A 144,179-nucleotide genomic window follows, 5' to 3' on the forward strand; every position below is an offset into this window, starting at 1 on the left:
CCCGGTTAATGGTGGGGTAGTTGAAATCGCCCATTATTAGGGTGTTGGGTTGTACCCTAATACTTTACAGTGTATCAAGAAATGAGGAGTGTGAATCCTGGGGCATGGTGGGGGGTCTGTAGCAAGCTACAATTTGGATTGCGGTCTTGCCCAGAGTTAGTTGCACTTGGATAATCTCGGATGCATTATGTTGTGTAACTAGCCTGGAGGTGTGGATATCCTTAATGAATATGGACACGCCTCCGCCTTTAGTGCTTCTTTCTGGGTTAGGTGGCCGAAAGTTGTGGTATGAATTGAAGCCTGGTAATGCAGGGGTGCTCTCTGGAGCTTTGAACCAGGTCTCTGTCACTGCACAGATGTCAATGTTCTCCATTTTAAGGAGTGCCTCGAGAGAGTGCATTTTGAGGTTTAGACTTCTAGCATTGAGTAGCATTACCCTTAGATTTTGCTTGCTTGTACCTGTTACGGTGGTGAATTTGTCATTTGAACCTTGCCTAAAAAAGGCACTATAGGGGTGGCAAGAGTCTTAGCCAGTATCCGGAATCCTAAGGGCGATAGGTGTAGGCCATCTCTGGCAAAGCATCGTGGACTGTCGATCATGTCGTCCCAGGCAGACAAATACTGGATCCCCTTAGAATGACACCAGAAGCTTAGACAATTGTTGAAGTCAATCATTTTGTCCTTGTACTGTGGTATCATTCTGGGTGATGGCAGGATGCTACTCAGGGTTAGGGTCATATCTGCCTGGGATACAAGATCAGAGAGCTCCTCTATGTCTCTTCATGTAGTCCAGGGAGGTACGTCTCAGGTCATTTACACCAACATGGACAATGACAGTGTCATATTTGTACTTATTGTGGAGTGACCTGAGTGCATGCATTATGTGGCGGATCCTGGCACCTGACAGGCAGCTTGACAGTAACTTTCTCCTTGTTTAGTCTAGTGAGTGGAACATCAGTGTGCCTGACTATAGAGTTACCTATGACAAGAGTGTTGGGTACGTTGTTATGCCTTATGGGCTGTGGTTGAGTGGCACACTGAGTTTGTGGACTGTGTCATTTGGGTTGTGTTGGGGGGGTGGAGTTTGCTTGCGTTTATGCTTTGGATGTCCCTGATGCTTGGGCAGGTTTTTATTGAGAGCCTCCGTGAATGTAGGTGTGTGTTTTGTGTTTCTATGTGTGTGTTTTGGTGGTGTAGGTTTTGAGGGACTATGTGTTGAGTGTGGTGTGGTGCAAGTGTTTACCCTCTCCTCTTGACTGTCTAGTCCAGTCTTGGGTGAAGAGAGCTTTGCTTCCAGTTTGGCTATATAAGTGCATCTCTCACAGGTTGTAGTGTTGGGTGGTAGGAGGAGAGGGTTGTCTGTGTACATGAGGCAATTGCTGCATTGCCTCAAGATGCCCAGATTCATCAGGTAGACAGGAGAAATCACTGGGAGCTGACCCTTAGATGTGCCTGGATAAGTGCTTATTTATTAAGTACTAAAAACTGCTTTCCACTAGACAAGTGAGGAAAGTTGAGTGCTGTAGTAATTTGCAGCTTATGTAGTGCTTACAATGAGTTCTGAACAAGTGCTGAGTTCAAAGAAACAGATTTGAGTGCTGAAACTAGAAAACTGGCTAGATATAAGAAAAAAAAACTAAGCTAGAAGGCTTCCTTCCAACACAGAAGGGCTTGGGGGCTCAGAAGTCTACAGTCTATACCACTTAACAGGAAAGGCAGGAAACAAAACCTTCATCTAGGACTTTGGTGACTTTTTAGATGAGACTAAAAAGATCAAGAAGGTAATTGCTACCCTTGACAAAATTGCATAGGAGATTACTAGGCTAGCGGCCCTAGAGACCTTACAAGCCTAGCAATGTTGATCCCAAGTTGCCTCAATTGTCCTTGGTTAGATGGACATAATTCTCAGAGCAAGTCTATGATAAACACCAACTACCCCTGTCCACGAGGGACATGGTTACCACCTCCAGGGTGAATTTGTGGTCTTTTATCCATCTGTTCAGGCTGTGGGGAGTGCTGCTTCATGTGAATTGGAAGTTTATTCAAGAGCAGCAGCAATCTCTGGGAGATATATCTCTCTCTCCAGCATGTTCTGTTAATATTACAGGCTAGGTTAAGATCCCTAGAGCAAGTAAATCTTGTGCCATTTTACTTGTGGATGTGCAGCATATCCATCAGGGCAGGGTCAGAGACTGCCCTGTAGGCCAGGCACAAGTCAGCAGCTTATATGATACTAAGTACAGTGACTGGGCTTTTGGTCTATCCATGTAAGTCATGAAGTCATGGTTTGGAGGCCCTGTATTTTTTTGGTGAGAAACTTGTGGTCTCTCCAGCTGCTGCAGGTGTCTGATAAGGCACATGCAGATGGGAGCATTATACTCTATTAATAGTCTGATGAAGGTTGAGTACAGTGGAATTAGAATGTCCCTAGACCTGGATGTGATGCCTTTACTTATGAGATGCACAATGTAGAAGGCTTTCCTTACCACTGTGGAAACTTGGTGGTCAAAGTTCAGATTGCTGTCTACCTATGTTCCCTGATCTCACATCACTGAGTTTGAACTTAGGAGGGTGCTGTCAGTATTGTAATTAGCAGGGAATTCCGCTTTGCCAAAGAGGATAATAATGCACTTTTTGCATTTCGTTTTAGACTGTGGCTTTGGCACCAATCATTTGTCTGTGTTAGCCCTTCCTGTAATATATTAACATCATTGGGGGACTGAATGATTGCACCCAATTTGCAATCATCAGCGAAGTTGGTAAGCCAAAGGCTGTCTTTTTTAGCTTGGACTTCCAAGAAATAGATTCCAAACAGTAAAGGGCCCAGTGCAGATCCTTGTGTTATGCCATTGGTGACAGGTCTACTGGTAGAGGTGGAGTCACCAACTTTGACAGCATGTGTTCTCTGTATGTGTTGGACCACACAGATATAACCTGATGTCTAGAGATATTAAGCAGAGGACTGGTGTTTGGTATGCTTTGAGGTATGGCTGGTGTAGACAGGGGTTTGAAGATTGCACCAAATCTGTCAGCCGGCAGTCTGTCAACTTCCTCTGGTATAGTATGAGTGGTAACATCCATTACCAGTTTGGCACATAGCTGGGCATTCCCTTTTAGATGTCAGATGTAGCTAAAGAATGCATTATGATTATCCTTTGATAGGGATGTTATTTTTCCTTTGGAATTAGCTTTAGAGGACTTTACAAGATTTCTGATTTGCTTGTTCAAGCTGTGAAAAGAATTCTTCCTCTTCTGAGTCAGTTACCTCTTGTTCTTGGACATCAATTTCTTCCTTTTGTTATATAACCTGTTTATACTTTAGGTCCACCAGGGTGGCTTGTTTTTTTGGGGAGAACCTGGTTTTAATGTGGTCAGACACAGCTGAGTCTATACAGTTGCTTAATTGTTTACACAGGGCATTTGTGTACACCTCTGCAGCGTGGTCATTATTGCCTGTGATTGTGGGGGGTATAAAACTTTATATCATCACTTAATAGGTTGTAGTTTGGTTTGGAAATGTTTTTAGCTTTTTTGTTCCTTCTGTGATGGTGACAGGTTCAATACTTACTTTGAACGAGACTGATTTATGGTCTGACCTTACTGGGGGGGGGTGAAGTGACCCCCCCCCCCACAATGTTGGAGAGTACTATATCAGGACAGCTGAGCCCCTTGTGGGGGTGCAGACGATCTGTTCCAGAGCATTTATTTATTTTATTTATTTTACATTTGTTGACCGGGATGGTCCGACTGGATACATGTCCATTTTCAGCGGAGGCCCGGGGAGAAAAGCTCCACAGAGAAAAATACAATACAATAAAATATAGGTAAATTAAGCTTACAAATTACAGAGATGTGAAAGATACTAGTTACAGAATAATAAACATTCATAGTTAGGCTGCTATTAGCCTTAGTACAGAAAAATTGCAACTCTGAGTATACCAATGCATCTCAAGACATTAAAGTAACTATGTACAGAGTAAGAACATTACCTTACAGGAGTTCAGAGGGATGATAAAGAAGCTACTTGCTATTATAGAACAAGATAGGATTAATGTTGAGATAGTATAGGAATTTGAAGTAACCCACTTTTTCAATTAATGTAGGATGTGCTGTATTGACAGGAGCCTAGTCTGGGTTTACACATGGACATAGCCAATGTGTCTTAAGGAATTGGGTAAGATGTTTTTTAAATTGAGATAGTGAATTAGTAAGTCTTAGGTTATTATGTAGGGAGTTCCAAGTCTTGCCTATAGAATTGGCATAGAGAGCATCCCCTCCTTGTTGTTGGATTTGATGGTTTGGACCAGTAGTCTTTTTGAGAAGCGAAGAGTATTTAGGTTGGAGTAGGGGGTCAGTAGATTATTTAGTCAGGGGGTTCTGTCTGGTTCCTTAATGATTTTGTATGCTTCAGAGAGTTGGTTAAGTTTGAGAATATTAGGTAGTTCTAACCAGTCAAGTTTTTTTAGGTTACTACAGTGATGAGTTCTATAGGGGGCACCTGTTACAAATCTGGCAATGTGATTATAAGTCATGGAGAGTTTATTAATGTCACCTATATTGAGGAAAGAGAATACAGGAGAGGCATACAGAAGTGTGGAGAGAAGATGGGTAATGCAATAGTTAGTTTGGCCATGGGGGTGAGGAAGTTTTTAATTCTATACAAGGATCCAAGTTTCTTATTGACAGTCTTTATTGTTTGACTGATATGCAAGTTAAATTTAAGTTTGTTGTCAATAGTGACTCCTAGTAGTTTAGTGTTAGTGTCAGGCTCGATTATGGTACCATTATTAGACTGAATGAAGAAGGTGCTATTATTAGCTAGTGGGGAGTCTTGTGCTGGAGTTGGAGCTGAGGTGGGAAAGAATAATAGCTTAGTTTTTTTAGGATTAAGGATGAGATTCCTCTCTGATAGCCATTTTTCAATTGTAGCAAAGCATTGTTGTGTCATAACTTGTAAATCAGGGAGAGTGATATTCGAACAGATAAGGGTGGAGTCGTCAGTGTATTGGATACATGTGGCTTGAGGGATAGTTGAGTGGAGTTCATTTATAAACACGGAGAAGAGAAGGGGACCTAGTATGGAGCCTTGGGGAACTCCTATGGTATTAGGTAAAGGTTGAGTGAGTTTATTTTGCCATAGGACTGCCTGTTGCTTTCCAGAGAGGTAGGCATGGAACCAGTTGAGCTGAATTATTGAAGTGGAATGTTTTTAGCGTCTGTAGTAGTAGTTGGTGGTTGACCATATCAAAGGCTTTTGATAAGTCAAGAAATAGGGCGGAAGATATTTTTTTGTTATTACGATTTTTATTAATTGAGTCAGTAAAAGAAAGGAGGGCAGTGGTTGTACTATGATGGGGTCTGAAGCCATGTTGAGATTTAGTCAATAGATTGTTTAGGGAGAGGTGATTAAGAAATTGTTTATGGACACATCTTTCCATGATTTTGGCTATTGGAGATAGAATAGCTATGGGTCTGTAGTTAGATGGTTCGGTAGAACCACCTTTATGAAGCGGTATTACGTAGGATATTTTCCAAATGGTGGGGATAGTGGCCTCAGTAATGGTTCTGTTAATCAGGATGGAGATAGGGTAGGCTATAGCTTCAGCTGCTATTTGAAGGTATTCAGCTGGGAGTTGATCTGCCGAGAGGGTAGTCGGTTTAAGTTTCTTCAGTAGGTTTTTGATATAGGAGGTGGGTATATGCTGTAATTTAAAGGGGGGGATTGTGTCTTCAATTACATTAGTTTGGGGAGGGGAAGGAGGAGGCAGTTGGTTGGCTAGCGCTTGAATAGTTTCTGGGTTTTTGTCAATAAGTGACTCTGGGGTAGGAGTAGTTGATTTCCCACGGTGGAGGAGATTATTTAGGCCTGCCCAGAACTTCTTAGGGCTATTCTGGTGTTTTTCTTGAAGGTGACAGAAATAGTTCATTTTGTCCAGAGTACTGGCTTTTTTTGTATCATTTCTAAGTTGTTGAAATTTAATTCGGTCTAGGGGTGTTTTAGTGGCTCGCCATTTATCCCAGGCTTTGTCTCTAAGTTTAATTTTGTTCTTTCTTTCCTTGGTTAGTCAGGGAGCTATTTTACCTTAGTCCTAGTAATTCAGTTGGGAGCATGATTGTCAAGAATATTTAGGAATGTGTCATTAAAAATGTCACACTCTCCTCGAGGGTAAAGTTTTAGCTTAGAGAAGATACAGGATATGAGTCCTGCTAGAAAAAGCTGGGGAACAAATTTCTTCTTGTTTCTAACCAGTCTATGTATGGGAAGGTTAGTCCTGTAGACTTTGTGTTTTATTATGTAAGTGACAAGGTGGTCACTCAGATCGTTAGGAATGGTCGGTGGTATACTTATGGGAGTGGTTATTGGTAAGTATCCAATCTAGTATACTCTCTTTTTGGTGAGCATTACCTACTCTTGTTATAGATACTATATTTTGGGAGAATCCATGCAGGTTAATGGGTGTAGGATTAATCTATGTGGAACAAAGGGTCCAGTCTATGTTGACATCGCCAAGTACAATGGTTTCTTGTGGGTAGTTAGTGGCTAACCAGTTTAAAGTTAGCTCCATAGTTTCTAGGTTGTTCCCAGGTGGAATATATATTGCAAGGAGGTTAATACTTTTTTGGTTGTTTAGACATATTTTTAAGGCCAGTGTCTCTGCATTAGCTGTTATAGGTGGCTGGATAGGGTGCATTATGATATTGAGTGAACTTTTGAACAGTACAGCTGTACCGCCCCTTTTATTTTTGCGGTCAACCCTTAAAATATTATAACCAGGTGGGAGAATCTCATCATCTTTGATGACTGGTTTAAGCCATGTTTCTGACAGGCACATAATATCAGGGAGGTGTGTGGCTATCAAGGTATGTAGGTTATGAAGCTTATTGTTGATACTTCTAAGGTTAAGATGGAAGATAAGAAGGGAGCTAGCTGTTCTTTGGGATGAAATTGGGATGCCAGTATTGGGGTTGGAAGTTGGCCCTGGGTTTGGGTGTATATCCCCATCTAAAGTAATGCGTTTCTTCAGTTGTTCTAAGAGTTTTAGGAATTTATATAGAATCTTTTGTCCATGTTTTGTTGTTTTGTCCTTTGGGTATAGTTGGGTAAGGTAAATACTGTTTGTGTCTGGTGATTTAATGGGGAGATAGAGAGGAGTAGGTTTGTTAAGGAGCAGATTTATGGAACTGCAGGTTTGTCCCTTAGGGTAATGATATCCTATGTGTTTTAAGTTTTCATAACTAGATAGTATGTAGGGGATGATTACAAGTGATAATATAAGAGGGATAAGAAGGTTCCTAGTTTTAAACATGTTTAAGAGGAAAACGGTGGCTTACTAAAGTAGATGGGACCAGGAGTTAGGTTGACTAGTCTAATTGACTGCCAGGTATCTGGGAGGAGACGTAGTAAATTAACGGGCAGATGCAATTGGTTCTGGGATAGAGGGGGTGTGGTAGTTAGGCTAATAAATGTAGAGATAGTGGGGGCGGGTGGGATAAGGGGGCAGGGTGGGGCGTGGAGCGAGCCCGAGGCGAAGCGGAGCGAGGATACACCGTTTTACAGGAGCTTTCTATGTTACAGAGGTCTAATAATACAGGTGAGTGTCGGAGGCCTCTAACAATGGTAACTCGACCTGATTGTTGGTAGCAAACAGTTAATTTTCCACTTGGAACTTCAGTCGCTCGCTCTAGGTTCTTCTTGATTTTAAGTTTTTACTAGTAAACTTTTGGGTGTGGAATCCAGGTATCGTCTAACTGAAGTAGGCAACAACAGCCTGCGTTAGATACCACTTTGTTACCTGCCTTGCTATACTGTCCTGAGGTTAAAACATTACAAGCACCTATTTGGGAAGGTATATTTATTAACCTTTTTCACAGGGAAGTCATTGTAGTGAGATACGCTGCTTGTGCAGTCTTACTATGAAGAGTTCACTTGTTTCCCTTTTAAACTCTAGCTCTAACTCTTGGTGGCCACGTGGTGGAAACTTACGGGGCAGATACCTAGGGAGAGATAAGATATACATACAGTCTTTAGTATAACAGAATCCCCATGCATCAAATTAAAGTATTAGCAGTTCACAGCTAAATAAGCAATGGAATTCCTGTAATTCTAGCAGTAGCTTCTGGCTCAAACCCTCGGAGTTCAATTGTAGGTTAGTTAAACAGCAGGTAAAAGTGTTCAGTTTTTAATTACATTTGCATTTTCCAAACAAGCTTTCTGCTTTAGCGAGGCAGTACGCCGACCAAGATTAGTCGATCGGTGTGCTTACCATGTTCCCACTAACTATAATATGGCACAGAGTACGCCGACTGAGATTTGGCGTTCTTAATCAACGTTCATTTCAAACAGTTTACTAGGTGTGCAAGATGAGTATTGGCGCTCAAATTATAGTCAACGCACAGATATAAAAGCTGGTCTGGCCTATCACTATAGAAAAACAGTGTATTTCAGATAGTGTAACACAGACCGCTGATAACAAAACACACTCTAATATAGTCACACCTTTAGTGTAATAGTACTAACATAGGTTCATAGCAGTGTCGGTTAGGTTATTCATGTGGACTCTGCAGAGGATATTTTGAACACAGATCATCAAATCAGTTGACTAAAATTAAGTCACTTGCAGTAGTCAATAGATAAGCTAACAGTTAAGATAGTACATAGCCATATATAACATTGTTGCATACCTCAGGGCAGGAGCAGGTAGGTAGTTGGAAGATTACTCTCACACTAGTGTCCTTTGGATTTGTGGCGGAAACTAGCAGGGATTTTTAAAAACTTCCCTACGTCACAGGAGAGAGGGAGGGATTACTCACCTACACCGCTCATACAGATACACCGTTCTACAGGAGCTTTCTATGTTACAGAGGTCTAATAATACAGGTGAGTGTCGGAGGCCTCTAACAATGGTAACTCGACCTGATTGTTGGTAGCAAACAGTTAATTTTCCACTTGGAACTTCAGTCGCCATCTAGGTTCTTCTTGATTTTAAGTTTTTACTAGTAAACTTTTGGGGGTGGAATCCAGGTATCGTCTAACTGAAGTAGGCAACAACAGCCTGCGTTAGATACCACTTTGTTACCTGCCTTGCTATACTGTCCTGAGGTTAAAACATTACAAGCACCTATTTAGGAAGGTATATGTATTAACCTTTTTCACAGGGAAGTCGCTGTAGTGAGATACGCTGCTTGTGCAGTCTTACTATGAAGAGTTCACTTGTTTCCCTTTTAAACTCTAGCTCTAACTCTTGGTGGCCACGTGGTGGAAACTTATGGGGCAGATACCTTTTTCAGAGGGAAGTCATTGTAGTGAGATACGCTGCTTGTGCAGTCTTACTATGAAGAGTTCACTTGTTTCCCTTTTAAACTCTAGCTCTAACTCTTGGTGGCCACGCGGTGGAAACTTACGGGGCAGATACCTCATCCTTCGACTCACCATCAGCTGCAGCCTTTCTTTTGGGTCCCATGGCTGTGTATGAATATGGGAAATTAAAACGAGAAAAACAGACTAATTAAAAGTAAAATACCTAATGCAATACGTTAATAATGGAGAAACTGCTAAACCCTTTTACTGCAAACAATTAAACTACTACAACAAGCAACCTAACTGCATGAATGGAAAAAGAACAAGCACACCCTGCTCCTCGAATGACTAGCAATTGTACGAACCAGGGCAGACTCATTGATAAAGTCCAGGAAACTCTAACCAAGCATGTTCATGCTCATGTACATCGCCCAGTCGAAGGAAGGATAGTTGAAATCTCCCATGACTAAGGTTTTGGGCTGTGTGACAAGTGACTCCAGTAAGTCCAGGTAAGCAGTGTCCTTTTCTTGGTTTAAGGTGGGGGACCTATAGTTAGCAGTGATGTGGTAGGGTGTTTTGCCTACAGTTAATTGAGCATGGGGTAGTTTGAGAGAGTTGTACTGTTTGACCAGTCTCAAGATGTATTTGGCTTTAATGAAGATGGATACACTTCCACCTTTGGTTCTTTCATGATATCTGAACATGTGGAAGGCATTGTAGCCTTGCATGGCAGTTGTGCTCACCATGGCCTTGAAGCATGTCTCACTGACTGCACAGACATCAATATTTTCCAAAGTGAAGAGTGCTTCCAGAGAGTGCAGTTTCATGTTTAGACTCCTAGCAATTAAGCAGCAGAACCTTGAGTTTGTCTCGAGTGAATTTTATGTCATAAATTTTGTTGTTTTGACATTGCCTCAAAAAGGCACTATTGGGGAGGCCAGCTCATTTGCCAGTATCCGAAAGGCTAGAGGAGACAGGTGACAGGCCATCTTTGACAAAACAGTGTGGCCTGTTGGCCATGTCTTCCCAGTCTGACAGATAATGGATCTCCCTGGACTCGCACAACAAGCTAAACCAATTGTTGAAGTCTATCATTATTTTGTTTACATTGTGGTATCATCCTCAGTGAAGGTAGAATGCTGCTTAGGGCTCGGGTCATACCTGCCTGGGACACACAATCTGAGAGTTCAGTCATGCCTCTTTTCATATAGTTCAGGGAGGTATGTCTCGGGTCATTCACCCCAACATGGACTATGACAGAGTCATAACAGTACTTGTTGAGGAACTTGAGTGTATGTGTGATTTGATGGATCCTGGTACCTGACAGGCAGGTAACCGTGACCTTGCCCTTGTCCAGCCTAGTGAGGGTAACATCTGTGTGTCTCACTATGGAGTTGCCTATGACCAACACATTAAGTTTTGAGGTGTTTTGCCTTACAGGCTTATTTGCTGAGACACTGGTGTATGTGTTATATGTAGTGGTTTCTATTTACATAGCAATGCATGCAAGTGGATTACATTTGAGAGATCTCTGATCTTTTGGTAGGCTTCTAGTGAGAGTACCTCTGTGTTTGTGGGTTTTTGTCATGACCTAATTTTGTGTGAGATGTGAAGTATGTGCTGATGATCTGTTTGATGTCCGGTTTGTTGTTGCATGCATGAATTGATTCCAATTTCATGGTGTATATATCTCTCACATAGGGTATTTGTTTGCTTTAGGAGTAAGTGGTTGTCAGTATACATGAGGCAATTATTACATTGCCTTAGGATGCCCATGTCAATCAGGCATGCCGGTAAAATGATGGGAAACTGCCCATCCATTATAGCAGGTTTGTACTGTCTGTACTATTAGGGAAGGCAAATGCACTTTTTCATTATAAACACAAGGAAAGACAAATAATAATTTAGGATATCAACAGCAGTGTAGGAAGGGTGGAGCTTATTAAGCTCAATTTACAGTAGGGCTGGGCAATTTAAAATCACCAGGTTTAAAAAGCAGATCAACAAATGGGACGGTGGCTGGGCAAACAGAGCAGGGATTTACCAGCAGTGCTTTATTTTATGCAGGTTTCAAATCTTTTCAGATAAAGTCAGAGGCCTAAAATTTCACTGAGTATTTAAGTATCACTCAAGAGAGAGTTTAATCAATGAAAAAAAAACATGTGAAATGTGTAGCCTAGATAATTTGTGTCCACCTCTCACATAGAACAAAAACACCAGGCCAAGCAGACAAAACAGAAAACAAAATGGAGCAAGTATCAGAACACAGCTCTAAAAGGTCAGACAAAAATAAAGGTTTTCTCACCCAGCAGGACATCATCAGCAGTGCTTTACTTTATGCAGGCTTCAAATCCTTTCAGACTGTAGATCCATAAATAAGGGTAATCTAGCTATGTACTTTATTGCAGGCAGTTACAAGCTAAGCTCATGTTTATACAAGCTAAGCTCATGTTTATTCAATATTGCTGTTAATATTGACAAAAAGCTACTAACTGTTTTTGTCTTGTACAAGGCAGCATTCATACACAAGGTACGCAGTATACAGAAGCAGTGTGAAGGAAAATGCATAGTCTACATATGTAATTTATGGTCAGTAGATTATCAATACTAGATAGCAGATATGTTAATTCATATTCAGCCTGCTGCAGGTGCTTAATCATATGCAAATAAGCATTGCAGCATGAACAGTGCTGCAAAACTGTCCATCAAGGCTAGCATCTGATATGTTGCCGAAATGCAGTTTCAGAGGCTTATAAATATATCATATTCCCCTGGTATTTCCAAAATAGGAGGGATTTTGTACAACAGTCAGTGGTGTAAAGTGAGAATTTGAAGTGGATAAGGTAGACACATATGAAGTACCATCAGACAAAGACAGTAAGCAAGTATACATGTGTGTATATACACTCACACATATCGATATATATATATATATATATATATATATATATATATATATATATATATATATATATATATATGTGTGTGTGTGTGTGTGTGTGTGTGTGTGTATGCATACGTGGGGAGATGTGTGTATGTATAATATGCCTGTTACTTATTAACTATCCAGAATTTTACAAAATGGCTAGATTTTTCCTTTATAATCTTCTGTTCAATGTAAAATGAGTTCAAACGCCCCTGATGACCAGGATTTGATTAGGTGGTCAACTGATTGGAGGAGCAGCAGGAAAGAGAGGAGCATGCCTATCCCAGTTGAGAGGATGCACATTGGTACTCTCCCTAAGGAGGTGTGTTCCAAAGAAGGAAGTTCTCCTCAGATGTAAAACAAGCATGTTTGATGAGGAAAGGGAAGTGGGTAGGTCATTTAAAAAGTCCATTCCCCCTGGACAGAAGCACAGAGGAGCCAAACCCCCAGGACACCCTCAAGATCCATGACTGGCACAGCAAAAACTGAGCATGTCTGGGGGGGGGGAGTTGGAGGGCAGCTGGCAGTACTGGGGGTGAGCCAGTAACAATGAGGTCTGAGGGGACCCCAAAAAAGAGTTCAAAGGTCAAATGAGATGAAAATGTGGACTGGAATACAACATATGTAATTAAGTGTAAGCCAAGTGCTTTTTTGAAGAAGCAACTCACTTTAGAGTCTCATGCGTACTTATGCAGTCTGCAGTGGTGTGCACACTGCTTCCCTAGGTCTGCACATCTCTGCACTGGTAAGCATACATATATGTGTATGAGTGAGACAGATCAAGTAGGAACACTGCATGTTCCTTCTATACAGTTTTCACTACATGTTTTAGTGCATGCAGGCTTTACAAGTTGCTATGTTGTAAGCTTTAATGCTACTAATTCATGTATTTAGATCATCACAAGTGCAATCAGTATGCACAAAGTACAAGCTATTACACTGTGTGCATTTGAGTAGTCCTTATTTCTTGACAGAATACCAATGGAGGTGTACATTTATAGGGTGGATAGACTATTTCACTGTACCCTCCTGAATAATCTAGTCTCCTTGTCTGAAATTTAATATATAGAAGCATGACCAGGCTGCTATGGTAAATCCTTAACTATACTGCTCTGCCATACATGGTCACAAGCCACCCTATGCACCTACAGATCATTCAGCCTGCTCAACTCTGTACCTTTATTTTCATTAACCAAAGGATTTACATGTTTTACAGATAGAGAGAACAGAGTGTTATGATGAGCTGTCTTCAACAATGGACACCTCTTTTGGATGCAAGAAGCTCAGTGTGCTATTCTGTGCACCCTTATCTGTGCCTTATCTTACATAAGGCAGGTCTTTAGATGCAGAGGAAGCAGTCTACCACACTGTGCACCTTGCCTTTCAGATCCACCCACCACAGCCATGTCATTTTGCTATTGTTTATGCCATTGAAATGAACAGCAAATATATGTGACACCCTGGAAACATACTGGAAGATGCATGATTCTGTGAACCACATGCGCCCATACCACTGACTGCATGAGCTTCACTCTGTTAAGGTGTACTTTGTCTTTAAATCCTGCAGTCTATATATAGCCTGAGTGAGTGTAATAATCAGTAAATGGCAACATTAAAGATATTAGGAGTAAATGCATTAAGCTAAGTGTGTAGAACCAGCAAAATGGAATCATAGTATAGAATGTATAAGGCTAGTGTAACATTAACAGACATAATGTTATTAGAAAGACAAGAACAAATAATATCTAGACAAAAGAAAAACAGGAATGCATATTCTCAGGTAGTACTGTTGAAGTGCAGCAATTAGATGATGTAATAGGTAGGGCAAAAATGAAGGAAGCAATAAATGTTAATATATAACCACAGACTGTATAAAATAATAACCTGACCTGAGAATTTTGCACAGGATACAAGATAAAAGAGAGAGAGAACAATGAGCATGAAAGAATATACAAGTGTGTGTTGAACAAGGGAGTGAGAAGACATTATAAGGCTGACATCTGTAATAATGTTACACAGGGATGCCATCTATGAAGTAAGCAGTTTCGGGTAACAGAATTTAAAAAATGCATAGCCATTGTACCACAGAGGAATCAGCCACAATTGTGTTTTGTATGAATACTGTGTAAAGCAACTTGGTTATTATGTCTGATGCTTGTGTGGAATGCCATCTGTATAAAGTCTGCATGTTCAAATTGTGTTCATGTGGATTTTTACCAGAGTCACTGGTCCCCTCCCACATTGCAAAGACCCACTACTAGGTGACACAGAGAATTCCTATGAACACCTCTAGGTAACTGTGCAATTAGCAAGTGTTGTGTATGTCTGTGTTCAGTGATGGACTGGCATCTTGATCTGGACCACTTCTCTGCCTTGCACAGTACTTGTGGTACTTTCTGATTCCTTCATGACCCTAAACCGGGTAAAGCAGGAACTAGAAAATGATTGAAAATGGATATGCAGAAACAAGGTACAATCTAGACATAATGAAGCAGTGCAGCTAAAGATCACTTCTGTCTGTTATTTATACATGGCAGTCCCATAAGCCTATTGCATATTTCTTTTGGACGTACTGAGGTAGCTTCAGGCTACAGTTTTAAACATGCAGGTATCAACACACACAAACTTGTGTATGTACAAACTGGACATAACTATAGGAAACTACTCATACTCTGCATAGACTAATGTGTCTATAAAGTATAGAAATGTGTCTAATATGCACCCCTACTTGTATAAGAAGGCACCCTAGAGATTGATGATGCATAAATAAATTAAAACATAAGCCATGAAGAAAAACATTTCCAATATCAGAAAGTAATGGAGTGTATGTATGATAAAAATAAACATTTGTAAAGACACTAGACCACTTAAAACTAAACTCCCCCAATCCCCAGTCTATATTTGGTTTAACAGAAAAACAAAGTCAAAGCTTTGCATTTCCTATTCTCAAACAAGAAAAAAGCAAATCTATAAACTGTTTAGAGACCACACATAAATCCCCCTTTAATATTTAATATATAACCCTACTCATTAAACCGATCTTTATAACAATTGTATTTATTAAAATAAAGAAAGCTACAATAAAATAAAAACAAAAGAAGATGGGGATTATAAGCAGCCAACTAAAAATGTTATTACAGTAAAAAATAAATGCGGCTTTGAGTTTCAGAAATAAGTGAAATGCAACTAAACTATAAAATTAAGAAATTCTAATATAACACTCACTAATGTGCTAAACATAATGTGAATAATAAGTGAACTGCCACTACAAAAAATTTACCAGAGAAGTAGAGTACAAGGTCACCCATAAAGGAGCTCCATTCATAAAACCCTTTGTAAACAACCTAAAGCACCTTTTAGCAGAAACTTTGGCAATTAATGTAATCCAATCAAGTAAATGGGAAACACTAGTATGAAATAAAAAAAAACCACAGAAAAGTGGATAAGTAATATATATGAGATCGGGTTTGTGTGATGCATGGAACTGTAGTACTTGTATTGAAGATTTAGGAACCTCGGTTTATGACCCTTGGATTTTCTACGTATCATACTATTAATTCCCTAGACCTTCAGTAAAACAGATTTCACATATCAAATACCAGGTCCCATGTAGTATGTGGAAGCTGCTGAAAGTTGGGGAGGCCAAGGGTGAGAGGGCACTTGGTGATCTAAAAAGGGCAATTTTTTAAAACTATTTACTACCACAATATAGGTTCACTTGGAGGACATTTTAAGCTTAGTCAATTTCCCTTTTGGTTCTTGAATTAACATTTCCTGATTGGTCTGACCTATCCCATGGCTGATAACTGTATATTAGCCCTAGTGAGAATAACTGTGATCATACCATAGATAATTTGAGAGGACCCATGTAAGGGAACCAGCATTTAGGAACTGCCTCTATCCATTAGTGGCACGAGGGGCAATCCTGGAGTACATTTTCTATTACCTACCCTTAGATTCAAGTTGGATTTGAATATGGACAAGGATGAGCTTTGTTTTACTTGAATGGATAGTCTGTTCTGGAACAGTGGTAGCCTCTGTGATATATATCCATCTCTCCACAACATTGTTTACATACCTGGACTGAGTATTTCTGATGCTATTTGACCTGTTGATGTTCAGTAGGTCCATCAGTATTGGGTGGGAGAATGTCTTGTATGTCAGACACAGGTCACCTCTAAGCACTCTGTAGGATACTGAGTATAGTGATAAATCTTTAAGGTGGTCCACGCAAGACCTATTGTTTAAGATGTATCCTTTTAGTAAGGTATCTCTATAGGTATTCCAATTTTTGCATGAGTCTGGACAGATACATGCCAAAGTGGGCATTATACAAAATGATTGACCTAATGAGAGCTTTGTAAAGGGGTCAATAACATCTGTAGAGCTAGTTGCAATCAATTTCTATATAAGCTGTGCAGTATAGAAAGAATTTATGACTCTGGGCACATGTTGGTCAAAAGTTAGGTCACTGTACACACACACATTCCCAAATGACAAACAAATGGGTCAGTTCTCAGGAGGCATTGTCAATTTGGCAGTTTCCTGGAGTAGATGACTTCCCAAAGGATACGATAATGTATTTTTTGGAGTTTAATTTCAATTCATGATTCTGGCACCAGTTATTGCTTGGAACAAACCTTTCTGCATGATGGTTAACTTATTTGGGGATTCAATAACTGTTCCTAGCTTGCAGTCATCTCAGACTTAGTCGGCCATAGCCCTTTGGTATTTCATTTTACTTTTGAGATGTATATTCCAAACAGAAAAAGTCTCAGCACCAAATCCTGGAGGATTCCATTGGTGACTGGTCTCTTTGTAGTGGTAACTTGAGGTCCACAATCTACAGAACTGCACTGACATGTTAAACAATATGGCTGTTAAACCATAAACTGTCAGAAGCTGGAATGAAACAACAAAGTGTCAGTTGTAAAAAATAAGTACTTTCTTTTCTTTATTGTCAAACTCAGAATGAAAGAGCTTATTTTTTACAACTGACACTTATTTGTTTCATTCCAACTTCCAATCATTTTATAGTAAATAGTACAAAATACCAGAACTGGATAATGGTTAAATTGGGACCTAGGCAGGGTAATAGATTTGGGCCCCCTCCAAAAGCATCCCCTCCTGCAGCAACCTACCACCACTCAAGCCGCAGCCCCCATCCCATCCACTCTTGTGTTCCGTTACTTGATTATTTCTACTCAGTAACCATAGCATTCAAACCTGTCAGTGTGCATACTGTTTTCTTATTTATGTCTACAATAATTACAATTATTAAAGTAAAATATCACAAATATTGATAGCCATTTGCTAAACAAACAATACAGTCTCACAATGAAAACAGACTTAGTATGGGCAGTAAACCTCTCTGCCCTTGAAACTCACATTCATTGAAATGGCATGAAAACCCCATTCATTTTGCATCTGGCCAGTGGAGGACTAATCTTACCTCTGGTTTGTTTTCAAACCATAGGTTCCTTACACATTTTTATGGTCATGCATACATGTATGTGTTCTTTGATCCACCTTCCTGATTGTATTAAATTATATTTCTTGTATAATACAGCACACTTGTTAGAGTGTGTTTTAAATTTATTGTTTTGAACATTTTTCCAGTAAGCAATGAAACAAAATTTGTGAACCAATAATGACAAAACTGCCCAATTCAGAAAATTTTCATTGTAAAAGTCTACTAAAACGTTCATCATTACAATCCACCAATATCAGTAAATATTCAAAATCTCTGCAGAAGTAAAAGTCATCTAAATAATTCCACATTAAAAAGACCTGTTACTAATGACGAGGTCGCTGCTAGCAAACAACTTTATATTTCATTGTTTCATCTACAAATAAAATGCCTGTTGCCCTTGAACAATTGCCTATGTTACATTAAAAAAAATGATAAGCTACTAATATTGCAATAGGGAATGGATGGCAAACTGATAACAGGTTCAAATTTACTAAATAACTCCTCCAAAGGAGGACATTCACAGGACTGCAGCATCCATTCCTTTTAAAGTGCAACAGTACAGCAATCCATCTGCATACTATGGGAGTGGAACTCATAGCCTTCTGCACCAAAAACAAGTATACTACCTGTTGTGCTATTAACAATGCAAACAGAGTTGGTATAATCAGTACTAAACTTATCTTCCCCTGAAGCTCTCAGCTCCTTGTAAACACCAATTTACACTCAACTAAATCTCTCAATTTTGCAGCACAAGAAATCTGGAAAAAGCCAAAATATATCGGGGGAGGGGGCAAAGACCCAAAACCAGGGACACATTTTAAACATTGGTTGTATAGTCTTAGAAATTTGCTAGAATAAAGTGTTTTGTGTTACCTTGTGCTTCTTGAAAGATAGGAAGACTGAAACTTAAAGGGCTATCATTATTTAGTGAATTCACTTCTCACTGATTTGCCAGAAAAACACAAATTTTAAGAGGAACAGACCAAAAATATGAGCCAAATATTCTGTGAAAATCTGGACAGTTGAAAGCTATGAACTCAACTCCTTGAATCACAAGTGGTGGTATGAGTAGAGAATTCAGGCTCTTGTTCCTTGTATTTAAGGTACAGGTTTTGAGCCTGAGTAACACTAACCAGCAGGTATACCTAACTGGGGCATTTTACACACACACAGCAACAGCTAATGCAGCAAAAACACTTGGGCAGCATATGTGAGCAGAAAATTAATATGATCAACCAAACTCTGGTTAAAAGCTGTACCTGTACTGTATTTTAAAATAGCGCAGGCTGCAGCATGCATGCACCCATAGATGTACCGGACCATTCTAAAGAAAAACAAAGCATGGTTCCTCCTTAAAGAAGATGCTCCTACGATGGTCTTGCAGCTGTAAAAGTGGGGGGTACTCCTCCCCCCTCGCTCTATGGTTCCAGCACCCTTGTGTGTGTATATATGCATGTGTGCATACAGTATATGTCTATATATGAACTATACGTATACCTATTTATGCATACTATAGTGTGTGTTTGTGTTTGTGCTGGTGCATCTGCAATAAGAAATAAAGTATATAACAAACAACAACAAGCATACCTAGACAGGGGCAATGCTGTGTTTCTTTTGTTACAGGATTTAGCCGTGCTGCTTGGTGTATGACACTTCCAGTCCTGCTCATCGAATAACTCATCAGTGAGGAAGAATGGACAAAGTAGTCTGGATTATGCCAGCTGTATTTCTTTTTAAATCTAATCCGTGGCCCAGATTCATTAACAGATACACTAAGCACAGCTATCATGTTGGCAGCACACAATATGGCAGAATATGCTAATGACAGCATAAAGAGCTGAAATACAAGCTAATTAACCAACCAAACATGGCAGAGCTATAAAACGTTCAATGTAGCCATTTGCCCTGAACTCCAAAACTCTTTGTAATACAGGCATGATTGCACTTAGCAGCAGCAACCCCTGACATGTTTTTTTTTCTATCATTGCTGTAAGTGCAACAGGCTTTAAATCAAGGTGCTGTTGCCAGATATCAGGCAAGATGAAGAGTGTTTAGACCCCATTTGGCTTATGAACTGCATGACACAGAAATTACTGAGCAATACAGGGTGGACAGGGAAACACTCTAGGAACTATGCAACCTCTGCTGCCCCCACATCAGGCCCCAGGAAAATTCTGGAGAACCCATTGACGTAGAAACAAAAGTTATGTGTAGCATTATCTATACTAGCTGTTGGTAATTTCCAGAGACCCACAGGTGATATATTAGGGGTGTCACAGGCATCAGCCTCTAGAATATTACATCAATTTTTAAATGCATTGCTACAATATTACAAGGGATCACATCTGTTTATGATACACCGCATAGGAGACAGAAAGAACTATGCAGGCATTTTATGCAGTAGAACACTTCCTTGAAGTGTTGGATTGGCATAGATTGCACACACATAGAAATAAAATCCCAACCAGTGAACAGGGAAGGAGAAGCATCAACAGAAATGTTACCACTTTATAAATTGTCAGGTTGTCTGTAATGCCCATGGGATCATCTACAATATATGTGCAGGTAACCCAGGCAATTTTCATAGCTCAAACATATGGAACACATGTGAGCTGTGCAGAAGCTTTGCTAGAGGTGACATTCCTCAAGGGCTTTTAGTGGAGGATGCAGGTTATGCATTGGAGCCCTGGCTCATGATGCCCATGAGAAACCCACACAGCTCCACTGAACAAGGATACAACAAGGTCAAGCTCAAAATAGGACTATCATAGAATGTGTGTTTAGATTGCTCAAATCAAGGTTCTGGTGTCTAGACACATCAGGAGGTGCACTGCAGTACTACCCAGGCACCTATGCTAAAATACTAACAGTCTGTGCTAGGTTACACAGAATAATTCTCAGGAAACAGCTTCAACAAGGATAGCAAGTGGCAGGACTACATGGACCACAGGCAGGGGTAACATCATCAGCAGATGCAAAGGAGTCTGAAGGAGAGCCACCAGTTGCAGATGGTGCTGGCAGATGGAGGCATGCACAGTATGCCCTGGCTGTGGCTACGAGGCAAAGGATAGCACATGCACTCACTGCCTAGGTCAAAGCCTAAGCTTCCACTCACATATAAATGTTGCCTACCAAACTCCATAACCTTTATTAATCACGTAATGGTTGTGTTCTGATAGCATCAGACAGGAATAAACCCCAAGGACAGATTTTGTGCCAGCAGTATTGACAAGGTAAGTGTGGAACCTGTAAAGAAAAATGGTTACATAACAGAGTGCTTTCATATAGAAATATGTACATGCTCCTAAGCAGAGTATTCATCTGAGGTGTACAATTATATCAGTAATAGCTCATATATGTGATGTTTGCAATGCATAATTATGTATTCTACCCAATACTATACATCAAGCATTTCAATTGGCCACTCTATAAAACACAGAACAGGTCAATTATATCCTCATTTGCACAAGTATATCAAGAAGCAAGACTGAGGTACTTACTGATTTGACTACTTTACTTACAATACTAACTTAAGTATGAGGTTTAACAAATATATAAGCAATCATTGACAAATGAGTAGGAACAAGACATGAAACACTTGTTCTCTGAAATGCATATTCATAAATGCTAGCTTGTGAGTAAGCAAGCATTAGCTATCCAGCGTGCGCATCAGATATATATTCAACCCAAAGTCATGAAGACATGTACAAAGGACAGGCCACAGTCATCTCATTTGCATGGGGTAGTTGGCAGGGTGACAGGAGGGCAAGACTGACACCAAAAAAGTGAGTGTGTATGAGTAGGAAACATGTATCAATCAAGGTATACAGTGGTCCGGGCCGGTAACAACAGATGTATAGCAATCAACAGTACTTTTTAAATAACTTACTTGTGTATGAGGTGGTATGGGCAAATTATTTTTTTTTTACTATGTGTGTATGTCTGCATAAACAGAATCAAGTACTGTTCTAGCACTATGTCCTGGCATCCTGGTATCTTGGACAGGTGTGAGATATATATGATAGAGAGTCAGTTCAGTGTCATTGCCTCTGACCAGGAGACTTGCCTCTGCTGGTAGTTGCACTTCAACTTCCACAGCCCTGGCTAGAAGCTGGGGTGCTAACTGAATGACAGTAATGTCTGTTGGATGTGCTTTCCAGTGACTACATCTAGGACCATGACGATGTGGCCTACCATGCCAGGTGTGTACACCACGACCACTGATAGAGCACTGAAAGTAGTGCAAGTATGGGAGTGGGATCTGGCATAGCCACATCTGCTAAAACCAGAAGATATAATAGATTTCTGCCATGTAGATGCCCACCATGCCCTAGCAGAGGTCTCATCACAGACACTGCCCAGTCCAGTTTGTCATACATCCTGTCCAAGGAGTCTCCAATGTCAGAATGTAAAGTGCTTAGTACTTTCATTATCTCTTCTGAGGTCCTGGTGGAATGTACTTGTGCATCCATTATGGCCCTAATGACACATCAGCATTAGGAGGAAGGAAGACAGCAGGCTTCATCCAAACATCTCTGCCAACCCTTCTGAATGGCACTTCGTCTCATAATGGCTATGAGGAGAATCAACCAGCTCTGTAACCAAAGAAACCATACCACCTTGATCAACTGTTTCACGCTCTACCTGTCCTATGTCAGATGTCTCCATGTCATGGGTATGCATACATAAACACACTGTGTCCAGAATATTGGCAGAGGATGTGGTAGCCACAACCTCAGTGCCAGACTGAGCCTTTGCACCCCCAGACTGTGCATCTTCATCTACACCATCATCATCGTCAGAGGCTACCGATATTCTGACATCAACTGGTAGGAGACCCAGAGTGCCACTGCCAGGATCAATGATAAGCAATAAACACAACAAAGAAAAATAGGGAATGAAATTTATCAAAACTTAATAAAGGTATGTTAAACTATAATAGATCCTAAAGCAATATAAATATTACTTTCGGTTAGACCTGAATCTACTTTATATACAATAATAACAATAACAAATGTGTGCTTCCCATGTGCAGGTGGTCTTGCAGACTGCAATCCACATGTCTCTGTGTGTAAGGCAGGGAAAAGAAAAAAGGCAGATAAGTATCACAATGCAAATGAAACAAGAAACGGAGACAATCCCCTTTACATGTTTTATTAGATTAGGAATGTTCTCATACAAAAGTGTACTGACAAGTTGAATCCCCCCAAACACCCTCCTCTGTCTCTCTATTACTGTGTCATCTGGCTTACACTTATCACTAGCTGTAGACATATCAGACATAGAAGATATACACATATATAAAATGACAAAAATTATTAATTTTATTTTGCATACCTGGAAGTTCTGCCTGATACACTCTGGGTCTGTCGTCCACATCAACAAAAACATCAAGGATTCTGTGTAAACCCTCTACTGAGCTATCTGGATCTCTGTCAGTGGACAATAGCACCACTGTTTCAATTAGTCAAAGAAGTACTGAGTTCACCACGATTAAAATGTTCCAACTTTAATAAATTAAGTTAAAACTCACTAAAACTATTGCAAAGCTTAAAAACAGATGAAGCATCAAACAATAAGTGCTTTCAGCAAGTTTGCCTTCTTCAGAGAATGACTTCCTGTGCTTCATTCCATACCCTTAAACAAATATTCACCAATCAGGTGATTTCCTTGCAATATCAGTCCCTCCTACAACAAGCTGGGGTAGCAGAAAAGACAAAGGCATAAAAAATTAAAAATGGAAGCACATGGTAAGGATTCAAAGTAAAGAAGACAAAAAATGGACGGGTATGAAGTGTGGGAAAATTAAATAGCTCCTTTGGGTGTAAAAGCACATGATGTATGAGCATTTATTCTTATTAACAAAGAGACATTTTGTGACATTAAATTTTAGACTGATTTTTTTCACTGGAAATTTTTCTTGGAAAATATGGAAAGAAAGACTGTAATCCATGGAATCTTTATGTGGTGAAAGCATTTAACAGGGAAATAAAAAAGAAAATCTGTATACAATTTTGAACAGATGTGGAATGAGAGACCTTGAAAATGAATTTGAAAACTTTATGTATAGAAGTACTGGACATTGCAAAAGTTTATAATGAGAGGGGGTTATGGAGTGGTGGATGGGACTGTAATATTGTGTTAAAAATAGAAAGAAAAATTATACATACATATACCAAGAATGGTACATGTGGAGGGGAATAGAGGTGTCATAAAATACTAGGGACAACCCAAAACATTTTTTTTTTTTTTTTTTTTTGTTTGTTTTTTGTGGAAAAGAAGGAAATTTGATAAGTAACCAAGATAAAATAAAATGTTATATTTGTGGGGGAATGGGACATAATGCAAAGCATATGAACTGAAATCTTATAAATGCAACAAAATTGGACATTTATGGATGGATTGTAAAAAAATGAAAATAAGAATAAGGAAAAAGGAAAAGAAAGAGAAGAAATGAACAAGGAAGAAATTTAAGAAGTAGCAGAAATAGAAAAGTTAGATGAAAAAATTGGACATAGAAGAAGACTCTGAAATAAGTGAAGAAGGCAAAAAATTGGGAGATAGAAAAAGAAAAAAGAATACTATTGGTGAAAGGGTAAAGACAAAAAAAGGAATTTAATGGGACAAGTACAAAAGAAAAAAGAAAGGACATGGATTAAAAAGAATATATATAGCCAATGGCCGGGCACTGATATAATTGTTAAGGTGCTTGACTCACAGACACAAGGTACAGTGTTTGATTCTCACATTTGGAAAGGAAATTGGCTAGGCTAAGAATGGTCCATTAAGTCAGCTAGCTTAGTAAATAGCTATGAATTTGTGAAACCATGAATCTAAGAAAAAAGGAACATTACAATTTTAGAGTACTTTCTGTAAATGTGAATAGTATTAAGAATATAGTAAGAAGAATAGGGATGTTGTAGTGATATAATCCATGTGATATAAAAGTAATTATATTAGAAGACATACAATTTTAAACAAATGAAGAAAGATTACAAATAGAGAAACTATACAGAGGAAAGATAATCTGGAATTTGGGAAATGAGGAACGTTCTGGTATAGCAGTATTCTGTAGAAATACAGAAAAGATAATAGATGTAACTTTGGCAAAAATGTGAAGATTAACCATTGTAGATATTAAATAGAATTATAAAATTCTAGGCTTATAGTAATTGTAAAGAAAGGGAAAGTTTATTTCATCACAGTTTTGACTATAAATTTTTTATTTAATTTATAAATAAAAAAATGTAAAACTAGAAATAGAAAGAACTCAGGAAAAGATCATAAACAGTGTACTACAATATGTCCAAGAAATGTTTAAAAAATAAAGAAGGTAGTGAAAAAATCATGGGAAGAACAGAAAAATAAGAATAAGGAGTTAGAAAAAGACATTTCTTTATATGGATTAGATAAAGTATTAGGTCGAGTAAATATGGATTTGGTTGCAGGACTACATGGAATAGAGTATGAGATGTATACAAGTATAAGAGCTTGGAATATATATATATATATATATATATATATATATAGAGAGAGAGAGAGAGTAAAGATTTTGAATGATTAAATGAAGGTTTTATGTATAAAGAATTATGGACTGGAATACGTAAATTCATATGGAAGAAGGGAGATAGAAAACAATTAAAAAAGGTGGGCCAATAGTTTTGAATAATGATGATTATAAGGTCTTTATGAAAATAACAAAATAGAGTTGAAACTAAAGTAGAAAGTGTTATGGAAGATAATATAGTATAAAGGGGAAGGGTTGTCAAGAATTATTAATGATAGTTATTGAAGTTGCAGATAATATTATAAATAGAAAAGAAGAAGAAGTGAAAATCATGACAGGAGACCCTAATAAGGCATTTGATACAGCTGGACATGAATTCTTACAGGCAATAATGAAATAATATAAGTAAGAAATTTAGAAAATTATGTATGTCAGCATATAGCAAAAATAAAGTAAAAATGCTTGTAAATGGCTGGTAAGCCAATAGGTCATGTGAAGAGTGGCATAAGACAGAGATGCCCAATAAGGTATATACTCTTTGCATTAGTTATGAATGTGATAGCATGTGAAATAAATTACAAAATGAAGGAGGAAGGTCATATAACATCTAAAGGGCTAAGAATTCCAGTTCTGTTAACATATGCAGATGACATTATAATTGCAAAAACAATTTGGATAAAATAGGTAATCATTTGCACACATTACTGTCTAGAGGTGATACGGATGGCTTTAAGTAAAATTAATGATTTAGATGATGTAAAGATAGGGGGTACATATTTTACAATGAATTACATTTCTGTGTTAGTTATACATTTTGGGAATATAGATTTAAATAGAATTCAATTGGAAAACAGTAGAACAAATAAAACAAATCTGTCTTTTTTGGAGAACATATAAATTATCATTCAGAAAAAGGCTTATTGATAAATTCAGTACTGATGAGGAAAATAGCATATGTAGCAAGTACATTTGTTTTGCCAACAGTATTTGAAAAGGAATCGTTGCAGATTGTTTTTTTTTTTCGTTTATATGAAGTTCCAGATTAAACCCAGTAAAAAGATGAGTTCTGTATGAAAATAAAGAGGAAGGAGGTTTAGGGTTATTTAAACCAGTGGAATATGGTGCTTCATTACATTTGAACAAAGTATTAAAGTGGATAAATGAAAAAGATGAGAGATTAGTGATAGTTTTTTTAAATATAAGTATGATAAATTTTGGGTTATGGTAAAAAGAGTAAAAGAGAAAAAAAATGCATAAATGAAGAAATAAAATGTTACCAAGAAAAATATTTTTAATTTATAATTTGATATAGAAAAAAGATAAAAAAGTATAATATAATAATGTAATGATAAAGCATTAGTATGTAAATCCATGGAAAAATCCAACAGATGAAAAAATAAAGCTCTAAAAACAAGAAGCTAATGGTGTAATCAGAAACTGGAATGCCAAGATTTTTTGTGGAGACTGGTAATAGATAAATTACCAGTAAAATAAAATATGCTATATAAAATGAAAAATGGTAGAATATGCTTTCATTGTCAAGAAGAAGAAACTACTCAGCATGTTTTTGAAATGTAAAATGGTAAAAAAGTTATGGGGAAACTATGTAAAGAAGATTTTTTCAAAGATACAAAAGAAGTGGGTAAAATAACCATGGTTATGATTAAATATGGATATTATAAAAATGTAAGTAAAGAATATGTTAAAAGAATAGATAAAAAGCTATTTTGTCATATGGGTTATATGGTGTAAACAAATAAATGAAACTATACTTAATGGTAAATGGATTTTATCAACAATATTAAGTAAAATCAGATGACTGTTATGGAAAAAGGAGTGGGGGTCCAATAGGGATGAAAATTTAGTATGAATGTAAAAAAAAATATGAATATGTGTAAATATACTTGTATATCTATATATTTTTACATTTGTAAATATTTGTAAATATGAAAACATGTTGTAAATAGTTCTTTTTTACATATAAATAAAAGTCCCATACTTTTTTGATAGGTGCCATGGGGTCTTTTACATCTATCTGAGCAACCACCACCTTAAGCAGATGGGGCCAGAGTTTAATGTCTCATCCAAATGACTCCCATTATACTGCACTGTAGTGTCAGTAATCAATCTACCAGGTGTATAAATAGAACCCATAGCCTTTTGCAACAAAGGTGAGTGTGTTACCAGTTGTGCCATTGGCAGTGTAATGTCAAAAAGCAGACAAATAAAAAAATGATTTACATCATGCATTTCTGTAAGAAATAGCAAAATACCTGGTAATAAAGTAGTTTAGGAAGTAGATAAATCTCCAAAAGTGTGAGCATTTTGCAGTACCAAGCTCTCTGGATCCAAACAGTATCTCATTATGACACAAGTTCATTATCTACACAATTACTTTTATGTAGTGCATTTCATCCCTCTGAGCAGTGTGAGTATGCAAATTAGGAGGTAAATCATTAGCATTCATGAATATCACAATCTACACTAAGTTCAGGGAAGGTAAATATGGTGTAAAGAGCTACATGATTGCATGTATATGAGCTTTGAGAAGTGTTACCTGCTAATGGCTTGCAGGTGTCTATGATTAGTCTGATTGCAGGAACAATCAGTGTTTCACAGTCTCCCCTCTGGTGTATACTTACTGAGAGTGTGTCAGGGAGAAGAGACGTATCAAAAAAATCTGAAAGTACATTGAGTTAGGAGAGAGAAATTCCTAACTTTAAAATGCTGTTTTAATGACCACAGTTCTTGTCTCGTACTAAGAAATGTTGTGCATATTCAAGGGAGTACATTAAGTATTTATACAGATACCATATGCAATAAAAGTCAGGCAGCATTGTTGTTAGGAAAGCAAAGAGAAGGAAATGAGGCACAATAAATAAAGAGAGGAATATACCTGCATTATTTGCAGTCTTTGTTTAATATTGTGCGAGTACATGGATATCAAAACTGCTGCCAATATCCCACTCATCCAAACATTTACTCAAAAATGAAAAAAGACAACTTTCACAAATTGTTTCTGTTGCACTTTCAATATGACTTGATACAATGCCACATTTTTAATACATCTAAACACTTTTACTCCTTGCTAATCTATGTCATTATATGTGGCAAATATGGGAAATGATCTTAAATGATTTTTCTTAATACCATAGTTTGATGGTTCAAGTCCATAAAGGTTTATGTTACAGATAAAGATGAGGAAACATCAGATATGTACTTTTAGAGTACTTTTTTGGGATGTGTATTTTTTTTTCTCTTGATCATTTGCATGCCATTTGGCATTACACTCTGTTGACTGACAGCAATCAGTAGCAATGAATGGAAGTTCACTTCCCAAGGTAAAAACTGACAAATTTAATTTGGAATGCCATCAGTAATGCAATTTTGACTGGCATCTGTGTGCTTTCCTCAGCACTCTGGACAGTACTGAGTGAGAAATTTAAGCTGTCACATACCTATCTCTGTAGCATAATGTATAAATGTATTGAGGTTAGAGAAACAGTACAGTGATGCAGAGTTTAAATTCTGTTCATTGATCATTTTACTGAGGGAGATCATAATAAATATTGGCAATAATTTTAGTATATGAATGTGGTGAGGTAGGAAACTCAAGTAAGGTCAGTATTGACTAAAACTGACATACAGGTATGTCATTTGAAATGAAGTCAATATTAATCATAAACAAAAGCATTTCTGCTGTTTCCTGTCCCCTTTTCCCTTTCCATGGCATTACCTAAAGTCCTGTTATCATGGGACATAAATGATAGTAAGGATGTTGCAAGATGATGTGAGAAGGCTGAATGTATTAATATAATACAGAAGTAGCTCTGTTCATTGCAAGATATACACTTCAATTCATTTCATGTTCCTTTAAATCATTATTCCAAAAACTTTTTGTAAATATGTTTACTGAATATTGCCTTCTGCATTTGCCACTTGGAAGCATGCAATCAACTTTCATAGCTTAAGGGGAAAAAGTGAAAATGTTAATTTGGCTTGCCTTCAGAAGTGCAAATAAACCTGGTGTCAGTGCATGGTCATCAGCACCCTGGATAGTAATGACTACACAAAATGCACATGATAGATGTTCACCTCTGAGGTACAGAGCATAAATGAAGTGAATTGACAGAAATAAGACAGATGATGTAGTGCTTGAATCCTGTTTATAGATCATATTTCAATTATTCTCAATATGTATTTTTTTAAACTTGTAATGTGCATTTGTGCACTGCTCAGCAGTGTGCAAGCAGGGTTTACTACCAAGGGAAAAAAGTGACATTTTTAGTTTAGGCTTCCTTATGTTGTGCAAAAGAAAAACAATACAGGTGATGCAGGGTTTGTATATAGTTAACTATTACTACAGAGGGTGGTATGGATACATATTTACTAACATCGTGTGATATCACTGTATTGTTGAGTAAAACTCCAATAATCCCAGAATTGCTAACAGCATGTGACCTTTCTGTCCACTTTTACATTTGTCATTAACTGAAAGTCTGATAATGTGCTCATCAAAGTGCAGTTTTATGTTACAAGGAGATTTAAGAAGGATGAGTTTATCACTTGAATGCACTTTTTGATCTGGTGATTGCTAGATATACCCATTGATTGAACTCATTATACTTTCAGCTTTTTTGACTGTCATATATTTTTATAATGCCCTTTACATTTGCAGTCTGTTTGGCAGTGCACAAACTTGATTTCATATTATTTGTCATTAACTACAAGTATAAAAATGTGAAACAGATAGTACATTTCTGATGTTAAAACAACTCCAACAATCCAAAAGAAAAATGAGCTGGAAGCTACAACTGAATAATTTATTTCAGAACACAAAATGTTGCAAAAAAGATACGATAAGCACTTTCATCTGGTGAAATATTCAGACTTCTTCAGATAAACATTTAAAACACGTGCCAGTTATACACTTCTAAAATCACATGACATGGCCCTCACCTGTAGAACCAAACAACCTTAAAGTAACAGTGAATTATAAACAATAAAACAATACAAATAACATAAAACCAATGAAAAAATTAACATACTATTTTTGATAAGCCTTCCTTTTCAATAAACATTTAATTTTTTTGCAACATTTTGTGTTTTGCAATAAATTATTCCATTGTAGCTTCCAGCGTTGTGGGCCAGCACATTTCTGATGTTGCAAGGAGATGTGAGATGGATGGATGACTGTGTCAGCACTTCTTGCTCTGGTCATTGTTACATGCACCCATTGATTGAATTTAATTTGTCATTTTTTTTGTTTTCTCTCTCATATATTTTTTTTCTAATTCCTTGTCCATTTGGTCTCTGCTTGGCAGTGTTCATACACAGTTCACTACCAAAGAAAAAAAAGTGAAAAATTTAGTTTAGGCTGCCTTATGTAGCACAAACATACCCAGCAACAGTGCACTTTCATCAGCACTCTGGACAGTATTATATAGAGAAATTCAGTCTATCACTTACCTATGTCTGTGGCACAAGGTATAAGTGCAGTGACTTTAGATAAAGAACACAGGTGATTAATGGTTCAAATCCAGCGAAAATTTATTTTTACAAAGGGTGTCAAAAATCCCATTTCTCACATTTGTATTAGGAATGTAAAACTAAAGACAAATGAAAATGATAAAAAGTATTTATTGCAAGCAATGCATTAGTAATGCTTGCATAACTAACCTTTTCTATTTAGCATACGTCATTAACATTTTAGGTATCACCTCAACCTCTCCAGTGGTAGTGAGAATTAATAAGCTAAGTTTCAATTTTCATTTCTTAAATATGGCATTGATGATATTTAAATTAAAATGCACTTGCATATGTATGAGAGGAATAATAGTTTTTTTTATAATCCCATATTCTAACTATGTGTTTAGGACAGTATGCCTTGTGAAGTATGTATGTAAGGTACACCAACCTGATTTACTCAAGTGATGCAACTCCATCCATTTGAAATGTACAAACAATACGGACTTTTACATAGGCGTGCATTGCCAGGACTACTTAAAGTCACATAAACAGACACACACACACACACACACACACACACACACACACACACACACACACACACACACATACAGGCCTCTCTGAAGTATATCTCCATTCATTCTGAAATTAGTGTATCTCTAATTACCATGATTAAAAGGAAGTTCTCCTGTGGCAATGAGAATTAAAAAGCTTAAGTTTAAATTTTTGGATTCTTTATCCTATGGGTACAATCAAAATATGTCACAGTTCATCCAATCTATGCTTTCAAACAACAAAGATTACAAGCCAAGCCATTAAGTATTTCCTTGTTGAATACTGCAATATGTGGCAATAGTTTGAGAATCACACATGGTGAATCTCACTGTCATGTTTGACAACTTTAGTGCTATTTCATGTAAGTACTGCCAATATGTGTGCCATGAAACCATAGTCTTGTAAATACACAAATGCAGTTGGCAAGGCTCTGCATCATTCTGCACAATCTGTTACATACAAGAACTGAACTGGATGCCAATTCAGACATATGCTGTTAGCTTGACTTCTGCAGACATGGTTGGCGTTGGAGAGAATGGTGCTAAATTTACAGCACAAAGGTGGAGTGTTGAGGAGTTTAGGATTTTTGTGGCATTCTTCCTGAAGTACTATAGCCATATGCTGCTGCAGGGGGACTATACTGGGTCTCAGCATAAGGCTGAGGCTTGGAATAGCTTATCCAAAGCTGTATCCAGTGCAACTGGCATTTCACATACGGGGATAGAATGATTCCACCACTATAATGACCTTATGAAGCACAAGGAGTACTGCCTAAGCCAATGGCAGGCTAAATTTAGGACTGCAAACACCCCTCAGTTGTGTAAGTATACTGGCACATAACCTGTCGATGATATGGCACTAATTGCCTAGCCAGCCAGTGCAGTTATTCATTATGCTTTCATATATATTTCTTAACTCTTTGCACTGTACAACTGCAGAGGAAATAGCAGCAAACTGTGAAGTGCACTGGGAGAGATTAACATGGCTAAGAGGGGCATGGGGTAGGTATGCCTCAATTTAAAAGTCCCTCAGTCACTAGCATTTTGAGCATGCATACCTCAACCATGATATTAAGCATGCATGCATTCCCCAATAACTCTTGCAGATTGCATTAGGCAATGAGAACAATACTTTAACTGTATGTAGTTTCAATACCCAGAAGCAGCAATTACTTTTCAGTACAGGATAGTACTTCTAAAATATTAACAGCAATAATATATCATAAATAATTCAAATATGGTATTGCAGTTATTACATTTGAATGCATATATCATATTTGTCACAAGGAAATAAAGGCTGTTCTTTCTAATATTCTAGCAGTGAGATTTGTATATTTTATGACACATCAATACCTCCATACATATATGTATAAGAAAAAGGTGCATAATAGTAAATTATCATAATTGTTTATGTATTTCCAAAAAAGTGTATTGAAAAAATAAATGAATGTGGCATGCGATTGATCTAATTATCTCTTTTTTGTCTCCCCTCCACCCCATCATTCTTTTATATTTTGGGAATTTTATAATTTATTAATATTATGTTGTTTGTATACCTTGCTGATAAAAAAAAATGGCCAGCAGCACAGAGTGGTAGACCAACCACTGCAGCTCATCCCACCATACCTACACAGATGGAAGCACAGACGCCCAGCACTTTGGGTTCACAACCTGTCATCAGTGGCTCCACAACCCTTGCCCTACCTGATCCATCTGCATCAGGTAGTTCTGCCCTCACTACTGGTGCAGTGGTACCCTCCAGCCCGTATGGTATCTGGTATTGATGAATTTTTAGATGAATGTGACAACTTGAAAAATCTGTTCCAAAAATGAGGCTATCCTTGTAAGTTCGTTAGTGATATAATGATTGAGGTGGTTAACAAGAGAGAGCATGGGTTTTATGTACCTTTACTTTCTTGTAGTGTGACTGATAGTGGGCCTTTCACCAGTGAACAAGAAACTGACACTGTTACAAGTAAGAATGATTATAAGACTTCTTTCATCACTGTATTCACTCAAGATAGTTACATAGTAAGAAACATCTTAAAAAAAACTGATCTATTTTGAGACATGACAAGAACATCAGACCACTAATAAGACCACAACCTATTATAGTATATAGGAAAGGCAAGAATATGAAAACATATTTGAGAGTAGTAACTCTTACCCAAACCACAGGTTAGGTTCTATGAACAAATGTGGCAGATGTAACTATTGTAGTTACATTAAAGAAGGCAACATTTTTGACATTAATAATATTGAAATCAAAATCAATCAGAAATACAACTGTAATTTGGAGAAAGTGATTTACTGTGCCATGTGTACCACCTGTTCTTGCTTTTACATAGGCAAGACTGATAGAAAGTTAAAAAATCGCATATACAAACACCTATATGACATAAGGAATAAAAAAGAAACAAATTCTCTTAGCAAACATGTTTTGGAGTATAAGGACCATAAGTTCCAATTTTTTATTATAGACAATATCAGTACCAACATGAGGGGTGATGCATGGTCACTATTACTTGAGAAAAGAGAATTATACTGGCAATTATGTTTGAATGCAGGGAACTGGCCAGGCCTGAATGAGCATATTTCAATTAGCCCAATTTTAAAACTAAAGGCACTAGAAAGATAAAATGTGTGTGTGTGTGTGTGTGTGTGTGTGTGTGTGTGTGTGTGTGTGTGTGTGTGTGTATATATATATATATATGTACATAAATATATATTTCTCCATTATGCATTTTAACATTTTAACATTTTAATATCACATGATCAGTATTTATGTTAAGTGTATTTATTTCTCTTAACATTTTCTACTATATCTAGTTTTTAGTATTTAATCACATATATTTAATGTTTTAACACATTCAACATATTTAAATATTTATTGTAAATTGTCATTTTTATGAAGCAGTGTTTATATATAGTGTGTTTTTAGGGTGGTGTGTTCCATGAACTTTTTCAGTTTGTATAGCTTATCTGCTTTTTAAATTCAGTGACTGTAAATATTGTGCTTTTAATGACATAATTGATTAGTTTATAACTGGGTGGAACTTCCTGTTTGGACTGTATAAGAAGGAAGTAACTATGTGGGGTAAATTGTCTGATGAAGTCTAGATCTTTCTGGATGAAAGCGTTCATCCTTGGATTTTTTGTCTGAAGTTAATAAAGTGGAATCTGCATTCTACAACTGTGTAGAGATTTGCAGCCTGCAATACTTTGAGTGGGTTCAATTCAGCTACTTCTTCTGGCTTTTGTGTTTATCTGCTTCAGTTTGTGCTTTGTGACTTTTTTGAGTTTGAGATGGCCAGTGAAGATAGCAAGGATTCATCAAGCCCACTTTCTTCTCAGAACACTGATTTGGAGACTCTACAACAAACTGTACTTGCCTTGAGTTCAGTAGTACTGTCCCTGTCACTCAAATTGGATTCCTTGTTGAACACACCCCTTCTGACATCATCATGCATCAGCAGCAGGCAGCTGGTGGGGTTGTAATGGCTTCCACAAGCCTGCAGCATGTTTTAAGTGATGTTTTTCTTTCAAATAACTCTCAACAACCTTCTAATGGACATTTTTCGAATGTTTCTAATGGAGGGGACAGTATTAATGCATCTATACCTTGTGGACAAAGCATTAACCAGTCTGTGAACATTAATTCATCAGCAGGCACAGTTCCAGCATTAAAAGACTGCCTTGCAGAAACTTTTTCCTTTGGTGAAGCTGAGGGAACCACAATGGACACTGGTAACAATAATTTACCATCTCTTTTTGATCAGTTTGATTACAAACTTTCTAAAATGAAGCGACTTCAGCGTGATAATGCTTATTTTAGAGAATGTATTAAGGACAATATAGTGCCAAAAGGTTTAAGAATGTAGCGCTACCCTAATGAGTTACAGTACAATTCTGAACTATTTAAAGAGCTAGTTGCTTTATTTGATAGACATGGCATAGAATATATGCATTTGATAGTAGAACATAATGATGTTTTAATTAATGAATTATCTGTTTCTGTTTCTGATATTGATAAAAGCATTTGTGAACATTTGCATTATGAACAACACAAATTTGAGCATGTGAGAATTTTTAAGAGTATGGAGCATCTAGTAAGTTCTATTAAACTTCGTAAAACTAAGAAACTGAATAGGGACAGAAATTATTATAGTAATGGCCTGGCATATCCCAGACCCCCCCTTCCCAGGAATGGGGCAAAAAATATACTAATTCTAATGGGAATTCTAGAAACAGTAACAGCAATGTTATTGATACTGACAATCCTTCAACTAGTAACGCTGGTCAGGTTTTTTTAGACACGGAAGAGTTTTCCCCCCTGAGACGCTCAGAGCATCTGAGTAACAAAGGTCCCCAGGGGAACAACAATTGGGATATGGCCCTGATGAACAGGAACAACCATTGGAACAGGGGAGGGATGGTGAACAAAGGGGGGAAGAGGTACCAGTCCTGGAACAACAGGATGTAAATGTGATTTTAATTAACTTGTTGCATTCACCACCAAACAATTTAGGTGATGATATGGACCATTTACTCCCACCCTGCCACATAGTTACCAACACTTTAGGTGACTTTAATGTGTACAATTTTTCCAGTATTGCTGTTAATTCTGAACACTGTGAATTATTTGCCAAAGGATTCACCTTTGTACCACCACAGACCCTAAATGTTTCTAATACTCTTATGGATTTAAGAATTTATACACGTAAGCTGAACTTGAACATTCTTTTTAAAAACTCTGCACCTGGTTCCTTTGTCAACCCTTTAGCCATCTCTAGTACATACAACCCCCCACTTCATCCCATTGTCCAACTTTTTGAGAACATGTGTGAGTTAGATATACGTAACTCTAAGCTTTCTAGTAGGAACTCTGACATGAATGAGAGAAAGGTAATGGATGAAATAAAAATCTTTTCACAAAATGTTAGAATTATGAAACCTGATAAAGGTGGAGGTGTTGTCTTGATGGACTATGAGGACTATAACAAGAAAATGTTTTGTATTCTAGAAGGAAAAGCATATTTAAGGTCATCCATTAATGAACGGATCACTTTTTACCAGCATTTAAGGAATGAACTCCAAGATTTATTTATAGAGGGTTCAATTTCTATTGATGTGCTTAATTTTCTCTCTGTTCCCTGCCCTAAAATATCAGTCATGTTTGGGCTGCCAAAATTGCATAAAAATCTTAGCCAACCACCCATGTGACCCACAGTAGACTCCAAAGGGTCCATTACCCACCCCCTTGCAAGATATCTGGACAATAAGTTAAAAGAATACATTGAGTGAGACACATATCTGCAAGGATTCATGGAGCTTCTTACAAGCTATGGATGAGATACCTTTCAAGGACACTTTTGTTTTTATTACTATTGATATTAAAGATCTTTATTCAGTCATACCCCACACAATTGGTTTGGAGTGATTTACAGATTTCTTATATGAAAAAGATATCTCACACTTCCAGACCTTGGTCTTTTCTCAACTGATGGAAATTGTCCTTAAAAACAATTTAATTTTGTTTAACAAAGAAATTTACTTACAACAAGAAGGGATGGCTATGGGTGTCTGCATGAGGTGGTTTATATGCAAATATTGTAGTTAGGCAATGGGAGAAGAACTTTCTTTTTTCTTCATGTTATTTTCAGCACATCAAATTTTACACCAGGTTTTTGGATGATATGTTTGTTCTGTGGGATGGACCTGTTAATGCTATTGATGATTTCATAAATTATATTGGAACCACCACAGAATTTCTAAAGTTCACCTATACCAGAGACCTTGACAAAATTTCCTTTTTAGATCTCTTTCTGGAAAAGGATTATGAAAATAAGAGGCTTGTTTCAAAAATCTTTAGGAAAAGCACGTATTCAAACTCACTATTGCATTTTTCTAGTACACACCCAGTCAAACAAAAGAAAGCAATAGTTAAGGGATGGTTTGTATGTGCAGCCCATATGGTATCTGTTATTGACAAATTTTTAGATGAATGTGACAACTTGAAAAATATGTTTCAAAAAAGAGGCTATCCTTGTAAGTTTGTTAGTGATATAATGATTGAGGTGGTTAACAAGAGAGAGTATGGGTTTTATGTACCTTTACTTTCTTGTACTATGGCTGACAGTGGTCCTTCCACCGGTAATCAAGAAACTGACAATGTTGTAAGAATGATTATAAGACTTCTTTCATCACTGTATTCACTCAAGATAGTTACATAGTAAGAAACATCTTAACAAAAAAACTGGTCTATTTTGAGACATGACAAGAACATCAGACCACTAATAGGACCGCAACCTATTATAGTATAGAGGAAAGGCAAGAATATGAAAAACATATTTGACAGTAGTAACTCTTACCCAAACCACAGGTTAGGTTCTATGAACAAATGTGGCAGATGTAACTATTGCAGTTACATTAAAGAAGGCAACATTTTTGACATTAATAATATTGAAATCAGAATCAATCAGAAATACAACTGTAATTCGGAGAAAGTGATTTACTGTGCCATGTGTACCACCTGTTCTTGCTTTTACATAGGCAAGACTGATAGAAAGTTAAAAAATCGCATATACGAACACCTATATGACATAAGGAATAAAAAAGAAACAAATTCTCTTAGCAAACATGTTTTGGAGTATAAGGACCATAAGTTCCAATTTTTTTATTATAGACAATATCAGTACTAACATGAGGGGTGGTGCATGGTCACTATTACTTGAGAAAAGAGAATTATACTGGCAATCACGTTCAAATGCCGGGAACTGGCCAGGCCTGAATGAGCATATTTCAATTAGCCCAATTTTAAAACTAAAAGCACTAGAAAGATAAAATGTGTGTGTGTGTGTGTGTGTGTGTATATATATATATATATATATATATATATATATATATATATATATATATCTATATATATATATCTATATATATATATATATATATATATATATATATATATATACATATATATATATATATATATATATATATATATATATATATATAGATATATATATATATATATATATATATATATATATATATATATATATATATATATTTCTCCATTATGCATTTTAACATTTTAATATCACAGGATCAGTATTTATGTTAAGTGTATTTATTTCTCAACATTTTCTACTATATCTAGTTTTTAGTATTTAATCACACATATTTATTGTTTTAACACATTCAACATATTTAAATATTTATTGTAAATTGTCATTTTTATGAAGCAGTGTTTATATATAGTGTGTTTTTAGGGTGGTGTGTTCCATGAACTTTTTCAGTTTGTATAGTTTGTCTGCTTTTTAAATTAAGTGACTGTAAATATTGTGCTTTTAATGACATAATTGATTAGTTTATAACTGGGTGGAACTTCCTGTTTGGACTGTATAAGAAGGAAGTAACTATGTGGGGTAAATTGTCTGATGAAGTCTAGATCTTTCTGGATGAAAGTGCTCATCCTTGGATTTTTTGTCTGAAGTTAATAAAGTGGATTCTGCATTCTACAAATGTGTGGTGATTTGCAACCTGCAATACTTTGAGTGGGTTCAATTCAACTACTTCTTCTGGCTTTTGTGTTTATCTGCTTTAGATTCATTAATCTTATATCCCAAAAAGAAGTGAAACTGTCTCAAAATGTTCCACAATACAGTGAAATGTACTTTTCTGGTTTTATCAAGTATAAAATAATATAATTTGCAAATAAAGACAGCTTTTCTTGATTACCATACTAATTATGTCCTTGAATTTCTGAGTCCCTTATTTTCTTTGCCAACGGTTCTAAATATAATGCAAATAGCAAAGGGGAAAATGGACACTGCTTCCGGGTTCCTCTGCTCAAACAGAAATTATCAAATAGGAACTCACCCACTTTCATTTTTTCCACTGATCCCTCACATATCTTCCCAATAAACCTTATACTTTTATCAGGGAATGCAAATGCTTCCATTGCTCTGCTCATAAAGTCCCAGCTTACTGTGTTAAATAATTTCTCTGCATCAAGACCCACCAAAGACAGTAGTATTTTCTTATATTCTCCTTCCCTCTGGATCATCATTGTTCTGTTAATGTTGTCATATGTTTGCCTCCCCTACACAAAACCACATTGATCCATATCTATCAATTTTGGCATCAACTCCACCATTATTTTAGCCATTATAGACATAAACACTTTATAATCATAGTTTAGAATTGAAATGAACCAATACGAAGCTGTATCTGATGAGTCTTTACCCTCTTTAGGTATTACAGACACCACTGCTTTATTCCAGATGAATGTTTTTGTAACATGGGAGGAAAGCTACATGAATGCAGGAGAACATGGAGACTCTGCACAGAAGGCACCCCAGCCAAGAATCAAATTGAAGAACCTCTTGCTGTGAGGTGACAATGATACCGCTGTACCACTGTGCCATCCATTATAAAAAAAAACAGTTGCTTAAGAGCAGTCTTTCTAAACTCATGCTTACTATTAAGGTAATCCCTTATTTTCTGCTTAGCATTCTGCAATTGCTCCTCTTCTTGTTCTCTTGCTCTTGTTCTGTGAGAATCCCTCTATTCTACAATACTTTAACCTTTGTCAATCCCTCCAAATAATTATTGCTACTTCTTAACTATATCTATCTTTCTTTTATTTCTAACCCATTTTTAAACTCCACCTTAATTTTATCTCATTCCTTAGCTATATTTTCAGAAGAAATTTATATCTTCTCTAACTCCTGAATAATTTCCACTGCCCATTTTTAAATTCCTTTCTTTTCAACAGATAGGTGGGAAAGTACCAGTGTCTCATTTTTATTTCATTGCCCTGCTTTTTTATTTTAGTTATTATTGGTGCATGATCTGAAATAGTTATTGGAAGCCTATCAAAACTTTCAATTAAATGCACATGGTCCTGTGAAAAATAAGTTCTGTCTAGCCTAGCACCATTTTTGTATCTTGGAGAATAATACATAAATTCACCCTGAACTCCTACTACTGAATTCACATCTTCCATGACAGATACTTTCATAAATTCCTTCAAAATATTCCCCTCTTTTGCTATATTTTCCTTTCTGGGCTCCCAATACACCCTCACTGCTGAAAATGAAATTCAAGTCCTCATCTATAAGTAATATTGCCTGCTAAAAGCTGATTATTTCTCCCAGAATTTTCTTAAGTTCCATTATAGCAGTTTTATTTGGAATATAAATACATGCCAGTGTACTCCTCCCCCCTTGCCAAGAGCCCCTTAGTGATACAAATCTATCATTATTATCATTTTCATCATCTTCTATCACCATTGGTGCTCCACTTTCAATTAATGTAAGTACTCCCCTTTTCTTTCTCCCAAATATTCCACTGACTAACCATTCTGAAAACCTTTCTTTATCAAATCCACATCCTCAGTTCTTCCCAAATGTGTCTCCTGTAGCATAACTATTTGCATTCTTAATTTTTAATATAGTTCACTATTCTTTCTTTTTGTATATCTCTGTGACAGCATTTACATTTAAAGATAATATACAAAGAATTGTCATTATGTTAAGACGCTATCATTCCTACCTGTCATGTGTAACAGCTTATTTTTAAATGGCTAGTTCCAGCTTTTGTATTACATGCGTACACTAATGTTTGACCAGTTGATCTTTTATACATTTGTTTCTTGTCATATCCATTTGAACCTATGTCACATCATACAATACGTTTTGTTTTAGTGAAAGCCTGCAAGCAAAAAAAAAAAAAAACCTAAACATTATTAAATTAATAGTAACACACAAAACTATGTACATCTTGTACATCTTCATATACTGAAGTTTAACCCTCCTAATAGGAACAAATGTCCCAGACTAACAGCCATGCTCACACATTTGGATTAACCTGTTAGGAAGTTTATCCATGCTAAGATGTATGGTATAGCCTGTGCTTTTACAAAGCGCTGTCTGTTTTTGTGTTATCTTTATTCCTCTCACAGATTGGGAAACAGTTGAATGCTTTCAGAAAACATTGTCTCCTACCATTGAAAGAATGAAAGACGTATTATATTTTTATTGTCCTTTATCATTGTCTCCACAGAGACAAGACAACAAGATACACAGTTGTTTCTACAAGCACTAATTAACTTGCTAGAGGAAAACCTTTTATTATATTCAGCATTCCATTTTATCTGCTTTCCTTTAAAACTTGTTACTAGATCAAGTAAAGGGCCATAATCCAGTCATTCCTGTATTTAAAAGTAAGAAAAAAAGACATCCATTTTTCCTTGTATCATGCTCTTTTGACCAGACTTTTCCTCTTCTTCTTTTACATTGCAGTGCCTACATTTCTTAAAACCGAGCAAGGAGAAGGAAAAAAGAATAAGAAGGAAAAAAGAAAACAGGGTCACCTGTTTACTTTAGTATCCATATTACATTCAATAATAACTGATAAAACTTTACTTACAGTTAACTCTTTCCTTCCTCTTCCCCTCTCCTAAATGTTCTTCCAAACATTAATGACATGAAGTAGGGCATATGCTTTGGAGTCCCCTACAAGTATAGCAAAGTCTAAAAAGTCCAATGTTTCCAGGTTTTCTTGTTCTGTCATGTTTCACAAATATAATTAATGCTTTATAATCCCACATTTATCTGTCAATTTCCAAGTTGCTGGTTTGCTCCTGTTGATCTCCATCTCCCAAATCCAGTCTCCATTTAATTTCCAATGTACTCCCAATTCTTCTAGTCATCTCCTGTTCTTTTTTCTGTCTCCCAATCATTTTCCATCGAAACACAGGAAACATTTAACTGGCACTGCCTCTCTATGGGCTTTAGTACCAGAAGACAAGAAGCAGAATCTCATTCTGTTTCATAGCTCACTTTTTTTGGCCAAACTTTTCTATTTCCTCCTTAGCATGTTCTGCATCAAATACATATATATATATATATATATATATATATATATATATATATATATATATATGGATCTACTTCAGCAGATCGAACTTTTGAATGTTTGAAGCCCATATGGCTGAGACCATAATATTGAATATTTAAAAGTTCAAACACTGAATTAAAACAAACAAAAAACAAAAAAATAAACTAAACTAAACATGCGTAGCAGGGGGGCAAGCCCCCCTGCAGCCCCACCCCCTACTAATTTAATATACCAACTCTGAGATTGCACTACATTGCGGAAAAGGAAAGTCTTCCCATTCCGCACTGTACAGGATTCCCAATCAGTCCGTTCGAACTTTTAAAAGTTTGATCATATGGTCTTGGCCATATGAGCTTTGAACTTTTAAAAGTTCATTCAACTGAAGGGGACCCATATATATATATATATATATATATATATATATATATATATTTTTTTTTTTTTTTTTTTTTTTTGACCCTCCAGGAAAGAATACTCTGAAAATAGTTGGATACTGAAGCTTGAATCTCACACCTGCTTCTCAACATTCCCTGATTACCTGAATAGTGGAATATATGTACTCCTCTTCTGCCAGGTGTACAGTGAATATTCATTTTCTACAAACATTGTACTGTCTTTTACTTTTAGTACTTTGCCCTTCTGCCACAGTTTTGTCAGAATCAACTCTTTCTGCTGGCAGGATTGTATTTTTATTATTAAAGGTCTAGGTTGCTTTCTCATGGCCAGGTTTGAAGCATACACATGATGTGCCCTTTCAGTTAATAACTCCTAATGGGGAATACCAGTTCAGTTCCTTATTTGTGCTTTCATAACATTAATACAGTCTATTCCTTCCAGCTTCTCTGGTATTGCAGAAAATCTCAGGTTTTCCCTACATGCTCTGTCCTCTAATTCTATTATTTTTTGAAGCATCTCTTCTTGAGCAGCCTCATATTCAGTCAGCCCATCCTTCATTTTAACCTTTGATTTTTGCAGTTTTATCACCTCATCTAAATATCTGTTTAAACCGTCTTCCATTTTTGCAGCGTTTTGTTATTTGAGTTAATATACTCCTTCAGCATTTCAGTTATTTTAATAAGCTCTGAGTACATTTGACTTATCTTTAGGTTACTGCAAGTCATGTCTTACACCAAACGCTGGAGCTTGTACTGCTTTTTACTAAGCAGCTGTAGAATTCTTCTCAGTTAGTGTTTTCTCCTCACCTTTTCTAATTGATTTTCTTTCAGGTTCTCTGAATTTCTTTGTTGCTGGCATCTGGGCAGTGAGCTTACTAGCCAGTTACTGAAATTTACCCAAAAAGGCAAGTTTACTGGCTGTCTATTCTGAGTTTCTGTTTTTACATTAACAGAGCTGAAATTAAGCTGTTACTCAGTGTGCAGCCATCTTTTGAAGTTACAACATTATTCTGTTGTTCTCACTCATTACTGGTATGATGACCAAAGTCATGAACTTGTGTACAATTGTGCATTTATGTTGTGAAGAAGTGGATAGCTATGTTGGTCTCCCACTGTGTTCTACCCTCTGTTTGCCAACCTCAGTTTCACCACTGTCTTGTCCACCCCTTTTTTACTTGCTTAATCTTGACAAAAAATAGATTCACACATAATGCACATGGCCAGAAATGGTGGGCTTATATTAGTTTGTCGAAAGACATCTGCATTGAACACCTCTCAATTGACACCAAACCATCAAAATTCACTTCTGTGATTCACACAATTTTTGTCATGGTAAGGAAGTAGATGGCCAGCTGTACAACTTTGCCCTTTTCTTCACTGTAGTGCAATCTCAGCATTGGTATATACAGTTGGAGGTGGGGGGCACAGCCCCCCACACCCACTTGGGTGGGTTTGATTTAGTGCACTGTATGTTCTGTTATCCAACGGGACAATCATTTCTTTGCCCTGGGTAAAATACCGTGAATTGCGGAAGTGAATTTCGACGTTTTGGTGTTGATGGAGAAGTGTTCAATGGAGATGTCTTTCAACAACCTACTATAGATCCAAAATGGCCCATGGAAAAGCCTTCACTTAATGATCTAAGGATATGCATGGAGGATGGCATAGTGCAACAGTGCTGAGTGACATTGAATACTGTTTAACTTCCTAATGCAAAACTCAAGATTTCAACTTCAGCTGCAGTGGTCTAGTTACTCTAAAGCAAATGTGCTTAAATCTGCTGTGCTATGAGAATACAGAGTAAAAGCAGACTAAATGAAGTACTGTGAAACAATTACTATAACAGTTCTTAGGCTGCTGGATATAATAAGCTGGGAATTCCTATGTTGAGTTAATTGCTATGTTTGCAAACTGATGTTATTACATATGAGGGAATTCAACAAAGCCTACCCGGATGAATTTTACATGTAGGCATAGTCGCACAGAGCTTACATGGAAGTTACAGCCGTGCAATTTAGTAAACAGAACTGAGAGGCATGCATGAGCATTCCAACATGGAAGTGTACATGGGATGCAAATCACCTCATAAGCAGGTGAATTGCATGCAAATCAGGGTGTAAAGTGATCCAGAAAGCAGACAGGCAGTCATGCAGATCCCTTGTTGGTGTATGAAGTGTAAACAGAAAATTTCCATGTACGTGAAATTAAAAAGTGAACAGGGGCTGTAAAAGTCCAGTTTGAAGGTCAGAAATAGCAAAGCCGATACAGATATGTTAGACATTATGCCCTGTGTGTCCAAAACTAATGGAAAGTAATATAAAATCATATTTTTTTAAATACCAATATTATGTTTGCGCAGTGCACAGCATTGCACAAACATGTCATCATGCAAAAAAAAAAAATTTAAAGTGTAAAAATGAAAAAAAATATGTGACTATAATGCATTATAGGGCCTTGCATGGAGTATGTACAGTGGTAGATGTCTGGTTGCTAAGGAGGCAGGTCCTGGAATAGTGTAGTTTCCAGGGTCTATATTATTACCTCAAAACTCCATTTCTTCGAACACCTAAACATCGACACTTAATCAGCAAAATCTGAAAAGCATGAACGGCCACTTCCGCAAATTTTTTCACAAGGAAAAAAATTGCTTAGCCGACCAACAAGAAAATGAACTTTCAAACCCAAATCAAGTGGGGGCCTTTGCCCCCCACATCCCCTGATGTGGGGAGCTGTACCTCCACACTCCCCTAACTAGATATACCAACTCTGAGATTGCTCTACTTTGGAGAAAAGGGTAAATTCCCAATAATGGCCAAGCAAATTATTTCCCTGTGAAAAAATTTGCAGATGTGGCAATTTGTGCTTTTCTGCTTTTGCTGTTTAAGTGTTGATATTTAGGTGTTCAAAGAAATTAAGTTTTGAGATAATAATATAGACCCAGTTTCCAGGTTGTGTGCACAGGTCTGTATGCAAATTAGCTGGGGTTACTAAATAGCAAAAATGGATATCCATGTTCACAGATCAAACCCGTGTAGCCCCGGAACAGTGTTGATGTCCACAGTAGAGGTAGCTGATATCAAAAGGGGGTGTGTCTCAATTTCTTTAAGCACATTGGAGCTCAGCAGCACCTGTTTGCATGCTGCGCTGCTGAGCTGAGCAGTGGGGTTGTCTAGTACTGCTTACCTTTGTTTAGCTTCAGGGCACATGTTTAAGCTGGTTCAGTGTGTTTGCGAGGCACGTCACTGTGCTGAGTGTGCCTATTCATGGGGCTGTGTTTATTGACTGCTGAACATTACTTAGCAAAAGAAGTCTGTCAAAAAAGGGAAAAAAAAGAAAGAAATTGACTGAGAAAGCCAATCATATATAAATGACTGATGACCCCTTTTCCACTTAAACTGGGCTATTCCAACCCCTCAATGATATACTTGGCAGGTGGAATGCATCATAATTAGCCAATAATACAGGCTGCATCTGCAGCAGAGCACTATAAAGTATGCACACATCCTACAATTTGATTCCACCCCATATTCTGCATCATTGGAAGACTTGGGAATTTTAACTGAGAGAATGCTAGGGATTGCTGAAGCTCTTTTACATCTGTATGTGTTAGATGCTGAGGTCAGTGCTGCTGCTGTTGACAATAGGCCTAGACTGAGAAGGAGAAGAGTTTTCAGGCCCAGGGTAACCTTCCAGGAGCTACATGAGCTGGAGATTGTAGAGTGCTACAGGGTGGACAGGGACATACTACAAGATCTCACCCAGCTCTGCCACCCTCAACTCAGAGCAAACAGAGGGGGACCCATCCCAGCGGAAACAAAGGTATATGTAGCCCTTAGGATACTAGCTACAGGTACTTTTCAAAGCCCAACTGGGGACATCATGGTGGTCTCACAGGCATCAGCATTCAGGGTACTCCACCAGTTTCTGGATGCTATGGAAACGCATGCCAGTGCGCTTATTTATTTACCCAACACCCCTGAGGAGATGGCCAGCAGTATGCATCTCTTATACCATGTAGCGCACTACCCTGAGGTACTGGGTGCCATAGACTGCACTCAGGTCCACATTAAATCACTGCCTGGTGAGGAGGGTAGAGTCTATATCAACCACAAAGGGTATCCCTCCATCAACTGCCAGGTCATGTGGAATGCCCAGGACCTTATCATGAATGTGTATGCTGGCAGCCCTGGCAAGTATCATTACTCCCATATATGGCATGCATCACTGCTGTACCAGATGTTTGCTAGGGGGGACATCCTGTATGGCCATCTACAGGGGGATGCTGGTTATGCACTGGAACAGTGGATGATGACAACCATCAGAAATGCACACACACCTACCAAAGAATGCCATTATCTAGGAACATCATTGAGCGTGTGTTTGGGCTGCTCAAGTCACAGTTCTGGTGCCTCAATATATCTGGAGGAGCCCTTCAGTACTTTCCAGACACATGTGCACAGATGTTCACACAATATGATCCTGTGGAAACAGCTGCAGCAGGATCATCACAGGGAAGGCACACACAGCCTCCCACCAGTGTATAGGTCCCCACAGCCACAGCCACACCCACAGGGGGGCTCAGAGGATGATCCCTTTGAGGCTGTCCCTGTAGGCAGATATAGGCATATCCAGTATGTCCTGGCCTTGGGCAAGAGGCAATGAATACACATGCACTGACAGCCTAGGGTCCTAGGGACTGACACCTTACTCTGACTTGCGTACACAGTAAAAAGGATGCCAGCCACACCACACAACCTGTACCTAACCATGTATTGGCTGTATACTGCATGCATCAGGCAAACAGCCCTGAAATACAGGTCTCTCAACAGTTGCATTCACAAGGTAAGTCACTCTCTTATACAACAAATGTACTGGGTACTGCACTATAGTAGCATATGTATAGACCTGCTGCATGTATTCAAGGGAATAGTGTGGACTACTGGGCTACTTGCAGAGAACTAACAGCTACTTGGGACAACAGGTATTCTGTTCAGTACTGAATGGAGCATAATATGCATTAGTCCACATGGCTGGAAACCCCACTGCATTATGCAAGAGAAATGCCAAACAGTGGGGTCATAGGACAGACACATGACTGTCAATGCCAGAGTCCCCTACCACCAACACATCCGTGTTCCCATACAACTGCAGTAGCAGTATGTTTGCAAGGATATAGTAGCAGACCACACAATTTTAGGGCTGTCACAAAGAACCTGGCCACATGTTCTACTTTCCACAAAACACAGGGGTCACAGTGTATGTTTGTATGCTGGTGATAGTGTGTGGAATTAAACTCACTTTCTGGCAGCTGCTGTGGCTCACTGGACTAAGGACATTAGCATGGTTGATGGTGTTGATGATTCGAAACTGGCCGCACCAACAACTTTTGCATGTGAGTTACTTGTATGGTAGGAGTCCCACACACTGTCAAAATGCTGCAATCTGTTACTGCAAGAAACTGGACACAGACAAAGAAAATGGGGGAACAGAGGGCCAAACCTACAGACATTATACATGCTCTGAGTAACCTAGAATGTGGCTAGTATAACAGCAGTTTGCAGCAGGTCAGATTAGCAGCAGCATGTAAAGGCCATCACTTAACTGTAGCAGTACTTACAACAATTCAGTGTACTGTGTTTGGCAGTATCTTACCAGATAAACAGAACTGTATGAAGAACAGAGTAGACACATGGGGCAGAATGCTGGACAATCTGCAAAAACGTTCAGTGAGAGGTGCAAAGACTGTCACCCTGTGTGTGGTGTTACATCATGTACTCCAGGCACATCATACCTCTCAACCACTTAGAACAGGAAATCTGGACAAAGCCATGAAAAATAGTGGCACAAAGGCCCAAATATAAGGATAAGGATTAACTATTGGCCAGACAAACGTGGAAAGTTAAGAGAATAACAGGCCGTGCATTAATGTGAATGTCCTGATGTGTATGGAGTCAGTAACTGAAATGTCTGACATAATTTATTAAGGTTCAATCTATAATAATTTGACCACTAATGTACCTGAAAATCACAATGCTATGCAAAATGCACAAAAAATATGACAAAAAACTCTGTACATTCTATTACAATCTGTACAGTTGATAGGTATGTATCATATATTACGTTCAGCAAATAGCCAGGGAATGCCTTGGACAAAATATCAGGGAGGTGCTGAACTGTTGCATCAGGTGCAGCAGCCAATTGGCTGCAGCACACAAAATCCTGGACTGGAGTACAGATAGTTTCTGGCTGAAGTCATCTTGTAAGTACTGACAGTCACACTGGGCATGCTCCTACACTTAGCTAACTTGACCCTATGTCTGATGCCTCAGCTGCCCAAAGAACTGCTATATGGAAATATGTCTGTGCATACAGACGGCTATGTATCTCTCTCTCTGTAACCCCCTCACACATGATTACCCTATCTATCAGTATGTGGTACATATATATATATATATATATATATATATATATATATATATATATATATATATATTTTTTTTTTTTTTTTTTTTTTTTTTGGGTCTACTTCATTTGGTCAACTCAAATTTGGTCGAAAATGATTTCAGGCAGCACACTTCACTGAAAGCTCATTTCACTGAAAGCTCATTTGGTCAAATTTCATTTAGTTGAAAATTAAATATAGCCCCTGCCCCACTGCAGTGTGACCCTGGAGTGAGAATATTTAGTAAGGAGTGTGTGAGGGGCACAGCCCCCCATAATGGGGGATGTGGGGGGTATAGCCCCCCTCATAATTGTACTGTATTTACTGTTATATGAATGTGTATCCATTTAAAATATGTTATTATATATATTTTCAGTAAAAACTATTTGCAAAATGTGGGGGGGGGCTATGCACCCCACACCCCCCATTTTGGGGGGCTGTGCCCCCTCACTTACTTAATATTCTCACTCCAGAGTCGCACTACAGTGGGGCAGGGGCTATATTTCATTGTCGACTAAATTAAATTCAACCAAATGAGCTTTCAGTGAAATGAACTTTCAGTGAAGTCTGCTGCCTGAAATCATTTTCGACCAAATGTAATTCGACTAAATGAATGGGATCCATATATATATATATATATATATATATATATATATATATATATATATATATATATATCTGTATCAACTAATCCATAGTCCCACCAGGGGCTCCAATATCCTAGACCTGGTCATTACCAACATGGGAAATTGATGCTCCACACCTATGGTCACCCCCTCGTTGGTCAGGTCAGACCATAAGCTAAACATCCACATCCCACCCCCAGCCCCAGTAAGGAAACCTCCATAAAAACCTTCTCCAAAGCCAACTTCATGCTACTCAAGTCATCCATGCAGACGGGAACTGAAAGTTCAACTGCTGAGTCCTACACTAAGGCACTGTATGAGCACATTCATTCATGCATGAATCATGCCATCCCAAATAGAACCAAAATGCTCTCCTCCAAAAAAAAGAAGCCAATCTGGTGGTGTTCTGTCATAAACAAACTTTACAACAAAAGGAAGAAACTGTTGCAGAAAAGAGGAAAATCCTAGGATGCAAAATACTCCCTTACCAGCCTCAGTAAGAAGCTGAGATCCCTCATAAAATCCTCCAAAGCTAGTTACGAAAATAAAATTGCCAAAGATTCCAAAGACAACCACAAGGCATTCTATAACTATGTCAAGAATCTAAATGGCAATGCTCAGATCTGCTATGAGCTACAACAGAATGGCTTTAAATATAGTGATCCCAAGGATATTGCCAGTATCCTGGCAGATCGATTCAGTGCCAACTTCACCCCCCCTCTCATGCCCTAAATGGTCCATCTCAATACCGGAAGATTGCCAAATTCTGGTAATAACGGCCACACAGGTAAAAAATGCACTCTCCAAAGCTAAGAATACAGCATTCATGTGACCAGATGACATCCCGGGCTGTGTACTACATGAACTACAAAATGAACTGGCACCTCACCTAAGTGTCATGTTTAATCATACCCTCACCTCAGGCGTCATGCCCACTGAGTGGCATACAGCTACAGTTATCCCACTCCACAAGGGGGGATCCACCTTGGATCCCAGGAATTACCACCCCATCAGTCTGACGAGCCTGATCTGCAAGGCCATGGAACGTATTATCATGGAACTTATAAACAAAGACATTGGCAACCTTCAAACACTGGACCCCTACCAGTTTGGGTTCGTGAAGGGCCGATCTTGTCTCCTGAACCTGAATGATTTCTTCAAATCTGTCTCCAGAGCCGTGGACAATGGTAAGGCAGTCCACACAGCCTATCTGGACCTTGCCAATGCCTTTGACACCATTCCCCACTCTGGAATCATAGATAAACTTACTAAGCTGGGCATTAATCCCTACGTCACTTGATGGGTTGAAAACTGGCTTACTGACAGAACCCACATTGTAAAAGTAGCTGACTCCAAATCCAGCTCCAGACAAGTGACAAGTGGAGTACCTTAGGGTTCAGTCCTGGGACCTCACTTGTTTGGCATCTACTTCTCTGAAGTACAGGCCAACACTAAGGGACTCTGGCTAACAAAGTTCACAGATGACTGCAAACTGGGAGCCATTAATGAATCCCCAAATTATGTGGGTACTCTACAAAAGGGCCTTACAGAAATGGATGCTTGGTGCCAGAGCCATGGGCACAAGCTCAATGCCAAGAAATGTATAGTATCCTCTTTGGGAAAAAAAATATGTACCCGTGAATTAAAACATAGGTGGCAGTACAGTGTGATAAGGGACTTAGGGACACAGGTGGACAGTGGTTGCACCTTCAATAACCACATCGCCACAACAGTCAGGTAATCCTTCTATATGGCACACCTCATCACTAAGGGCTTTTCATCCAGAAAAAAGGAGGTCATTGTTCCACTGTACTCATCCCTCATTAGACCCATTATATAATACTATGCCCCATTTGGAATGTATCTCTCAAGTCATCTGCAACAACTGGAAAGGCCACAGAAATACCTCACTAAAAGAATCACAGGCCTAAAGCAGATGCCCTATGCTGACCACCTTAAAAAACTCCAGCTATACTGTGTCACATATTATCTACTCTGAGGTGATCTCTGCTTAACATACAAGGCCATGTCAAACCCAGAACTGTTGGACATGCTACACTTAAAGAAATCCCAATCCCTCAGAGCCACACACTCCAGGGATCTAAACCTTGTCATCACAATAAACAAAACATGCTGGAGGGATAGGTTCCTGACCCAGAGACTCCCTAGACTCTGGAATAGATTGCCCAAACATGTCAAACAGAGTGCCTCTTTGGCCCTCTTCAAAAGGAACCTTGATGATTGGATGGGGGAAAGGAAATTCCCCCCGGGGATCACGTCAGTCGCCCTGCTAGACAGGGGTCCAGGGAAGTAAATAGTTTTTGAAGAAATAGCCAGGGAATTGTTATGGCTAGGCTTGTATAGGGCCTAGTACCAACCTATATATGTATGTATAGCTAAATAAATGTGTAGATGGATTTAAACTCTCCATATATATCTACCTAATACAGTTACATAACATACACACACAGCTACAGTATGGTTGACATCCCTTTATATATATATATATATATATATATATATATATATATATATATATATATATATATATATATATATATATACATGTAAAAGCACACAGTTGCTGGAGAATTCAAGCACCTCCCTGAATCAAAAGACTAGCAAGTCCAGAGAAACAATGTACTATAAGCAATCCACAGAGGTTATACACACACACGGCCACTAGGGAGCAAAAATTATATATGTATTTAATAAAGTTTTAAGCACTTTCATGTCTCTCCTAGACACTTTTCATCAGACATATACAAGTACTAAGAACTATTCCATTTAAATACATGCATCATCTGTTAGCTAACCAATCACAATCTTACATGGCAGAAATGCAAAAATTCAAATCCAAAATGATTCTATATAAAATTAAATACTGCATAAGTATTACATATATAAAATAACAAAACATACTTGAAAACGTCATATTCTTAAAAACACTTTAAAATCATAGAAATAAACTCTAGGAAAAACAACCAAATCCACATTTACGTTTCCACTTTACTTCAATGCACAAGTCTGATATCTTGCTATAAGCTGGTAACTACTATGAAATATGTCTGTCTATGGCCAAAAATCTGAACTTATGCAATAACTCATGGCTCAGTACAGGTGAGAGAACATTTGTATGCCATCAATAAGTAGGATGAGAGCAACACTCTAGCTAGACACGTATTGAGCCATGATTTATTGCATAAGTTCAGATTTTTAGCCATAGAATTGATTAATAAGAGTATGAGGTTAGGGAATGTTAAGAACTATACCAAGAGATGTGAAATGAAGTGGGTCCTCAGGCTGCAGTCAGAGCACTGGGGTTAAATGATAGGGTCAGTCTGAAGCCTTTCCTAATAGACAGATCTCTTAGACCTTAATTTAGTCTTGACAGACATATTTCATTGTAGTTACCAGCTTATAGTAAGATATAAGACATACACAGTTACAGTTATATGTGTATGCCATTCAGATACATCCACATATAAACTTTTTTATGCATCTGCTATTTATTGTGCATTACTTATGAAGCATAAGAATACTAAGAAATATTAGCAGTTTGAAGCTTCTGTGAATGAATAGATGTTTTAAGTATTGACTTTGTTTAGAATCAAGCATTTTGTAGATATATTTAATGTTTAATTTTTCAGCTAATTTATATATATTTCATACAAGCATACAATATTTAAGTGTGATTATATGTATGTGATATGTATGAAGTTTTTGTTTATAAGATAAGAATGCACATCTTTTAAGTATGCCAGAATGTGTAAAAAACATTATAAGCCCATAGTAATGTGCAATGCATTTAGATATATATGTTTCTGGGTACATCTAGTGGCTAATTTAGGATATCACACTTCATTGAACTGAAGTAGAAATGTAAATGTGGATTTGGTTGTTTTTCATAGAGTTTATTTCTATGATTTTAAAGTGTTTTTAAGAATATGATGTTTTCAAGTATATGTTTTGTTATTTTATATAAGTAATACTTACGCAGTATTTGATTTTATATATAATCATTTTGGATTTTAATTTTTAAATTTCTGCCATGCAAGATTGTGATTGGTTAGGTAACAGATGATGCATGTATTTAAATGGAATATTTCTTAGTACATGTATATGTCTGATGGTTAGGAGAGACATGAAAGTGCTTACAACTTTATTAAAAATATATGTAATGTTTGCTCCCTAGTGGCCGTGTGTGTAACCTCTCTGTATTGCTTATAATATATAGATACATGTATATATGTGTGTGGGGATGTATGAATGTCCCCACCTACATGCAGAATGCTAGGGTTATTTTCACCTACACACACAACAGTTGACTGATGGTAACAGACCAAGGCCGCATAACAATAGAATACACTCACCCACAAAACTTGTGCCTGTGGAATGTCACCCTGTAAACAGACAACAGTGAGCAGGTGGTGTAATGTGCAATGTTTGCAAAGCAGGACTTGGACAGGCCATATTGTCACTGACCAATTGTCCACCTACCAAACTGCAACTTGCCAGACATGGCAATACTAGTAACTGTACACACATAGTAGGGTATTAACAGGTAACCCACTGCTAGGTCACTAGATACAATAACAGCATTGATTAAAGTCACTCAGCAGGCCACACATGCTGAGTAATACAATGCCACTTTGCATAGTCCAAAATTACTGTGACTGCATCCACATGTACAGCAAATATAACCTGTGCCACATGCAATAAGTCTTGCGAGCTGTAGTTGTAATAATAGGTATGTAGGGTTTCTAATCTTACATCTGCCACCTTGTGTGTGTGTGTGTGTGTGTGTGTGTGTGTGTGTGTGTGTGTGTGTGTGTGTGTGTGTGTGTGTGTGTAGATATATCCCCTACAGCAGTACAGACATACCCATCTGGCCCATGTCTGTGCAATGGTTATTCATTTTATGTCCTATGGTTATTTATTTTATGACCCTGTAACTACTTGCCAACCTCTCCATTGTCCTCCTCTACAAGGCCTGCTGATGTCATCCACCTTAACAGCACTGACTGACAATGTAATAATAGATTAGCTGCATGGTGCATGCAATAAGTACTTTGTGCTATAGTATATACACTACTAGATAGGTAGGGGTCCTAATCTCACAACAGGCAAGTGTGTGTGTGTGTATATGTGTGTGTAAAAAATATCCCCTTGCAGCAGTGATGACATGCCTGTATGGCATATCTCTGTGTAATGGTTATACATTTTAAGGCCCTGTGACTACTTGCCTGCCTCTCCATTTTCCTCCAATACTAGGCCTGCTGATGTCATCCACCTTAACAGCATTGGCTGACAATGAAATAATATATAAGCTCTGTGGCGTACACGATAAGTGCTTTGTGCTATAGTGTATACTACTAGATAGGTAGGGGTTCTAATCTCACAACAGGCAGCTTTGCATGTATGTGTGTGTGTGTGTGTGTGTGTGTGTGTGTGTGTGTGTGTGTGTGTGTGTGTGTGTGTGTGTGTGTGTAAAAAATATCCTCTTGCAGCAGTGAGGACATGCCTGTATGGCATATCTTTGTGTAATGGTTATACATTTTAAGGCCCTGTGGCTACTTGCCAGCCTTTCCATTGTCCTCCGCTACTAGGCCTGCTGATGTCATCCACCTTAACAGCATTGGCTGACAATGAAATAATAGATAAGCTCTGTGGCATACATGATAAGTGCTTTGTGCTATAGTGTATACTACTAGATAGGTAGGGGTTCTAATCTCACAATAGGCAGCTTTGTATGTGTGTGTGTGTGTGTGTGTGTGTGTGTGTGTGTGTGTGTGTGTGTGTGTGTGTGTGTGTGTGTGTGTGTGTGTGCAAATATATCCCCTTGCAGCATTGAGGACATGCCTGTATGGCATAACTCAGTGTAATGGTTATACATTTTAAGGTCCTGTGACACTTGCCAGCCTCTCCATTGTCCTCCTCTACAATGCCTGCTGATGTCATCTACCTTAACAGCACTGACTGACAATATAATAATAGATAACTCCATGGTGCATGTGATATGTACTTTGTGCTATGTTGTATCCTACTAGATAGGTAGGGATTTTAATCTCACAACAGGTAGCTGTGTGTGTGTGTGTGTGTGTGTGTGTGTGTGTGTGTGTGTGTGTGTGTGTGTGTGTGTGTGTGTGTGTGTGTGTGTGTGTGTGTGTGTGTGTGTGTAAATATATCCCTTTGCAGTAGTGAGGACATGCCTGTATAGCATATCTCTGTACGATGGCAATACATTTTAAGGCCCTGTGACTACTTGCCAACCTCTCCATTGTCCTTCTCTACAAGACCTCCTGATGTCATCCACCTTAACAGCACTGACTGACAATGTAATAACAGATAAGCTCAATGGCGCATGCGATAAGTACTTTGCTCTTTAGTGTGTACTACTAGATAGGTAGGGGTTCTAATCTCACATAAGCCAAGTGTGCGTGTCTGTACAAATATATTCCCTTGCAGCAGTACGCATATGGCCATGTGCAATTGTCATGTATTTTACTGCTCTGTGACTAGCTGCTGGCCCTAAATACCCTGTATCTACCTAGGCATAACTGCTATCTGCCACCACCTACAACTGCATGCATGGAGCACCCAAGCGATATGTATAAAGCATAGCAGACCTTGACACAGGGTATGCATGCATGATTATGCTGATTGCCCCCATTGTCCCTGACACACTGTTCGACATATATGCACCTAGGTAACCATGCACATATACAGCCATACCTTGCCAATGTCATATTTATGCTGTGTTGTGCTGCCATGCAATCCCATGCCACTGTATTGCCACCAAGTCTCCATAGGTTAGCCACTCGGACACCTGGAACAGAAACTTACATAGGTCTGTGAGACACCTGTCATTCTGTAACACTTCCACCAATCTAACATCATGCAGTAAAGAAACACAAAGTTTGATGGGTAGCAATGACAAATGCCAGCATACAGCACCTGTCATGCCCCACAACACCTGCCGTGGCATAACAATACTGCACTACACATCTACATGTAAAGTAATATAGTCACCCTGTGCATCAGACACATATTTGCATGTCACTGCATCTATGGCATGGATGGCAGGGATGTGGCACAGGTATCAACACATCCACAGGGTGTGGTGTGGGGCTGCCAGTGGCCTAGGCTGTGCCAAACAGTTGACAGCATGTGTGTGAGTCAGGAAGGGGTGCTGGTTAGATGGGCCATGGATAGGTGCTGTGTGTACCTTTTGGTGGCCTGCATGTGACAGTGATGTTTGAGGGTATGCATGTATGCAGTCAAGCTCAATGTTAGCCCTACACATGTGTATGTTCATAGGATTATAGGATCATAGAGGTTACTAGAATATTGGCTCTGAGGCCCTTATAAGCCTAGCCAAGAATTTAGCCCATATTTAGACAAGTCAGCACCCACAGCCCCTGTCCAGCAGGGACACAGGTATAATCCCAGGAGTGTATTTTTTGTTTCACATCCAGTTATCCAGGTTGTGCTTAAAAAGGGATAATGAGGTACTCTGCTTGACATGGAGAGGGAGTCCATTCCACAGATGGGGGAGTCTCTAGGACACATATATGTCCCACAAACAAGTCCTATTGGTATCACAGACCAAGTTGAGATCACGTGTATGGGTTGATCAAGTAGAGCTTGACTTGTGCATATGCAGTAGTCCCATCAAGGTGGGATCTAAGATTGCTTTGTATGCCAGACAGAGGTCACCTCTGAGGAGTCTGTATGTAACTGAGTAGAGGGACAGGACTTTTAGCCTATCTGTGTAGGGTAGGTGTTTGAGGCCCTGGATTATCCTGGTGAGGAACCTATGTGGTCTCTCCAGCTACTGCATGTACTTTGCGAGGTACATGCCAAAAGGAGCATTGTACTCAATAATTTTCCTTATAAGGGAAGAGTACAGGGATGTTATGACCTTTTTGTCCCTGGATGAGATACCTTTACTTATGAGGTGGGCCATGTAGAAAGCTTTTCATACAATGGAAGCAACAAGATGGTCAAAAGTCAGGTTGTTATCAACCTGGGTGCCCAAATCCCTCACTACTGATTGTGAACTTAGGTTGTTGTTATTGATGTGATAATATTTGGGGACGTCACTCTCCCCAAACGGGATGTTGCATTTTTTGGCATTCAGCTTGAGGCCATGTTTCTGGCACCAGTCATTTGTTTGGGTGAGACCCTCTTGGAGGACGTCCATATCACTAGGGGAATTCATGACACTTTACTTGCAGTAATCTGTGAACTTGGTCAGCCATAGCCCACTGGTTTTGGCCTGCACCTCAGAGAAGTATATCTCGAATAACAGAGGCCCCAAGACTGATCCCTGGGGTATGCCACTCAAGGCTCCAAGACTGATCCCTGGGGTATGCCACTCATTACGAGTCTACTGCTTGAGGTGTCTTCCCCTATTTTGATTAAGTGGGTTCTATCAGTGAGCCAGTTTGCTACCCATCTGGTAACATATGGATTGATGCCTAGTTGAGATAGAGAGTTTATCTACTATGCCCGAGTGGGGAATAGTGTTGAAGGCTTTGGCCAGGTCAAGGTAGGCAGTGTGTACCATCTTCCCCTTGACCATGGCTTTTGTGACTGTTTCCAAGAAGTTGATCAGATTTAATAAACATGACCTCCCCTTGACAAAGCCAGATTGTGTGGGGTTGAGTGTTTGGAGGTTGCCAATGTCCCTGTTAATGAGGTCCATGATAAGTCATTCCATGGCCTTCCAGATCAGGCTAGTTAGGTTGATGGTCTATAATTTCCTTGATCGGTGGATGCTCCACCTTTGTGTAAAGGGATGACAGTGGCCGTTCTCCACTTGACTGGAACAAAGCTGGTACTCAGGCTTTGGTTGAATAGAGTGCCTAATGGTGCTGCACGTTCATGCCTGAGTTTATGTAGGATGCAGCCTGGGATGTTATTGGGTCCCATGGAGGCTGTATTTTTTGCCTTTTAGAGGGCAGTGATAACCTGTTCCCTAGAGATAAGGGGTGGGGGAGCAGATACTGGTGATGTCCTGATTTACTGGTGGGGGGACAGAGGGGAGATGTTTTTGCTGAATCTGTCAGCCAGTAGATTGGCTATATTTACAGCATTTGTGTATGTGGTGTCCTTGACCACCTGTTCCAAACAGATCTGGGTGCTTCTTTTTAGATTCCGGACATATGTGAAGAAGGCTTTATGATTGTCTCTAGTAAATGTGGCCAATTTGGACTCGAAGTTGGCTTTAGAGAATTTCACTAGTGCTCTCATTTGCTTGTTCAGGCTAAGGAGAGATTGCTTCCAAATGAGCACCTGCTCCTTCTTGGTCCTGGACAGCAATTTTTTCCTTTTGTTATATAGTTTATTTATTGTTGGACAGCTGTGGACCATACATGGCAGAGTGTACAGTTCACTGTCTCTGGCCATGAACATGGGAACGGGCTCTGCCAGGAGTGGCACTGGCACCACCATGCCTAGGGTCAGATGTGGTGCTAGTAGCTGATGGTGACTGCTGTCTGCTGGGCCCATGTCCCCCGTGGGACCACCCAGAACCACGTGCCTATGACCTGCCATGTCATGGTGCACACACCTCACTTTCTTCTGTAGTGCTGGAGCTACTGCTTCTACAGGAGTGTGAGTGTGCACAGCCATGTGGAGTCTCAGCACATAGTGTTGCTGACCTACGTCCACATGTCCGATGGCCTCATACATCCAAATTTTACAGCACAGACAATGTTTGGTGAAAGACTGACACTGTATCAGCCTACCATCTGTCCACTACATCAGTGAAATGATCCATGGCATCACCAATGTGGTGGAGGCAGTCAAGGATGTCAGACTGTGCTGCATCTATAATCCTGAGGATCCATCTTGTGTTGCATTTGGACTGTGACTGTGCCTCCATAACTGACCGAAAATTGTGGTGAGTGACCCATGATGTGACACCTGTGACAGGTGGTGGATGCACAGCAGTCATCCTTCGAGTACCCCTGTCAATCTGCCTGTGTGGGACCTCACCAGCTCTCTGGCTATGGCCAGTGTCTGCACTCACTGATGCCATATTTACCACACTGTTCTGTTCAATATTGCCATCCTCTGACTGTCCAATATCTGTGGCCTCAGGGGGCTGGGTATGTGTGGGCATACGGACTGTGTGTTGGGACAATGGGGAGGAATTGGGATGTCAATCCCTGGGACAGATGCAGCCAAAACAATCCCACCTGTGTCTCCTTAATGCCACTATCATCATCAGAGTCCGATAAGACACTGACATCAGGTTGTAAGGGGGACAGACACCAACCTCCACATTTACCTGTGAGGAGGAAGACAAAATCAGTGCCTTACTACCTGTATTATTATGTATGGTAATCCACACAGATACATACAGATGAGGAGCCACAACTGCATTACACATCTTATTTCTGATCCCATGCACAACACACAAACACACAACATACACATACAAGACAGAGCCTGTATAACATGCACTGCAGCTGCATCCAGTTAATGTTGCCAGTACAATGCACCTGTGAGATAAGCAATATGACAGTGTATATGATAGACCTACACCTAAAACCTAGTGCACCTTTCTTTAGCATAATATGCCAGTTGTAGTATCAGTGCCTCAGGTATGTACCATCTCCCTATTGTGTGTGAACAGGCATCTTGGAGTGATTGCCTCCTGTATAGCAGGCTGCATAGTCCTTCCTAACAATAAGTGCAAATGTCTTAATGTTCCTGCAAATACACAGCTGGGATTACCCATTCTATGCACCTCAGTCAACTGCTCCAAAGTGGTACATGCAACTATTTTATTCTGGCTAAGCATAACAGTTGTGCCTAGGGCAACATGGCAGCCCTTAACATTCTTAGGATATATAAGATCTGTCAAACAACAGGAACACACTTACCAAGTACAGGACCTTGTACTCTGGCCACACCTGATATACCTATGAAAATGTGAGGGAGAAGTATTGTCTGCAATACCACATGTTGCATTGTTACAAGTTTATATGTGTATATATCCACATGTACAGTAGCTAATGTGTTACTGCCTACATTGCTGACATTCTGAGTATGTGTGCACAACTGTGCATGAAAACCAACCCTCCCCCCAATGCAGATAAACCTTACAACCATGTACTGGATTGCAGTGCCTGCCACAATGACTGATACAGTATTACACTGATGAACACTGTAAGCTTACCTGAATGCTCCTCTGAAGTGGATGCTGTGGCACCCACCTCCAGAGTGTATGGGGTGATGGATGGCTGGGAGCTGGAGGCTGATCCCAGGTTCACCAGGAATTCCTCAGTGGTTGAGAGTGGTTGTACTGTTGCAGGCCCTCCACCGGTGGCAGCACAGTCCCTGGCCACAGCAGCTGCCCTTTGCCATGCAGCATTGACCATATCTGTGGCTTGGTGTTAAACCTGCTTGTAGGTCCTGTCCTGTTGGCCAATTTGGTTCACTGCCATGATGAGGTCATACCACAGTGCTGCATGCTGGGCACAATGGTGGCAACTCCTGAACAGCAGAATGTGGTGATGCAATCTGAGGTCTTCCAGGATAAAATTATTTTCTGTGGCTGTAAATGCTGGGTGCCTCCTGTGATACATCATTCCTGAAAGGCAAGAGGGGAACACATCACAGGACCAGATACATGGACATCCACTATGTACAGACCCTACACAACCAAAATAGGTTCACTATCCACTACTCCCTCACATGTCATACCCCGAAGTCTATTAACACAATACATGTGTGGTTATCACCAAGATAGTAGCAATAATGGTCATGTCTCTGTGTGCCGTGACAGAGTCTGCTGTATGTCTCTACACCCATCACTGCTGTCTACTGTGGTGTGTCCCCTATGGTCAAAGTCCCACTACCATGTCATACAGCCACTGTCAGACAAATAGGTGTGTGCTATTGCAACAACTATATGGGGACAGTCCAGCAATGCAAACCTGCTGTAGTATATCTTGCCTGTAGGCATCATACCTCTCCACTACACAGATGTTTGCAGAATGTGAACATGTGCCTCATAGATGTGATCCTTTTGGCACAAACATGTGGATGTCTGACAAACGGTTGGCCAGTCATTGATGGTTGTTGCCAGAATATAGAGGATCTGGCTGTCACACACCAGACCCCTCAGAACACATTTACGCTACAGTAATCTCAATTAGTCTATTCATAGTCTTACTTTGTATGGCCAATATGTACACTCTGTTGCTGAGTTTGGCCATGTGTCCCCCAACTAATAATGGCTATGAGCTGAATTCTTGTTGTAAGGGGTTAATAGGTATGTTAGCCGTAGCTCTCAAGCAATGAGGTACGAATGTCAACAAAACAGTGACCTAGCCAGAGTACATCAGGGACAGTCAAGGACACCTTTACAATGTCTGAACTATTTCTGTGTGACATTGACAGACTGAGAGAAGGTGAATTACAGTACATTGTGTGATGTTACAGCTGTGTACACCCTTACTTACTGTCAATATGTCTAAATGATAATCAACTAGCTTTCCTACAGGAGCTGACCATTGTAGGAGGGAGTAACAGGGCAGACCTGTGATTTGATTCAAAGCAGGGACAGTTGAGAGGCATGTCTGTCACTGTTGGACAGCAGAGTATCACCAATATGTCAATGCCATAGATGTATTACAGGCCTACTAACCTGGTAGTGTTAATATTCAAGAGAATAGTAATAACATGGAGATGCAGATGAGTTTAATTTATAGCAATGACATAGGTGGTATATGTAACATCATTAGAAACAACTGGAGAATCTTGCTGACGGATGATAGTATAGCCAAAATTGTAGGGACACAACCCAGGTTCAATTTTAAAAGAAATAAGAACTTGAAATTTTATGTCATGAACCTTTCCCAACTAGTTATATGGGATATCATACCAAGAAGAAGGGTACATTTCCATGTAAAAATTGTAAAGCCTGTACACATATTATGCAATGCAATTGTTTTTCCCATACCATGACTAATAAGATCTACTTACTGGATGCGTATGCTGATTGTAATACACAAAATGTTGTTTATATTGCCAGCTGTCAACAATGTACTGCATATTATGTGGGAAAAACTAATTGTAGGCTTAAAGACAGGATTTTTAAACATCTATCTGATATAAGATTAAGAAAAGAGCACAGTGCGTTATATAATCACATAGCTTTGCACAGGGATCATGTATTTGTGTTTATGTTTATTTGTATTGGAAATAAGAGTCAAAGAATGTGGGACTTGAAGAATGAAACTGAATATAAGGAGATGCAATGGATTCTTAGACTGGGAGCCGATAAAGCCCCTGGAGTGAATGAGGTAGTCCTCTTAAAACCAGCTTTTGTAAAAAGGAGGATAAAATATCGAATCTGATTGGTTATGATGTACTATAACAGAAATAATGTTTTTAGGAAGTTTATCATCTGATGAAGGGATTTACCTGAAAGTGCTTATGATACTGTTTTATCTACTGTTTTAATAAAAGTGAAATTATTTTATCTTCAGCGTGGTGGTAACTGCCTTATATTTTTGTTTGCTTATAGTTGGATTTTTGGCAGTACCTTCAGTGGAGGAGGCCATTATTTATCTTCTCAACCTGTTAGAGCAAGAAATCTGGATAAAATCATAAACAAAAGTGGGGCAAATGCCCAAAAATAGAGACAATCTTTAACTTTTTCTCTTACAAGCTTAGAATGTTGATAGAATAACAGGTTTTGCATTGGCATGTGTTTTCAGAAGGGTATAAAGTGTGAAACTCAAATGTCTGTCGTGATTTTCTAACCTCAGCCTTTAATGACTAGCCACTACTTTGCCACTAAAATATGAATTTATGAAATCAGGGGCAAAACTAGGGGACAAAACTCTGGACATCCTGCAACAATCTGTACAGCTGACAGGTATGCCTGCTCTCCCAGGCCTCACATACATCCATTATTATTTATTTGGCTATGTATTGGTGTAGTATTTTCATCACAGTCCCAGGTACACTCCCATTTTTCCCATTATATGTACTTGTAATCTGTCAATGGAAATCAGTATATTTTGCTGGAAACACCTGCTTTAGTTCAGAGCTGAATGGCCTAGTGGGCTAATGCACTATGCTGTAATTGACAGGGCCTGGGTTCAGCCGTGACAGGGGTGATTATTTTGCAGATGTGCCTAGCACTGAGAAACACATAGGCTCAATAAAGCACATTTAAGTGGGTTTGCATGGCATGCTGCTTAGCTTCACACAAACCCACACTAAAATTTAATAAAAAAAAGAAAAGGGGGGTAGGACAGTGGTGAAATTAGGGCAAATAGGGGGAAAAACATATTGAAAGGCAGGTAGGGTTGTGCAGGAAGGGTGTAGGAAAGGATCATAGATTTCCATTTCTTGTACAGCAACAGCTGCGCAGCGATTACAGACTTTGGACATGAGTCTGGACCCTCAAACCCCAAAGAGAGGGATGAAGACAACATAAATGCGTTGTCAGGTCAATTGGACCAAATTAGTTGTATCCAGTGGACACTTGCGAAATGGATAGATAAATATGGGGCTTTTTTTTTTTTTTGTGGGACAGGTGCCCAATTTATTTAAAGAGAGAGTGGAATGTTGGGGAAGGGATGTAGGTACGTGTAGGGAGGGAAGTTGGGTAGGAGATGTTGCATTTGCAGACAGACAAGACAGACAAGACAGCATACAGGGGCTGTGTGTGATACATGAGGGGGGTAAACACCTTGGACAGGGAGGATGTTGTGGAATCAGAGATGCATGTGCCCCCAGACAGCAGCAGCATGACTGAGCTCCCCACCCACAGGCAGTCAATACTGCTCCTTCACTGCCCCAAAGGTGGCTATGCTGGGGGCTAGGTGCCAGGGCCACCAGGCCCCACCAGGTTTTTGAGTCTGTCCTCAATCTGTCACAGGCATTGTTCATAGCTCCTATGCAAAACCCTGCACACCATGGCCAGTAGTTGATCTTGGGTGACTACCGCCCCTCCACCACCACTCCCAGAGGGGACAGGCCCTACCCCTGAAGCAGTTCCTCCTGAGGGTGGTGCAGAGCCAGCAGAGGGGTACCACTGGCCTGGGTCCCAGACATGCTGGTACCCAGTGCCACGGCCGGCTGAGGTAGGGTAGGGTAGGCAGATCAGCAGGAACCGGCCTACCCTATCGTGCTGTGGTGATAGAGGTATAGCAATGTGTATAGGTTAGTTATGAGCAAAACATTTTGTTAGTTATAACAGCATGCCACAACATTGGAGACAACCCAGTAACATAATAATGCTTATGATATGGAACACAACAATTCATAACATAACAGTCAGTATTTCAAAATAACATAACAGTCAGTATATTAACAGCATACCAGTAAGAGTTACAGCATAAGGCCAACAACATAGGTAATTCAACAAGCTATGTTAATATGCAACCATCGTAATATATAACAATAATTTAACACATGCCCCAAAATAATGTCTAGAGAACAACATATGTTAATAGTAAACCGTAACCAATGTATAACAATAATAAATGTAGAATAAGATAAGGGCTGGGGAGAGAGACACATACAGTCCATTAATACCGGTATATGCTATATAGTTTACAACAGTACTGCTATATACTCTACAGGTCTGTCCTTCCTTTATGTATAACAGTGCCCTATAGCTGCTGTAGCACATACATACCTCTCAAGCTATCCACATGGGACAGTATGGGCCAAGCAGTACCACCTGCAGGTACACAACTATAGAGAACACTTACACATCAGGTGGACCTATATAACTACCAAGGTGTACTATGGACTGATGTAGTGTGACTGTACTATTGACATAATCATGTCGATGATACATCTGTGACAGAGGGATTACGCAACAGTAAATGCAGTCCATGAAGGCGTGACACTTGAGAGACATGTATGTGTACAGGGCAGAGAGTAAACAACTAACATGCCATCCTTGGCAGGCATGGGGGATAGACCTTTGGCAATCTTTCATAGACACTCCAGGCATGCAGCCATACCAAGATTACACATTTTCTTTATTTTCTTTTCTTTTATTTTATTACAATTGTACTTTTTGCCTTTATTTTATGAAGTCTTATCACATTCCTGGTCAATGCTGTTAGCAGTCTGTTACATCTGAACACACAAATAATTTACTCATAATAAGGGCTGCTTCACCCACTTACCTGTATTTCCTATGGAGAAAATTTGTCAGCAATACATAACTAATTTAGTAATATTTCTTACTACTTGGCACTGGATTCGAACCCTGGTCTGTGTGTGGCAAAATGTACTCCGGAGCATTTAACAAATTAAACTACTGAGTCACTGCTGACTACTGACTGACTGATATTTTCCTAGAGCTCACCTGGAAACAAAATATGACCTGATAATAGTACTACAGTTTTATACTAGACTGCAATGACAGTTGCACACACATGCATGAAATTCATGCATAACAGAGATACTAGGTAAACTATGCATTACTACATAGTACACAATATACTGTTGGTGGGTGGAAATATCTGTGAAGTCTACAAAATATATTAGATTATTGGGTTGGCTGCCTTACCTATATAGAGTTGCTGTTAGTATATTTGCAGTCTAGAGCTATTACACTGTCATACTTGCTTGCAGTACCATACCTCAGAGCATAGATTCATAGGTTTATAGGTTAGTACTAGGCTAACTGCCCTTGTGAGCCATTGCAAGTCTAGCCAATTATCTTTTGTGAGACTCAAACCCTGCACCTTGTGTTTATAAGGCAAACGTCTTAACCATTAGGCCACCCTTCCAACCACCATCTCTCCCATGCATAGCTGCATATAGCTGAAATGCAATGGTTAACACAAGACAATCCTGACATACACAATATACCTTGGGTGTTTATGCTATTGTGTCAGACATTAGTGCAGAACAGATGTCATAATGCAGTTCTTGTACTACAGCTCTGAATCTATACCTTGAGGCAGGTAGCGGTTTTCTTTTGTGTTTTTATTTCAAAGCAGATGTTATAACCGATTTCATGAAAAACAGCCCTAATTACACACATATTGCACAACATAGCTTTATTAAGGGTACCTTCATGCACTTGGTATAGTTTCAAATCTTTATTGCACAGCAGTTGATATAATGCAGGTGTTGCAATACAGCTGTAATTCCACAATTATTGCAGTAGAAACTTTTAAACCCATGAAAGGAACAAGCTACCACGCTGCACTTAAAATCAAAAACAAAATAAAATAGGCCATAAGAAAAGTCTTTTTAACCCTCCACTTCACCCCACCCAACAGGTTTTTGAGTCAGTCTGTATGGCAGAACTATATGAGCTTTCTTTAGATAAAAGCTTTCATAAATTTTATAATTTAACTCCTGCAGAAAAAATTATTTTAAATGAACTGGTTCAGAATTTGAACATTAAAATCATGAAACCTGATTTGGGGGGGGGGGGATACAGTGATCATTGGTAAAATAGATTACATAAGTGCTATGTTTCAAATATTGCAGGATACTGCAAAATACTCTCTGATTTCTAGGAATGAAATCAATATAGCTTATCGAAAAATTGATTTATTCTTTGAAGATTTGTATATGGAGAAGAGAATTACTTTGGAAACCCTTCAATTTTTAAAAGTTGATAAGCCCAGGGTGCCTACAGTATTTGGAATCACAAAGGTCCATAAAAATATTTTAAACTCACCATATAAAAATATTTTAAACCCACCATATAGGCCAATTGTGGTAACAGGTGGATCAAAGACACACTCTATTGCTGTTTTTCTGGACCAAGTTTTGAAATGTACTACAAATGAAAAAACACACATATTAGGGATTCCTGGATTTTTTTTGAATATACTGAATAATGATTTCATTGAACCTGGTATTTGGTTTTTAACTATAGATGTGGTCGATCTTTTTCCTTCCATCCCTTTGGTGAAAGGTTTGGATTATTTTAGTGATACTTTGGTCAGCTTTGACTGCTTGAAGGATAAGGATATAAACCTTTATATTGAACTTATGAGCATCATTTTCAGGGAGTAGCAATGAGGGCAGCGTGTGCCCCCTTATATGCAAATTTAGTGTTACTGAATTGGGAGAGAAATTATATATTTGGTTCCCACTTTTGGGGATACTTTAGACTATATGTTAGGTTTTTAGATGACCTTTTTATTTTATGGAATGGCCCAGAAGAGGTGATTGGGGAGTTTTTGGAATATCTCCATGGTACCACAACCTTTTTGAAATTTGCACACAATTTTCACAAGTCCAAAACTAATTACTGGGACAAAAGTATAGAGATTTCTGAAGGGAAGTTTAGGACTAAAATTTACAGAAACCTAACTTGCACTAATTCATACCTGCCCTTTTCCAGTGCACATCCCTTTAAACAAAAGAAGAGTTTAGTAAAAGGACAATGTGTAAGGGTAGCAAGAATGACTTCTCACTATGATGATTTGGTGGGAGAGATTAGGTTTATTTCTGACATATTTATCCAGATGGGTTACCCAAAAGAATTTGTGGCCAACATATGTCAAGAAGTAATTGTGGGTTGAGGAAACAAATATAAACCAGTAATGGGTAACTCAGAAGGAATCTCCAAACCTGGAACCCCCTGTGTGAAAAAAAAAAATAGCAACACTATGGTGGTTGAATTTAACCAAGCTGCACCCAGTGTTAAGAATATCATTAGAAACAAAATTGTAACATGCTTAGATTTAACCCTGACTTAGTTGGGGTTGTAGGAATGGAGCCTAAATTTATATTTAAGATGGGTCGGAACTTAAAAAAGTATTTATGAAGGATCTTCCCATAATAGGACTAGTAGAAAAGCTGGTGGTACTAAAAATGTGGGAATTGCAACCAATGCTGTTTTATTTATGACAAAGATTGCATTACATTGGAAATGCAGCTCACAGTAAAGTTTGGTTAAAGAAAGGAAATTGTCATAGCAAAGGTATTATTTATTTAGCAATCTGTAAAAATGTGAATGTTTTTACATCAGAAAACTGAAAGAATCCTTCAAAAAAGAATTTATGAGCACAATTATAGTATAAAGACAAAGAACCATAATAATGCATTATTAAACATTCATTGCTCAAAGTTTCCCATTATGAGTTCTTATTTTGTATTCTGTAAAAAGTTGAAAAAGATCTCAGGGGTGGAGATTGGGAGAATTATTTGCTTTATAAAGAACTGATGCAGCAATTTAGGCTTAATGCCTTTAATTACCCAGGACTGAATGACTATGCTTCCATAAAACCAGTGCTGAAAAAAGAGCATCAAAACTATAGTGTTGGGGAATTCTTTAAACCCTGAAGTTCACAAAATTATCTTGATTTTGAAATGCTTGGTGGACTTAATTAATATTTTATTAATGGTTTAATGCTTTAATTTATGTTTTGATTTTATTAATATTAGGTTGGGCGAGAAGAAGTTTTAAACATTGCATTCCTATGTCTTTACTTAAAGTGCTGTTTCATGACTTATTAACTGTTTTTATAAAGGAGTACTACTCTGTTTCTTTAAGATATTTGGGCCAATTGATTGTTAATTGAAGCTAACATTTAAGTTCAATTTGTATGTAACATTTTTTATTCTGATGAAGTCCTAGAAAAAAAGGACAAAAGCACTTAATGAATGGTATTACTCAATATAGGTTTTGGATTTTATCTGTCTCCTCTATTTACCACATCCTGCCTTGTTACCACAGTAGAAACTTTATTTAATTTACATTATCAGGGTTAATGCTTTTGCCTTCCCTGTTTATTGCACTATAGTTAGCAGTAGTCATTTATTGTAGTACAGGCCTACATCCAAATTCATTCCACTACATAAATTGTTACTGTATGTACCTATTGGCAGTTACTGCTTTACTCTTTCTTGCTTATTTGACTATAGATTGCAAATTAATCTGTACTCACCATACTCACGGTGCAACCTGGCCAAGTGCCCTGCATGCACCTCTAGGTTACGAGCTCTCTTCTCTGCAGCTGTATGGAAAGAAGCACACCATTATGCATACCTGTCTGTCAAACATTCAGATTAGGGATTGGTAAAACAATGCTAACAGTACTTACAATCATGTGGGCATTCTCAGCCTGAGCTTCCCAGATCCAGGTGTCCAGAAGATACCCCTTACAATGCTTCAGGTCATCATAGTAGTGATGGACCTGCTCACCTGTATGTGGGATGCCTGTAGAACTGGTGTGATTGCGTGCCAGCCAGTCTCAGGCCTCCAACTTGCACTCTGAGCCCTGGAACTGCCCCTGCAGCAGCTGGTCTTCATAGTCTTTCACCAGGGGCCCAACCATGACCCTGGACTCCAGAATGCCCCACCACTGTGCCTGGAAGTGGGCACCCTCTTCAATGCCTACCATAGTTCCTGCACATTTCAAACTCCAACTGGTTATACTGCATTCCCACCTGTTGTGCTTAATATAGCCTGTTTTCCTGCCCTTACATATCATTGGGCAATTTTTAAAAATATGGTGCAGCACTTAGCACCATGCAAACCAGTGGAGTTGAGCTGAGCAGTGCTTAAACGGGCAATGCTTAGTAGTGCTTAGCAGTGAACAAACCAGCTAAGCAGAGCCAAGCACTGCCAAGCAGTGTCTAAACAAATGTTGTTTAAGCAGTGCTTATCATAGCTTAGCAAGGCTTAACAGAGCTTAGCTGAGCACAACAGATAATGATTTAAAAATAATTGACATAATTTATATTTTGAAAATAATTGCTTAATTTCCTTTCCTTGTATTCAAAGCCCGCACCTACTGTACATGAGGCCATAACTCTATCCATTTGGCTACATGGATATGTGGAATGCTGCTATACTTTTACATATACCTCTGAACTAAGTTTAAGTACTGCTAAGCACCAAGCTGCACTGTGCAAGCTCGCTAAACTATACTTAACCTTGGACCTTTGATTCAAACATTAAATGCATCCAGCATGTGTCAATTGCTGTGTGCCACACTGTGCTGCTCAAACTTTAGAAAAAAGAAAGTAATACTTACATACATTGATATCAGGAACTTGGACAGTGCAAGGGTTGTGTTACTCATCTGTGGACACAGTTAGTGACACACTCCCTACACTGATTCAACAACCATGTTCCACAGCTCTATCTCAGCAATGCACCATCATTAATATGCATGGCACGCTATTGAGGGGGAACTGCATACAACGACACGGTAACTTCTGTGTAAGCCCTACACTATGCCTACATGGATTTTATGAAATCTTGTGGATAGTGTGAGTTCAGTTACAGCTGTATGTCAAATTATTATTGCATGCCATTTCATATTCCTATCATATAGTATATGTATTTCTCTCCATTTACATTTCATTAATATACCATTTAAATAGTGCAGTAAGACATCATTTTCAAAAACATTGCTACCCAATAGGGACAGTTATTAAGCCAACTTTATCCTGCTTATGTCTTTATGTTTATTGCACTCTCATATCCCTTATTTCTCCGTATAGCAAGCACTTTAAGCTATAGAGCATGACAGCTGAATAATGATTTAATAAGTAAGAGTAACACACCATACAGGTGTTCCTAAATGTCACACAAAACATATTGTTGCAATTCCTCCCTGCATCTGTCTCTATGCCTCTTTGTTCACCTCTTTTGCTTCAGAAAGTTGTCATTGTCCTTCACTTGTGTTCTTTAAATACTGCAAATTAATAATTCCTTTGCAATGTTATGAGATAATGCTAACATGTATAGGCAGATTTTTGGCTGCTTTCAGGGTTTTGAATCCAGGCATTAGCTAAGTGTTACTGACTGTATTTGGTACACTGTTTTATGTGTATCTGTTGGCTACATACTGTTATGAGCCACCATTATCCTGCCTGTATCATAAGATACTTTGTTCCTGCCCCCATCTCACGTTTATTCTTCTACCCCTAGATTTGTGCAATGTTTTGCACCAGCTGCAACTAAGGCTAAATGGAAGTAAACAGCTTACGGCAATATCTTATGAGTTTTTGACTTTGGACACATTACTTTGATGCACTTCATGTCACTGTGTTTAGCTATGGAGTCAATTTAATATACTTTTCAGCAAGCTCAAAAGTTGAATGTACACATTACAGGTGTCAACAGGGTAATGAAGATGAGTACACACATACTCTTTTTCTGAAATCTGCTTTCACATGTGAACTTTCTGAAGTATGACTTCATAAGTGGTGTGCTTAGATAATACTTGGGTATTATTATTTTCATGGAGTACTCTACTGGTTCAAATCCAGATGGATGCAAAAATGATTTTGAATGACTCCAGTGGCTGTAAATGTTGGCTATACCTTTCGATAACACACCATTATCCTGCTGCTATATTAACGTACCTGCTCCCTGTTGTGAAGCTTGTCTTGTACAGGTCTTGCATGAATAATTATGCTGATAAAGCAAACAGTAACACAACACAAATATGTCAGAAATTAAACATGCACTAATGTGTTATTGTGATGGTAGTGTGTTTTCCTGTCATTGCTTTTCCAACTCTTTTCACCAATTATGTGTCATCCAATAAACTCTTTGATTTAAAACAGTTTTAATAAGCCATGTCTCCACCAGCAATAACATGCCTGGTCCATCATTTGTTTCATAATACACCTGTAGCATATATATAAGGATTGACTAAATGCAACTGTCATGACAAATGTGTAAATCATCATACTTAAAACATGACAGTAATACATATTGTTTCTGTATATCTTCAGATTCTCACATGGTTGCATGTGTATAATGCTTCTTTGCATGAAAGTATGGACAGAGCACTACAGACTATTGCTAATTCCCATTCTAAGTTCAACACATCAAGCTATGATTACACATGTGCTAACACTGCCATCAGCAGTGCAACTGAGCTTGGCAGTGCTGCTCTTCTGGCAGAGAATAAAAAGCGCAGCAAATAATTCCTTATTTAGGTTGCACAATGTCTGTATGTCTGCACTGAAGTTTGACAACAACTTATCAATATTTCAGAGTTATTAATTCAGTTGGTTAATATACATCTGCTCTGCAATGGTTATACTTACAACTGTGTTTCAATTTTGGTTAACCTATTAACATATAATCTATCACTGTTATTCTGCAGTGCACTGTCCTATACAGGAGGTGTCTGCTTGTCTTGTCAATCCATATTGCACAATCATGAGACAGGACAAATGTGCAATCATCCTGGAATGAAGTGGTAGGATATTTTCATTGATAATCCACTGGTTTACAGCTGTGATTTTCTTTGACATCCCATAATGTGAAAGAGGTACATATCCCTCATAGTAACACAATGTACATGAAGGACAGTATCTAAATCTTAGTAGAAAAGTATGCAATCACATGGGACAATCACAGTGCTGTTATGTTGTCCCATGCACACATATGCATTTGTCCCAAAACAAGTGATGCACTCTACGATATGTTCCAAACAGTGAATTTTCAACAAGTACAAATGTGATTTTTCACATCATTAATTTCAGATTTATTTTGTGTCAGTTGTGACTAATACTGTGCTCCCTAGATTGTGTAACTAGAAAGGTAGGAGGTCTGATGATCAATGTAGAAAATGTGTGTGTGTGTGTGTGTGTGTGTGTGTGTGTGTGTGTGTGTGTGTGTGTGTGTGTGTGTGTGTGTGTGTGTGTGTGTGTGTGTGTGTGTGTATGTGTAAAACCTGGTTTTGTATCCACTTTCTCTGTGGGGAATTCATTTAAATTTATAGACAGCTCCCTTATCCAACTTTAACAGAAACATCCTCACTACAACACATTGAGATCATCTTGTCAAAAGTGCGTTCTGTCCTTTTAATTTTCAGACTTCTGCTGTGATGCTTGCAACTGATACTGTGCTCTATAGATTGCATAATTAGATAAGTAGGCAGTTTGATGCTCATTGTGGGAAGTGTGTGTGTGTGTGTGTGTGTGTGTGTGTGTGTGTGTGTGTGTGTGTGTGTGTGTGTGTGTGTAAAATGTTTAGTGCTATATTCTCTTCTCATGAAAGGAATTAATTTAACTTTACACAGACAGCTCCCTTAACCCACTTTTACCAGAAACATCCTCACTACAACACTTTGATGAGGTCATCCTGTCAAAAGTGCACTCTTTCCCTTTAAGAATCAAACTTTTCATGTGCAGCTTGCAACTAATACTGTTCTGTATAGATTGTATAACTAGATAGGTAGGAAGATCGAAGCCCAGTGTAAGAAACTTCTGTCCCATTGTGTGGGGAGGTATATAGAGTCAGCTGAGCATGCCCTTCAGCACAGCTATGCTCAATCAACTTCTATGCTGGAGTAATATTTCAAACTACTAAATGAGTCCACAATCCCTTCAACCCACCTTTTACAACAACATCTTCTCTGAAAGACACTGATTAGATCATTCTTTCTAAATTGCACTCTCACAATTCAAAAGTCAGACTTCTCCTGTGGCACTTATGCTGTTTTCTAAACTGTGTAGTTAGATAGGTATGAGGTTCTAATACAGCAGTCATTAACTTCTCTGACTGCATATAACTGTAAATTAATTCAGGACTGGTTTACATACATTTGCAGTGGCAACATTTGCAACCCTAGATGTCTATAAAAGTCATTTTACCATACATTTCTTGACAAGACATCGTTGATGTCATCCCTTCATGGTTGCTGTATGTACTCAGAATTCTGCTGTGGTACTAGCTGCTGATAATGTGTGGTATCAATTGTGTAACTAGATAGGTAGGTGGTTTGAGTCCATTCTTGCTTAAATATTGTCACTGTGATTGCTGTCATATATAGTTGGCTACCTCACAACCACCTTTATGTGGTTTCACCTTCCCTCATGAGATGGATTTATAGTGGTACATTGTTAAACCATCAAATTCTAGCATCTCCAGGTCAAATAACTTTTTGGCAATACAATGATTACATAATGCATCCATAAATGCAGTATCTCACAGTCATACTGCAACTTCTCCTGTGGAGCATGACTTTGATACTGTGCTTTTTACATTGTGTGCCTACATAGGTAGGAGGTTTGTGTCCAGCTGTAAGTTTGTCTTTCACTCTCACACAGTGTAGACTACTCTTCAAATACATATATGTACAGTGTTTTTGTGCCTTTCAACCACTTTTTAGCATAAACATCCATCTAATAAACAATGTTGAAGTCATCCATTCAAATGTGCACTGTGATGTGGCACTTAGGATTCAGGCACTAATCTGCAGCTGTTGATCTTAGGTATTTATATCAAATCCAGTCATTACTGCTCAGACTATGTAATATCAGTCTTATTGTGACTGTACATGTCGCTAACACTGTTGTCAAACACATTTGCAGTATACACGTATAGATGTTGATTCCTTTTACAATAAGCTATAATAATGTCTCGCTTAGTAGTGCTTTTGCTCAAAGTAATGATGACATGTGATTGTATTTTCCTTACATAGTATTTGCAGTAAGCATTCTCCTTTGGCACTAGGGAATTAGACACTGTTCTGTATATTGTTGCCTTACTGCAGCAGTTGCAGGCACACATATCCCTTTCAGCAATAACACAATTTAATGCTTTTAAATACCAACATACCTCACAATTCTAGTGACACTTCTGCTGTGACACACTCCTTCTCTACAACAGCATGTATTTTCTGTAGTCAAATGCTCAGTTGCTCAACATCCACAATCAGTGACTATTAGCATTGTGTGGGCTTGTACTGTAATGCATGAATGACTTCCACCACAGTTATAATGTGTACATTTACACTTTTATCACAAACAGATTGGTTGTGACATATACAGTGGCAAACCATCAAAATATTTCAATGCATTGGCTGCATGACAGCTTACTTAATATCTAGATGGAAACAAAAATAAATTACTTTTTAAATACATTACTGGAATGCCAGTCAAAATCAAGTATAAGAAAAACCAGAAGCACTCACTCAAACTACTTCTCCTTGCACTGCAGTTCTAATTATAATATATTCAGCTTTATTTTTCATGGGAAAACATGATAAAAGTAAAAATGAAAAGCAAACAAGAAACAAGCTCAAGATACATTGCTTAAAGGATTACTGTACAGGTTATGGACTGTCAGACCAGCTTACCTTATGGTCATTAAAGCATTGCTACTTAAACACAGAGCAACAGGCACTTTGAGTAATAAGCATAAATCAACAGTACAAAAATATGACAGAAACCAGACCATTCTGCAAAATCAAGGACAGATGAAAAGCCACTGTAGTACTTATGCAGTGTGTCCTCCCCATCGAGTCACTACATAGCATGTCACAATTTGAAATCTCTCTGGCTGACTGTGATGGCCCTGACACATTTGTCATACCTCTCAACTTCAAGAGCAGAAATCTGGACAAAGCCATACACAGAAGTGGGACAAAGGCACAACAAGAAGGACAATTTTTAAATATTGCTCTAATAAACTTAGAAAGATAATAGAATAGGTCTTGCATTAGTATGAATTTTCTGAAGGGTATAAAATCTGAACTCAAATGTCTGTCATTTTTTAACTTCAGTCTTTAGTGATTTGTCACTAATTTGCCAAAAACACAATTTTATGAAAAATGGACCAAAATGTGATGCAAAAATATAAAATAGACACACAATACAGCTTCTACCTGTCAAAGAAGGGACACTTTAATATTGGTACTGCTACCTTGAGCAGCTGACAAAATAAAAGAATCTACATGCATTTCAAGTAATCTATAACTTTGATTATTACAGTTATTTCTTAATTGTAAATTTATGAAAGTTATGAAGTCTGAAACTTATTTTTATTTAGTGACTTCTGGCAAATCATTTAGGAATTAAAACTACAAATTTTAGACAGTTGGGAGGTATAGTTCAGCTGGGCCTGTCTGAGTTTGCTGCCCTTCCCCCCCTGACAAAATAATGGTTGTACTGGGGCCTCTGCAGCCATTTTCCATTTACATTACTTGGCTATTTTTCCATTTACCATAAACACTAATGTGCATATACTGCTTACTTCAATGATTGGACTTCATTTGAAAGTTTTATTTTGTATTTTACAGCACAAACATTAAGTAATCTGTTAAACAAAGCAATGCAGTCTCACAATGAAAACTTAGCATTAAAACTTCTCTGCCCTTGAAACTCACATTCATTGAAACCCACATTCAAAGAAAATACATTGATACACCTTCCTCATTGTACTAAAAATTATATTCCTTGTACAATACAGTACACTTGTTAGAGGGTGTTTTAAATTTGTTTTGAACATTTTTCCAGTAAGCAATGAAACAAAACATATGCACCCATAATGCAAAACTGCCCAGTTGAGAACATTTATCATTCCACAGTCCACCATTATTAGTAAATATACACAATTCTACAGTCCACCATTATTAGTAAATATGCACAATTCCACAGTCCACCATTATTAGTAAATATGCACAATTCTACAGTCCACCATTATCAGTAAATATGCACAATTCTACAGTGCACCTTTATCAGTAAATATGCACAATTCTACAGTCCATATTCAGTGAATTCAGTTCTTGCCATAGCTGTCAACCTTAGCACAAAAACCTGGGCGAAGCCAATAATGGGGAATACAGTCCCAAAAATAGGGACAAATTTAAAATATTCATCTTATAAACTTAGAAAATTGCTAGAGAACATGAAGTTTGAAATTCAAATGACAATACTACCACTGCACCATCAAATCTGCAAGAAATTAAACATTCAGAAACTGAAGTCTGAAATTCAAATGCCTGTCAAATTTACTGCGGGACACAGCGCAACAATACTACCACTGCACCATCAAATCTGCAAGGAATTAAACATTCAGAAACCTGAAGTCTGAATTTCAAATGGAACAAAACAATTTTTCAGCAGAGGCGAGGGATTAAAACTGCAGACACATCTTTGTAAAATGGCAGGGCACCAGAGCAAATCCACACAAACACAGGCAATTCAAATGCCTATCAATTTTATTTAACATTTTTAATCAGGACAGTCTGACTTGGAACAAATAAACAAAAAAGCAAACCCACACAAACACAACCATCAAATATCAAGCATTACAACATTTACAAACCAGGAACTCAAGTCTTTAACACCTGCATACAGGGTACAGGGTTCAAGCCTGAGGCATTCCCTACCACACCACCATAAGCACCTGGGGCATACACACACACACACACACACACACACACACACTCCAGTAAAGCACAAGCACCATACACAAACTCCAGTAAAGCACAAGCACCATACACAAAGAAAAATAAACATTGTAAATTGAAAGGCACCTTACCTGAATCCTGAATGAATACAACGTCCGTACAATCCATACATCCTTCCCGCGCAATACTGAAGAGATCCACATGCTCCTTCCCGACGCCACGAGATCCCTGAGGCACTGTCTGGACATATACATATAGTGCAATAAGTTAGCATAGGTGGAATGTCACTGTGGTGTTTGTGGTTCATCAACATGTCATTAGTACACTTACATAGTTTTCTATTCAATTCCTGAAAAAGGCAACATTATATGAATGTATTGACATTACACAAAAGCACTGTATCTAGTTATTTGTATCTATTTTTTTGGCAATGATATACAATCACATGTTGTGATTGCACACCAGTGAAACGGTTATTAGGGGCATGTCACACTGTTAGTGCTCCTGTGGCACATGCATTGAGTACTAGATTGTATAGCATACCTACACAGGTAGAATGTAGTTCAGTTCTGGGACAGATTGCGTACTACATGATGGAAACAGATTCCTTGGCAAAGAAGCATTGATATTGTATCTCTCACTGTTGTATGGACAGCAACATGCATAGATCATTTTCAGCATTCTGACTAAATCAGATTACTCAAATTATAATTGTAACTCCTTTCTTACTGCACACATTGATTTCAGTTGCTTGTGACAGTCCCCATCTCTTGGGGCACGTATAGTCAATACAGAGGTCTGTACAGAGCCTGATATCATACACAGGTGTTTAAATCTGTTAACATATATCTGTCAGACAACTGTCAGAAGGCCACCTTTTTCAGGCTATTGTCTTACAAGGTTGGTCATCCCTAATCTTTATGATAGAAAAGTGCTGTAAGCCCCTCAAGGGCATGTCTCATGACATGACCAATATGTGTATTTCTATGGTGTCCATGATTGGTATGCAGCTCTCTGATATATGTCTTTGCATGATGACATGATTTGAATGTTTATTATGTCATTTATTGATCACAGGCATTACTTATTTACACAATAATTATGCTATATTGTATGTCTTCATCCAAGCATTTCGTTATTACTGGAATTGCTTTCATCACACTATACAGCTTAATGGCAAATAAAGGCTTCCATAAAACATTTCTTACTGCATGGCATGCTGCTGGACTGATGGCAGAAAGTGTGATTGGTCAACTGTTATGACACTTTCTTGTGTGTTGGTGCTGTTATACTGCTGCTATGTTATTGTCCCTGTAATTCCATGTGAGCATGCCAAGTATAATGATATCTGAGATATGTGCAAATTACCATTGGAAAACTTGAAATCATGAAATGTCATCTGATCTCTATTGTCATTTGTTACATATGTATATTGAGTGCTATTATGTTACCATTTAGGATTTAAATTACTATACATCACAAGCTTGTCTATTACATTTATAGGTGATAAGCTCATTTCTTTTGGTGCCAATAACAGTCATTTGCCAAAATATGTCTTTTTCTGATGTGGATGACATGACAGTTGTAAGGCTAATTTGTTCTTGTATATACATGCTAAGGTGGAGAATACAGCAGTGGTGTTAGCTAGCAAGCATAAATGCCCTATATATACATCTCATATGCAATAACTGTAGTCTATGCATTTATCCCATAATGCATCTTCTGTCCTTGCCATTATTTCAGCTCAGCATTTTATTAACACATATATCACCTTAACTCCTCTTTGTTACACTGCAGCCTTATGTACCACCACATCCTTTGTTAGCATGTTCTTTTTTATTTATGTGCATACGTCAGGTATTGCCATTGAAATTAATTATCATTCCAACAATATAGCAGTATTTATGTTAACAATGTTTCTTCGACACTTCAGCACATTTGCCTGCAGTATCTGAATACACTTTCCTAATTTCCCCTTCCCTCTTAATTAGTTCTGCAGTACAACAAGTGTTATTTCAGTACAATGCCCCCATTTTACCTTCCCTCCTTCAGAATTCTTTCACTGTACTTGCCTATAGGCAGGCCATTTTGTTTACATTCTGTACTCATGCTTGCAACCACATTTCCATGGCCATGGACATGATTGCTGGCCATGAAAATGCGTTTGCAATCAATGAGCAGCATGCATATTTGATTTGCACTGCTGTTCATTGAGCTAACACACTTAAATCACGTATGCTTAATGTGAGGCCTACGTAATTGTTGATGAATCCCAGGGCATGAATGTGTATTGGAGTACTGCATTACATTTTGTGCATTTAACCAGACAGAGATAGTTACTCAGTGACAGTATACCAGTCTGAATCTTACAAAATTCAGCCTACCTACTAATATGCACTATTTAGTTCTATTTCATTGTAGCTAGGAACATGTTCAATCAAGCACTTGTCCATCCCTTAAAAATTGGCTTGCAAGCGCCTCTTCCATGAAATTATCACTGGCCACTTAATGCAGATTTAGCAGGTCTCTTTAGGCCTTTACAAACTGCCCTATCCTACTCTAGTGTACTAGTTGCACAACTTGCAGTGTTTGCTTTTAAGAAGTGGATTAAATAATGTTTTACAACTTTGAAGTACTAAATTTACACTTGTTTTTAAATAAACAGTTTTCCACATTTAAGTTCACTAACTGTGTGGTATGGACCTTTTTGTGCTAGCTAACACAGTAATAAAATCTAACTGATCTTATTTATATTTTGCATAAAAATCACTCTAAAACCATACATATTTTTCTTTTTATGTCTCTGGGAATTCCTGTATATTCCTGTATACATTATATAGATATTGCTTTAATTCCTTAAGAAAATGCAGCTATGACAGTTCAACAGTCTTGGAAGTATACTTTAAATGTATCTTTTATGAATCCTGATGGTTACACACCCAGATGACACTTTATCCTTAGAACTTCAGAATTACGTGATAATTCAAAAACTAACACTTTGTAAATGTCTGTAATAACTCATAAAATGAAGTATGTTTAGTTACAGAAAGCCAACTTTTGTCAGCCATAGCCCTAGTATTCTTTATGTTAACCATTTAGTATAGCTCAATAGAACAATAAGCCATGAGATTCAGTAAAATGTTCACTACTTGTGCTAATTCCAACAGGGAGAGTCACTTACACAACAATGAGAAAATGTGAATCAGAGACTGGTATAACCTCAATGAAAAAAAACTCAATATTAGCTAATTATAATTTCTCTGACTCTTGCCCTTTATTGTTGATGTACTACATTAACAAAGGAACTCCTCAACACACACACACACGCACGCACGCACACACACACACACACACACACACACACACACACACACACACACACATTCCCAGCACCACGTAATTTTTATTGACTTTTATAAATACAAGTATAACAAAAAATATTAAACAATGTAAAATAAACATAACTATATACAGTGTCCATAACAGATATGCTTTTTTTAATATATTCACATTTTATCTAACAGCTTTTTAAGTTTTAACTAAGCCAGTTGTTTATGTGTCACTCTTGAGATTCTTGAGGTTATAGTCAACAATTCTGTATTCCATATGATTTTGGCCAATGAGATAAATTCCACAAATGATAGAATTTGTGTTACTTTTCCAATCTGAGGTAATAATTTTGCTTGCTATTGCAAGGAGGGACCACAGAAGATGCACTTGTGTTCCTGGAATATACGCTTGTATCGGTGTATTAAATAATAACAGTGAGTCAGTCACTTCACATTTATCCAACCACAATGTTTTTATAAAAAAATTAAATTCCAACCAGAAAGGAATTACAGTTTTACATTCTATAAACACGTGCCCAATCTGCAAATACTGCTTCTTCACATTTCCAACATTCAGATACTTCATTTCCCAATATCAATGCCACTTTATGAGGAGTAAAGTAAATGAACTTCCATGTGTAGATTTTCCAAAAGGGAAATGATGTAGTGTTACTAACAGACAAGTATTAATGTTTTCTCTTTTTCTGAAAATCTGAATTTATTAACCTTTTCTGCATAATTCCATCGGGATTCATCTGGGATTTGCAAGTCAGTTCGTAGCGTCCTGTATATTCTTGACAATGAAAACCCATCATTATTACATAACGTATTCATTTCGCAGAAAATAGATAACATTTTGGGTCTAGGTGTGGATTTCGCTATTTGACATACTTTGAATTCACTTACTATATACTCTCTGAATGTTTGTATGTTTAACCAGTTGTTTTGGTTTATGTTATAGCTTGCTATGACGGCCTCATATATATAATTGGAATCAAGGAATAGATGCCAAAATACTAACCCATTTCCTTTCATTTCTTCTATTTTTTCATGTTTTAAGAGTCCAAACATTTGTTTGTAATTGCTATAGGAAACATTAAAAATAAAAGGTTTCTCATCTTGTAATCTTTGTTCATTATTTGCTTAAAGTTCTTTGCTATGTAGTTAACAAAGGGACAGAAATTTTCTTTTTTATTTGTATTATAGCAAAACTTTTTTATGACTAGATACATTTTTTCTGCTTCAGTAAATATGTCATTATTTAATGTTTCACCACTATTAGATACTAAAAGTGTTTTATGTAAGTTTTTCTAATTAGATGTATACTTATGATTTAGCCATTGACTTATGGGATTCACTTCATAATCTTGAAATACTGAAACATCGAATTTCAGTATCTCAAAACTATGAAACCAAATCCACAAAACACTGAAACTACAAAACCCCGAGCCCAAAACTTTGAAATACAAAACACCGAACAAACCGCATACACTACACCATACATACATCACAACACCCACATCACAACATAAACAAACAAAACTACACATATACACAACTCATACACCCCCCCTACTTATATATACTAACTCCAAGATAGCACAAACAGGAAACAAAAGCAAGCTCACACATGTACATTCTCCAGTACATCACATACACATCAAACACATCAGCACACTCAAACACACTCTAACCCCCACTCAAATCCCTTACAAAACACTCACTTACCTGACAAAACACCAAGATCCACACACGGTACCGCGCACCATAAACACACAATCCCGGACATCACATAGTGTAAGGCCATAACCACAAATTCGAGATATTCAAATTCGCGATTATGAACTTTCACTATTTTAAACATTCGAGTTTATAGTCTTGAGATACTGAAATTTGACATTTCAGTATTTTGAGATTATAAACGGCTCCCGACTTATGATATGGTTGATTCTGCATATAGTTCCAAGTGTGGAAAAGCTATTCCAGCCTCTTCCCAGTTTCTGTAATGCCAAGTGTGACTAATTCTTGGATTTTGTGGAAACCATAGAAATTTAATTAATAAGGAGTTGAGCTGTTTCATTAATTTTTTGGAAGGAGATGTTATTATAGTTTGAAAAATGTACAGAAATGTAGGTAATATAATCATTTTGACTAAGGTTAACCTTTCTTCCATGGTAAAGAACATTTTATTCCATTTGTTTAAGTGATCCTTGAGAGTATTTATTAGAATAGTGTAATTTATTTGTATAGTATCTTTCCGATTTGTTTTTATATATACCCCTAAATACTTAAACATAGTATTTGTCCAGTTAAAGTTTTCATATTTTTTCCTGGACGGAGTTCATTTTTTTGTTCAGCAAAATAGTTTCAGTTTTGTTATGATTAAAATTCAAGCCTGAAATCTTTTCAAAATTATGCAAAGATTTTATAATGTGTTCTGTGAGGAATCTATATTTCCAATTGTTAGTAAGTTGTCGTCAGCAAAAAGCTGTATTTTGGAATCATAGTTTGAGTTAATGGAAAAGCTACTTATCTTGTCATTAGTTCTTATATAATTAGCTAAAGGCTCCACTGATGGAGCAAATAATAAAGGTGACAAAGGACACACTTGCTTGGTGCCTTTCAGTATTTTAAGTGGTGGTGATAAAAAAGCTCCAATTTTGATATATGATATGGAAGTGGTATATAATTTATTTAACAGCTTTATAAAGTCGGGGGGAAAATTATACATTTCTAATACTTTAAATAAATATGAACAATTTATAGAATCAAAAGCTTTATCCATATCTAAGCTGATAATTGATAATTCTTTTTTTTCTTATTTGCATAGTCTATTAAGGTTAGAAGCCTAATTACATTATCCTGGACTTTTCTGTGTAAGATAAACCCTGTTTGAACATTTGCTATTATTTTTGGCATGAAGTAGTTTAATTTGTTTGCTAAAATTGATGGAAAAATCTTGTAGTCTACATTTAAAAGAGAAATAGGGTGATAAGAAGTCACTAGTTTAGGGTCTTTGTCATGCTTTAGTATAGATGATATCATGGCATATTTCCATGAAGGAAAAAAATCCATAATTCTTTCTGAATTCTTCAAATGTTTCAATTAAAATCATTAGAGTTTCATCTGGAAGTATCTTATATATTTCTCTTATTTGTCCATCAAGACCTGGAGCCTTATTGTTTTTAATGTTTTGTATTCTTTCTGTAAGTTCCTTTAATTATATTGGTTTAAGTAATCTAGTATTTTCTTCCTTTGTTAATTTTTTATTAATGTTGTCTTTGAAGAATTTGTCCTTCAGGGCATTATTAATATTATTTAGATTGGTGCTATTCACTCTATTCACTGTTTCATGGTGTGTTCTAAAGGCCTCAAATATTTCTTTTAAATCAGTTATATGTTTAGGTTTATTCTTGTAATTATCCATAATTTCTTTAATATGATTGGCATTTGTTATGCTTCTAAATTTAACTGCTAGTCTGTGCATGTTTTTAGGGTTAGCTGAATAAGTTTGTAACTTTATTCTCTCTAGATTTATTGCTATTTTGAGATTCAAAATCTATGTGTATGTTAGATTCAGTTGTTTTATTTCTGAAATTCTAGTTATAGCTTTAGTGTCTAAATTCTTTTTTAATATATCAATCTTTGATTGTATTTTTATTAAGTCCCTTGTCCCATTCCTTCCTTTTGTTTAAATACCAACTTTTAGTTTTACCATATAAGTATGATTTTAATGAATCCCAATGTATAATTCTAGAAGTCTCATTATTATCATTGACATCAAGAAATGATTTTATTTAACAGCCATTCTCTAAAATCCTTTAGTTTAGTGATATTATGCAGATAATATCTGCCAAAAAATCAGGTCCCTTGGTGTTATGTGCACTTTAAAGAAAACAGCATTGTGATCAGATAGTGAACATGAGCTAATTATAACTTCTTGTATTTTGGATATTAAATTATTGGTAACAAATATCTTATCAATAGTTGTTTGTGTACAAAACCTATAAGAATAATGTGTATATTGAAGGGACTCTGTCTCTCTTATATAATAAATATTTCTCATATTTGAAATGCTAATAAAATTATTTAGCTTTTAGGCTGGGGCTGACAATCTAAAGTTACCATTTTTAGTAGTGTCATTCTTCGAAAGGATACAATTAAAGTCTCCTGCACATATGATGTCTCCTTTAGCTTTAATTGAGATTAATTCTAAATATATATTTGCTATTTCTGCTCTGATACCAGATATCCAGTATATGTTAACTAAAGTGATATAATTTCTATTCATCTCCAATGTTACCATACTCAGCATACCATTTTGTCTGAATATGAATCAATAATTTTTGGTACGGGCAAAGATTTTTTTCCCACAAGATCATAGTGCCCCTTCTCTTGGTCTGGAAATGAGATTCAGCAAGTATTGAGTATCCATTAAAAGACATTCTATCCAAGTCCATTTCTATTAAAGGAGTTTCTTGTATAATGGCAATGTCCACTTTGCTTTTAAATACTTACTTAAACTTCCTCTCTTTATATTATTATTAAGGCCATTGACATTAAGTGAAACACATTTATAAGAAGACATATTTAAAGACACAATGTTGTGTTATGAATACTATTATGGACAAACATTTAACTTTAAACATAACTAATATATATTTGAAACTATATACAACTCCAAACATGGAATATAATATTCCTGGTTCAATGAGCAAGTCATTAAAACCACCTTCTTCCATCTTACAGTCATTGGACTTTATCAGTCTAATGCTTCTGCCTTGATTTAATCAATAGGTTCATAGATTCATAGGTAGGTACTAGGCTATCAGCCCAAGGGCCTAAGTAAGCCTAGCCAAAAAGGTACTCTGCCTTTTGCCACCCAAGAAAATTATTTTCCTGTGCCCCTGTCGAGCAAGCCATAGAAGTGATGCCCAGGGTGTATTTCCTATTTCACATCCACTCATCAAGATTTTTCTTGAAAAGTGCTAATGAGGAACTTTGTTTGACATAGATAGGTAGCTTGTTCCAGAGTATGGGAAGTCTCTGGGACAGGAATCGATCCCTCCAGTATGTTCTGTTTATTGTGGTGACAAGATTAAGGTCCCTAGAGCATGTAGCTCAGAGGGATTGGGATTTCTTTAGGTGCAGCATGTCCAACAGCTCTGGGTTTGACATAGGTTTATATGTTAGGCAGAGAATAGTACAAAATACACCAAAATATAACATCTCTCCTTATATGTATAGAACAACTAATCTACCTTTTAAAATATCATTAAATTACATATTGATTATCTCAGATAGACAACTATGAAAAGAAAATTAAGTAGTTAATAAAAGTATCACAAGCCACTCTATTTCAAGTGGTGAAGGATTTAGGTCTATTGGGTAGTAAAACATTTGTTACTTATTATTGATAGTGAAGTGAACAAAAAAACTTGTGCTTAAATTATATTAGATATTCTAGCTGATTGAATAGCACATTTATATCAGACCATCTATATTTGTTATTGTAACTGATAATATGTTTTGCAATAGAGTGTATTAAACATAATAACCTCCTAGTTTTAACTTAACTAGCATTTAGCACACATTCCAAGTGAATACAGTGAAAGTTATATGTTTACCAAAACTTTTCATATCAACTTTTGTTAAGCATATTATAACAGTGTACAGTAATTATGAGGTTTAGGAAAGAAATACCTCTAATAACTCTGAACCTTTTCATATCATACCATTCTCTTGTGTGTGGCTTATTCTAAATTTCCCCCATCATGTCTCCTTACTTTATGTATATCGCAAATAAATGAAAAGGTTTGCTTAGTTAGCTTTACATGTTATTTGTATGAGTTAAGCTATTAGATAATTCCTGTTCCTTTCCATTCTTCCCCTCCCTCAAGGAGAAAGAAAAAAAGCATATATACACTTTAGTCTAATTATATTAGTGCATATGTCTTCAAGAACTTGTATATGTGTAACTTCTGTAAAATGAATTAGCACATTATCACATATCCCTTGAGTTAGCATATTATTAAATAAAACATCACATACATACATTTCTAAATATATGGGTGCCATTTTATGTTTTTTTTTATAGATTATAGTATAAGCTTGTGAACCATATGTACAGCAATATTCTTTTTACTGCTATTAGTCTAATTTCAGTTTGCCATGGCAGTTTAATCATTATAGGCTTATAAGCAGCTATCTACATCTATCACATTATTTGATCATGTTATTTTCATATTTAGGATGATCTTTAAAAGATTACTAATTAAACTCAAAATAAAAATAATTTCCAGTATGTTTAACTGCTCATTTCCATAGGGGTTTGCATTCCTGAAGCCTAAATAAACTTGTACAGTCTGTGATGAGGGGCGGCTACTGAAATCTGGTATTTTTCCATCTCATAGCATCACTGAGTGATGATGAAAGTTCAAAGGTCACTCTGTCCTTTCCTTCATGCTTTAGATTAAAAGAAAAGCTGCTGTGTACAAGAAAAACGGCTGCACTGCGCTCGAGACTTTAAGAAAGTGAAGCTTTTGAGCATTCTGGCGGTAAGTAGTGTCTCGGGGGCAATATTAACAAAATTCTTGCATCTAGATAAAAAATAGGAACTGAACATATACAACCACCAAGCTGATAGTAAAAAGGAAACTATTATGTAAATGGCACCTGCCAAAGCCATGCTAACAGCACCCAATGTATTTATAAAGACACTATGAAGACACTATGCTCTTTAAACACGGCAAATCAATTATAAACATAAAACATCGGGTCTATATTAGATCAGCGAATGCTTAAACAAGCGAACGTTGATTGATCGACCTTAATTTAGCAAAAGTAAGAAATATCGAAGCAACAGAAACTCAAATTTTTTCCTAGGGAAAGAATTTGGTTGTCTGTTTCTGTTGCTTCGGTATTTTCAGTGCCGTGGTGGAAAGTTACGGGTCAGATTCAGGTAAGTGTGCGATTGTGTGTATGTGAGTGTTAGGGTGGGTTAGGTGAGTTAGAGTTAGGGCTCGGGTTAGGTATGTGTGCGATTGCGTGAACATGAGGGTTAGGGCAGATTTAAGTGAGTTAGGGTTAGGGAGTGGGTGAGGTGAGTGTGTGATAGTGGCGGACCTTAGGGTTAGGGTTTGAGTTAAGGTAAGTGGATAGTTAGTGGTGTCTGCATAGTTTAGTGTAGGGTTAGGTGTCAGATTTTAGGTGCGTGTGTGTGGATTTCTGTTTGTTTGGTGTGCTTGCGTTGTGTGTATGTGTTTTGGATCAGCAATTTTTTTCCCTAGGAAAACAATCACTGATCTGACAGTTCGAGATTGTAAGCTTTCGCTTACATAAGGTCAATTAATCAGCATTCACTTTTTTAAGCATTCGCTGATCTAATATAGACCCAAAACATCAGCTTCTCTACATTTCTACTCTTAATTTCAGTACAATATAATAAAAACAGGTCTGTTTACTTATTAAGAACTGCATTTTTGCTGTCCCCCCTTTTTTATTTAACCCAAGGTGCACAAAGCTATTGATTAGGAAATATAAATTATTGCTTTCACCTCTCAATAATAATTCTATTATGAGGGTTTTGTGCCAGCAGAATATTATATACCTTATTTCTTCATAGGTTTTAATCTAGATAAAGGCATAATGAATATATATGGAAAGCTGTCCGCATTACTCTGGTACTGTGTGATTATATATGCTTCTAACAAAGTAATGAGAAACTAGATGCAGTTTAAACAGTCTGTTCATATAAATTTCTAATTTATAATTATCAGTGCGATAAAAAAAAGGATATGTATAATAAGAAGATTTTTACATTTAACTTAGGGTTTATTCATTTGTTTTTTAACACTTACATAGATTCTGTCTGCTGGATAATATTACAGATGAAAATTATTAGATTTATTTCCCTTTTAGTTTTTTATTAGTTTTGTCATTTGTGAATAGGTTGTCTTTTCAAACTTGGTAATGCAATGTCCATATCTTCTATTTTATCAAACAGTTTGCTTTTATTGACATAGTCTGCTGCTTCTTCAAGGTTGTTAAATATTTTTTGACCATTCAAGAGGATGATCTTGATTCTTGCAGGGAATAAGATCTGAGCTTTTATATCAGCCTTTTTCAAACTTTTGATAACAGGAACACATTCTTTTCTTTTTGTTATTGTAGTGGAAGTGTAGTCGTTATCAAACCTTACATTTTTTCCATTGGCTTGTATTGGATTTCCCTACCAAGCTGTTCTCAGTACTAAGTCTTTGTCCTGTGTTGATAAAAACTTTACTATAATAGATCTCACTGTAGCTGGATTCTTGGAGAGAGATGAATTGGATAGAGACCTATGAGTCCTCTCAATCCCAAATGAGAAGGACTCAGGAAGATTCAGTATTTTAGGCAGCCATTCATTTAAAAACAGGATCATATTACTTCCTTCTATCTTTTCTGGTACTCCATATATTCTGATATTGTTTCTTCTTGATCTGGACTCCAGGTCTTCTACTTTCTCTAATAGGTGTTTGTTTTGTTTTGTTTTAGAAGGAATTCTGAGTGTCATTTTCCATTTGCCTCCTATCAATGCCATTTACAGTTTCTTCTATGGCCACTATTTGATCAGAATGTTCAGTAATAATTTCCTTCAGGTCTTCTATTTGTCTCTTATTTTCCTTTTTCATATTTTGCATAATTGTTTCTAGATTATCCATTTTCACAGAGAGGTCCTGTATACTGGAAATTAATGTGTGAAGTTCTTTTTTCATGGAATTGTCCTGAGGAGAGGGTCTTGCATAACTCATGGCTATATCCAGTTGTACTAGGCTCTAGAACTTCTGACAGAAAATTTCTTCTGCTCCCCACACCCCCTAATGTGGGGGGCTGTGCCCCTTGTACTCCCACCTAACTATATATTCTAACGCCAGGGTTGCACTACTGTGGGGAACAGGGCATATATTTTTTACTTGCCTTACAGTGTTCTACAGACTGCCAGTGCTCCTTGTCAGTGAAATGAGTTTTAGGTCAAATGAAGTTTAGGTCATTTGGTCTCAGTCAAATGAATTTCAATCATATGAAATTTAGATCATATGAAGTAGACCCATACACACATATATATTTATATAGCCTCATTCATTCCCATATTGATATGCCCATATTCATCCACACACAGCTACACATAGTAACAACCCCAATACTCACATTTTGTCTGTATTTACCTGCATTACAGGTACTTCCATAGGAGTGAATGATTGCACTGATTTTTTTTCTCCTAGTGTAAAAGTTTACTCAGTACAGCAGTAGGCTGATTCGCTCAGCTATTCAAATCGGGAGCCTTGGACATTTCCAGGGAGGGCACATGGATAATTAGCATTATCCACTTTCCTGGACTACTGCATAATTATGACCTACACCCCTTTAATTTTGCAAGCCATTTCAATCGAGCTAAATATTCGGTAACTAGAACACAGAGGTATATGATTACCTCTCATTTGTCCAGATTTTCAAAGAATGTCCCGATTTTTTCCTCATATTTTTGGTCTATTTCTTATAAAATCATGTTTTTTCTAAAAAAAATGTATGGCAAATCATTGAGGAGTGAAGTCAGAAAATAATGGCAGACATTTGAGTTATTGACTTCATACCCTTCAGAAAATTAATGCTATTGCAAAACATGTTCTAACAATTTGTTAAGTCTGTAAGAGAAATATTTAAAAAGTGTCCCCATTTTTGGATATTTACCCCCCCCCCCCATTATTTATGGCTTTGTCCAGATTTCTTGCTCTAAGACATTGAGAGGCATTATTACTTTGGAATTCTGCTTTGCACATTTCAGACTTCAGACATTTGTTTGGCCCTGCAAGAGCAGTATCACTATTTTTCAGATGAGTACTAACTTTAGATTTCCTCAAAGTATAATATGAAAAGCAACACACACGCACACACACACACACACACACACACACACACACACACACACATAGATGTATATAAATATGTATTGTGATATAGTACTATAGCTGTGCAACACAAGTTATCAGTGGTGAAAAAAGTAGGAATAAGTCACAATATTCAAGACAGAAGTGAAATAATTGCCCTAAGTAGAGATGTAAGAACACTCTTCACAATCTGACCTTTAAAAGAAGAGACAGTCTCTTGTGTTAGAGACACAGAGACACAAAAAGAGAGAGAGTCAGCCAGGAACTGAACAGAGGTGCATCTCAAAGGAGGCAGTATGAGATTGGGGAGTTGCCAAAAGATAGTGCCTGAGTTTGATAGAACAGAAGGAGAAAAAATGGAATCTAAATGAACTAGTCTCTAAAGAAGAGTATTTTGCCTAAAAGATCCAAAATGTTTGTGATAAATAGACTAAAATATGACTGCAATCACTGTGTCTTTAGAATTATGCTGTTCTGCAAATTAAGAAAGTATTCTTCCCTTCCAAAAAAAGGCAAGGTGAGAAAGTTTTCATTTCTTCTGTAAAGAAATCAATACCTAGATAAATGCTCTGTCTTCTGAGACTAGTCTATGATTAGAAATACCACGATTTTACTACATTGGAAGCTGTAGCAGAAATCTGAAAAACAGTTTTAGTTCATATAAACTCCATCTTGAGTAAAGTCTTCACTGTCTACACTGTAAATGAACCATTTCCCCATGAGTACCATTGCATTACAGTCTACTTCTGAGTTACTATAAATCTAACACAAGTAAAAGGTGAATATATTGAAATTGGAGTGAGCTTCACAAAAAAATCATTGTTGAATGAGTTCCTAACAGAGTACTGGCTCAGTGGTGTAGTTCAAAAATGCTTTCTGAAATGTGGTAACAAGCTATGAAGGTTGCAATGCTTGAAGTGCTTTTCTACCCTTGGATGTTTTAGTTACTGTCTATTAAACTGTGTTGAACACTTATGAAACTTCTATTTCCCAAACTCAAAACAGTCAGTCAGAAACAGAAGTTGGACTCTGGCTGAAGTAACTGAAATAATTACTAAACCAACTCAAAAATGTATGATAAACAGTGATTGGGTTATGGGTCCAGCACGCTTCCGCTGCACCACTCTGCTGTTCTCTGCTGATATAATGACAACTACTGGTGAATCACTTTAACTGTTTTATTTTTTTCAACATAATTTTTCTTTGGTTTCAAATAATGTAAGCAATTCAACATCATACAATGTAATTCATTTACAGCTAATTACAATTATCTAAAGTTCATAATATTTAAATAGGCTCATAGGTAAGTACTGCTTTTGAGGGCCATTTTAAGCCTAGTTAATTTCCCTTTTTGTTTTCAAATTAACCTATCCCATATGGTTAGAGATTGGTCTTACCCATCACATGGTTGATACTTATATTTTACCCTTATGAGAATAACTGGGATTATGCCATAGATAATTTTAAATGGCACATATATGAGATTTTAGGAGGTGCCTCAGTCCATTAGTAGCCCAGTGAGCAGTCCCTTCTGTTTCCCATCCATAGTTCCAAGTTGTACTTGAATATAGACAGTGATGGACTTTGTGTTATGTGCCTTTCTGTTAGTTGCACTCTGTTCTTAACCCTTTAATTAAGTAGCATAGTCTGGACACAGGTTTGCTGCATCCAGAGCTGTTTGTTTTTGCCTTCTGTGTTTCTGGCAGCCATTTTTAGTTGGTAGGGGCCTATTTTCTCTGCTAGTGAGAATAGCAGGGCTGCCTGGACCTTGTCTGGCACAAGCTGATTGGTAAAGAATGAAGGGACTCCAGGATTGGCTAGATTTCTGTGTTACTAGAATCTTCTCTTTTTTTGTCTGTGGATTTTAAACCTCACATTTGAGCTGGTTTGAGCTTATTTGCACATCACACACATCAGCTGCACTGTTTTTAATCCATTGTAAGGTATTCCAGCTACAAATTTTCCCTTGGTAGCACTTGTGTGATCTCCTAGCAGTACTCAGCTTAGACCATCCACCTTTTACCCTGTTAGATCTCTCTGGCCTGTCTCCCACAGATTCTGACAAATATGGGCGGACAATTTTGTATGTTTTATCTTGCCAGTCTGGTGATATGGGCATCTTGAGACACTGTAGTAAGTGCCTCATGTACATGGACAACCCTCTACTACTGCCACCTAGGAGCAAAATTTGTGAGAGATGGAATTACATTAAGAATCTAAAGTCTATGCTCTCTCATTCACAAGTCAGTATATCTGGCACTGAGTAGGCTGTCAACACAATTACCACACCTCAAATACCACCCACACCTACACAACACACACCCACATATGCAGAGGTCAACAACAAAAACATACCCAAATAAAAAAGACCTCCAAGGCAAAAACACACGAGAACTCCACAGCCCACCACACATAGTCCACACACCTGTGTCTCACAGCCACTAAGGCCTAACCGCAAACCTAACATATTAGTCATAGAAGACTCCATTGTGAGACACACATATGTGCCCCTCATCAGGCTGGATAAGGAGAAAGTCATGGTTAGTTGTCAGGTGCCAGAATCCACCATGTCACACATGCACTCAAGTCTCTCAACAGGAACTGTTATAACTCTTTCATAGTCCATGTTGGCATGAATGACTTGAGATGTACCTCCCTAGACTATATGAAGAGAGCACTAAATATGTGTCCCAGGCAGGTATGTCCTTAGCCTTAAGCAGCATTCTACTGTCATCCACAATGATGCCTAAATACAAACAGAAAATTATTGACTTTAACAGTTGGCTTAGTGTCTGGTGTATTTCCAAGGGGATACAGTATCTGATAGCCTAGGAAGACATGATAGACAGACCATTATGCTTTGCCACAGGTGGCCTGCATCTATCTCCCTTGGGCTTCTGGTTTCTGGCAAAGGCTCTTGCCTCCCCCATAGTGCCATCTTTTGGGCAATGCCATGAGGTCAAAACTATCCAACATGAAATAACAAATTCCACACAGCAAGGTGAACACAGGATACAATAGAGGCAAATGTAAATTTGCGCTTTTTCTTTTTTTCACTAAAAAAAAAAGCTTCACTTCTTCACAACAAAACATGTGCCCAACCTCCCCAACACATTATGAATAAATGATTCAACATGTATATATGTCATGAATATATATATATATATATAATACATAAAAATACATATAAATATAAAAATATATATATATAAAAAAAAAATATATATATAAAAAATGTTTTAAAATGTGTGGTGTGTGTACAAGCATAATATATATATATATATAATATATATAATATAAAAATGAGAAATTAGCAAAATAACTTAGTAACAGTAGTATATTAGTAGTAATATCTAAAATAATTGTAAAGTTGTAATTTGTAAATACTAACAATACTACTATACTGTTTTATGAATTTTTTTATATTTAACATATATTAATATATAAACATAACATATAAAAAAACATTCACAAAAAATGATTATTACACACTATACCACATTACATATATACACATCATTTTCTTTATATTTTTTATTTAATTCATTTTGATTGATTAAAAAATTTAATTATAATTAATATTTTCATTCTGCTTTTTTGCTCTAATTTGTTATTTACAGCCCTATGAATGACATTTTTTTTGTCTTTTGCATTTTTTTTCATTTTGATTTTTTTTATTTTTTCTATGTATTCTTTTTACTTTTTTAGACTTTTGAACTCCTTGCAAGACAATATTTGCCTTTTGTTCTTTATTTATCATTGAATTTTATTATGGTTGTGTGTTAAGTAAATCTTAAAGGAGATTTACATAGTAAATTTCACCAACAACACTTAACATTCACAAGAAGAACACTCACATATAAACCTCTGAAATATTGTGGAACCAGAAATATTTTTTTGATACTCAGAAATTTTTCCAAGGAACTATTACTAAGAAGACTGCACTCTCTGCAGTTTGCACTGTCTGCAGTTTATTTGCATAAGCTGCAGTTTTTTGTCTTTTAATTGTCACTCACATCTTTTAGTTGGTTTTTTTTGTTTTTATTAAACTTTTTTTGTTAAACACTTTATAAAAACTGTTTTTTCGTTTTAAAATGTGTTTTTGATATATGTTAGTTTTGATTATACTTATAGTTAATTAATACTAATAAACGTTACTTGTAATATAATAAATATAAGAATATTTTTAATTATAATTATATTAATATGATATAGTAGTATTTAGCTACTTCGTATGGTATATAATATTTTATATTCTGTTATATTTTTATATATTTATATATATATATTTTTATACATTTCTATTATATATATAATTTTATATATTTTTTTATTTATCTTTGTATAATTATTTTTTAATGGTATTAAGTTTACATGTTATGTTTTGGGTGTGGAAAGTTGTTTTTTAAGCTGTTTTTTGCTCATTAATTAAAGTGAAAGAAAGTTATGTTTTTGTTGCTTTGTCTGTTCAGTTTTTTTGTGTTCAAAGTGTGGGTTTGGCTTCTTTTATCCAACATGAAAATTTCATCAAAATTCAAATTAAAGGTCATGTTGCTAAATGCTAGGAGTCCAAACATGAAACTGCACTCACTGTAAGCATTCATAACCCTGAAAGATGCTGACATTTGTGCAGTCACAGATACCTGGTTCAAAGCTGTGGAGAGCACCCTACCCATACCAGGTTACAAAGTGTATCATACATTCATACCCCAAACTGTGGGCAGTAAAGCAAAAGGAGGTGGAATCTCAATATATATTGAAGACATACACACCTGCAGGCTGCTCAAGCAGTCTGACACACAGGAGACATTCCAGGTGCAGTTAACAACTGACAAGAACCCTATTCAAACCATAGCTAGCTACAGGCCCCCAACATTGACTCAAGATGCACACTCCACCTATCTGGACCTCTTCAGATCTATCAAGATTCAACCCTTATTTCTGATATTGGGTGACTTTAACTATCCAACCATAGATTGGAAGAACTACTCATGCCAAAGCACAAATGCCCACAGATTCCTTGATTTTTGTCAATGCAAATGCCTTGGACCAGCTGACTGGCACCCCACAAGAGGTGATAATATTTTGGACTTGACATTAAACAACATGAGTAACCACTGAAGCACCCCTACAGTGTCATCCTCCCTGGTAACATATGACCACAAAGCGGTCACTTTTGAAAGTCACCATCTTCTCTACCCCCCCCCCACCCCCACCCAGCTAGGGTCAAACAAAAAAACTTCTCCAAAGCTGATTACAACCTCCTTAGGGAAGGTATAAACAACTTCACAGCCCCCTCCCCCTCCATAGTAACTGACACAAATGTCCAAACCTACACCAAAGTACTATACGAGCATTTATACAGCTGCATGGAATAAGGAATACCTGACAGGACAAAATCCTCCTCCTCAAGGAAGAGTAACCCTGTCTGGTGGACATCTGCAATAAATAAACTGTATAATAAAAAGAAAAAAAACTGCTGTCCAGGACCAAGAAGGAGCAGGTGCCTAATTGGAGCAATCTCTCCTTAGTCTGAACATGCAAATAAGAGCACTAGTGAAATCCTCCAAAGCAAATTTTGAGTCCAAACTGGCTACATCTACTAAAGACAATCATAAGGCATTCTTCACATATGTCCACAATCTCAAATGAAGTACTCAGATTTGCTCAGAACTGGTGGACAAGGACACCACATACACAAATGCAATAGATATAGCCAACCTACTGGCAGACAGGTTCAGCAAAAACTTCACCCCTCTGTCCCCCATCAGTAAATCAAGACATCCCCAGCACCTGTCCCCTCCCCTTATCTCTAGGGAGCAAGTCATCACTTCCCTCTCAAAGGCAAAAGACAAAAAATACAGCCTCCATGGGACCTGATAAAATCCCAGGCTGCATCCTACATGAACTCAGGCAAGAACTTGCAGCACCATTAGTACATTAGTGCCAGCTGAGTGGAGGACAGCCACTGTCATCTCTTTGCATAAAGGTAGAGTGTTCACTGATCCAGGAAATTATAGACCCATCAGCCTAACTAGCCTGATCTGTAAGGCCATGGAATGGATAATCATGGACCTCATTAACAAGGACATTGGTAACCTTCAAAACTTTATCCCACACAGTTTGATTTCATCAAGGGGAGGTCATGGCTGCTAAATGTGGTAGACTTCTTTGAGACAGTCACTAAAGCCACAGATGAGGGGAACATGTTGCACACCACCTACCTTGACCTGGCCATAACCTTTGATACTATTCCCCACTCGGGTATAATAGGTAAACTCTCTCAGCTAGGCATTAATCCATATGTTACCAGATGGGTAGAAAACTGGCTCACTGATAAAACCCACTAAGTCAAAATGGGGGAAGCCACCTCAAGCAGTAGACCCATAATGAGCGGCATACCCCGGGATTGGTCTTGGGGCATCTGTTGTTTGGAATATACTTTTCTGAGGTGCAGGTCAAAACTAGTGGGCTATGGCTGACCAAGTTTGCAGATGACTGCAAGCTGGGTGCTGTCATCAATTCCCCTAGTGATGTGGACATCCTCCAAGATGGTCTGACCAAAACAAATGACTGGTGCTAGAAACATGGCCTCAAATGGAATGCCAAAAATCACATCATCATCCCCTTTGGGGAGAGTGACATCCTCACAAATTATCACATTGATAACAAGGTCCTAAACACACAATCAGTCGTGAGGGACTTAGGCACCCAGGTTGATAGCATCCTGAATTTGATCACCATATTCCCTCCATTGTACATAAGGCTTTCTACATGGCCCACCTTATTAGTAAGGGTATCTCATCCAGGGACAAGGAGGTCATAACATCACTGTATTCTTCCCTTATAAGACCCATTATTGAGTACAATGCCACTTCAGGCAGGTACCTCACAAAGCCCATGCAGCATCTGGAGAAACCACAGAGGTTCCTCAACAGGAGAATCCAGGGCCTTAAACATCTACCCTACACAAAAAAGGCTAAAAGTCCTGTCCCTCTACTCAGTCTCAGACAGACTCCTCACAGGTGACCTCTGTTTAGCATACTAAGCAATCTCAGACCCCACCTTGACGAGACTACTGCATATCTGCAACTCAAGCTCCACTCCAGTAAACCACACGCATGACCCCAACCTGCTCTGTGACATCAGTAGGACTTGCTGGCTGGACAGATTTGTGTCTCAGAGACTCCTTCTTCTGTGGAAGAGACTCTCTCTCCACATCAAGCAGAGTACCTCATTATCCCTTTTTAAGCACAACCTGGATAACTGGATGGGGGAAAAAATACATCCCTGGGATTCCACCTGTGTCCCTGCTGGACAGAGGCACAGGTGCTGACTTGTCAAACATGGGTTAGATTTTTGGATAGGCTTATAAATGGCCTCAGAACCAATAGCCTAGTAACTTCCTATGATTTTATGATCCTATGTGGATGAGAAGTATATTCCAGAGTAGTGGTATCCTATGCAAGATATGCCTATTTCTCCAAACCATTCTGTTGATGTTGCAGAAGAGGTTTAAATCTATAAACCATGTGTTTCTGATGACATTTGACTGGCTGATATTTACTAAATCCATCAGTATTGGGTCAGTGAATGCCTTTAATGTCAGACACAGGTCACTGCTTAGTAGGCTGAAGGATACAAATTATAGTGAAAGTATTTAAATCATAGCATAGCATAGCAGGTTACTAGGCTAATGGCCCTAGAGCCCTTACAAGCCTGGCCATATTTATCCCAAGTTGCCCCATTTGGTGGTAGTTAGGTGAGTGAAGTTTGCAGAGGTAAGGGTCTATAGGATCATAGGATGATAGGATGTTACTAGGCTATTAGCCCTGAGGCTCTTACAAGCCTAGCTAAGAATTTAGCCCATGTTCCAACAAGTCAGCACCCTATGCTGCTGTCTAGCAGGGACACAGGTGGAATCCCAGAGTTCATATCAGCATTTTGAATGTTGAAAATGCTGAATTTAATTTAATTGAACTGAAATGTTTGAAATCTCAAAAGAGCGAACTGACGGAACATCGATTTCTTTCCCAGGGAAAGAAATTGGTGGGCCGTCATTAGAGTTTGCTATTTCCTCCACTGTGGTACGGTCTTGGAGTTGGTATATTTAAGTAGGGGGGTGGGGGGGTCGATATTCCGTCAGTTCGCTCTTCTGAGATTTCAAACATTTCAGTTCAATTAAATTGCATTCTGCATTTTCAGCATTCGATATGCTGATATAGACACGAATCCCAGGGGTGTATTTTCTGTTCCACATCCAGTTATCCAGGTTGCACTTAAAAAGGTTCAATGAGGTACTCTGCTTTACATGGAGAGGGAGTCTATTCCACAAAAGGGGTAGTCTCAGGGACACAAATCTGTCCCACCAACAAGCCCTATGGATGTCACAGACCAAGTTGAGGTCTTGCATCTGGATTACTCAAGTGGAGCTTGACTGGCGGATATGCAGCAGTCCCATCAGGGCAGGGTATGAGATTGCTTTGTAGGCCAGGCAGAGGTCACCTCTGAAGAGTCTGTATGAGACTAAGTAGAGGGACAGGACTTTTATCCTATCTGTGTAGGGTAGATTTTTGAGGCCCTGGATTCTACAGGTGAGGAATTTCTGTGGTCTCTCCAGCTGCTGCATGTGCTTTGCAAGGTACATGCTGAAAGGGGCATTGTATTCAATAATTGGTCTTATAAGAGAAGACTACAGGGATATTATTACCACCTTGTCCCTGAATGAGATACCCTTATTAATGAGGTTATTCAAGTCTATTCCATACACATATTTATTGGAATTATCAGTTGTCTTATATTCCAGTTAAATTTTTCTAAAAGTGTCTTCAGCTTAGTCCACAGACATGAAAGGGTAATATTAGTTATCTTTATTTATAACTCAGTTTATTATGTATTAATCTCAGTGACACGGTATCTAAAACTTCTTTAAAAGATTGGGTATTTCTAGTTTCCAATTACTAGTATTTTACAAGCAAAATCCAACAATCCCCATAACAAGGAATATTGTGATTTTTAATGACTTCTGGAGTTGGGGTATTAACCATTATTAGTGTCCACAGAAGAGGAATGAAGGTCAGCAGGACTAAGACAGTATATATGTGTGTGAATGAGAGGGAGTATAGAGGAATGGTGAGGATGCAGGGAGTAGAGGTGGTGAAGGTGAATGAGTTTAAGTACTTGGGATCAACAGTTCAGGGTAATGGTGAGTGTGGAATAGAGGTGAAGAAGAGAGTACAGGCAGGATGGAGTGGGTGGAGAAGAATGTCAGGAGTGATTTGTGACAGACTAGTACCAGTAAGAGTGAAAGGGAAGGTCTACAAGAGGGTAGTGAGACCAGCTATGTTATACGGGTTGGAGACAATGGCACTGACAAAAAGGCAGGAGTCAGAGTTGACGTGGCAGAGTTGAAGATGTTAAGATTTGCACTGGGTGTAATGAGGATGGACAGGATTAGGAATAAGTATATTAGAGGGTCAGCCCAGGTTGGAAGGCTTGGAGACAAAGCCAGAGAGGCAAGATTACATTGGTTTGGACATGTGCTGAGGAGGGATGCAGAGTATATTGGGAAAAAGATGCTAAGGATAAAGCTGCCAGGTAACAGGAAAAGAGGAAGGCCTAAGATAAGGTTTATGGATGTGGTGAGAGAGGACATGCAGGTGGTTGGTGTGACAGCAAGATGCAGAGGACAGGAAGAAATGGAAACAGTTGATCTGCTGTGGTGACCCCTAACGGGAGCAGCCGAAAGAAAAAGAAGTGTCCACAGTTGTAACTATACATTAACCAGACCACATAGCCTTGAAAAAGAATTACATTTCTTCCCAAAATATATTTAATTTTTCTCAATTATAAAAATGTTGCCAATTAGCTGTTAATGTTGTCTTATATCTTCAGTGCATTATTTCATTATTTTTATAGATTTAACTAATTTGTGTGGGGTTACAAATATTCTATGAATACACTGCAGTGGGAAAATTTCCCATTAAATATTACTAGGTGTTGAACCAATCAGTTTCAAAATTATTTTTTGTTATTATCAAAATTCTTACCATATAGAGCACATAGTAAAAAGCCTAATATTTGTAATCTAATTTTGATTCAGTTTCAGGATTCTTTTTATATATTCAAGATATAGATGGTTTAATTTCATTATCAACATTTATAATTACCCCCAAAAAATCAAAAATTATAGAATCTCTCTCTCTCTGTCTCTATATTTTCTTTCTCTCTAGCCCCTGACATGAATTGCAATCTAAGATCTTCTGTCTTATATTTTAAATTCAGATCCAATTTGTGTGATACAATGACATTTATTCATTATGTCATCAACCATGGATCCCACATTTCTTTTCAAATTATGAAATCAGTAGATTACATTGTTCTGTTAACCATCTGATTTTAATAACATTTCTATCATCAAAGGCAAAACCACTCCATAGCTGCCTAAGGCCAAAGCTTTGGACAGAGACTGCAGAAATTTGGATAAAAATAGTATTCCCAGGGAGAGAGAAAAATTTAGAAAGTAAGGAAACAGTGAGAAGGAACAAAGAAAGGAAGAGATGGTTTCTTGAAAAGGTAATCACTAATATCAAGGATCAGGATATGAGCTCCTTGAAACAAAGAATAGAACAACAAATAAAAGTGGAAAGGCTACTAAAAAGGTATAAGATCTTGAGGAAGTTTAAGCACAGATTAGAGCAGAGCTGCAGAAACAGCCCCAGAGAATGCAAGAACTAACAGACATAATAACACAACAAGGAGATTATGCTGAAAAATCACTCAGAAAAATTAACATCAAGATAATTGGAATACAATAGAGAGTCCATAACAGTGAACTGGAAGTGTTAGTAAGGCAGCTATTACAAGAAAGATTCGTGATACCAGGAAATCAAGAAACACTAACATGGAGGATACACAGGGTAGCACAGCACAGCAGATTGTAGACCCATGCATGTTTTGGCAAGTCTGCATTCCTTTTCTGTAATATAAATAAATAAATAAATAAGGCAAGCAGAAAGACTTAAAGTTATCCTGTTTGCAATGATGTTCATAAAGTTGTTTGAGGATTACTCACCTTATAGGAGAAGGAATGCTATGTTTGAGGTATTAAATGAACTAAGAATGAATGGAACAGCTGCATTGTTGAAATACCCTGCAATTCAGGAAGCACAGTAGGAAAGGGAATTGCTCAGGGTACACAATATGGAGTATGTTCCAAAGGATAACACAGACAGTAAACATCTGAGTTCCCTGCAATACTTGTTCTGGGAAAGCAACCTTAGATGTAGGTGAAATGACACAGACACAATGAGAATGCAGGCAATGACACATACTCAAAACCCTCAGGGAAGAAGATGAGACAAGGAAGTAAAGAGGAGCCACACCATAATAAAAGAGATAAGCAAGAAATAAACAAATAATAAAGGGAAGTATGAGAAGATAAGAGACAAGATGATGGAGGGAAAACAAGTGAAGGAATTATATCAAAGCAACAGAAGAATACAAAGTGTCTCCCATAGGAGATTCAGGCACATAAACAGAGAAAGAGGCAGAAGCAGAGCAAGACTAGGGAGAGTTCTAAGGGTAGCATGATGGTGTGTCACATGCTTCAGGTGACTCAGTAGTGAACTGCTGGACAAACAAGGGACAAGCAAGCTGGATAGAAGTATTTATGATGGATGGCAGAGTCACAGAGGTGGAGGGCAATACAACTGAGGGAAAGAAAGTGAGCTTGGAAAGATAGAAGCAATAAATAAGTGGAAGAAATGGGCTCTGAAGAGAAGGATACTGTGGGCAGGGCAGGTAGAATGTATTAAATGAACCAGGTCCTTTCTTGTGAACCACACCTCAGGGAAAATAAACATTTGCAAGCAATGGTATAAATTGAGTCATTTCCCAGGACAATGATAGGTAATGCAGTCAAGGGATGTATAGGGGGAAGCTTCCAAGATAAGCAACGTATTTTTCTTTACACAATGATGTACAATAAACTGTAATAAACATAAGTATAATATCTAAGTCTAGGAAGAAATGAGTAACAATTATTGATGTAACAAATGAGGAACATGGTAAGGAATGTGTCTGGGGAAAGTAAGGTAAACAACAATCTATAGACAACTGTGAAATAAAAGAATGGTGGTGAATGAAGTAGTATAGTAAGGAGCTATAAGACTGCAAAGAAATAATGTCAAGACTATTATACTGGACATGTGAGCAACAGTGGGTAATAGGAGACCAATGAATGGGCATGCTGTCATATAAAACGACTGGAAATCAGTACTGGGTTGACATGTATATATTAGCATGAGAGACAGCTGAAGGGGAATAAAATAGTCTTAAAGGGCCAATGTCCAGTGCATACACATACCCATGCAAAAGCTAGAAAGTCATGGTTCCAGAAGCCAAGGATGAGAGATGTCCGAGTGTAGGCGGATGCCAAAGAACACAATGCTCAGCTAGGAATTTAGTCCTGCAGGAAGGGTTTTGTCCAATGGCAGCAATCAGGAAGGTAAATACAGGTAGGTAAACATCAAGAAAAATGCAGATAATTATGTGGAATACTGAGAGCTCTTCAAATCCTATCAAAATAAGGAGAATGCAGAAAAAGTTAAAGAGGATGATGGAGACATTGTTCTGTTACAAGATACAAAACTGAATATATGAGATGGAGAGAAGATACTTTGACTATGACTGCTCAAAGGGAGAAATGGACCATAAAGCAGGGGAAGGAAAGAGGGGAAGTAATTGCATTTCATAGGCACCTTCAGACAACCATGGAGATAGTGATAAAAAGTGAGATATGCAAATGGATCATCTTGCAGAGAAGGGTGGAAGGAGAGCACTAGGAAACAAGAAACATATCTGAACCAAACAGGGATGAAGAACAATTTTAAAATAACTTTTTGTTAAATGGGCACAGAAAAGAAGAGAATGGAACAGAGATAATAGGGTGGACTACAGTGCCAGGAGAGAACCAGAAAAAATGTTATATGGCAGGAGACAATATAACAAAAATGTGAGACAAGAACTATCCCAAGGAATGAAAGAAGAGGAGTGGCTGGAAATATGGAGAGAAAGGGATCTAGTCAAGAGGGTATACATTTTCACAAGAAAATTTTGGTACAGACAAGTAGTTAACATAGGTTTTTAGGGAAGTAAAACTTAATTGAAAAGATCCAATTACAGGAGAGACGTATCAAGTCATGCAGCAGTGAAACTTAAAGGTAAGTATGCAGGAAAAGAAAATAATAAGGGGTGGATGTGTGATAGCTGAAAATGGAAGGAAACAGAGGAAAATTAAACACTATAAGGATTAGTAAAAGACTCAGTACAGGGCCATATGAACGAAAGGGACAACAGCTGAAGAGAGCTGGAACAGAAGGAAGAAAGATGCACTGGAAAGAGAGCTAGAGCTGGTACAGAAAGAAGATGAAAGAAATGAAAATAGAAGGGAAGCAATGAAGATCTGAAGAAAAGCAATCAGAAGGATCAGAATATAATTAGAGAGTAAAATGATTACAGAACAAGAAATTTAACAGCGGTACTAGAAAGACTGCTGGTGGATAGTCGGGGAGGCACAAGTTAAACAGCTAGCCAAGAGAACAAGAAAAAGCAGGCAGAAATAGTGATACAAAGGATAAGAGGATGAAATGGAGAATATGTAGACAAGAATGAGCTAATCAGGGAAAGATTCAAGAAATACTACAGAGAGATTAATCAACAACAGAAGGGGCAAAAGTCTCAGAATGGAACTAGGGAAAGAATATAGAGGGATCCATACTAAAGAATGAAGAAAGAGACAAGCTTAATGCAGAGGTAATAAGGGATGAGATAAAGAAAGCCCTATAAAAGCTGAGGAAAAGGAAACCTAGAGGGCCAGATGAATTCCTTATAGAATTCTATAATTGGGAAGGGGACGAAATACGAAAGGTCCTAGAGGAGTTGTACAAGAGAATACAGCTCTCAGGCAAGATATCTAAAAGTATGAGGAGGGCAGGATAGCCATGACACCTAAAGGAAGAGAAGAAAGGGAGGAAGTGGAAGAATACAGACCAATCTATTAATGTTGACTTCAAGATTTTGGCAAATGTATTTGCTGGATGACTGTATGGAGTATTGCCGAAAATAATACAAGCAGGGCAAAATGGTTTTGTGAATTGAAAGAAGGCAGAAAAATACTAATAGGACCTCATGGAATTTATGTACAGGGAAGAAACACAGCAGGCAGGGAAGGGAGGGATTATGATCTTTGACCATCAGAAGGCCTTTGATATGATGAGGTAGGAATTTCTATGTAAGACACTGCAGCAAAGGGATATAGGGGAAAAGTTTGTACTTTGGATACAGGCCATACACCTAGAAAGTGAAATATTCATAAATGCAGGAGAATCTGAACAGACATGGATAGAGAAGAAACCCAAAAAGGTGGGGTTGCTATTGTTGCCAGGCCTGTTCACACTTCTGATCAAGGAGCTAGTAGTGGAAGTCAGACACAATTTAGCAATTCTTGATAAAAAGAGGGGATAAAATCTCAGTTTGTGTTATATGTAGATGACTGCATGGTGATGTTAGAGGATGTTAGAGGATGTGACTGCAACAATGCAAATTATAAAAGAGACATTTTGAGAAGTTTAGGGAAATTATTGTATGGAATTCAGGTGCAACAGAAAAAGACAGTGGTAGTGAGATTTGGAAAAGGGAAGGGGTATGAGGAATTGGCATTATAAAAGAGGTGGAGTTGTCAAGTACCTTGGACTCTATGATGGGAACATTACGAGAGAGATAACAGGGAGAAACCTATAGGAAGTTGAAAAAAAAGATAAGGTATGCTGTCCAGGTAGGGGGAGAAGACTTATACATTGTTTGGGAGAATCAGTGCAGCAAGGATGATGATATTACCAATAATACTCCGTCTACTGCTCAACATACAAATAGACCCCAAGGATAAAAAGCTAAAGAAAACGCAAAAGGATATAGAGGACCAGGTCAATAAAGTCAAGGAAAAAATAGTGAGTAAAGCAAAGATGGGAATACATAGGTAAAGGAAAGTTGGGGGCTGCTGCATATCCTTATATATGCACTGACAGGTAACATCATTCACTGGAGAGAAACAGAAGAGAAAGAGGTTAAGCAAAACAGAGCAAAGGAGATGTAGACATTGGAAAGTTCATCAAAAAACATGAATGAAGCAAAACTAAAAGAACTGGGATACATGAAATGGGGAAAAGCAAACCTCAAAAAAATAGGGAACTGAAGGGCTGGGACAAAGATACAGAAGAAATATTAAATCTGAAGTAGAAGTGGGGGTAACACAAGAGAAAAATCTAGTATGCAGAGAAAATGATGGTGGGGAAAAGAGAGAAAACAATGGAGGAGTTAATATAGAAATACAGAATTCCAAAGGCCCAATGGTGGAGCCGCTTTGTATTCTGCGACACTATGCAAAAGAATATAGAGCACGTAGTAAGAGAAACAAATACGCAGGAAAGGAGGGCAAAAGGTGAGAAGATGGTACCCTGTGGGAAGTGGAACAAGTTATGTAGGCAAAGGAGCAAACAGATCTATGAAGTTCAAAGAGAATAAAAGACATGGGTAAAGAAGAAAGAAAGAATTGTGCCACCCTTTGGATAAGATGTTAAACCAGTGATGGCAAACCATTTGGGCTCATCATGTCAAAAAATCAGAAAATGCCTAACTTAACTCTGCTGGTGTGTTGCCCCCCCCAAAAAAAAAAAATACATAAATAAAACAGCATACCTCTCAATACATCAGGGATAAATCTTAACAAAATCAGGAACAAATCTAGAAATAAGAGACATGGACAGTTTTAAACTACTAGTGCTATTAATATGAGTCAGTGACAGAAAAAATGAAAGTGAATTAATATGCATTTTCTATAAGTCTATAAATCTAATTATTGTCATTATTCAGTGCAAAAAGTCACCAGTTTTAAGATGGATTAAGAGAGACAACTGATAGGAATATAAAACATCACCCGCTATTCTAGCCCTAACACCCTAGCCCAAAGGTTCCTGGAATTCATAAATTCAAATGCAATGGAACAGCTAGTCACCTCTCCCATCAGGGGAGATAATATACTAGACCTGATCATTACAAACATGGGGACAAAGTGCTCCACACCAGAAGTATACCCTTCACTAGTGAGATCTGACCACAAACTAATCACCCTGGATATACATATCCCACCTCCACCCCCAACACAAAAGACTAAAGTGAAAAACTTCTCAAAAGCCAACTTTACACTTCTTAAAACTGAGATGGTATCCTTTAATCCCACTGGGACAGTGGAAACCACATCCCACAATGCAGAATCCTTCACAAATGCTTTCTACAGACATCTCCAAGAATGCATGGATCATGCAATCCCAAATAAAACCAAGACCCTCTCCACCAAGGGCAGGCGTCCTGTCTGGTGGACCCCAGCCATAAACAAATTGTATAACAAAAGAAGGAAGCTACTGCACGACAGAGCAAAATCCCATAAAGAAGGCATCTCTGATCAGCACTAGTAGAAAGCTACATTCTCTCATAAAACATCCAAGGCCAACTTTGAGAGAAAAATCGCTATGGACACTAAAGATAACCACAAGGCCTTCTTCAGCTATGTTAGAAACCTGGGCGGAAACCCTCAGATATGTTCAGAGTTAGTTCACAAAAATACACTGAACCCACAGATATTGCCAACATTCTGGCAGACAGGTTCAGTGCAAATTTCTCCCCTCCCTCACCCCCAAAAGAAGAAATACTTATCCCAGCTGAATGTAACCTCCCTGTCATCTCAGATGTCCAGGTGAGAACCGCCCTCAGCAAAGCTAAAAACACAGCATCAATGGGACCTGACGGTATCCCGGGTTGCGTGCTATGTGAACTCCAAGAGGAGCTAAACCCGCACATAAAAATGCTATTTAACCTTAGCCTTACTACAGGATATGTACCTGAAAACTGGCGTACAGCAACAGTAGTCCCACTACATAAAGGAGGCACCTCTACTGACCCAGGTAACTACCGCCCCATAGGCTTAACCAGCCTGGTCTGCAAAGCTATGGAAAAAATCATTATGGAACTAATAAACAGAGACGTTGGGGACTTACAGACACTTGATCCCACCCAGTTCGGCTTTGTAAAAGGCAGATCCTGCCTTTTAAACCTGGTTGACTTTTTCAAAACAGTCACTAGAGCCATTGACGAGGGCAAAGCAGTCTATACAGCCTACCTGGACTTGGCTAAAGCTTTCAACACAATACCCCACTCTGGCATCATAGACAAGCTCAACAGCTTAAATGTAAATCCATATGTCACAAGATGGGTGGCAAACTGGCTAAAGGATAGAACCCATAAAGTCAAAATCGCTGGAGCCATGTCAGACTCAAAGCCAGTGACAAGTGGTGTCCCACAGGGCTCTGTCATGGGACCCCTCTTGTTTGGCATTTATTTCTCAGATGTGAAAGCAAACATGGGAGGGTTGTGGCTGACAAAGTTTGCAGATGACTGCAAACTAGGTGCCATAGTCGATACACCAGCTGACACATACATCCTACAGAAAGGCCTCACTGAAATGGACAACTGGTGCCAGAGTCATGGCCTTAAACTAAATGCCAAAAAATGTATAGTCATCCCTTTGGGAAAAACAAAGTGCCCACAAATGATCACATAGGTGGTAACCCACTGAGTATGGAAAAAGTAATCAGAGACCTGGGGACCCAAGTTGATATTGACCTCTCATTTGACACCCACGTTGCCAAAGTGGTTAGAAAGACTTTCTACCTTGCCAACCTTATCATGAAGGGATTCACATCCAGATCAAAGGAGGTCATTGTGCCCCTGTACTCCTCCCTTATCAGGCCCATGATTGAGTACAATGCCCCATTTAGTATGTACCTCACCCGGCACTTGCAACAGCTAGAGAGACCCCAAAAGTACCTCACCAAGAGGATCAAGGGTCTCCAACATATGGCATATGCTGCCAGACTAAAGAAACTCCAACTCTATTCAGTAGCATACCGCCTACTCAGAAGTGATCTGTGCCTGACGTGCAGGGCCATGTCTAATCAGGAATTGATGGACATGCTCCACCTCAAAAAATCCAAATCCATCAGAACCACGAGAGCTAAAGATTTGAACCTCGGCACAAATATGAGTGGGACATGCTGGAGGGACAGATTCATAACTCGGGGGCTTCCCATGCTCTGGAATGGAGTCCCAGTTCAGGTTGGGCAGAGCCCCTCACTGACTCTCTTCGGGAGAGGTCTTGATGAGTGGATGGGAGATTGTGGGTTTACCCCAGGGATCATCTCTGTGTCACTACTAGACAGAGGCACAGTAAACTAATTATATTATGTAAAGGGGTCTTCACTGTGTCACTACTAGACAGAGGCACAGTATTCTAAATCTATTCTGTACACTTTTGTACCATTACATGGGGTGGCGAAAGCCACATCACTATGGCTAGGCTTATGAATGCCCCAGGGCAGATAGCCTAGTACCAAACTATGAAACTATGAAACTATGAAACTTAGAAATGCAGACTATTTGCCCTATGCAGAAGTGTAACCATGAAGAGAAAAATTAATGTCAACACTGTCCTTTGCAGACTGTATCTAGACAGTATACCAAAATACTCTTTGAGGTTAATAACTTCCTTACCTCTGCAGCATTGTTGTTGAACTGGCTCCTGGCACAAAAAAATTCAATGTATTTTATGCAAGCAATGAATGGAAAAGCAGTTTCTTTGGTAACTTGGGTGTTGGGGAACGCTGGTGTGTCACCCAAAATATGGCGTGCCACCTTTGACATGCGTATCATAGGGTCACAATCACCGTGTTAAATGGAGACACCATTTTCTTGACTTGGTGGTAGCTCAGTTGGATGTAAGAGATCCCATGGCAGCACAGACTCTGCATGTTGCCTGTAGGGGAAGAACTGTATAGATCAATTGCTTTGGGCATCTACTGTGGTGCGCAGTACCCTTAAGATAGGAGAACATGAACACAGATCACAGACTGCATGCTATGGCAGTGCTAGCTACCTGATGGTGTAAAATATGATTCTATGTGATTCGGTCATGTCTAATGTCACCAAATGGACATGGGTATTTGCTGGTGATAAGATGATTGAAGACCCAGCTTACTCCTACCTATGCCAGGGACCCATGCTAACAGTGGGAGGGGGGTATGTGTCCCTATTTGGCTAGTGTGTGTCTGCCATAAAGGGTCAATACGCTACTAGCCAGCTGGTATCTATTTGCCCAGCCTGGGCTGTTGAGCGAAAGCTGGACGTAAAACCAATCAACTGCCAAATATGAACTAAAAATTGCTACACTCAGTGTAGGTTCACTGACAGGATGGAGCTTGGAAGTGGATGAATAATAGTACAGAGGAGGCTGGACATCCCATGTATCTAAGAGACAAGAAGGGATGGGTAATGCAGCAAAGATACTTAGCTTGGTATCCAAAGTCTACTGCTCAGGAGGAAGACAGGCTAGAAATGGTGTTGGAATTGTGGTGAGAAAGAGAGGCTTCAGAAGGCAGTGAGGGATATCATCAGAATTATTGAATGACTCATGGCAATCAAACTCCAGTGTAATGATAGGGCAGTAGTCATAATCTCAGCCTATGCCCCACACCAGGTTTGAGTGCATTCATACAGCAGTTGCAGAACCTACTAGATAAAGCAAAACAACAGGAATTGATGTTAATAATGGGTGACCTGAATGCACATATGCAACTAAGGTGGAGTCAATGATTTCAAACTCATCTCCAGTGAAAGAGTGGGCCCACAGCATAAACCACTGGTTTCCATAATCAGCTGCAAGCAATGGTCAGAGAAAGCTCTAAGGTCAACAGAGACCAGGCTGAAGACCTGGAAGTTGACTGAAGAGAAAGTACAACAGTTCAAGGAATTGCTCAGGGCTCTAGAACCCCAAGAAGTAAAGGAAATAGGTGGAGATGAAAAAGAATGGCAGCACCTCAAAACAGCATGTGTAAGGACTACAGAAAAGATATGTGGTTGAGCCAGGTATGGATATAAGGTACATAAGGAAAGCTGGTGGTGGAATGTAGAAGTCCTGGAAGTCATCAAAAGAAAGAAAGAGTGCAGGAAAAAGTGTGAGATAGAAAGGATGGATCAGGTTAGGAAGGAATACTGTTTGGCTAGCATAGAAGCTAAGAAAATGAGTTGTAATAGCAAAGAACAGGGCATTAGAGGTACTCTACCAGCTTTTGGAAAGTGACACCATAGGTGGCACAAGGAAACCATATCAGGTTGCAAGACAAAGACAGATAGATAAAGAAGATAGTCAGACACCCTTAGTAAGTGATGCTAGCTACAATCTGTTCACCAGTCCACAGGACATCAAAGGCAGATGGAAGGAGTACTACAAGTAGCTTATAAGCTAAGAAAACCCCAAGAAGCTGTACTGCCCCAGACACAGTCTACAGTGGGGGTGGGTTTGACATAATGGTTAAGGTCTTCACCTTGTAGATGAATAGTTCAGGGTCTGATTCTGATCTTGGGTTACTGGCTAGACTTAAAATGGCCCTTCAAAACAGTTAGCCTAGAATTCGCCTTTGAACCTTTGAACCTTTGGAAGAAGGATCAAAGGGAGTTACAGGATATTATCAGAAGACAATTGAGACAGTGAGGCATGTGGAAAAAATACAGAGAGCTGGAAATTGAATAAAACATAGCTGGTATTTAACCACTATGAGATTGGTAAAGGGAGGCAGAAAGGACAATAGTACATTATGGAAGTGTCAAGAGGCAGAATCAGGAATGAGTTACATGTTCTAGGAGTATTGGTGGGCATAAGAATGCTGCAAGCAGGCAAAAAAGATTTGGGAAGAATTTGGCACATAAAGAAAGAGGACAGCATCTAAAAAGAAAGAGAAAGGGGTGTTTTTATACTATTGAGTACCAAAGTTAAAACCATCATTACTCAAATGTGGAAGGGTACAAAAACAGCATGGGAGTATGAATTACATAAAAGGTTCCAGGAAAGGCTGACAAAAGCTGACTAGAATGAGGGAAGGGAATATAAGGGTAATAAAGAGATGTGAAAGATGTCAAAACCAGCCCTTATTTTAAGCAGCTAAGACAAAGTATAATGTCAACAAGGGAAAAAAATTTAAACAGCAAGCATGGCTTTTAATTTCAGCACACTGCATATAGAGACCATTTTGTTGAGCCCAGGAAAAACAGTAGCATTGCATTTCAGCTGTCACCTGAATTCCTTGTACTCAAGGAACATCAGATGTTCCACCCCCGGGTCCTTGATCGACATGGTCAAGGGCAATGAACTTGAAAGAATGAAAAGGATCATTTTAATGTGCTTGAACAGGGCATTCCTTTCATCCCTCTATGAATATCATATTGGTGTTGGTAAATCCTAATCTTTAATGACCTTTTTGTGTATAATCCCTTTACTATCACAATAGTACTTATGGCTAAGTTTAATTATCCCAAAGCCTTCAAGAAAAAGCTCAGATGCTTCCAAAATATGTCTGCATTGAGAGTAGTGGCCACATTTTACCATAACACCATTGTGCTCAACCACAGGAAGTCTCTCAAGGAGGGTTTTAAAACAGATATCCTTTTTGTATACAATCACTGTTTTTCCCCCAACTTGCTAAAATACTCTTGATTCACTCAAAAAGGTTCTGATTCTTATAAATAATTCTTTGACTCTCTTTAGGATGTTTGCTATATGGTAACACCAGTGCTTACTGAAAATCGCAGTGGCTATTACAGACACCCACTGATGATGGGGCAATATGTGAGGTTGGCCCGCATGGTAAGCAATGACATTCCCTTCCAGGAGGAATGTAATAGATTATGAGGGTTGTTGGAAAGAAGGGGATATCCTGACCTGTTTTTGAACAATATTTTCAGAGAAGTGGCGAGAAAAAGACAACAGGGGCACTTTTCTCCATTGTTAGGGACTGTTAACAGCAACTTATGTACAAATAGGGGCGTGAACCCAGTGTCCCTGACAGCCATTGTGATTTTCAGAGAGCACTGGTGTTACCATATGACATATATTTTGAACAATTATTACTTGTAAGAACTGAAGCCTATCTGGGGTGGATCATGGAATCAAATTAAATCCCACATATTTCTGCACATAACAAGATTAAAATGAACCTTAGTTTCCAAATGCAAGCATTTCTCCAATTATCCAAGCAATTTTTGATGCTTGACTGATAATTCAGAGTATCTTAAAGGAATCAAAGAAGCAAATAAATTACTGTTATGAGCATCCCTTTATTGCCTAAATCAGCACAAGAAATCCTCGACAGAATGTTTTATTGTATTTGCAACTTCAGCAACAAGGACATAATCATTCATATTGCACTGTGTGCCAACAATTTCTCCTCATAAAATACAAGGTGTCTCATTCATGGTGGATCAAAAAAAATCAATGATTGAATAAAAAAACAGGAATAAAGTATGAAACAAATCAAAAACCCCATACAAGAATAATATATTCTCCTAGTGCCTCAGCTCTTAAGCCTTCCATGAAGGATAAAAAAAAACACACATGCACAATAAATAATACAACCAATCAAGAATGTGTTTCAAATTGCAGACTTGATTAAGACCATTAGATAACAAAGGAGTACATTTAAGTAGAAAAACACATTCATTGTATTGTAACTTATTGTTAACATACACTTCATTGTCGTCATTAAGAAATATCTGCTCTGAAACAGTGAATTTTAAATTAAACATATCATCTTTATGACATTCAGTATAATGAACTGCCTATGGACTCTTTCTAACATTATTACATATATTTCTCACATGCTGTTTAATTCTAGTTGAGAAATCTCTTTTAGTTTCCCCTGTATAAGCTAAAACCATCATTATTCAAAACTAGAAGTGTACAAAAACAGCATGGGAACATGAGTTACACAAGAGGTTCCCATACCTGGGGATAAGATGGCAAAAAATGACGACAGTGAGGGAAAAGGGGAATAAAAAAAGTAATGAAAGGATATATTAGAATGCTGCAATAGTGAAAATTATGGTAGGAGGAAGACCTGGGCAAAGCTAAGGGGAAACCTGGGTGAGGGGAGTACTAGGGATAGGTTAGAAAATGAAGCATCTAAACACTGATGAGATAAAGTATACCATACTTTAGCATAGCAAAGTAATGTAATATACCTTATAAAATTAATAAAGTTTTTTTTTTAAATGCAACAGTTGATAGTTGAAACTACCTTTGAAACTGTTTTTGAAAAGACACTCTATGAAAATCTTGTGTGATACTGGTCCATAACTTCAGTAGGTTTTTCTGATACATGGATAAGTGGTTATGTTCATATTGTATTCCGAGATACTTGAAGGAATATACAACTTTGAAGGGAGAGTCAGCCAGTAAACACTTGTTATGGTTTAATGGGTTAATAGGGAAGATTAATAATTTCTTTTGATTAACTTTATAATTCAAACATCTCGAAAATACCTTGATTGAGTTAACTAATTTCCTTAGGTATGTGGTTGGGTGTTCAAAATAGATATTTAAATTGTTGGCAACTGCGGATAAAGTTATTTGGGTATTCAAAAATCTGTGAATAGAATGAAAGGTATTTTGTGAGATGTAGAGAAAAAAGGGCTCAATATATACATTGAATAGGTGGGGGGAAAGAGGACAACCCTGCCTTGTTCCATTAAATATTTTTATAGGTTTTGATAATGTTTTGTTGATGTAGAGGCAGGTAAATGAGTCATTATATAAAGATTTAATTAAATTAATGAATTCTTTGAGTATGTTGTATTGGGCTATAGCTGAGAATAAGAATTCCAGTTGACTCTATCAAATGCTTTACAAGCATCTAAGACTAATGTATATCTTGGGTTTCTTTCATTCTTAGTAATATGGATTATGGAGTCTAGGGTTAGAGTATTATCCCAAGTGTGCTTATTGCACAATAATCCAGACTGATTAGGGGAAAGAATATCCAGCATAACTTTTTTAATTCTCTCAGCTAGCAGTGAGAAAATAATTTTGATGTCCACGTTGGTCAGGGAAATTGGCCTATAATTATGCGGGTTAGATTTGTCTAAATTATTTTTAGGGATAAAGATTGTTTTAGAGATGTTCAGTTAGTGATCCATTATACCCTTTAGTTTGATGTAATTATAAACATTTAAAAGGATAGAGGACAATTTTTGGTTGAAGGTTTTGTAAAAATCTGGTGTATATCCTTCTGGACCCAGGGCTTTGCCCGGTTTTAATCTTTCTATAACCTCAATTATTTCTTGTTGTTTGAGTGGGGCATTGAGGAACGCTACTTGTTTTTCATTTAGTTTAGGGAATGTGAGATTCTTGAAGAATCCTTCAGTTTTTACGATAGGGGTTTGTTGAGTATTCACACCATAGATCTCTGAATAAATTTGCTGGAATATTTCTAATATTTGGATATCTGATTTATAGAACATATCCTAGTAGTGGAGTAATGATATTCTAGAGAATTCTTGTTTATTTTCAATTATTCTCGCCAATGTTTTAGATGGAACTTGTGCCCACTCCGAATACTTGGCTATGGATTTTAGATCATGAGGAGAGTAGTTATGTTGGTGTAGTTCAAATAATTGTTTTTGTGCCATATTTATTGATTTCTCTATATCAGGATTATTATTCAACTGATACTTCCTTTCCAACTTCCTAAGTTCAGCTTCTAATTTGTTTTCTTTGTCCTTTGCCACTTTTTTAAAGTAAGAGGCTTTCTGAATTAATAACCCTCTCAGCCTCGTCTTACATGCAGCCTACTGTATATCATACAGAATATTAGTAATCTCCATGTTATCCTCTACTTCTGATAATATGTCTAATATCTCTTGGACTACATCTGATTTTAGAAGTAAGTTATTATTCAGAGAACAGTTACACATGTTGAACCCCCCTTTTGTTTTTCAAGCAGTTTCAATTTCCATGTAATCCTTGAATGATCTGATAGATACCTGGGTTCCAAGGAATATTTAATATCTCCTTCTATCAGAGATTCTGAGATGAGAAAGAAGTCTAACCTTGACCATGAATTATGACATTTAGAATAATAAGTCTATAATTGCTTTTATCAAGAGCTTCACCAAATGAGATGGGATCAATCAGGCATAGGTCAGATATAAGTTTGGGTATTGCAATCGACGCTTGAAGGTTTTGTGAGTTGGGACTGCTGGCACAATCTAGTCCTGGATGAATGACTGCATTACAATCTCCTACTATTATGTAATAATGGTCAGGGAAATTACATAATAAATTATAAATTTCCCTGATGAAGTTCTGTTGTCCTAGACATGGGCCATAGATATTTAGGAACAGGGATGGTTTTCCATCTGAAGGGGTTGGGACTGTGAAAAAACACTATCTACCATTTATGTCTGAATTATACTCTGTTATTGATTCCTGAAATTATTCTTATAATTATAATAGTGACCCGCTTAGAGTTAGGGCTATCCCCAGCCAAAATGATAGATTTTATCCATTTTCTGTTTGTGTTTCCCTTCCAATCCTCCTTAAACATGTGAGTTTCTTGTAGGAAACATATTTGCTTCTGATTTAAATATTAGGCGCATCAAGAGTTTTTTCTTGTTTTTATCCTGTAATCCTCTCACGTTCCACAAATCTATCATCCACATTTCAAAAGATTAAATTGTGGATTATACAATACTAGATTTGGTTTGAGGTTGTGGCATTTCTTAAAGGCTCCAATAACATTTTCGATAAGCAAAATAAAATCATATCCTTGAACAGTAGCACTCAGCCCTTTCCGACTTACACCTGTGCCTAACCACCTACCCTTGCTAATTGAAAGAGCTTAGTAGAGAAAGGTTACATAATCCACCCAAAATATGAATTGACTAATTAATATAAAGATGTAATCGTAGGAACTATTCTGGCTATCCTTTACATCTCAAGTGTACTTCTTAAACTAATATACAATCCTACAGCAACTCCCAGATTAGCCATCCTCTACCCTATTTGGGGATCTACTACTCCCCTAGATGAAAGTGTAGCCTAATCTAGATAATATCTAGGTAAAAACTGTCTTTGTTTTATTTCTGCATGTTTGGTCATAATTTATGCCATAAGAAAGTTGATCTTTACAGCTATATGTATAGAGAGTTAGAAGGGATTAACCCTTATAGGATTTGAATTTTAAATGTCAAGGTATCTTGTTCAACATGAGATCATAGTGAATCACTATGTTAGGCTCTCATAATTAAAGATAGAGATGTTTCTAGGCTTTGTGTGAACATGATATATACTTTTCAACTAAATAAAGCCTAAATCATACTGTGTATATTGTTTACCAGAGCCATTATTAGCATTGTGTAGGGTTATGCTTGGTGACAAGGATTCTAGTACATCTTAGGCAGTTGCAAAAGTACAAAGTAGTAAATAGAAACAATGGTATTAATTACTACATGAAAGTGAGCAACACAGTAGGCATAAACTAACATTGCATAACTGAGGACAATAACTATAATGAACTAGCTATAACAAGGCAGTTAATATATAGTGTCCTGTCAACCAGGACTGTATCCCTTATGTATTCCAAGATAAAGCCTTTGAAAACAGGGATATGTTGACCAGAACTCATTGGGATCGATTAGGCTCCACAGCTTGGTGAGGACCTTGTCTATGAATTTGGAACAGCCATTGAGAAATAATGACACATATTCCCTTCTACTGGTCTTTGAATTGGAAAAGTGGGAAAAGGAGGTGTTAATGTCACTGCGTAAACAGTAGCTACACAACCCATCTCTTGAACTTCAATTCAGCTTAGAACCAGGAATTTATGTGGAGAGCAGTATGAACTATAAGAGCTGTATTTCATCCTTAAACAACCAGTCTGGGTTCCTTGAAGCTACTACATAACATTCCAATATGAACTCGAATACACTCAAGACATGTATGTCTTTACCTTTAAACATATCCCAGATGCAAGCAAATTAGGCCAGTAACCAAGGGAAACTACACAAATTTCCAGGTTATTTAACAATAGTGTCTCAGTTTTACATCATACTCTAGACTGCACATCACCTTGCTGACACAAAGCTGTAAAGAAGTAGTTTAACTAAAATGAGTCTGTTTAGAAATGTTGAATCCTAAATAGTTTATTTCAGTTTTTTTTTTTTTTTTTTTTTTGTCATATTTGAGTTTATTTGGAATTAGAGTACATTTTATAGTTTAACATATACCTCTAAAATAGTTTTGACATCCTTTTAATATTTGACAAGAAATTTTCCATTCTTTACCCTCACTATTTCTGTACCAATGGTAAGTATCTAATTAGAAAAACAATTAATATGTCACTTTGTTCAGACTGCCTTCAAATAAAGTATAAACATCATGATGTCTGAATACTGTGCCTTTTCTGTTAGAAATGTAGTGCTGTAGAAAAGGCCCAGCACATATGACATTCTTTTTTTTTTTTTTAATATTTTTATTCATTTCCAAAAACAAGAAAACATGAATGCAGGTTATTTATGACAATGAAGTATTTACAAATTATTTAAAAAGGTAGGCTAAAACCTCTAAACAGATATCAAACATTAAAACCAAAATAAAGTATTTACAAGGGTGTCTATTGTTGACATATAATTGACTTTCTATACAATTGTTTCCTGATTATAATCTGCTGCAGTCATTATTCTCCAGTATTTCAGTTACTTTTTGCCATGCTACGTATAATGATGTAGTTCTTTCAGTTCTTCCTTTAATAGTGTTCATTTCCAATTGCAATACTGCTGACACCATATTCATGAATTGCTTAAAAGTTGGAGAAGCTTTGGATTTTCAGTTTGATGTAATGTTCTTCCTTGCAATAGCTAGGAGAGTCCATAAGATTGCATATTTTGTTCTTGGCACACAGTCGGGTACAGGTGCATTAAACAAAATAATAGATTTGGAAATCTGGAATTTATCATTGAATACCATTTGCAGAAAATAATTTATTTTATCCCAATATGGTTTAATCAAATGACATTCATAGAACATATGTTGCCAGTCTGCTTTTATTGATAAATCACATCTCCAGCAGCCAATATTTTTTTTAAACATAAGTTCCATTTTATGAGGGGTTACATAAGATCTGTGTATGAATTGCCATGTAAAAAGTCTCCAATGTAATGAAAGTGATGTCTGCTTTGGAGAGAGAAGAATTAGTTTTTATCTCTGTCATTTGGCACATGTCCATTAACTGATCTATAATAATTCCATATTTTGTCATTATTATGCATTTTTATTTTTTTGTTTGTTTTATAAATAGATAAGTATCCCTTTCCAGTAATGGGTTGATTCGTTAGTAATATTATATGTTCTATAAGGTTAGGAACATTTTGTCTTATTGATGGTTGCATTGTTTCTTGTTTTCTTAATATATACTGTCTTAATTCTTGTACATGTAACCACGAACTATCTTCCATACTTAATTTCTGTTTAATCTGGTCTATTGTCAGAGGTTTTCCGGAGTTTAGCAATTGATGCCAATATATTAATACCTTTTCATTAAGCATGTTGACTACTTCCATATTAAATGTTATTATATTACCTTGTGTGTACGCTACTGGATATAAAAGAAATGACCATGCTTTAATATCAGGATTGCTATTAATAAGATTTTGGAAAATTTTTAATGTATAAGTAATGTATTTGGAACTTATATTTTTATTCTTATGTATCATCATATATTCCTTCATCAGCCATAGAAAATTGTTTGGTATGAAATCTGTATACTTATTTGCTACTACAAATCCTGATTTTAACCAGATTCTCTCATGAACTAGCTTCCATTTTGATGTATATTTTGTATTTAGCCATAACAATATTGTTTTAATAATGGATGAATGCAAATATATTTCTATGTCTGGTAAACCTATGCCACCTATATCCCAATCATCTAGATGATACTTCATAGCTATCCTTGGTTTTTTTGGATACCATAGGAATCTTACCATTAAATCATTTAATTGTTTTAGGTGCGATTTAGCTGGTGGCAAAGAACAAGCTTGTATGACATAAAGAATTTTTGGAAATATGATCATTTTAATTATATAAAGCCTTTCTTCCATTGAAAAGAAGAATTTATTCCATCTTTGTATTAGATTTTTAATATTATTTAAGGTCTCTTTATAATTTGTTTCAATTGTAGTATCTAGGTTGTTAGTTATTATAATTCCCAAGTATTTAATTATATTATTGGTAGATATATATTTATGGTATTTTTATTTAGATCTTTTTATTAGTATTTATAAGCAATACATTTGTTTTGTTCTCATTAAATTTAAGACTTGAAAAGTTTTGAAAGTTTTGAATTGAGTCCCATAATGCTTTTAAACTGCTATTATTATTTTTTAAGGTAATTAAAATATCATCAGCAAAAAGTTGAATTTTAAGCTCTAGGCTGTTGTCTAGTTGTATTCCTTCAACATTTTTATCCATACGTATATTATTTGCTAAGGGTTCAATGACTAGCGCAAACAATAATGGAAAAAGAGGGCAGCCTTGTTTTGTAACCTTAGTTATTTTAATAGATTTAGACAAACAAGATCCCAGTTTTATATAAGCCAATGATTGTTCATATAATGATTTTATTAACAAAGTGAAGTTGTTTGAGAAGCCATATTCTTCCAAAACTAACCACAGATAATCCCAGTTCACTGAATCAAATGTGCTATTTATGTCTAAGCTAATAACATTCATTTTGTTTTTTGTGACATTTATATAATCAATTAAGGAAAGAATTCTTTTAATGTTGTCATAAGTGTTCCTATCTTTTATAAAACCTGTTTGATCCTCCTCTATCAAAAGTGGCAGTAATTGTTTTATTCGAGCAGCATGTATTGCCACAAAAATTTTATAATCTATATTAAGAAGTGAAATGGGTCTGTATGATGAACATTCACTGGGATCTTTATTTTGTTTCAGAATTGGTGATATTAATGTGTACTTCCAAGAAGGAGGAATGTCTTTACCATTTTGAACTGATGTAAAGACATTCAATAACAACAGCAAAGCCTCATTTGATAGTAATTTAAACATTTCTGGGGTGATATTATCTATACCTGGAGCTTTGTTTAATTTCAGCTTATTTACTTCAGCTTTAATTTCTGTCATTGTTATTTGTTTATCTATTAGTTGTACCTGCTCCTCTAATAACCTAACTTTAACACTGTTTTTGAGAAAAGCTTTCAATGCTGAATGTGTTTCTGTTTTCACATTTTGATTATTAAGTTTATGAAAAAATAGCCTAAAAGCTTCTAGTATTCCTTCTAAATCAGATACTTTCTTTTTGGTTTCTATATTATGTATTTCCTTGATTTGATTTCTTTTAATAATCTTTTTAGTTCTATTTGCTATTCTTCATTGGTTTTTAGGGTTCATTGAATAGTAACATAGTTTAATTTTTTCTAAGTTGATCATTGTTTTGTGGTGTGGCGTCTCTGAGTATTTTTTATTAGTATCTTCTAGTTCTTTTATTAAGTTGGTGTTTCCATTTTGAATAACAAGCTTTAAATTATCTACTTTTGACTGTAATTCCATTAATTCCTTATTCCACTGTTTTTGTTTATTTTTATACCATCCCACCGCTCTTCCAAAAAGGTATGCTTTCAATGCATCCCATATATATATTTCAGATACACCTTTTGTAAGATTGATATCTAGGAATGTTTGTGTCTCTTTAATATAAAATTCCTTAAAATCTTTGAGATTTGTTATGTAAGATGGTATTATTGTTACTGATATCCTTCTCTTGAAACATAAGTCTATCTCAAACATTATGGTGTTATGGTCCAAAAATGGACATGAAATTGTCTTGACTTTATTTAATTTAGAGGTTAAATCCTTTGTTATGTACACTTTATCTATTCTAGAGTATATATTATGTCTATGGGAAAAATGTGTAAAGAATAGTGAATCTGGGATAGCATACTCATTTATGTCAACTATATTAAAAGTTTCAACAAACTCAGATAACAACTTTAACCAAAACCGAAGCTTGTTGGGGAAATCCAAATGAAGGTCAGAAACTCAAACAAAAGTGCTTTATTCGATACAAACAGTATTAATGCCACAAGTCATATACGTTTTCGACCCTGGTAACCAAAGTCTTCTTCAGAAATACGTAAAAACAACCAATTGTTGACCTTTTATACATATTCCAAATGTTAATTATCCAATGAAAACCTTGTAAAAACTTTGTAAAATACAATGTGCTAATTAAAAACTATAGTATTTTGCACATGTAACAAAAAACACATTAAAACCATTGTAATTCCTAACCTGTATACAGGCTTACCAGACCAAATTCACATCTCCCCAGCATTTATTTGATCAGGACAGACATGAATTGTTTCACCAGGACCATGAAAGTTTTCCTTTAGACCCCCCATCCCCTTTAAGGAGGTCGGACAGGATTCGCAACCAGAATCCTGTCCAGTATCACAACCGCAGATGGAACAACAGAAGGTAACGGTTGATGTTACGACACTGGGGGTTCACTATAGGGAACCACAGAATACTTCAATTATTACTAACACAGAGATAGTTCAGCATGGTTGCACTTTTCAATTCAAAGGTTACAATATTTTTAATTACACTGATTTGACCCTTAATACACAACATTTTGAACTGTTTTCTAAGGGTTTCAAATTCATTCCTTTGAGGAAAGCAAGTGTGCCTAAATTAATAGTGGACCTTAAACTATTTATAAGGAAATTGAACTTGGCTCTGATTTTTCATGATACCAAACCCAATATTTCCTGCAATAAACCTTTAAAGAGAAAAAGTGTTTTCAACCCGACACTACACCCCCAGTTGAAAAATTTGGAAACCGTGTTGGAAAGGGAAATTAGGAACATGGTTGCCCACCACAAGATTTTTTCTAATTTAACACAGCAAGAAAGAAGGGTGTTTGACGATCATAGGAACAATACTCACATTAGGATTATGCAACCTGACAAAGGGGGTGGGACTGTTCTGATGGACTTCATAAGTTACGAATCTAAAATGAATGATTTATTACACAACCTCAACAAATACTCTAGAGCTTCCATTAATGAGATAAATTTATCTTACTCAAAAATTAACCTACTGCTCAATGATTTACCCCTTGAGGGCTCTATTTCTCAAGAGAATTTTCAAATTTTGACCAACCCACGTCCTAGAGTACCTTCGGTTTTTGGTATTACCAAAATCATCAGATGAATCAGATGAATCCCCCCCTAAGGGTCATTGTTTCTTCAGAAGGTTCAGCCACCACTCCACTTGCCAAATTCATGGATGAGAATTTGAAACAACTTTCCTATCATGGTGTTACTACACTAAAAGATTCATGGCACTTTCTTAGGTGTGTTGAACCCCACTTATTTTCTTCTGATTTGGTGTTCATTACCTTAGATATAGTGGACCTTTTTGGGTCTATTCCCCATGATATTGGCCTCCTCTGGTTAGAGGAGAGTATGAGGGACAGCAAATTGTTTTCTAATGACGACTTCAACAACTGTTTACTTTTCATGGATGTTATTCTCAAAAACAACTTCATGTTTTTTCAGGGTGAGTTATTTAAACAAACTAAAGGAGTGGCCATGTGTGCTAAATGTGCCCCTACTTATGCAAACATTATTTTATCTAAGTGGGAGGAGTTACACGTTTTGAAGAGTAAATTTGCATCACATTGGTGCTTATACAAAAGATTTTTGGATGATATTGTTATTTTTTGGAAGGGCTCACATGATTAATTCATTGAGTTTTTGGAATACTTAAAAGGTACCACCACATTTTTAGAATTCACCTACAATTACAATCCCCACATGCTTACTTTTTTGGATATTACCCTTACCAAAACTGACCAAGGATTTTCATCCAACATTTTTCGCAAAGATACTTTTTCGAATTCATATCTCCATTTTAAAAGTGGACATCCTTTCTTTCAGAAAAAGAATCTTGTTAAAGGTCAACTTGTACGGATTAGTAGGATGACATCTAATGACACTGATTTTTTTATTCAGAGTAACCACGTTTTAGATATGTTTAGGGAACCTGGATATCCACAATACCTTTTGGATGAAATGTTTGGTGTGGTGGTCCAGGGGAGAAATGGTAGGTCTGCTCCCATTTTGGGGCAGGAACCACAAGATATTATTAATCTAGATGCACTAAACCATAACTATGATCACCCTGGGGAAGCTTTTATATTTGATTATTCAGGGGATTCACGAGTTATAAAGGAAGTTATTACCAAGGAGTGGAACAAGTTTGTTGAACTCTCTGATTTAGATATATTTAAGGATAAAATTTTGAAATTTACCTATAGAAAGGACCAACATTTTAAGCAGTTTTTTTTGAGTTTAACGGACCCAGGAAACCCAATGGTTCATCACGTAGGCCAGGTACTTTTAAATGTGGAGCATGTTCACAATGTGCCCACATTATTAAACAAACACACATCCTCATTCCATCTAGGGACAGAAAAATAGTGAGTTACAATTTTTCCATCTGTAACACCCAAGGCGTTGTGTACATTGCCACGTGTAATTTTTGTAGCTCAGAACCGAATTTATGAGCATTTATACGATATTAGGAAACAATACAACAAAAATGCATTATTTAGACACAACTTAAAGTGTTCTCAGGCTTCCTTTTCTTTTTTTTTTGTGTTGGAAATTGTCCCTAAGAAAATAAGAGGTGGTATGTGGGAGACTAAACTTGAGTATAGGGAACTTTTCTGGCAAATAGTTTTGGATTCCACAAAAGCTCCAGGTCTAAATGATTTAATTTCTATTTCCTCTGTGCTCAAGCTCAGAGCAGCTAAGTTATGAAATTTTACACTTTAGCCACAAGGTGGCAATGTTGGACAGTAATTCACTGGTTGTATTGCTGGAACTTCTCCATTCAACTTATTCATTCACTTAATAACTTAACATACTTATTTAATATATTTATTTATTTATGCATTTTAAATATACATTTTATTAAACTTGTTAAATACACTTATTATATTTTGTATATAGTTTAGGAATTACAATGGTTTTAATGTGGTTTTTGTTACATGTGCAAAATACTATAGTTTTTAATTAGCACATTGTATTTTACAAAGTTTTTACAAGGTTTTCATTGGATAATGAACATTTGGAATATGTATAAAAGGTCAACAATTGGTTGTTTTTACGTATTTCTGAAGAAGACTTTGGTTACCAGGGTTGAAAACGTATATGACTTGTGGTGTTAATACTGTTTGTATCGAATAAAGCACTTTTGTTTGAGTTTCCGACCTTCATTTGGATTTCCCCAACAAGCTTCGGTTTTGGTTTTAGTTGTTTTGAGCTTGTTCTTCCATCAGTTTGTTGGGTTTCAGATAACAACTTTGTTAAAGGTGATCTCTTACGTGTAGTTTTAGTATTTGTGTCAGTTTCTTTTATAATGCAATTGAAATCTCCAGCTATGATTAAATTGCCTTTGGTATATTGTACAATGTCTTCTAAGTGTTGTTTGGCCACTCTAACACCTAGTTCTGGTATCCAATAAATATTCATTAATGTATATATCATTTCATTGATAGATATTGTCACTAGACAAAACATTCCTGAGTTGTCATGGAACGTGTTTATGATTTTAGGCATTAAAGTAGTGTTTTTCCACAAAATTGCTACTCCCCTTCGCTTCTGATTATAGGTGGAACTTACTAGTATTGTATAATTTTTATTGTTTATTTTATTTATGTCTTCCTGTCATGTAAGGTGTGTTTCCTGTAAAAATACTAGTTGCGCTTCACATAGCTTTAAATATCTATAAAGACTTCCCCTTTTGCAGCTATTATTTAAACCATTTACATTAAGAGATATACATTTTGCAATTGGATTTATATTAGCTTTGCTTTTATCCATATTCATATACTTGTAACAATGTGTAGATGTGTGTACATGAAGAGAATGATTTGTTCTTTTTTCTTCCAACAGTATTACAATAGATTATAGACACCCAATAAAAGTAAATTACAAGATCATAACTGAGAACAATATAAGATAAACAACCACCAAACCCCTCCATGAGAAAAAACATCTCATCCTTGAATGATCTAATCATTCAAGCGATCTCTCTAAGTCTGCATTTCAGCATCCTCCCCGGCCCCGCCATATGGTAGTTTTATAATGAAAAGTATCTTATATATCTTTTAAGTATACATGTATCTGTCTTTACAGATTACTTAAATACAGTCTTTATCTATTTTTAATATTTTATAAAACACTAAGGCAACACAACTATACATAGATTTAATACTTAACTATTTGGTTTTGTTTAAATTGTAAAGGAAAATCTTTTATTTTAATATATCTTTTGTGTAGCAATAACGGTTATGCATCTTAAAAATAATATGCTTGCTGTCTATCTCCTTATAGTGTGAGTAGCATTCATAGGCATCAAATTTATTGTAATGGTCTACCTATATATATATATATATATATATATATATATATATATATATATATATATACATACATACATACACATACACACACACACACACATATATATATATATATATATATATATATATATATATATATATATATATATATATATACACACATACATACATACACACATATATGCATACATACATAAAAAAAAATGTTAAGCATTATATGCATCAGTTAACCATGCCACAAGTTGATTAAATCAGAAAGTATCCGTAACAATGAATACAACGTTACATTTGTATTGTCATTTATCAGTAATCTTATAGTTTTCTTTTAATTCAAAAAGTCATATTTTAGTGGTATGAATGCTACTAATTTGTTTTTGGCATTGGTATTATATAGTTTAAGACTATATTTCTTAGCAATTCCTATATATTTATTAGTGCCACTGGCATATTTCATCGCTAGTGTACCACATATGTCATATGTCAAATAGCAACTCATACTCCTTATGATATTACAGGATTTATCTGCAGCATTATAACTGTAAGGTTGGAAAATATGAGAAGCAAAGTAGGCTTTAAATATGCTATAACACAATTGTTTGGTACTTATTACTGTCAACTCTTCTACATACACAGGAAAAGATAACCCTATATGACCATCAACCATTTTCCTTCATTTTTCTCTTCATCCTTCTATTCTCCATTTTTAATAAATATTTGTTTCTATTGTGGCTTCTTTGAATTTAGTGAGGGTACTCCATATAATATTATAGATAATATACAACGATCAAACAGAGAACATGCCCAATATAGAGACATATTCTCAACTCAAGTGGTCCACACCATATATTTCTAACACTGCAGTCAGAAATATACTAATGAATATGCAATAACTAGCAGCTTTGCAGCATGTGTGTGTCTCTAACAAGTACATACCTATAGGATATTAAAAAGAATAGATAGCACGCTCTTGTTTCATAATTAACAAATGCACATAGCCTGGTATTTACTTTCATAGACAGAAATTAGACCTGTTACTTATATGCATATCAGGTACCAACAGCAATATGTTAGTAAATGCCTATGCTATTCAAATCATATTTTAATGCTGATTGATATGAGATGTAGCTGACAATGGCTTTAGCGTTTGTGATGTTATATAATATATATTCAGTATTATAAGTAAAAGTATGTTGCATGTCTGTTTGCAATCTAAGGTTCAAGGCTGATCAATTTAGACATACAAGACAAACTCTTTAGCCTTGGTTATATAATGGGAGTTACTGTGTCTCTACACAACCATTCATTTTTAGTGAGGATGTTCAATATTAATATAACTTGCCTTTAATAAAAGCATACTTATAATTCAGCAGTTCTTTCCTATATATATATATATATATATATATATATATATATATATATAAAACAATATCATAAGCAAGACTGAGATTTTTTCTTGCTCATTACTGCTTAATGATTGTGCTACTTGAACAATTTAATATTTACAGAGTATCTTGATAATTAAACAGCAACTCCTTTTTACCCTTAAAATGCCTAATAACACATAGCTACATTCATGAACCTTAATTGACTTACTATCCTTAAGGTTGAGTACACTAGCTGCAGTGTGTTTGCAAATATGTTATACAGTTCCAGTCAAGGACTTAAATATATTAAATTTTTATAAAATTAAGGTAAATTATAGTAATTTACGTGGGTGATCTTATCAGAAAAGATTATAGTAAAGTCTGTATGTGTTAACTATTCATACAGTTTCTTCCAAGTGATATACTTCTTTTTAAGCTTTGTGTGTCATGTATGTGTTGATACCTTCTAAATTCATTAGGTACTTCAGTGTACTTTTAATATTTGTTAAAACTGTAAAAGCACTTTGCCATCTCATAAATAGTGTGCTGGCTACTTTAAATAGCTTAGGAGCTGACACCACACCCATACTGTCTTGTTTTAGTGCTGACATCACTCATGACTGTTTACTTTCATTTTGGGCTGTTAGAAGGTTTAACACACTGTAATGGATTCTAACTGAAGAACCTTCATTCAGGGGTGGCAAAGCTCCAGAACATGGCGGGAAGACAAAAACAAAGTAAGTGAAGTTTTTAGGGCTTTTATTAAACTGAACACCAGCTCATTAAACTTCTATTAGTTTTAACATTAAGGGCAGATATACAAGCCAAACAGTTGTTTGTTAGTCAAAAAGGCACATTTAGCATCAAAGAATAGATAAATACTTTTCAAGGCACTTTTTGACAGTTATTACTATCAGTTTTTATATATTACTATGTGTATTAAATACATCAGTTTAGATATTTCATGCAGCTTAGTGTAAATAATACAAAAAGGAATCATGCTCATTTAAACACACCACATTAATATGTCAGTGTAAATACATCATATTCTATACTAGCAGTAAAAGGCAGGTAATTTATAAATGAACTATCTAAACATCATTTAGAGTTAGAAAAATCATGACTGTAAGTATTTACACTGTAATAGAGAAAGATATGTTACCTTGCTTTCTTTAGGGTTGTTTCCTTTAGTTATAAAATGTCCTGCTTATCTTGTATTTATATTGTTTCAAAGACTGACACGTGTAAAGCATGAATGCTTTCAAAGAACTTTTTTGCCTTACAGAGCAAATAGAAGACAATAATGTTTGTGTTTTTCATATGTCTTTTATCATTTCTTCTTCTTCTTGTCAGCAGTGCTCCATTCATTTTTTTCTAAGTGACGCTTAACCCCAAAATCCATTTCTTCCACATTATCCAAGGTTTTATTAGCTGAAAGATAAGAAACTGTTGCTTGCAGAGTGTCAAAAGTTTTAGGATCTTCAGTAAAAAATATTTTTATTCTTGCAGGGAACAGCAAGTGGACTTTAAGTTGTCTTTTTTTCAATTCCTTTATCTGAGGGAGACATTCTTTTCTTGCAGTTATAACTCCAGCAGAATAATCATTATCAAATCTGATTATGTTGTCTTTGTATTTAACTGGAGAAGTTGACCATGCTGTTTTTAAAATAAGTTCCTTGTCCTGTGATGAAAAAAACTTTACTATTATTCATCTCGGGTGATTTTTTGATTTGATGGTTGATGAAGCAGCTCTTAAGGATCTGTGGGCTCTTTTAATTCCATAAGAAAGAGCTTCAGGCAATTTTAAAACTTCTGGTAACCAGGTAGTAAGGAAAGTCACCATGTTATCTCCCTCTGTTTTCTCTGGTAGCCCATAGATGCGAAGGTTATTTCGTCTGGACCTGTTCTCTAGATCCTCTATTTTATTTTGTAATGAAGCATTTTGTTGTGATAAAAAATGTAGCTGAAGATCTTGTTCTGAGAGTCTGCCCTCAGTATCATTTAAGGATCTCTCTATGTCAGCTATTTGAGACTTATGTTGCATCATTATTTCTTGTAGTTGCTGTATTTGTTTTGTAGATCTCTCCTCAAAACTGTCCAGTTTGGTATTCATTTTGTCAAATTTCACTGACAAGTCTTGTATAGCATTTAATAAAGACTGTATCTCCTTTTTCATCATCTGGTCCTGTGTGGAATGCTTAGAAAAGCTCATTTTCAGTAGATTCAGATACCTTCCTTCTTGTGTTTGACAGGAAAAATAATGTTTAAAGCCAAATTTTTTGCACTGTAGACTTCTAGTAATATTAGTAGAAGTAATTCAACAAAATAGGTTTGTCTACAATATCTAGTTTTTAAAAATTCCTGTCAGAAATATCTTTTGAGAGCAGAGCTGAGAAAAGATGCTGCCAACCAGTCTACATCCTAGCCACGTCTGTTTATTTCAGTCTTGAGGGCTGCGTAACTGATATAAGTGCAAGGGTTCAGCCTTTTGGAGTACACATTTTGCACGAGAGCTAAAACTGTTTTAACAGTCAGTACAGAGGTCTTCTGAATGGCGATGTGTGTAAAGCAGAGTAAATTAGCTCATTTTACCTTAAGCACAAAGGTGAGATCCTTGCTTGATCAAGCATTTCACCAGCTTAGGCTTCATTAGCTTTGCAAGGGCTTATGGAGGTGGTCTTTTGGTGTTGCAGCAGGAAGTTGTTATCTTTTCAGTTTCCTACATCCCAACAGCAATCAAGACATTTGTTCCTAGCCACCCACTCACAACCTCAAGAGGAGCTTTCACTTCTATATAATCAACTTTGGCTTAATTGGAAAATTCAATGGCAGAACTAGAAAAGAAAAGAATATAAAACATCTCTATCGACTGCAACAATTTGAGAAGCCATAGATCTATAGTATATTCACTGTTCTGGAGCTTTGCCAAAACATTTTAAAAAAGCAGTTTTTGCTTCCTTAGGTGAGTCTACCGCAATTTTGACATCATTGTGGAAAAAAATTAAAGTGTTGTGATAATGCATTTGAAACTTTATTTTGCTTTAATAAGCTCTGCACAGTATGGTGAGAGTTTTTCGTGCCTTTCCTTGATTACAAGTGGGAGGTCTTGTGACAGAGTGATCTTATGGCCATTCCAAATTACTTGATTTTTTTTTTTTTGGCAGCAGACAGTAGCATTCGAACATCTTGGAAATTTAGGAGCTTGACATATACTTGTCTTGGTGTGTCTGAATTTTGATTTTTATGTAGAGCATGACAGGCCCTCTCAATTATCTCTTTGGTGCTCTCGCCAACAGATAGTAAGGACTCAAATATTTGTTTGACTATTTTCATTACCTGATTATGCTCATATGTTTCTGGTAGCCCCCTAATAAGAATATTGTTGCGCCGGCTTCTCACTTCCAAATCAGTGATCATTTGTTGAATATCTGTTAGGGCAGCATTTTTGTTGCTCAGTTCTTCTTATAGTAACCCCAACTGATGTTCATTGGCTTTTGTTTTGTTTTCAGTGAGGAACATGTGCTCCACAATCTGATTGAGTTTATCTCCAAAGGTAGATAGTTGCTCCAAAAATCCTTGTACTTCCCTATGAAGTGGCAAAAGGGCTTCTTTAAGATCGTCTAAATGAATGCTTTTTTCTGACTTCTGCTTAGTGTTGGATTTGATTGTTTTGTGCTGCTGTTTGGCTAATTTCTGTCTTTTGGATACAGTCTCCTTTTCAGGAGAAGCTATTGTTGATAGCTTCATTTTGGTGGTCTGTGTCTCCATACTTTCCATTTCTTTAGACATTTTTGTATTTTTGTAGTTAACAGGAACCAGGTTCTGGGTTCAGATATTGCTGATGTTGCCTTCATGCCTGGAATTTACATGTGGTGAGTGGTCCCTTGAGAGCGCAGAGACAGAATTTACACAAATTTTATAAAGAACGAGAAGTGGGGGTCCTCATTTACTTCTTGGATCATTATAAGCTGCAGTTGTTGGCAAGGTTATCACTTTATACTTTCTATTATTTGGCTTATTACCCAATTATGATGATTTTTGGTAGGAGCTCCATGGAGAAGGTGCTTACAGGACGTCCACCATCTTGGAATCCCTCACATTCTTTTATGATGCTTTTCAAGTTGATTTTATGAAAGTAGACTTCGCTATTATAATTCTAATCACTCACACTTTGTCATGTGATTCATTTGTAGTACTTTATGAACATCTCTGACCTTATTTGAATGAGCTTTTAGTGCTTTCTCTCATTGCTGGGGAGATGAAGTGAAGTGTTTGGTTTGAGTATCTTTCTTCGAACTATGATGAGTAGCTATTAAGGATGATACTTATAGTTTATAAGTTATATTTATTTGTTTAAAGTTTTAAAAATGTATGACAACTGAGTTTGAATAGATAATTAATGCTGTTTCCATTAATATTTATGAGCAATGCGTAGGTATTCAGAGGCATGTAATATATAAGCAGCTAATTGCAGTTATATATAGGATTATAATTGTTTTTACAAATGATTTTAATACATAAATTAGGACAAAAGTGCATAGACTGCAGTTCTAGAGGTGATGTAATTAAGTTTTTCAATTTTTTTTATTGTTTAAATTGTTACTGATAACATGCATAGTAGGATATATGCCTTTAAGATATGTTACAGCAGATTACAATGCAGCTAAAAGTAACAATTTCACTAAGAAATGTCTTGTTCCTATTGGTCTGTAGGGATTTGAACTATATAAATCTGTTTGATGTATTTTGTATCAGTTTGGTCTGAAGAAGCTAGTGGTATACTTGTGAAAGCACTAACTGATATTAAAAAGATTATCATAGCTGTGTTTTGGTTTGTTTGTTGTTATTATTATAGTAATATAGTTTGGATTTATTTCCTTGTTGAGACAGTTATCTATGCAGTTTGTTTTAATACCCACAAAATGTTATTAGTTAATATATCCAGTGGGGAGAAAAAAGGTTTCAATTGTGAATTGTTGCACACAATTCCAGGTATTGTGTTCATTGTGTAAACAACTCAGAAATAAAATTAAATATACAACAAATAGGCTATAAACCTACAAACTTTATTACACTCTAGTGCCTCAGCTAAGCCTTTGAAGGAGTTATAACACATAAAAAACACAGACTTGTATACAAGAATTATTAATCAATCAAACATAATTAACTAATTAATTTAAATACTTCCAATTACATTCTACATTCAAACCCTGAGGTGACAGTGTGCCATACTTTAAAATATATACAGTCTCTTTATATAACAATGTATCTTTAAATACATTATTTTCACAAAATCTGACTGACACTTACTCTAAAATGGTAGATTTTAGTAATAAAGCATTACTTTGATGAAACTGTTTAAACTGCATAGCTACGGTACTCCCAATTCTCTGATTTTTTTTACATCCCTAATATGTTCCTGTAGCCTACACTTAAATGCTCTCTTAATCTCACCAAAATAAAAGAAATTACAAGGACATCTGATAGCATAAAACTAGATAGACTTTAAACATATGTTTCCAATCAACAGAATCAACTGTTCTCTCTAATTCTAAAATTAATAATGCTGGCTTATATTTTTGTCTGTAAGAATTGCTTATTATAATTTTCTTTTTTGTGATGTCCTGTATTTAATATGAATTCTGTCTGATCTTTAGGAATCAAAATTTCCACATTTTTAATTTATTGGTGATCATTGAAGTGAGCATCTATCTCCTTTTCGGCACTGTTGATGCCATTAATGTTAACTGATAAAACATTCAAACTATTCTTTTTTTTTTTACTTTTGTAATTTGTATTAAATCTGAGTCAAGCATTTGTGACTATGTTTTTAAATAATTGAGAGTATTGTTCAGTAAGAATTGAATTCCATGCAGATAGACCCCCCCCAAAAAAAAAAAAGTAAAAAAAGAAATCCATTCATGAAACATTTTACATATTATACTACACCCATTTTTTAGATAACCCCCTTCTTCAGGAATGCTTTTTTAAGTCCTGAACTAGTTAAGTTTCCCTAAGATAGTTACTGTCTACCAATTTATAACCTGGCATTTGACTTCCCTTAAGAACAATCCATTATAATGAACTCATTGTGAACATACAAATAATCTTAATGATATGCAGTCTTCAACAATAACTGGTCTTACTGTGTTATTGACATTTATTACAATAATTATTAATACACTTATACGTTATATTAGTAATAGTTATTATTTGGTTTATTATTATTAATATACTTATAAGAAACTTTTTTTTCCACAGGGCAGAGACAAAGTTTTCCTTTATGGAAGGGTTTATTAGTAAAGAAATTAGATATGCTTGTATATCTGCTTCAGGTTTTATGTATTCAGAGAGTAATTTTTCTATGACAAGAATAGGGGTTTAATTGACTGATTTTTTTTTTCTTTTTTAATCAAAGATGTGGGAAATGAACTAAAAGAGAAGGATACACTAGAGCTTTTCTGGTTGTGGGTTTATTTATTGATTGTGGAGTTTGTTACTGTTTCAGGAATAGAAGTTTTCAAAAGACAGGCAGCTATCTCTTTGTAATGAAAATTAAAGTGAGGCTATTCTGTCTGATCCAGTGTTTGAAGAAGGGGAGGGAACAGTGATGTAGCCAGGATGCAGGAGGTAGTTGATGGAGGAACAGAAGATTTTAGCTATCTTTAGATTACAAGTTTGAGGACCTGTAATATATCTTCTTGCTGGGTTTTATTTATTTATTTTTTGTCATAAACCTCAGATGTTTAAAATTTAGCAAGTTTGTGTCAGAGTTATTATTTTCCCAGGCTTTCCAAGCTTTGCCCCATGCCTTCATTAGTTGCTTTGTCTGATTGGACAGTTGGGGTACTGGGTTTGATCTGATTATTTTTGATCTAATATTAGCATATACATTTAAAGCATTTAGAAAGGCAGTACTGAATTGGGTTAATGGGTTGATGATTCATTCAGAGGAAGTGTATATCGTTACTTCCAACAGAAAAGTTTTAAGTTTGAGATGAAAATATCTTTGTTGAAGGTTGAATATTTCATACTTGGTTATACTTATGTTGTCTTTGCATGTTAGTATGTTTGCAGATTACAAAGTTTGGTAGTTGATCACTTAGAGTGTCATGGAGGGAGCAAACTGAAATTATTTTGTTTGGTTTATTTGTTAGAATTCAGTCTAGGGTACATTCTCTATTGCTTTTCTTATTGTAGTGAGTGGGAATTCAAATGAGTTGGTGTCTCAATGTTGTTTCCATGAGTTATGTTTATAACTATAATGCATATGCTTTTGTGTTTATTATCTTTAAGTGAAGAGATCATTTCTGCATTCTTAAATTAATATCTACAAAGACATAAAGGAATGTTTGGGGTATTTGTGTAAATTATAGTGACTCTGCCTCCCTTTTCTCTGATTCTGTCTAGTCTTAGAATATTGCAGCCTGCTAAAAGGATTTCCTAATTTTTCATCTTTTGTTTCAGCCAGGTTCCTGTAATTACAGTGATATTAGGAGAATGTTGGGCTATCGATATATGGAATTTGGGGATTTTGTTACATATACTACATATATTTATGTTGTAGAGGTTTAAGCCTGAAGCATTCACTGTCCACTGTTTTTTGAGTCTTAGAGTTGGATATGTCACAGAAATATATGCAGGTGTTTTGCAAAGGGTTTACTGAGCCTGGATTTGGATATATATTATCATACAGATTTAGAAAATGATTGTAGAAGAGGAAATGAAATAGATACGTGTGTTTGGTTTTAAGATATAAGCTTGTATTATACAGTTTTAAGGCCAGAGTATGCTGTGTTATCTTGAGAGAAACTGGGGCTGTATAATGAAACCATTATAGAGAAGAGGTGGTGCCTGAGTAGGGTAGATGAGTGATGAAAAGTGGGTGTTGTATGGCACACATTATGTATTAGTATGCAATATAACATAACTAAGCCCACTAAAACTCGTATGATTAATTATTACATTGATTCATTTAGGAAAATTATTAATACAAATATAGATTTAAAAATCTGGTTTGATCTTCTAACACCATTCATAGTTACAAAGAGCTATCCACATAAAATATACAGAGAAATAATTAATTCCTGGGAACAGATAGGATTTGTTTGTTGGTTTCAATGTATCAAAGAACTAAAAGTTGTGGATATGCAAACAATAGAAACAACATACAAAATTCCACAAGATTGGCTAACTATGCAAAGCATTCTGATGTATTCACAAGATTTATGCAGAATAATTAGTAATTCTTCATTTAAAGAAATACCTAAACATACAAAATACCTATATCAAATCATATATAATGATTATGACATGAGAAATAGTATTTCGAAATTTTACAAGATATTGATAAATTATAAAACAACACCAAATCCTCATATTGAAATTATATAACAAAAGGGCACCCATTACAGCTAACTGAAGAAATTAAATAAAATATTTTATTATCAAAAAAATACATCCTTTAGACAATACTGGAAAGTTTTTAATTGGAAATGCTTGCACAGAGCATTCTTAACTCTAGATAGAATTACTAAAATTAATTCTTCCACAATGGAAATATGTTGGAGGTGTGAGCAAATACACAATGCAGATTGGAATCACATTTTTTTTTGACTGTGTTAAAATTAAGCCATTTTGGAATGGTATTAACAACTTTTTACATGCTTTATTTAATGAATCGTTTAACTTATCTAAAGCTCTGGTATTATTAAATGTGTACGAAGGTCTTCATTTGAATGAGTCAAATATGTATCTAGTATGGACAATACTTGCAATCTCAAGGAAGTGTATAACAAGAAGATGGAATACAAACACAATGCTGACTATGGAAGACTTCTACAGCCTACTGAAGACCACAGCATTGTTGGAAATTAAAATTAAAGAATTAAGGATTCATCCTAAGCCATTTATTAACAATCCGTGGAAAAAAGTTTTATCGTTGATTGACACTTTACAATAACTGAACAGATACACTTTTATAACTGGATTGTTATACCTATAAAGTAATTCTATATATTGAGCTCTGTTATAGTGTTAGGCTGATGTAAATAGTGTACATAGTTATTTAAGATGTTATACACAAATACTATGGAATTTATTCAACTGTATTTGAAAAATAAAAAAAAAATTTGAGAAAAAAAAAGTGGGTGTTGTAGTTATGTGGAATGTGCCAGTAGAAAAGGAGGTTTGAGTAGGACAAGCTGTATGTAAAACCTGGGTTTAGGGATTAGAGAGAAAATAGTGGAAAAGTAGTCTGTTTAGGAGCACTAATTGAAGAAAGGTAGTGTAACATGATATTATAGTGAACAGATAACGGTTTTATATTGTAAAGTGGGATAAGATAAAGTGAGTGCTATAGTTTGATGAGGATGGGTTATAATATAAAGTCATAGTAAAATGACCAAAATTGATTAAACAGATGTGGATATACTAGCAAGTTGTGTGTGTGTGTGGGGGGGGTAGTATGAGGAATGGAGGATGGGCAAAGATGTATATAAGAGCAGGTATCAGATGTTGATTTATATTACTGGAGGCTAGTAGGTAGATCAGGTTGGGGTAGTTTTAATAAGTCTGAAATGATCATGTGAGAAGAAAAGATATTTAAGGTGTAAAAGGATAGTGAATCTGTAAGTAGAGATTGATTTGAAAAGATTTGTTAGATTTAGAAGTTATGGAAGTGACAGAGTTTCTGGGGAGCGAGTGGTGACACCAGGGAGGAATTGCTTAAGCGGTTGTAATAAGAGTGGGGAGGGACTGATTGTGGGGTTGTTGACTGTGACTGGGTGCTAGCACAGAGAGTGGAGAAGGATATGGAGGTGTATTGCGATTGCTGTGGAGGTAGATTTGGGCAGGCATGGTTGTGTTTAAATGTAGGAGGGTGGGGAAATTTCAGGTAGGGTAGGGGAGAGAAGTGAACCCATGCAAGTAAGGATGAACTGAGCAGGACACTTCAGAAGGCATCAGAAAATTACCTGAAAGTGGAGCTCAATGCAAATCCAAGTGGGGTAACATCATGTAGCCTGAGATTTAAGCTACAGAAAAATAACTGGGAGGGATGTTCACAAATAAGATATAGTAAGCATTACAGTTAAGTCAGCACAAGTAAACTAGAGGTTTAGGACATTAAACTAATGGCAGTTTCAGTGTGGCCCTTCAGCTGATGCACACTCCCAATTATTGCTCGATACACAGATATATATGCTATGAGTTCTATTAACATACATTACATATAATGTTAGTTGCAGAGCTCACCATCGGCAACAGAAGGTGGCTCATGTATGAAACAGTGGTAGTAGCAGGCAGAAGCTATTTTACAGGATGAAACTGCACAAACTTTCAGCCTGGAGATGACCATCACTGGCAAGATTAGTTGAAGAGCTTGTCACTAACAACAGAAAGACGCTTATGTATGAAACAAAGGTGGTGGTGAGGAGGAGCTCTATTACTGGATGTGTTTCTTACTGAATCTACAATATCTCCTGCATTCATTAAAATTAAATGTAGTCTGATCCCTAGATACTCATAGTTACCAGTTTTCAATACTACAAAGCAGCGGAAGACGGATCATCTTGGCAGTACATTATATTTTTATGTTGTAGGCACCTAATGCAAACACTGAAAACTTTATCACTTCAAAGCTTAACTATTAGCAATGACTGCAATTAAAGCAATACCTTTATGAGAGTCCATGTTGTTAAAACTCTATTTCTAAGATGGCTACTTATTTGACTTCCACCTTAGTGAGTGTGCAATAACTGTTTACACTATTATCTCGGAACAAAGTCAAGGGTTATATGTGCCATTTTTAATTTAAATTGTCAATTTAAATATTTGAGCCAATCAAGCTCTACAAAGTAAAACATGACTTCTTGAGTGAACTAGAGCTGGCACTCACTGCCACCCATAAATCTCAAGCATTGTAAATATTTGAATATAGTAATTAACTTGTTTAATATTTAAAATACTTAAAATATATTCTTTCAATAAACTATTTAATTAATATTAATGTCATGAATATTTTGCACTATTTTCTTATTCACAAGTGTTAGTATTTATATTTTCTTTTTATTAATGATATGTTTTATTCAGTTTACTATCAATTACACAAAACTCGGATGGTTGAATGCATCTTTTCCAGTTTCTGTAATGCCATTCTGAAAATGTTCAAATGCACATTAATAAATGGCAGTGTACATTTGCTAATGTGCATCAGTCATTCTGATTACAGATCTCACTACAGTGGGGATCGTGAAATTTACCTTTTCTGCACTATAGTGCAATCTCGGAACTGGAGTATATAATATGCAAGGGGATGGGGTTTGTATCCCCCCACATGGGGTGCAGGGGAGCTTGTCCCCCTGCAAAAGCTTTACTGGTAACACAGACTTTTGACATTCTAACTTCCAGTGTTTAAAAGTCGATTTTGTGGTTACCAGTTTGGACATTTTGTTAATTCTGTATTACCAAATTCAGAAAAAAAAATAATTAAAAATGTGGAAATTTGTTTTGATTTTCCATATTTTGACAGTAAACCTTTTTATCCACTTAATAACATTTTATTATTTTCACTATTATCCTTTTCTTTTTAATAATTAGAGTTACCGTCTATTTACTTTAGGTTTAATATTTCATAAATGCACAGAAAAAAAACATTACATCTGAGTGATTCCTTACCTTATTCAATATGTACCAACTGTTTATTTTTTAACTATTTTTATAATTCCTATTAAAGTATTTTAATAAATGAAAATTTACCACCCTTTCTCTCTTCCATTTACTAAGTGTGACACAAAAGCAAGCAAAATATTTATTTGGTTTGTAACAAACAAGTCATTCCATCTTTCAGTTTTTTTTTTTTTTTGCTGATGTTATTTTTCAACTCATCTTGTCAGCTTGTTTTTTCAAGGCCATAGTTCTCTAGTCCATTAAAACTAATGAGTAAAACATGTCATTATTTTATACAAACAGTCAAAAATGAGCAAACAAACTTGTAAACATGTGTAGAAACAGGCAACCTGATGTCCAGATAGTCAATACTAACCACAGGAAACAAAGTCCAAGTTTCTTCTTTAACGTAAAAGTATTTTATTTTTCAAAAAGACAACGTTTTCGCCGTGACCCCTGTCACAGCTTCCTCAGAAGTAGACAAGTAAAACAGCTAAACTGGTCTGTTCAAATACTCAGTTAACAGGAAGTGACAAATAATTGCACTTCCTGCACTAATTTGACTCAATAAAATAATGAATAAAATCATGAATAATCATAAAACTCCATTGAATTATCTATAAATATTGTATGATAAAAGACAACATAAAAATGTTCTTACTAGTGCATTTACATTAACATTGTAAAAATTATGCATTAAACCCACAAAATAATGTACATATAGGCATTACCTAAAGTAGCTCCTTAGTTTAAGAACACATGAAATGTTACAGTTCTCATTGAGGCCATCTAGCCTAAATGCATCTAAATTCAACTGCCATAAAAGTTCGACACACTCAAGAACTATCTGAAAGGGGCCTCCCCTATCGGTTAAAGGTACTTGATCAATACCCATAAAACAAAAAGAGTGGTCAGGGTTACTGCTAACATGTTTTGCTAAGGCATTCTCTAAAAGAGGTTTTTTTATGGCATAAAGGTGCTGGTATATTCTCTCTTTTAGTTTACGATTGGTTTTTCCTATGTAAAAGGAAGGGCAGGAATTACACAAAGCAATGTACACCACCACTGACCCCTATGTAATTTACAGGAGAAGTAATAATTTGAAAGAACTTTTACAGCATACTTCTAACACTTATGGTCACATAAGACCTAGAGGTTCATTTAAATGTGGATGCTGCAACATGTGTAAAGTGATGAGAACTGGAAATTCCTTTATAGTTAGGAATAAAAAATACAACATTAAGCAGAGGATTACTTGTGATTCAAAGTCAGTGGTGTACATTGCTTTGTGTAATTCCTGCCCTTCCTTTTACATAGGAAAAACCAATCGTAAACTAAAAGAGAGAATATACCAGCACCTTTATGCCATAAAAACCTCTTTTAGAGAATGCCTTAGCAAAACATGTTAGCAGTAACCTGACCACTCTTTTGTTTTATGAGTATTGATCAAGTACCTTTAACCGATAGGGAGGCCCTTTCAGATAGTTCTTGAGTGTGTCGAACTTTTATGGCAGTTGAATTTAGATGCATTTAGGCTAGATGGCCTCAATGAGAACTGTAACATTTCATGTGTTCTTAAACTAAGGAGCTACTTTAGGTAATGCCTATATGTACATTATTTTGTGGGTTTAATGCATAATTTTACAATGTTAATGTAAATGCACTAGTAAGAACATTTTTATGTTGTCTTTTATCATACAATATTTATAGATAATTCAATGGAGTTTTATGATTATTCATGATTCTATTCATTATTTTTATTGAGTCAAATTAGTGCAGGAAGTGCAATTATTTGTCACTTCCTGTTAACTGAGTATTTGAACAGACCAGTTTAGCTGTTTTACTTGTCTTCTTCTGAGGAAGCTGTGACAGGGGTCACGGCGAAAACGTTGTCTTTTTGAAAAATAAAATACTTTTACGTTAAAGAAGAAACTTGGACTTTGTTTCCTGTGGTTAGTATTGATTATTTTATACAAAATAGAGTGCTTCTTCTAATTTATCAACACTTTCTGTTCCAAACACTTTTATCCTTACTAGGAAAAGAAGACACATCTTAACACCACTCTCAATCAGTTCCTTAATAAATGATAGACATGCTGTCCTTTTGCCTATGACAAGCAGTACTAGTCATTGTCAAATCTAATATTTCCCTGCACCTTTGATGGAAGATTCAACCATGTAGTTTTAGAACCAAGTCTCCTATCTATATTAGAAATAAACTATGATGAATCTTGGAGGGGTTCCTTTTTATTAGATTGCTTGAATAATGTTCTCTCTATTATGTCTGATAAGGCTTCTGCAAGGTTTAAAGTTTTAGGAAGCTGTGCTGTGAGAAATGTTATCATAGTGTCACCTTCAAAATTTTCTGGCACACCTTGTATTCTCAAATTCTTTCTTTTATATCTGTTGTCTAGATCATCTACATTCTCCAAAGACCAGTGATGTTGTTTGAGAAGAAATTCAGAATAAGATTTTTCTTTTCCCTCTATATCATTTAGTGTCTCTTTTTCATTTTATTGTTTTATCATATGTTTTGTTAATTCAATTAATCTATTATGGTCTTTTTAATAGAATCCATTTTGTTGCCCAGCTTAGCCATTTTTGTGAGATTGTTTTTAGAATGTTTGTTACTAAAGTATGTGGATCTTTTTTATCAAATCTCCCTTGGTGTTCTCTTAGAGTGACTCATTCTATAAAAAAAGAAAAACAAAACACTGATGTGAAGATGTTGAATCTTTAAAGAAATACTCTGTTTTTTGTAGTATTTTGATCCAGAAATGTCTTTAAACTTTAAACTAGTTCATAACAAAAAAAAAAAAAACTCCAATAGGATTCTTATTTTTGCTAAAATCCTATCTATATTTCTTATGCTTCTGCTGAGCTTTTTCTAAGGATGTTAACCTGGCACCTTGGCAACACCAACCAAGTGTTTTATTCAGGAAATTGCTGAAGCTGTGTGCATGAAAGTAATGTGCATTGTAAGACTGGGTTAAAATGTCAAATTGCAAAATGCAGCTTATTACATTTGTAATGAAGAAGTAATACAAATGACTTGTGAAGTACTGTGGACAGAAATTACCTATCACTGGTAGAAATATGTTGGAAGTTCTGGGGGTACTCTACTGCCACTAAAGAGTTACTTCCATGAGGAACCAACTTGCTTGCTTTTTTAAGCTAAATTCCAAAATTGCTATTTTCCATAAGAAATCACCGTTGCTGTGGTTTATAAGTGAACTTCTGCAGTGATTCATCTTTTCCTAAAAATTGTGGCTTTCTGGAAAATTGTCTGTGTTTCAGACTTTGCATTCTTCAGAAACTTTATGTTAATGTAAAACTGGTTATTCTAGCATCCTTCTTAGTATATAACAACAATATTTAAAAACATGTCACTGATTTTGAGCCCTATTTGTTTCTTTACTTGCTTAATTATTTACACGTACTGCTTGTTAACTGGCATACAGCAAAGACCCAAATGGACCAGTTTAAGTCTTCCCATTACTTTTAGTGATGTCCGGATTTGCTGAGCTTAGAAGTTGAGAGGTATGCTGTCAGGTATCCCCTGAGGTTTAGTAGAAATCTCTTAATGAGGGTTTCAATATTCTGTCTAGCTGATGTATGTTTACTAGATTATTTTAATGCTTGTTTTCTCCTGGATAGCTTGTGATATGAAAGCATACATGTCAACATCTTAATGCAAGAAATATGAAGCAAAAGTCTGGACATTCTGTGAAACTCTGGACAGTTGAGAGGTATGTATTAAAGTGTACTTTGGTTTGTAGCATTTCTGTAAAATACATAATTGGGGATGCTTGTGTGGTTGATTTGAAGTCTAAAAGTGTGACATAAACCCACGTTTTGGAATCCATCATTTTTTTCTGATTGTATTGTACTTATAATATGTGTGTAATTTACTTTTTTCCCATCTGCAGCTTGCTTTACAGCTATTTTTTAGGGGGGTGAATGCATTTCCGCATTTGTACAGATTTATTTTTTCCCCTATAAAGGTGGTATTAGACCCTGTTAAAACATGTGCCGTAGTTCATGTAGTGTGTGTAGATTTGAGTAATACTTACATAGTTTTTGTGATAACCATACCTCTGAAATGTCCAGATTTGATTTTTACAGAATGTCCATACATTTGCTTCATATTTTTGGTGTATTTGTCATAAAATTTGTGTTTTTTCCTGGCATAGTGTTGGCACCTTTTCAAATGCCAGAAGTGGGACATTTTTTTGTAAAAAGATGAAATTTTGCAGGACAAAACATACTCACTGCTAGTGCAAAGGCATAACACTTTTTGTCAAAATAAAAGCTTATTCTTGTGGTATTTGAATTGCTTATGCTATTTCATATAACATTTAGATGTTACATATACAAAATAACTTTTATGCAACCATAACATATACAAAATAACTTTTATGCAACCATAAAAAGAACTTTTGAATTTATTTTGTCCCCAAATCTCAGGACTTTTGCCATTTTTCCTCCGCAGGTCACAACTGTCCAAAAAGGGGCTATCCCTTGCAAAGAAGAACAGGTATTAACCCTATTCTGGCAAATCACTAAGGAATGAAGTCACTAAATTACATACATTTAAGTTATAAGCTAAATATACTTCAGAAAATAAATGTAAATACAGACCCTGTTATTCTAGCAGCTTTCTAAGTTTGTAAGAGCAATATTTAAAATCTATCCCAATTTTTGTCTTA

This window comes from Protopterus annectens, chromosome 9.part0, assembly GCF_019279795.1.
Source record: "Protopterus annectens isolate FY-2018-M chromosome 9.part0, PAN1.0, whole genome shotgun sequence".
Classification (NCBI taxonomy): domain Eukaryota; kingdom Metazoa; phylum Chordata; order Ceratodontiformes; family Protopteridae; genus Protopterus; species Protopterus annectens.